The sequence below is a fragment of the Lepus europaeus genome, chromosome 11 (assembly GCF_033115175.1).
Source record: "Lepus europaeus isolate LE1 chromosome 11, mLepTim1.pri, whole genome shotgun sequence".
Taxonomy (NCBI): Eukaryota; Metazoa; Chordata; class Mammalia; order Lagomorpha; family Leporidae; genus Lepus; species Lepus europaeus.
Window position 1 is genome coordinate 87073347 of NC_084837.1, and position 107134 is coordinate 87180480.

Below are 107134 nucleotides of genomic sequence, written 5' to 3' on the forward strand. Positions count from 1 at the left end.
CGCCGTTGCCCAGGCTCACTAAGGTAATCCTCCGCCTTGCGGCGCCGGCACACCGGATTCTAGTCCCGGTTGCCCCTCTTCCAGGCCAGCTCTCTGCTGTGGCTGGGGAGTGCAGTGGAGGATGGCCCAAGTGCTTGGGCCCTGCACCCGCATGGGAGACCAGGAGAAGCACCTGACTCCTGGATCAGCGCGGTGCGCCGGCCGCAGCGGCCTTTGGAGAGTGAACCAATGGCAAAGGAAGACCTTTCTCTCTGTCTTTCTCACTGTCCACTCTGCCTGTCAAAAAAAAAAAAAAAAAAAAAAAAAAAAAAAAAAACCAAAGGGTTAAGAGTTGTCTTGTGACATAAATAAGTTAAGGAGAATTAAATCTTTATCTTCCTAATGGGCATGATTTGTCTCTCCATGTGTTTAGGTCTAATTTTTCAGTAAAGTGTTATAATTTTCTACTAAAAATCTCACATCTATGATTAACTTTATTTTTTAGAAGATTTGTTTGAAAGGTGGAGTTGTAGTGAGAGAGGGAGAGATGGATCTTCAGTCCACCGGTTCACTCCCCACATGGCTACAACAGCCAGGTCTGGGCCAGGCTGAAGCCAAGAGCCGGGAACTCCATCCAGGTCTTCATGAGGGTGGTAGGGGTCCAGGTACTTGGGCCGTCCTCTGCTGCTTTCCCAGGTGCATTAGCAGGGAGCTGGATCAGAAGCCCCAGGAAGCCTCAGCAGGTCAGTGTGCACACAGCACTGCCAGGGGGTGAGACCAGGGCCTTCCGCTCACTCTGGGCATCCTCGGTGGGCCACGCCATCCCCCCTTCATGCTCAGCCTGCCTCACCCCCCAAGGCTGAAGTCACCAGCTGCCGCCCAGAGCCCCAGCCCCCCTTCCCCGCACAGGCCGGGCCTGGGATGCCTTCGCGAGGGCAGCCCAGGAGGGTCTCAGAGCACACGGGACTTGCAGTAACACCTGCTTTGCAGATCAGCTGGGCCGACAGACCCCTGCCCATGGAGAAGACTCTTGGTTTCTGCAAAGGTAAAGGAACATTGCCCCCTGAGGTGGCCCCAAGACCACTCTTTTTTTTTTTTTTTTTTTTTTAAGATTTTATTTTTTATTTGAAAGGCAGAGTTAGAGAGGGAGCGACAGAGGGAGAAGTTCCATCCACTGGTTCACTCTCCGATTGGCTGCAGTGGCCAGAGTTGAGCTGATCTGAAGCCAGGAGCCAGGAGCTTCATCCAGGTCTCCCATGTGGGTGCAGGGGCCCAAGGACTTGGGCCATCTTCTAGTGCTTTCCCAGGCCATAGCAGAGAGCTGGATCGGAAGTGGAGCAGCCAGGACTAGAACCAGTGCCCTTATGGGATTCCGGCACTGCAGGCAGCGGCCTTACCCGCTACGCCACAGCCCTTCCCCATCCCCCCTTCCTTTTGATGAAGACATTGAAATAACTGAAGTTCAGGCCAGGCCGCGGCTCAACAGGCTAATCCTCTGCCTGCAGCGCGGGCACACCGGGTTCTAGTCCCGGTCAGGGCGCCAGATTCTGTCCCGGTTGTCCCTCTTCCAGGCCAGCTCTCTGCTGTGGCCAGGGAGTGCAGGCACCCTGCACTCCATGGAGACCAGGAGAAGCACCTGGCTCCTGGCTTCGGATCAGCGCGGTGCACCGGCCGTAGAGGCCATTGTGGGGTGAACCAACGGCAAAGGAAGACCTTTCTCTCTGTCTCACTGTCCACTCTGCCTGTCAAAAAATAAATAAATAAAAATAACTGAAGTTCAGCCTCTCCCAGGCACCTCCCCGCCCCGCCCCCTCCTTTCACCCCTCATTCATTCTGCAGGCATTCTCCAAACGTCCGGGAAGACGCCTTTATTTCAGGTGTTTTCAAACTCCGTGTATTCAGGGCTCTGCCTGCTGCATTTCAGAAAGCGCATCTGAGGCCGGCCTGGGAACCACGAGCCCCGGCTCGCAGACAAAAGGCCGCTCTGGGCTGCAGGCTTGTGATGAGAGCGGGAATAAGGCGGGCAGACGTGACCGCCTGCAGCTGTGAGCCCAGGACCCTGTCTGGGGCGGGGGTTCTCCCGTTTATCAGGTGCCTTAGGGGATCTCCAGGCTCCGGTGTCTCCTGAGCTCTGGGCTCGGAGGCGGCAGAGAGCAGCGTGCGACAGAACCGAGCGGCACGGCCCGTGATGAGCGCTGACCCCGCCTTCAGTCACACGGCTGACCCCGCAGCGCCCCCTGCAGCCAGGCCGAGGCAGCGCGGCAAGGTCCCCCAGGCTGGCCAGGCTGCACACACACCTGCGCGTACACACGCGTGGATGCACACGCGCTGACACCCTCTTCCTGGCCCCAGCACCACTGAGCCTGGGGACCCATCCTCTGGTTGGGGTGAGCCCGAGGGGCCGCAGGCAGCAGGCGTGGGATGCAGACCCCCTTTGCTTGTCCCTACTCACCCTCCAGTTACTGCCACAGACACTGGCGATGGAGGCTGGGAGGGGGAGGGGCAGGGAAAGTGAAGTGGACGGACAGGCAGACTGGGTTGTTGGCCTCCACGGCGGGGTGGGGGCGTCCTTGTGTGCCCCTTGATTGCCCCTGAGCCCGGGACTCCCCAGGCTCAGGGTGAATGGATGACAGAATAGTGGGGCGAGAGGGCTGAGTCTGTGGATGGATTGACAGGGGCGGTGAGGCAGGGAAGAGAGGGAGGGTGAGGAGGAGAGGGAGTCCGGGAGGAGGTGGGGAAGGGGAGATGGGTGAGCAGAGGGCGTTGGGGACTGAGGGCTGGGGTAGCTTCCGTTTTACACTCAGTTAAAAAGAGGGGTGCAAGTCCTGGCTCTGCTCCCCCATGCCAGCTCCGTGCTAAAGTGCGTCCTGGGAGGCAGCACCCTGGGTGGCCCAAATGATTGGGCTTCTGCCACCTGCGTGGGAGACCGGAAAAAAAAAAAAAAAAGATTGATGGGTCCACACTTCAGCATCTACTAGGGGCATGAGCTTGTGGCCATGACGTTGCCTGAAATGAGCTGAAATGGAGATATTCCTTTGGGAGGGTGAGGAGAGACCCTGCAATGCTGCCACACACACCACACACACCCCAGGTAGGAGGGATGAGGAGGCTGGGCACAGCCTGCAATGCAGGGTGGGCAGAGCGGGAAGCTGCCCTGGCTCCCTACTGCTCCCAGAGCAGTGCAGCGCCTGAGTTACAGAGAGAGCGTGAGACAAAGAGTTCTTCCATCCACTGCTTCACTCCCCAAATGACCGCAGTGGCCAGGGCTGGACCAGACCGAAGCCAGGAGCTTCCTCTGGGTCTCCCACATGGGTACAGGAGTCCAAGCACTTGAGCCATCCTCCGCCACCCTCCCAGGTATGTAGCAGGGAGCCAGATCAGAAGTGGAGCAGCCAGGACACCAACCAGCGCCCATATGGGATGCCGGAGCGCCAGGCCGCTTTACCCACTAGGCCACGACACGGGCCCCAGGAATCATTTCATTCTGTGGCACAGCGCGTACTGTGTGTATGTCTCTTCGGCTCTGCCAGGGGAATTTAGGATTAAGTTTTCCTTTTTGTACATTTATCTTTTCATTCCATATTTCCATCAACTTTTTCAAAAAATACTTCTTTCCTTGAGAGGCAGAGAGAACTTCTAACTTAGCTGGCTCACTCCCCAAAGGCCACAAAGGCCAGAGCTGGGCCGAGTCCAAACCAGGAGCCGTGGACTCAGTCCGTGCCTCATGGGAGGCAGGGACCCAGGCCTGAGCCATCGCTCCGGCAGGCCAGGTGTGCACGGGCACAAAGCTGGGCCAGCACTCCTGCAGGCCAGGTGTGCACGGGCACAAAGCTGGGGTCGGGGCCCAGAGGCAGGGATTGAACCCAGGCGCTCTGCTGTGAGATGCAGGCTGCTTTTTTTTTTTTTTTTTTTAAGATTTATTTTATTTATTTGAAAGAGTTACAGAGAGAGGTAGAGACAGATACAGAGGTCTTCCATCCGCTGGTTCACTCCCCAGATGGCCGCAACTGTAGCTGAGCCGATCTGAAGCCAGGAGCCAGGAGTTTCCTCCTGGTCTCCCACGCAGGTACAGGGGCCCAAGGACTTGGGCCATCTTCTACTGCTTTCCCAGGCCACAGCAGAGAGCTGGATCTGCAGTAGAGCAGCCAGGACTCGAACCAGCACCCATATGGGATGCTAGCGCCTCAGGCCAGGGCGTTAACCTGCTGTGCCACGGCGCCAGCCCTAGATGCAGGCTTCTTAAGCTTGGGGCTGGACGTCTGTCCCAGGGTCCAGCTACCTGTTTGTCAGCCATGCGGGAGCACTAAATTCTCAGTAAATAACTGTGGGAAGAAGGCAAGAGGAGAGAAAAGGGGGAAGGGTGGGAGGAGAGGTGGCGGGGCAGGAGACGGGGCTGCGAGATGAAGTGCGGATGGATCAGGAGAGACCTCAAGGGTGGGCGCTGTGGCTCAGGGGACGCCCGCACCCCGCACCTCATCTTGTCCTGACTCCTCCGTGCACAGAGTCAGCTTCCTGGGAGGCAGTGGAAAAAATGACTCAAGTGCTTGGGCTCTGCCCCTGCACCCACGTGGGAGACCCGGATGGAGTTGTGGGAGCCTGGCTGCAGCCTAACCCAGCCCCAGCTGTTGTGGCCCTTTGGGGAGTGACCCAGCAGATGGAAGACCTCTCTCTCTCTCTCTCTCAAATGAATATATAAATAAATCTTAAGGAAGCAGAGAGAGACTTTAAGAGAACCCAGTTTTATTGCCTTCACCCCCCAACAATTGCAGGGCCCCGGGCATGCAGGCTGCACCCTCGGTTTGATTCGCGACCCTGGAGCCGCAGCATTGAGACCGACTTTGAGAGCCTCAGAGCAGCTCTGGACTTGGAAGATGTTCCATGCCCCCCACCCCCACCCCAAGCTCAGCTTCCCTGGTGGGTGTCGGGTGAGAGAGGTGAGCAGGACTGGGAGCGCAGTCAGCAGTCGGTGAGCGCCTGGCACTGCGATGCCCATGGCTGGGGGGCGCCATGTGGGAATCCCAGACGTGTGTACGTGTACGGTAAGGGGCTGTGCCCCTCCCAGAGGAGGGAGGTGCCCCCGGCTTGGAGGACGCCTGCAGAGCCGGAGCCAGGCCTGGAGGTCTCGCCGCTGTCTCCCCACACCAGACCAGTGGAGACTCCCGAGTGCCTGATTAGCAGGAGCGCATACACAATTAATTTCAATTTGAGGCCGAAATCCCCCCTCCACCTTTCAAAGAGAAAGGCACACCCTACCCTCATTTACACACTGAACCTGCATGGAATTCTCCAGAGCCTTTGAAGTGACCAGACCAGACTGCTGATTTATTTCCAGCTAACCTCTCTCTTTGAACCCCGAAGGGTCAAGGTTAATCACATAATAAAACACACCGTGCCCAGCTGCCCCAGAGAGGGCGTGGAGCCCGGGACCTGCCCGGGCCGGCCGGCGGCGGATTATATTTCTGATCTCTTCCTCCATTCATTTCCTTCATCAGGGTCCATTAGGAAGAAGAAGAAGAAAAAAAAAAAAAAAAAAAAACCTTGACCCCCCTCATTTCCTTCCTGACAGATAAATTTTAATTTGCTGGAAACCAACAAAGGGGACCTGGGCCACGTGTCCCGGCAGGAAAATCTGCCGGGACTCCTGGGCCGTGGAGCGGGGGTGGGGTGCGGGGTGGGGGACCCCGGGGGTGCCGCCGCCAGCCCTCCTTGCTGGCTAAGTGCCGCTCCCCAGCGGGCCCATCTGTCCCCAGCAGCCACTGAGGTGGCCAGGATCACCATCTCGGTGTCCTCTGGGGGGCACCAGCACCAGTCCCGGGTGTCCCAGGGGAAGTGCTCTCGCTCTCGGTGACTCAGACCTGACGCCGTCTCCAGAGGCTTTGCTTGCTTCCAGGTTGAAATTCTGCTCCCCCTCCCCCTCCCCTACCTCCTCTCCTCCCTCCTCTGTCTCCAACCTGGGCTTGTTCTCGCAGACACCCCCCCTTCTCCCTGGGAGCCTCCACCCCCCCCCCCCATTCCTGACCAGAGTCAGGACTGGGAGCCTTGAAGCATCATGATGTATTCCACAAAATAGATCTCTCTCTCCCCCTCTCTGTCTCTCTCTGCAATTGCCTTTCAAGTAAACAAGTATTTTTAAAAAATAAAAGTAAAAGTCTTCATGTTAGGTATGTTTATGTATGTTTTATTTCCATTGCATGACCATTTCATCATGGTGCCATTTTTTATTGCTCCATGATTTTAATTTTTAAAATGTAGTTAATTTGGGGGCACACACACATATAAATAAAAGATTTATTTATTTATTTATTTATTTGAAATGCAGCATGGCAGAGAGAGGCAGAGACAGAGAGATTTTTCATCTGTTGGTCAACAGTCAGGGCTGGGCCAGGCTGAAACCAGGAGCCTGGAGCTTCTTCCAGATCTCCCACATAGGTGCAGGGGCCCAAGGACTTGGGCCATCTTCCACTGCTTTCCCAGGCCATAGCAGAGAGCTGGATCAGAAGTGGAGCAGCCAGGACTTGAACTGGTGCCCATATGGGAATCAGGCGCTGCAGATGGGGGCTTTACTCAGTATACCACAGCAATGGACCCCGATTTCAAATTTTTTTGGCACCAAAAGCAAGCGTCCCCAGACTTTCTGAAGTCCCCTCGTTTTCCGGTGATCCTGTCACACCTGCGCACGGGTGCAGTCGCTGAGGCACGGGGAAGGTTTGCCTCTTGCTGAGAAGCTGGGCTGACTCGACCTGACGCGGGCGGGCGCCAGACGTTTTGGTATCTGTCTGTTTGTTGTCTGTTGTCTCACCTGTCGCTGGGTGGCTCTGAGAGCGGGGAAAAGACCCAGCAGGCAGACTCTGTCCTCATCTGTGAAATGGGAGGACTCACAAGGTAACGGGGTTGCCCGGGCCCTGTAGCGACCCCTTTGCTGGGGAGCTTTCTACCTGGACAGCGTGAACAACCACGCGGGAGGCACCATTGCTCAGTCACACTTTTATTGACCCCCTACCAAGCACCAGGCCCCTCCTGGCTGCTCTCCTTGGCCCTGCTGTGCCCAGCCCTGGGTACCTTCCCCCCCCCCCCCCGCCGCCTTTTTTTTTTTTTTTTTTAAGATTTATTTTATTTATTTGAAAGACACAGTTACAGAGAGAGGTAGAGACAGAGAGAGAGGTCTTCCATCCGCTGATTCATGCCCCGGATGGCTGCAATGGCAGGAGCTGTGCCAATCCGAAGCCCGGAGCAGCCTCTTCCACCAGGATTCTCTTCCAGGTCTCCCACGCAGGTGCAGGGGCCCTAGGACCTGGGCCATCTTCTGCTGCTTTCCCAGGCCATAGCAGAGAGCTGGATCAGAAGTGGAACAACCAGGACTTGAACCGGCGTTCACATGGGATGCAGATGGGGGCTTTAACCCGCTGCACTACAGCGCTGGTCCCTACCTTTTCCCTTTTTCTACTCCTTCCTCACCCTAGTACATCAGCAGTCACATTTGTCTCTTTCTACAGCTTGATGCTGGCACTCACACAAGTAAGCATCAAGGTAGGCCACAGTTATTTGTATGCAGGGCTGTAGCACGGTGGGACTCAGGGCTGGGTCTCTTCTGTGTGGGCCCGAGACGTCTTAACTGCTAGGTTCTGTCTGGGTCCCCATGCTGTAATACTCACTGACACCACAGGGTGGCAGCAAACCCTCCAATTATAGCCCTTCTCCCAGATGCTTCGTGCCCAAGGCTGCCCTGTAGGGACTCCACGGTTCCCTCCAAGCCAGGGAGGCCAGGTCAGGGGCAGGCATCCCTCCAATTTCACCTTTTTATTTATAAAAAAAATTTCATTTGTTTGAAGGGCAGAGAGACAGAGAAAGACAGATAAAGATCTCTCATCTACTGATTGACATCCTAAATGCCTGCAGCAGCCAGGGCCAATCCCAAGCCAGGAGCTGGGAACTCAGTCCAGATCTCCCACATAGGTGGTAGGGACCCAAGTGCTTAAGCCATCACCTGCTGCCCTCTGGGGTGGGTGTTATCAGGAAGCTGGAATCAGGAGTGGAGTTACTCCTCCCCCTTTCGTCCCCCTCCCCTAGACCCTGGCACTGGGGTTGGCTGTGGCCACAGGCAGGCAGGGGTGGGCAGTGGGGCTGCCTGGGGTCCTGCCACCCCGCCGCGTGTGGGCCCTCTGTGGCCTCATCTGTCTCATGAGGGACAGTGGCCACTCTGGGCCAAACACTCCGGGCTCCGGGCGGGCGGGATCTCAGGCCACCTCCCAGCTCATACAGGAGGGGAGGGAGAGGCAGCAGAAAGCTCCCTTTCCAGTGCCCACAGGGGCCCGGCCCCTCCCCGTGGCCTCGGAGCTGGACCCCAGGAAGAGCTTCGGTAATGAGGGGTGCCGCCTGCACGCAAGGCCCGTGTAGGAGTCGGGGGCTCGCCCTGTCTCCCGCAGCCATGAAGGCCCTTCAGCTGTGCCCCCAGGTGGATCCCAGGGACTCTGGGGGAGCTTTCTGTCCTCCCTGCCTACTCCCGACTCACACTTGGTCCCCCCATCCCTCCTGAGTGGCCCATGATGGTTTGAAAACAGGTCCACACATTCTTTGTCTCTTCCCATCAAAGGGCGGCACTGAGGGGCCGGTGTTGTGATGCCGTGGGTTAAGCCACTGCTTGCAATGCCGGCGTCCCATATGGGCACGGGCTCAATTCCCAGCTGCTCTCTTCTGATCCAGCTCTCTGATAATGGGCCTGGGAAGGCTGCAGAAGATGGCCCCTGCACCCATGTGGGAGACCTGGGTGGCTGGGTGGAATTCCTGGCTCTTGGCTTCAGCCTGGCCCAGCCTTGGCTGTTGTGGCCATTTGGGGAGTGAACCAGAGGATGGAAGATCTCTCTTCTCTGTCATTCGGTCTTTCAAATACATAAGCAAATACGAGTTTTTGTTTGTTTGTTTGTTTGTTTGTTTTTTGACATGCTGAGTTAGACAGAGAGAGAGAGACAGAGAGAAAGGTCTTCCTTCAGTTGGTTCACCCCCCAAATGGCCGCTACGGCCAGTGTGCTGCGCCGATCCAAAGCCAGGAGCCAGGCACCTCCCCCTGGTCTCCCATGGGGTGCAGGCCCCAAGCACTTGGGCCATCCTCCACTGCACTCCCGGGCCACAGCAGAGAGCTGGACTAGAAGAGGAGCAACCGGGACAGAATCCGGCTCCCCGACCGGGACTAGAACTCGGAGTGCTGGCGCCGCAGGCGGAGGATTAGCCTAGTGAGCCGAGGTGCCAGCCAATAAATGTGTTTTTTTTTAACAGGGTGATTGCCCCCCAAATTTCTGAATGTGGCTGGCCTTAGTGACTTGCTGTGATGAGTAGAGTTTGGCAGGAACGATGCTGTATTGCTAGGGCTAGGTTAGAAATGACAGTGATTCTAATTCTGCCTGGTTCCTCCCCCTACCCCAGGACACTTCTCCATAGAAGCCCAGGTCACACAGAGAGGCCATGTGTGGTGCTGGAGGTCACAGCTCCAGCTTAGGTCCCGCTGACATCCAGTATCAGCCACCAGCCACTGACGTGGGGGAGCCCTCAGCAGCTGCAGCCCGAGCAATGCCATGCGGAGCAGACGCAGCTGCCCCAACGCGCCCTGCCCAGAAGGCAGACTTGTGAGCAAAGCCATTGTTATGTTCAGTCACCAAGGTCAGCAGTGGTTCCCTGCAGAGCTTCCGGTCTTTGCAGCGGGCTACAAGCCCTCTTCTTGGGGCTGACTTGGTCCCGAGGAGAGGGAGGTGGCCCGAGGAGGGGTTCAGCCTGAGGCCCTTGGACAACTTGAGATCTCGGGACCCAGGCTCCAGCCGTGCCACTCTGATGCCTGTGGCTGCTAACCTTGCTCACCAGAGCCCTGGTGAGATTAGAACAGGCCCTCCCCGCACCTGTGTGTGGAGTGAGTGCCACGTGCATACACATATCTGGATCCTACTTGTCCCCAGGTGCCTTCCTGGGGTAGCATCGTGGGTTCTGAGGGGGGACAGGGCCCTGGAGGTGGCTGGTGCTCTCTCCCACCCCCACGGCTCTGCTTGAGCCTCCCGCCCGGGACAGACAACACCTGCCTGCTGCGGAGCGCTTATGCGTGCAGCTGGGGAAGGAAAGGCGGGGTCTCAGGTCTGCATCCAGGCCCCGTCCTCTCCTATGGGGTACTCAAGGCAGGGCATCGTCCCCACCCTGATGTGGGCCTCAGGCCTCCCCTCCCAGGCCAGCACAGCAGCTGACCAGCCCACAGGGGCTTTCAAACACGCTCTTTCAGGAGTAGAGCCCTATTTCCAAATGAAACCGTGCAAGGTGGAAAGTGTGCAGCTTGGGGGTGAGGATGGGTACCCCTCCCTGCCCCACTGCAGCCCAGGGTCCAGCTCACAAACCATTGCCCTGGGGGCCGGTGCCGTGGCTCACTTGGTTAATCCTCCGCCTTGCAGTGCCGGCATCCCAAATGGGCGATGGGTTCTAGTCCCGGTTGCTTCTCTTCCAGTCCAGCTCTCTGCTGTGGCCCAGGAGGGCAGTGGAGGATGGCCCAAGTCCTGGGGCCCTGCACCCACATGGGAGACCAGGAGAAGCACCTGGCTCCTGGCTTACATTGGATTTAAGCAGCCATTTTGGGGGTGAACCAACGGAAGGAAGACCTTTCTCTCTGTCTCTCTCTCTGTCTATAACTCTACCTGTCAAATAAAAAAAAATTTTTTTAAAAACCAAAAAAACAAACCATTGCCCTGGGCTGTTCCTCTTCAAAGGAGCCTCTGGGTGCGGGACCTGGGCCTCCAGACCCACAGAGCCTCCCCGGAGCGGGCCTGGCTCCCAGCCTCCACGACGCTGCACCTGACCCAGCCTGAGGCCCACTGAGACCCCCAGATCCTTGTCAACATGCCTGCCACGAAGCCTCTGCTGGCCTGTCGTCCACCTCCACAGCCCCACGTCCCTGGCCCGAGGACAGTGTGAACGTGGAGAGGCCTGGCTGGGGTCCTGGCTCTGTGTCCTGGAGAGTCACTTCCTCATAGCGCAGAAGCGCCAAGCCCCACGCCACCAGTACCCAACCAGGGATCGACACTGGCGACTCAGGGCCTGCTTAGGGGGTGCAGGGAGGGGTCCAGACGTAGGCACAAGGTCTGGGCAGCTTGGCCTGGATGTAGCCACTGCCTGGCCCTGGGAGACCCTGGACTTGCCCTTGACTCTCTGCTTTGGTTTCACTGTCTATAGCAACCTCATGGTGAGGCACAGGGACCACAGGTGGAGACCAGCACGAGGCCTGTTGGGGGTGTCAAGGGGGTCTGTGGTCATCAGCCCCGCCTGCCCGTCCCTGATGCGGCCACCAAAACACGACTCGAGATTCACTTTGGCAACATGACTTTTATTCAGTCAAAATGAGTGTGACGAAACCCAAGAGAGGCCAGGTGGCCCCCAAATCTCCACCCCCAGGGGGAGGAGGCCCTCGGCGTCCGGCCATCACCTGGGAGAAGAAGCGAGTCGGCCGCGCTGGGTCCACGCGGCCCGGCTCCAGCTCCCTCGGAAAATAGCACAACTTCCGACCTCGGGCTGCTCCAGAGGGTGGTGGGCGGGACTTTACATTCTAATCTCAATTTTAAGGAATACACTTAGCTTTTATTTTCTTAAAAAAAAAAAAAAGAAAAGTTTTTCCTTCTGCTATTTAAAAAAATGCCTCTGAGTATAACCAAAAATAGGTATTTGTCTCCTTGGTTCTTTTTTTTTTTTTTTTTTTCCATTCTTTAATTAAGTAGTTCGGAGAGCAACATAACAGAAAAAGAGAAAAAGTCACAGGACGTAATAACCCTAAACATAAACACACCTTGTATAAAAAAATAGCTCAGTGGCTGTCCAGGGGCTGGGCCAGGCCGGCTGTGTCCCATGAGACGGTGGACACCGCCCACACGCGCACCTGTCACCTGCCACCTGTCACCCGTGCAGCACCTTCCACAGGCCCTGCCTCTGGGCAGAACGGGAGGCAGGCCACAGCTGATGACCTCACTCCCAGGCCCAGGTGGGCAGGGTGGGGTCTGAGCAGACTGGACCTCGGAGATGGGGCACGGGCGGCAGGCTGGGGCGCAGCCAATTGGGACAATTTCTACTTTTTCCAGGAACACCTTTCCTCTAATTTTTGGCTTTTTTTTTTTTTTTTCACATTTTCTCTGATCAATTCCATCTTCATTTCTGTGGGCCCCAGAGGTCGCCCTTGTCCTCTGGCCTGAGCCTTTCTGGGGTGGGGGCACAGCTGGGGCTGCGGAGGGAGGGTCCAGTAGCAGCACCCGAGCCTTGAGGTAGCTGTCTTCTCTCATACCTGGAAATGGGACGTGCCTTTTTCTTTTTTTTTGTCTTTTTCTTTCTTCAACTCTGGACAACAGGGTTGTAGGGGGGAGGGAGGCCCATGGCGGGCTGAGGTAGGAGTGCACATGGGCTGTAGGGGTGAGGCCAGGGCCCCACCCCCACCCAAGGACATTCATTCCGGCTGAGGTAGGTGCTGGGCGCACACAGCAAATTCCGTCCTGAGGAACAAGCAGGCTGCAGGCAGTGCTGGGGAGGGCTCCGCAGCGGGGCCACGGGCCTGAAGTCTGGGTCACTCCTCGCTTGCTCACTCGCTCACTTTTTTCTCTGCCAGGTGGGTGCTGGGCTCGCCTCCCTCCACCCTGCCGGCTCCCTGGGGAGGTCTTTGCCGTGCCTGCTGCAGGTCTTGACAAGCCCAGGGGCAGTCAGGATGAAAATGTGGGGCGGCCCGGGCCCCCCACCCCTGCCCCGGACCCCACAGGACAGGAGAAATCTTGCTTTGACCTGAGATTGAGGGGCCGCCGCTGCCACGCCTGCCACACACTGGCTACTGGCCCACGCGAGCGGACTGTGCAGCTGGTGCCTCGCTGACCAGGCCGGGGACTGCACAGGGGCCCTTGGCCTTGGCCTCTGGGGTCCTCCCCTCCAGAAGGCTGAAGCCCTGCAGTGGCAGCACGGAGCACTGGGTCTGTTCGCACGGAGCGGGACCTGCAGGATCCTGCTGGGGAGAGGCAGGCGCGCGGCTGTCAGCCCAGAGCTGCAGGGCTGGGAGCCTCTAGCCAGCCACTGCACCTGCCCAGGGCCACAGAGTGACCTGGAGCTTGGCTAAGGCTGGTGGCCAAGGCCTGGGGAGGGCAGGATGGGAGGCGGAGCAGGCGGGTCCCGGGCACTCACTGTGGGCCTGGGTTTGGGTTGCTCTGCCGCCCCCGCCAAGGGGAACAGCTGCTCCAGCTCCTTCACGTCCATGCTGCCCACGCCGCGTTTCTCCTCCTGCTCTCCTGGCCCCATCCCATTCAGGGCCAGGATGCTGGGGTCCCTGTGGCTCCGGGGGCCCTGAGGAGGGGAGAGCTGGTTTTCCACGTCCTTACACAAGAGCACTCTGAAGGGTTAAGCAGAGAGTCAGGCGGAGAGTTCTGGAAGGGAGCAAGATGGGGGAGCTGGGGGCCCCCAGGCCCTCCTTCCCCTGCAGGGATGCCCCGCCCCCACCCCTGGCCCAGGACACACCTGCCCCTTTGGCCGAACAGGAGGAAGAGGACGCAGAAGATGATGCAGGTGACCCCGATGTGGATGCCGACCACGATGCCGGCTGTGGATGTCTGGTTGGCAGCTTCCTCCTTCCGGCAGTCGCAGGGTGGGCTCAGGACTGTGGGCAGGGGCAAGCTAGGGCTGCGGCTCTCCTGGCCTGAAGCACCCCCAGACACCCAGCCTCTGGGGACCCCTCCCTCAGCCACTGCCACCCCCAAGTGTGTGGGAGACTCAGCCCACCCTTCTCCATCCTGTTGACCGGTCAGTCACTGAACATCATGTTTACGCCAGATGCTGGGAGGGGCACTGGACATGGCCCACTTTCTGCTTGCCACAGATTGCTAAAGCAGGAATTATTATCTCCTGATTACAGAGGAGTAGCCCGGGGCTTGGGGGCCGGCACTGTGGCGTAGCAGGTTAAGCCGCCACCTGTGACGCCGGCATCCCATATGAGTCTTGGCTGCTCCACTTCTGATCCAACTCCCTGCCAATGCGCCTGGGAAAGCAGCAGAAGATGGTCCAGGTACTTGGGCCCCTGCACCCACGTGGGAGACCTGGAAGAAGCTCCTGGCTCCTGGCTTTGGCCTGGCCATTTAGGGGAATGAACCAACAGATGGAAGATCTCTCTCTTTCTCTGTCTTTCTCTCTCTGTAACTCTGCCTTTCAAATAAATAAATCTTAAGGGACAAAACAGTGGGCTCAGAGAGGTTAAGTAATTAGCCTGAGTTCACACAGCCACGCTTGAGACTCAGCTCGAAGCTCCTGTTCTCAAGGGCTCCGGGCGCTGCTCCGGCTTCTTCCCCGCCCCACCCCGGCCTCCCTTCCTCAGGCCACAGCCCGTCCCCACCACTCACTGGCCCTCTCAGTCGCGCCCCTCAGGGACACGAGGCGGATGGTGGCGTTGCTGTCCCCATGCTCATTATAGGCAAGCAGCTTCACCTCGTACACCACGGAGGGGTCTGGGGGAAGCAGAGGCGCCCGGTGACTGCCCCTGTGCTGGTGGGGCGGGGGAGGGGACCCCTGCCAGCCACCTCCTGGCCCCGGGCACAGTGCCCGCCCGGCCCCCCGCGGCCCTGGCTGTGTCCGCCTCACCGAGCTGGCTGAGGTTGTAGGAGGAGACAGTTCCGGGCAGTAGCACGGGGCCGGTGAACGAGGCCTTGCTCGCTGGGCGGTAAAACAGCTTGAAGCCGCCCTCACGTTGGGCCAGCCGGGGCCGGGGCTCCCACAGCAGCTGCAGGGAGGTGCCGCCCAGGACCCGCACCGACAGCAGGGGTGAGGTGGGGGCTGCGGGGGGTGAGGGGAGGGGAGAAGGAGGGCTCAGGTGAAACTCTCGTTAATTAATTATTTATAGCTCTCATTTCATTGGAAAGGCAGAGAGAGAGAGAGCTGCCATCTGCTGATTCACTTCCCAGATACCAGCAGCAGCCGCCAGAGCCAGACCGAAGCCAGGAGTGGTGAACTCACTCGGGGGTCTCCCGGAGTGGGTGGCAGGGACCCTAGTACTTGAGCCATCACCTGCTGTCTCTGATGCTGATGCTGTGTATCAGCAGGAAGGCTGGAACCGGAAACAGAGCCAGGACTCGAACCCAGGCACTTGGATATGGGATGCAGGCATCCCAGCTGGCAACTTGACCACTGCCCCCACCAAACGCCCACTCTGAAACCCTGGGCCTCTGGAGCCTGGCCCCAGCCCCTGTCCATTCTCCAACCCTGTGAGCTGGGGGGCACTTCCCTCTGGGCTTGCGCAGAGAGCACCTCCCAGGGGCTGGACAGGAGCAAGCAGAACCAGCCCAGGGCATGTGCTCTGATACCCTGGCATCTCGGGTTTGTACTCCACGCCCTGGTCTCACCTTCACCCCGGGTGCTGGCCATGGCGGGGATGGAGGCCAAGCTGGCCCCCCTGGGCGTGTAGGCCTTGATGTAGAAGCTGTAGGCTGTGGAGGGCTCCAGGTCGCTGACCACGTGCTGCAGGGTGCTCTTGCTGACTGCTTCCTGGTACTCCAGCTCCGGTGGGTCTGGAGGGTGGCACATAGGGGAGAGTGAAGCATAGGAGGAGGGAGGGCAGCCAGGGTGCAGGGGGAGGCGGAGCAGGAGTTGGGTCAGGCCATGTGGGCGTCTCCAGGGAGGAGAAAGGATGACTAAGGGGGCGGTGGGCAGAGCCAGTCTTGCCCTCCCGCCTGCACCCACCGGCAGCCTTTCTGATGTGCAGGACATAGCCGATGATGTCCTTGGTGTTGGCCAGGGGCTCGCTCCAGGACACACGGACCTCAGTGGACGACACGGAGGCCGCCTGCACGTTGCGGGGAGGCCCAGGCAGCCCCTCGGCCCACAGCACAGTCAGCCGGGCGCTGGCCTGTGAGGAACCCGCGCTGTTCTCGGCCACGCACTGGTAGATGGCCTCATCTTCAGGCCCGACTCCAGAGATAGTCAGGGTGCTGTGGGGGGGCAGGGCGAGCCTCAGGTCCCCGTCCTCACAAAGGGTCCCTGGCCACTGGCCGCCTCTGCCCGTCATGACCTGTCACAGGTCTCCTAGCAAGGCAGCGGCAGACCCGTGACTCACACCGAGTCCCCAGCCTCCTCCGGATCCAAGGCACTTCTTGGGCAGGAGGCTCAGGCCACGCAGTCCAGGCCCCCTCCCCTGCCTCTCCCCCGGCGCCATCACATGTGCACCTGTTATTATTCTTGAGCCGGACGTGTCCTCCTGGCCCCAGCACCTGTCCGTTCTTCAACCAGGTGACGTGAGGGGGGGGCTCCCCCTGGGCCTGGCACGTGAACATGGCCGTGGTCCCGGCCGGCCTGGAGATGGACTGTGGATGCTGCACAAACTCCGCTGGGGCTGGGGGGAGGGGAACAGAGGTGCACATGGCACGGTGAGGCCCAGGTGGAGAGGGACCTGAGGGCCGCTCCCAGTGCACCTTCACCCCTGAGTCTCCTCCAGGTGGGGCCCAGCCTCCCTGCTGCCTCCAGCACAGGCAGACCCAAGAGAGGGCTCCATGGTAATGACTGTTTAAAAGACTGACATCTGTATCCGAAAGCAATCAAGCTGAGCTCCCTCCTCAGGAAATCGTTACATAAATAAATGTGCTAATAGGGTTGGCTGCACCCTAGGTGGTAATGACGGGGAGATGGATGCACCGGCAGCAGCGGCCCTGAGCCCCTCGCTCAATTCCGCTCTCCTGCAATCCCTGGCCTGAAGCCCCATCAGCACCGGACAAATGCAGTGCTCCATCTTGTTCATTAGCGCCGCGTGGAATACTGAGCCAATTCCCCCAGCTCCTGCTCTAGGGGAAGGAACAACCACAGAAGGTCCTGGGAAGAAAAATCCAAGCCTAGTTCATGGGGCCAGCTGAACCCCGCGGCCGAAGGCTGGATGGACCGCGTGCAATGTCCCGGCCAGCTGCCAGAGCCCTGAGCCGGGACAGCAAAGGCCGGCCAGGGCCGGGTGTGACAGCGTGAGAATACCTAGCATGCTGTGTGTGTACAGGCAGGCATGTGTGAGTGTGGAAGTCCCACACGTGTGCATGGGGGAGAGACACGTGTGAGCACAGAGGGCAGGGAGCTGACAGCCAGTAGGAGGAGCGGGGGTGGGCACCAAGCCTAGCGGTTAAGCACTCTTGTGTCCCACACTGGAGTGCCTGGGCTCGAGTCCTGGCTCCCACTTCCCGCTAATGTGCACCTCAAGTAACTGCGTCCTTGCCACTTACATGGGAGACCGGGATTGAGTTCCCAGCTCTGGCTCTGGCCTGGCCCAGCCCCAGCCACTGTGGGCATTTGGGGAGTGAACCAGTGGATGGGAGTTTTCTGTCTCTGTGCCTCTTAGAAGCAAAACAAACAAAACCCAGAAAGTGGGAATTACTCCTGGGAAAGTGGAGGGGTGGCAACGGCCCCTGGTGGGCACGTGGGCCACAGGATCAGGAACATCATCCCACTCCCAACATATGCATCCCCAGGGGCGAGACTCCGCCTGGGCTCAGCCAGGCACAGGGCCAGAGTGAGTAAGGGAACTGGCGGTGACACAGGGCTCTGGGCTTGGGCTTGGGCTAGGGCTGCTGCTCAGGCAGGGAAGGAGGCGGTGGGGAAGCCCCTGGCCTCCTGGGCTGGGGGTGGCCGGCCCCATACCTTGCACTACCAGCCGGCCTTGCGCTGTTCTCCTCACCCGGGTGCCGGGCCTGTTGGCCGCACAGACGTAGACGCCCGCGTGCTGGACACTCACGTCTGAGATGATGAGGTTTCCTGTGCCCAACACCTGGATGCCTTCCACGCCGATGGGGCGGCCATCTGTGGAGAGGGAAGGGGGGCTAGCGTCAGAGAGCCCCTTCCCCCCAGTCTCTGAGACCTGGGCATCGTAGATGCAGCAAAGACCCTAGCCTTGATCCTGACCCCATCACCCTGGAGTCCCTTCCAGCAGTTAAGAAGGGACTGTGGATTTGATCAACAGTGCCCAGCCTGGTTTGCCTCTCTGTTTTAAAGTTTCTGGCTGGGTCGCTCACAACACCGCGTACTCTAAAGTCCTGCTGTCGGAGGACCCCTTAGCTCCGGCTCCCCAACCTGTTAGACCACCAAACCCTTCTCTCCCTCCTTGGCCCATCGGACTGGGGAGACGCTGGGCCAGATGGTCCCCGCGGTGCCCGGTGCATCCTGCTAATGGCCAGGCAGCTTCTTCCCAGCCTCCGGCAGGGACAAGGGACAGGGCCCTCCCCCACCCCAGGATCAGATTAGCGCAGTCAGACCACAAGGAGACAGCTCCCCATTCAGTTCCTGAAGTGGTGAAATCTACTCCATTATCCCGCACTGCCCCCTCCTTGCCGGGTCTCTGGGCTGCTACAATGTGGCACAGTCTCCCCTGAATGCGGCCCCACCCCACCCCCTCCGGAGTGCCCCTCCCCCGTGACCTTTCCGCGGGGACAATGTGGGCCCATCTGCACCCTTCATCTCTCTCCTCCAGCTGCCTAGGGATTTAGGCTGTGGGACTTACACTGGGGGCGGGGGGCCCACATTGAGCCTTTGACAACTGGATGGGGTTGTTGAGGGGCCTGGGACTGCCGAGCTGGGAGCGGGAGGGGACAGAGGCTGGGTGCGGCGGGCTGTAGAGGGGTCTGGGTGAGGGAGGACTGCGGGCCCTGGATGCGGTATCCCCGGGAGCTAAGCCAGCCTCGGCGGCGGCCGGGGAATGCAGCAGGCAGGCCTATCTGACCCCCGATAATGCCTGAGCAGGGGGACTTCAGCCTCTCAGCCACAAGGAGGGGACGGACGCCCACAGAGAACAAACAGGACTCCGAGTCCCCCCCTACCCCCAGAGCCAGGGAGGGGGCGGGCAGAGGACCAGACTGGCCCTTGTCGGGGTGGGACAGGGACGGGAGGGGCAGCGGGCACGAGGCTCACCCAGGCGGCTCCAGGACACAATGGGGCGCGGGTTGCCCGTGGCGACGCACTCCAGCACCGCGGTCTGGTGCACGGTCAGGGTGAGGTTCTCAGGCCCCACGAGGATCGTCGGCTCCTTGTAGGCCCCGGAGCCCGAGCCTGGGAGGGAGAGGCCAGGTTTCCTCCTCGCTGCTTCAGCCAGGACCTTTCCCACCTCCTCGCCCACCCACAGCCCAGCACGTGGGGGCAGGGACACACAGTTGCCGCCTTTTGGGGCCTGGAGGCAGAGACACGCCAGGGCTCCAGTTCGTGCCTAGCACCCACGCCTCCATCTGCGCCCTGCCGCAGCCCTGGGCAGCCCCGGGGAGTAAGTCCCAGGTGGGACTGAGCCTGGTGCTGGGCCTGAGTCATCCTGAGCCCTCAACAGCAACAATACCGAGCTTGGCAGCCACTTGGCTGACAAGTGGGGGGGGGGGTAGTGACGGGGGAGGAGTTTGGGTTGGAGTCGGGAGGCAAAGGACACTCACCTGACACGGTGAGCCTGGCCCCGTGGCTGACCCGGACACCGGCAATGTTGGAGGCCACACAGTGGAAGACGCCGCTGTCCTCAGCCCGCAGTCCTGTGATCTGCAGGACCCCTTTGGGCAGCAAGGTGTACCTGTCGGGGGCAGGGGCACCATCAGCCACGGCGGCACCGGAGACACAGGATTGAGGTGCTGGCTCAACATCACCGTCATTGTCACCCTTGCAGGTGCACCGTCATTATCACCCTCGCAGGTGGACGCCCCCTCAATCCCAGCCTTGACGAAGATGGAACATGGGCCTCACAGCCACATCCCAGCCAGCTGCAGGGGTACCAGTGTCCCCTCCAGTTGCCAGAGCTGAGCCACAGGCAGTCCTTGTCCAAGGCCAGAGTCATGGGTGGGCCTCTGTATCGCGTGGCACTAACCTCTCGTTGTCCGTGTCGATGGGGACTCTGTCCTTCTCCCACGTGATCAGGGGTTTGGGAAGCCCGTGGATTTGGCACTGGAAGCGGGCCACGCCGCCTTCCTCTCCCACGGTGGCCTGGGGGTGCACGCGGAAGTCCGACATGGCTGGAGGAGAAGTGGGCAGGGTCAAGTGCACTGCCAAGGGGCGGGTGGGCTGGGGTGTGGGTTAGACATGACCCCACCGAGGGGCAGAGGGTCCTGCAGCTGGCAAAGGCAGGACAGCAGTTTGGGGGACACGTCAGTACTTAGCATCTTCCCCGAGGACTTGGTATAGGCTGGGTTTGGACACTCTGAGAAAGATCTGGACAAACTCCTGGAAGGTGAATCTCTAACAAGGAAACCCCCAGGCTATCAGGAGCTTCCTGGGATGCACTGGTCCCCCCGCCCCCAACCCAGAGCTGACCCATGAAGGCCAACCCATACCCTGTCACCCCCCCCCCCCGTATATATATATACAGGGCTGGAGGAGCATGCTCCACATTTTTTACAGAACTGCAAGCTGACACCCAGAGAGGGAAAGCGATCAAGCCCAATGCTGCCCAGCAGGGACACTGCCACTTGTCACACCCTGGTTACTGAGCCCCAGTGGCTTTTTTTGTTCTTCCTCATCGCTCTCGCAGCACACACCCCTTCCTCCCTGCTCCCCCTCCAGCCCTCGTTCTTCTGCAGTTTTTCAACGCACCCCCCGAAAGGGTGGGGTACCCCTCTGAGGTGACAAGCCTCTGAGGACTGTCAGATCCGCAATCTACATTTCAATGTGTCATAAATATTCAGGGACCCCTCCTCACCTTTCAGGGATCTGCACTGCAGAGGGGCTGGGGTCCCCCCTCCCCAGCTTTAGGCTGGTTAAGTGTTCTCGCCCACCCCTAAGCCGGGGTGGAGGCTCGCCCAGGCGTTCCCAGCTTCAGCACCAGGGCTGCGATTTCATTAAAATCCACTTTGCTTCAAGTGTGGGGAGGCGGTTCGCCATCTGTCCACACGGGCAGCCCCTCCCCTCGGGCACTCCATCAGCGGGGACAGTTGCTCCCCTCCCAGGAGGAGCCCTCCCCCACAGGAGTGTGGCCCTGCTCCTGCTCGGGTGCCCTGGCGTGGGCAGGCAGCCCTCCCTGTGGCCTGCGCGCCCTGTCTCAGGCCTGCTCAGGACTCCAGGGCAGCCCGAAGGCCCAAGCCTTTGTATTCTGTTCCCAGGGGTGTGTGTGGGGGGTGGGGGGATGGCTCCTTTGTGGCATGTTCTCCATCTCATTTGCATGTGGTTCATTAAATATAAACATGCATAAAAATCCCCGGCCCAGCCTCCTCCTCTGAGGGCCTCCTGGGAGTCGGCTGATGGTGTGTGTGTCTCTTTGTACATGCGTGCGGGGCTATGTCTCTCTGTATGTGGGCTGAGTGTCCACGTGGCTGCAGATGGGGTTTGACTCTGTCAGCCCCGTGACTGGTGTAATTCTGGTGCTATGTAGGCAATCAATCACATGTGTCCCATTGTACCTCGGCGCCCTGAGGTGGGAGGTGGAGGCTGGTGTCCCAGTTGGGGCCCATCGGGCTTCATGAGAGGGTCCCCAGGGAACACTGTGAAGTCGCCTGCCCTGTCTCAGGCCACAGGCCTGCAAGTCAGCCCCAGGGCTTAGGGGAGAGGGTGGAGGTGCTGCTGGGGGTCCTTCCGTAGCCCCAAACCCCAGGAAGACAGGGCCGGATGCCGGCTCGGGAGTGGAGAGGGCACCCTGGTTCTGGGGTCAGCTGTCTGTGCCCGCACGGCCCTGCCCATCTGGGAGCTGGGGAGCCTCCTCCTGCCCCTTCCTCCCTCCAGCTGGAGAGGAGCCGCCAGCCCCCCAGGGACCTGGGCAGGGACTAATGGCTCTGCTGACTACAGATGCCTCCTCATTAAGGAACCAAATCCTTTTGTGCTTCCAGTCCCCGTCCTGGGTCCCTTGGAGATGCCCGCAGCTAGGAACCTGCCTGAAGAAAGCTACAAGGGAGAGTGCCCAGGATGCCAGGATGGAGGAAGTCTGGCCTCTACCATTATTCCCCTCCTCAAAAAAAAAAAAAAAAAAAAAAAGCGCTAAAGGACAATAGCTCGGCTGCATGTGCTGTGACGCTGGTGAGGAAGGCTACCACAGGCAGGTGAGGAACCGGTCTCTCTGCAGTAGACAGCTGGAGTCCCAGGTCCCCTGGGGTCCCTCACACGCAGCTGAGCCCTTGCCTGCCCACACTTCCCTTTCATCAGGACAGCCCTGTGCTGCCGCTCTGCCAAGAATTTCCCTTGCAGGGTAGCCCGGCAGGTGACGAGGGTTGGGATGCCCAAGCCCCTATAGAAGCACCTGGGTTTGAGTCTCAGCTGTGCTTCTGATTCCAGCTTCCTGCTAACGCGCACCAGGGAGGCAGCAGGTGATGGCTCAGGTCCTTGGGTCCCTGCCAGCCACGTGGGAGACCTGGGTGGAGTGCCTGGCTCCCACCTTCAGCCTCACCCAGCCCTGGTTATTGTGGGTATTTGGGAAGCGAACTGGCAGATGAAAGATCTCTGTCTCTGTCTCTCTGGATTTTAAATAAGTAAATAAGCAATGTTCTTAAGAAGTGTGTGGGTTAGGGGCTGACGCTGTGGCGTGGCAGGTTAAGCCGCTGTCTATAGCACCAGCATCCCATATAGACACCGGTTCGAGTTCCAGCTGCTCCATTTCTGATCCAGCTCCCTGCTATGGCCTGGGAAAGCAGCAGAAGATGGCCCAAGTACTTGGGTCCTTGTGCCCGTGTGGGAGACCTGAAGAACCTTCTGGCTCCTGGCTTCAGCCTGGTCCAGCCCTGGCCAATATGGCTGTTTGGGGAGTGAACTAGTGGATGGAGGATCTCTCTCTCTCTCTCTCTCTCTCTGTTTCTTGCTCTGATTAAACCTTTTTTAAAAAATTTATTTGTTTATTATTTAAAAGTCAGAGATACAAAGAGAATGAACTGGGAGCTTCATCTGGGTCTCCCATGTGGGTGCAGGGGCCCAAGCTCTTGGGCTGACTTCCACTGCTTCCCCAGGCGCATTAGCAGGGAGCTGGTTCTGAAATGGAGCAGCCTGGACTCCAACGGGCACCCATATGGGATGCCAGCGCGGCAGACAGAGGCTTAACCTTCTATGCCACAGTACAGGCCCCAAATAAATAAACCTTTTAAAAAAAAGGTGTGTGGAAGAACTAATCCAAAGCTACTTCCTTTATACATGATGGGGAAACTGAGGCCGATGTTCCCTGCTGGGGTGTTTCTAACAGTCTGAGGACAGGGGACTCCGAAATGGACCACATGTCGGAACTGTCTCTTCTCACGTGTTGGAGGGAGGGTAATAGGCCTTGAGGATGGTCCCTGACCCCAACCCCGGGGGCCCAGCTGTACAGCCGTGGTCCCAGGAGGGGGATGCAATAGGAGGGTGTGGCCCTCTTTGTCCAAGGCCCCCTCTCCCTTGCTCTCCTCCTTCCCTCCCTCCTGCAGACCCTGGTGTGCATTTCCTCAGATACCAGTACCCTCAGCCATCAAGGAAGGCCTGGGCCAGGTGGTCCAGGGCCCTCCCTGCTCTGCTGCCCCTGTTCTCATGAACAGGCCCTATTCACATCCAATCTCCAGGCAGGTGCACTCCACTCAGGTGGGAACCCTTAAAATCTTCCACTCATGTCGTGTTCACAAGTCACAGCATTTTTTTCCTTAAGAAATCAGGGGAGACAGGATCTTGGGGTCACGTTGGCCCCCTCCAGTCTCCTTGGGTGAAAGGTGAGGTGGGCACAGGCTCACTTTTGCCCTGGCCTGCACTAGTGGGCCACAGAGCTGGGGCACTGTCCCTCCCACTGTCTCTCTGGGGAGAGGGTCCCTGGGCAAACCAGGGTGAGCAGAGCTGAGGGCTGCAGCTCTAAGCCATCCCAGAGGCCTCTGGGTGGTTGATGACAGCATAGATGGGTCACTGCTGGAGACCCCGGTGGTGGCCGGTGATGGGGGTCTTGTGTCCACAGTTGGTGGACGTGGCCTGATGCTGTGACTTATGCTGCTGCTGAAGCTTTTTTCTCCTGCTGACATCTGTTGGCCTGGTGGGGAGTTTCGGGTCCCCCACTTCAAGCTGGAGGAGGTAATGGCAGAGGTTGGGGGGCCTCTGGATGTGAGGCCACAGAAAGCCACAGGGAGGACAGTGTCTGCTTGGGGATAGTGGGAAAGAGGAAGAAAGCGCCTTTGTCCCCAGGTGATCTGGGAAGGAATCTCCCAGCCCTCCCTGCCCCCACCATGGGTAGGGCCAGGCTGTGGGAGGGCTGGGGGTGGGAGGGAGGCGGCAGAAACAGGCAGGAAACGGTTCCGGACACCCCTATAAATCACCCCGAGGGGAGGGGGGGTCTCCCGAGAGCCAGATCTAGGGCTGCTCAGGGAGGGAAGGGGAGGGGACACTTTCCTCCTGGCCCAGGACCTCTGGCGAGGTCAGGCCTGGATCTGATTAGACAGGCTCCAGGGGGACGCAGAGGGCAGCGAGGGGTCGGGGCAGAGCACTGGGCAGGCAGCTCGGGTCTCCCACCCTTTGGCTGCAGCCAGACTCCTGTCCGGTGTCTGATGATAAAAAGATGTGTGGGAGCATTTGCATGGAAAATTCCAAACACAGTCTTTGCAAAAGCGTGTGGCACGGGGGTCTGGGACCATAGACCCTCCCAGGGGCCAGCGGGTCCAGGAGCCCCACCTTGTGTCCACCCCTGCCAGAGACAGCTTCTGTTTTGCAAGGTGGAGAGGATTCTGGAGCTGGTTGGTGGTGATGGCTGCACAGCAGTTTGTGCTTCACAGTCCTGAACTGTACCTAATGAGGGTTAGACCAGACCGGCCGGGGCAGGCAACTGGCACAGCTAAGACGCTGCTTGGGACACCCACCTCCCACACAGGGTGCCTATGTCTGGGTCCCAGCTCTGATTTTTTAAAAAAATATTTATTCATTATTTGAAAGTCAGAGTTACACAGAGAGAGAAAGAAAGAGAGAGAGAGAGAGAGAGAGAGAGAGAGAGAGAGAGAGAAGTCTTCCATCTGCTGATTCACTCCCCAAAGCTGAGCTGATTCGAAGCCAGGAGCCTCTTCTGGGTCTCCCATGCGGGTGCAGGGGCCCAGGGACTTGGGCCATCCTCCACTGCCTTCCTAGGCCATAGCAGAGAGCTGGATCAGAAGTAGAGCTACCAGGACTTGAACCGGAGCCCACATGGGATGCTGGCACTGCAGGCGGCAGCTTTACCCACTATGCTACAGTGCTAGCCCCCCAGCTATACTTTTTTTAAAAAGATTTATTTATTTATTATTTAAAAGGCAGAGTTATAGAGAGGAATAGGAAGAGAGAGAGAGAGCAAGCTTCCATTCACTGGTTCTCTCCCCAGATGGCCACAATGGCCCCAGCTATACTTTTGATTACAGCTTCCTGCTGATGCAAACCCTGGGAGGCGGGAGGAGATGGCACAAGTACTTGGGTCCTTGCCAAGCACGCAAGACACCCAGATTGAGTTCTGGGTTCTTGCTTTCAGTGTGACCTAGCCCCAGCTTTCGCCAGCATTTGGGGAGTGAACCAGCAGATGGAAGAGCTCTCTCTCTCTCTCTCTCGGCTTCTCATAGAGTGCAGGGGCATTTGGTACAGAGGTTATGACCTTGCTTGGGAAATGTACATCCCACATAGCAGTATCTGGGTTTGAGTACCAACTTCACTTCCACTCCAGCTTCCTGCTAACGTACATCCTGGGGAGTGGCAGGTGATGGATCAAGTACTTGGGTCCCTGTCAACCACTTGGGAAACCCAGGTTGAATTCCTGGTTGTTGTGGACATTTGGGGAGTGAACCAGCAGATGGAAGATATCTGTTTCTCTCTCTCTCCCCTTCCCCCTTTCTGTCTTTCAAATACATTAAAATGTGTTTTAAGAAATATTTTTTAATAAATAAATAATTTTTACAAATTTGAATGAGAGGGAGGAAGAGAGATCATACATCTGCTGGTTCATTCCCTAAGCATCCATAATGGTTAGGTCTGGGCCAGGCTGAAGCCAAGAGCCAGGAATTCCAATCAGACCTCCCACGTGGGTGCAGAGGCCCTAGCACTTGGGCCATCTTCTGTTGCCTTCTCAGGTGCATTTGTGAGGAGCTGGATCGGAAGCAGAGTAGCCGGGCCTGGAGCTGGCACTGTGTTACAGGATGCTGGTGTCACAAGCGACGGCTCAAGCCACTACACTACAACACTGGCCCTAAATAAATAATTTTAAAAATGACTAAGATAGTACATTTTATATTATACACATTTTACCATAGTAAAAAAATAATTGGAAAGGATCAATAATTTAATTTAAAATATTTTTAAAAATACTGATGACAAGTTGAAATGATAATATGTTGGATTTGAAAGACTTAGCCCCCCAAAAATAATATACAAATCTCCTTAGTGATTTTTAAATAGTGATACGTTGAAATGGCAATACTTTGGATATAGTAGGTAAAATAAAATGTATTATTAAAGTTTAACCTCACTTGGTTGTTGTAAATGTGACTCCTAGAACATCTGGAATTACCTATGCAGCTTATATTATATGCTCACTGGCTGGCCCCAGATGACACCAACAAAGTCATTCTTCACACGACAGCCCTCAAGCACTTGTGTCCAGGTTGTCCCCTAAGAAACGCTTCTGATGCCACCTCTGATGAGACATGACGTCAGAGGCCTGGAGCCTGGAGGTGCTCCTTCAGCCACTCTCAGACCCTCCCCCTGACCTGTGTCTGAGCCCACAGGGCCTTCTCTCACTGGAGGCCCTGGAGTAAGCTTCAGCCATGGCCCGTCCCCTCCCTGCGCTGCCCAGCAGAGTGGCCGCCAGCCCCATGTGACATTCAGTTCCTCACTCACGAGCCACACTTCAGATGCGCAGCAAACGCAAGCGGCTCCTGGCTGCCTGATGGGTCATCGCCCACGGAATAACTTTGCCCAGCACAGAAAACTACCCGACAGCGCTGGTCTGGGCCGCAGGCTCCCAGCTGTCTTCCATCTTCCTGGCTGCGCCACCAGAGAGGAGCCACCTCTCTGTCTTCATCACTAGAACAGAGCTGCCCCAGCAGGGCTGGGGGCCTCAGAGACCAGTGACCCACGGGTGATCCCGCATGAAGGCTGTCCCCCTGCACACAGAGAGGATCCCCCACCCCGCCCCTCGGGACGACCGGGGCTCAGAACCTCTGCAGGGACCGCCTGAGACCCCCACCTATCATGAGCCGTGTGCCCTGGGCCGGCAGCGCCCTGGGCCGGCAGCGGAATCGCTCAGGATCTCTGCTTTCACCCTCATGTGCCCTTCACACGCCAGAATGAGAAATGACACAGACTGTCCAGTGCTTAGCCACCCTTGGCAAACAGTAAATGACCCCTTCTCTGTTGAGGGAAAAGGTAGCATCCTGTGTGAAAAGGCAGCTGAAGCCGGCGCCGTGGCTCATTAGGCTAATCCTCCGCCTGCAGTGCCGGCACCCCGGGTTCTAGTCCCGGTTGCCCCTCTTCCAGGCCAGCTCTCCGCTGTGGTCTGGAAGTGCAGTGGAGGAGGGCCCAAGTGCTTGGGCCCTGCACCCCATGGGAGACCAGGAGAAGCACCTGGCTCCTGCCATCGGATCAGCGCGGTGCGCCGGCCGCAGCGTGCCGGCCATGGCGGCCATTGGAGGGTGAACCAACGGCAAAGGAAGATCTTTCTCTCCATCTCTCTCTCTCACTGTCCACTCTGCCTGTGAAAAAATAAATAAATAAATAAATAAATAAATAAAAGAAAAGGCAGCTGAGTGGTTATGGGAGAGCAGGCAGGTGGAGGGGAGGTCCAGGGAGAGGTGTCGGTCTTCCCTCCGAGGGGGCGGGGCTTGGGCACTCAGGGGTGGAGCCCCAAGCCCCCAGGGAGGAGGGGCGGACCATGCAAGGCTTGATTTGTGCCTGAGGGTGTGGGGGGTGTAGGGGGCGCTCTTCTATCTTCCTTCTGCCTGGGGGCTTCACAGAGGCCCCAGCAGCCGAGCTGTCAGTTGGAAGAGGCCGCTGGGTAATTGAGGCCTTGATTTCTCCAATAAAATGTTTATGAAGCCTATAAACTCGAGCCTTTATTGGCCAGGCTCATTGTGGGGGTCGGATGTAGCTCTCCGAGGTGCAGTTAAAACACCTGCTGAACTCAGGCCCCAGTGGCTCCACAGGCCTCCTCCCAGACCTGCCCTGCAGAAGCTCTGCGGGGACAGGCTGGGGCACAGCAGGCCCTGGAGGACACTGGTACATTCCCACACCTCTGCTGGTCCCTGGAGGGTGGGAGATGCTGGCAGAGAGCACCGGGACTAGGGGAGGCTGGCAACTCCCTCATAGCCCTATTGGGGGTCTTACTACCAGGGCTCTCTGGCCCAGGCCCAGCCCTCCCAACACTCTGTCCCATTTCTCCATCACTCGGTTGCCCACCCAGCCCCCAGCCTTCAGCTCTGTTGGGACAGAATTGCAGGCTGGGGTGGGGGAAGGCAGGAACGTGGATCTGTGTTCGCATTTGACTACCCCCACCCCCAGGCTTCCAGGCAAATCTGAGGGTTGAATTAAGATCAGGAGTCCAGGGGCTGGCACTGCAATGCAATGGGTTCAGCCACCACTCGTGACGCTGGCTGGCATCCCATACGAGCACCAGTTCCAGTTCCCTGCTAATGTGCCTGGGAAAGCAGTGGAGGACAGCTCAGGTATTTGGGCCCCTGCTACCCACATGGGAGACCCAGAATTCCAGGTTCTTGGTTTCAGTCTGGCCCAGCCCTAGCCATTGTGGCCATTTGGGGAGTGAACCAGTATACGGAAGATACCGCTGTGTCTTTATCACTCTGCCTTTCAAATAAATAAATAAATGTTAAGACCGAGTCCAGGGGTGCATTTGGCATTCGGCACAGTGGTCAAGATGCAGCCTGGGCTGCTCACAACCCATAGCAGAGCGCCGGGGTTCAAGTCCACCTCTGCTCCTGGCTCCAGCTTCCTGCTCATGCACACCTGGGAGGCAGCAGTGATGGCTCAAGGACTGGAGTCCTTGCCACCCACATGGGAGACTTGCATGGGAGTTTCTGACTCGATCTTCCTTTGTCTCTGTCTCTCAAATAGATAAAAACAATAAAAAGATCCTGAATCCAGAGTCTTTTTTTTTTTTTTTGACAGGCAGAGTGGACAATGAGAGAGAGAGACAGAGAGAAAGGTCTTCCTTTTTGTCGTTGGTTCACCCCCAAAATGGCCGCCGCAGCTGGCGCATCTCACTGATCCGAAGCCAGGAGCCAGGTGCTTCTCCTGGTCTCCCATGGGGTGCAGGGCCCAAGGACTTGGGCCATCCTCCACTGCCTTCCCGGGCCATAGCAGAGAGCTGGCCTGGAAGAGGGGCAACCGGGATAGAATCCGGCGCCCCAACCGGGACTAGAACCTGCGGTGCCGGTGCCGCAGGTGGAAGATTAGCCTATTGAGCCACAGCGCCGGCCCCAGAGTCCTTTTAAAGAAGAGAGGGGCTGTGTGGGGCCTTGTGTTGGACACGGGAGTGGGTAGCCGGGTATCTGTGGGGATTGTGGTCACTCGGAGGGCCTGCTTGGCTTCACGGGCAGCCAGCGACCCATCTGGTCCTCCACCTGGTGACTCTGCCCTGAGAAGCCTTGGCCTCCCTTTGTCCGCCTCCCCACACCCCTCCCTCCCTTCTATGGGCCCTTGAACCCCAGCCCGCCCTCCTGCCCTCCCTCCCTCCCACGCCCCCACCCCATCTGCACACAAAAGGCAACTTTGTCTTTCAAGTCAGCAGCTATAAATCCACATCTCTGCCACTCTCCAAGGCCAGGACCTGATTGGGGGAGAGGAAGGGGTCTGGGATGGGCCCTACTTGGGAGAGGCCCTGCATCTAGCAGTGTGCATCGAACCTGTGATTCCAGTGGACTCTTAGGCCAAGGGCGTGGCCACGGGGGAGGCCTCTGGGTGCTCGCAGCTGGTGGGCTGGCCTTTTACAACCCAAGGAGAATAAAATCCCCAAAAGCAAAAGTGCTGCTTGTGATCAGTCAGCCCCATAACCTGGAGGCTCCGCTTCTTCCTCCAGACCAAGCCTGAGCTTGGCTCCCCCTGCCCTACAGCCTCCAGGGGAGGGCTCAAGGTGCGGCCTGCAGGCTGTGGCCTCTGCCATCGGTGGTGGTGGCCTCCTAGGCATGCCGGGAAGGAGGAGGGGGCAGGGAGAGAAGCAGCTCCTAGTCCACATGATCACCCCCAGCAACGCCACTGCTGAGTTTCCAAAACCAGTCCTAATTTCAAACAGCATGGCCTGGTTTTCATCCCACGAATCGGCCAACAAGTCGGAAACTGTGTCCCAGTCCACGCTAAGCCTTCATTCAGCAGGTAGCAACTGCTACCAGCTAATGTGCCAGACAGGGTGTTTGGGTCAGTTTCCTCCACCCCACCGGCCTTGTAATTAGAGGTCCCCTCCCAGACTTGTCTCACACACACACACACACACACACACACACACACACATGGTTCCTCTGAGAATCCAAGACCTGCAAAAGCCACGGCGGGTTCAAGGTGAGACCTCACTTCACTGGTAGCACCCTGAGAGGCAGGGATCGCCGGCCATTCTAAGAGTTGCGTGACCGGCCCTATGTCACACGGGCAGGCAATGGTGGCAGCAGGACTTACAGAGCATGCTGACTCCAATTCCACGGCTCGTTCCCTGCACCCCAGCCGCCCGTGGTGGGGAAACAGCTGCTCAAACTTGACCAAAGATGCCCACGCCACTCGCACAGAACACAGGCACAGCACCCAGGACAGGCTCCAGTCTTACTTAGCTCCCCCAGGGCTTGGCTGGAATGTCATAGAGTGTGACTAACAGGTGAGCACCATGATGAGGTAGTATGATCACCCCTCTGATGGTCCCTGCGCTCACAGCCTCTAACCTTCCATCAGCACAGGTAGACAAGCAGCAGGGGAGCCGGGACCCAGGGCGGCCCCTCCCCAGACAACCCCAACCTCGCCCTCCAGGAAGGCAGTGCTGCTGCAGGGCCCCGGCAGGGAAGCACCTGCGGGACTAACTCTGCAGGCCATCCCATGGGACATGCAAAACACAGAAGTCGTTGAGTTTCCTGGTTTAGGGGGAAGCGCTAGCAGCTTCCACAGGGAACAGGGGTGGCCATGAGACTATGACTCCAGCCTTCCAGCAGCTTCTAGTAGTCAGAGCCCGTCGCTGGGCCTCTGTTCCCTTCCCTGCAAAATGGGCATTTGAGCAGGATGAGTTGCAATACATCATCCGGCTGTGACCTTGGAGGCCTGAGCATGTCCGAGTGCCAGCCGACGGGAAGGCGTCGGGGACCAGGAGTTGATCTGGGAATCCCTGTCTGCTATGTGCTTGAAAATGTCCAGGCCCAGCCGAGGCCCACCACACAGACTGCCTTCGCCGGCGTCAGGGTCACCAATCTTCCTTGTGTAAACCTGTCCAGTCCCAAGACATCCTTAACTTCCGTGGGTCTGGCCAGGACACCGGATCTCCCTCACCTCCCGGAAGGGCATCTGGTTAGGGGGCCCAGGCCGGAGCTATTAAGTAAATTGCTTTCACATGACCACAAGGACAGCTCGACAAAAACAGATACTTCCCCCAAACTTCCAGAGCCACAGAAGAGGATTTGTAGGCACTAAGACAGCGGTGGCTGGGGGAACGGAGAGGCTAGCAGGGATCAAGCCTGGCTCTGTCACAGGCTCCTTACGTGAACTTTCACCTCCAAGCTTGGCTTTTCTCATCTGTAAAATGGGATTGGGGGTGGTGGGGAGACATGATATCTCTAAGGTCGACACCAACCCTAAGATTCTAGGATGGGGCAGGTGCTATAACGCAAGGGGTTAAACAGCCACCTGGGATGCCCGAATCCCATATCCAGAGTGCCTGGGCTCAAGTCCCACCTCTGCTTCTGATCCAGCTTCCTGCTAATGCACCTGGGAAGCACCAGATGACGGTCCAAGTATTTGGGTCCCTGCTACCCACAATGGAGACCCAGAAGGAGTTCCTGGCTCCTAGCTTTGGCCTGGTCCAGAACTGGCCATTGTAGGCATTTGGAAAAACAGACCAATGGTTGGAAGATCTCTGTGTGTCTCTGTCTCTCTCTTTCAAATACACTTAAAACAGAAAGATTTTAGGGTTGCACTAGGTGAAGTGGTGCCTCTCCATCCAGAAAAGGACACTCCTATTTTCCAACTCCAGCCCAACCGGAACTGGGAACATTCCTGCTCCACTGGACGGACCCTGGGTGGCTCAACCTTGAACTGCCAAGGGATTGAGGCCCGTGGGCCCCCCAACCCCAACACCTGTGTCTTCGGGAAGGGGATGTCTACATTCCACAGGAGGATCGTGGCCTTCCGTGGCTGGTATGGGGGCTGCCACCCTTGGAAATGGAGAACCCCACTGCTGCCCTCTTGCGGTTGAAGTTTCCTGAAAGCCCCTGAAAGGTGCAGGCTGTTTCCAGAGTTGTCCTATCAAAGTTCACAGGAATTACCACACCAGCCCAAAAAATTCTTCTCTTCTTCCCATACCTCTTATTAACAGCCTCATCATGCAGCAGTTGCCCAAGTTACAAACTAAGGAGTCGTCGCCTCTTCCTTGGCCCTCTCTCCTGTAGCTAACTGGTCACCACATCCTGGTTCAGCCTCCCTTTCGCATCCCATCTCCTCAGCTTACGTTTCCATCACTTCCCAACTATTTCCGTGGTAGCCGCCCCACCTCCGAGCGCCCCATCCCCAGGCCTCTTGTCCTCCCTCCAAGTTCTCCCCCTGAATATCCACTATGATGATGAGGCTCTCCACCCGCGGGTCTCTCCATCCTCACGAGCCATCAGATTCCGTTGTCACGTGGTGTGTCCTGTCACCACCCGGGACAAGTCTTGCCTTCCCTGGACGCATCACACACGCTCGCCTTTTCCCATCTCAGCTTCTGCCTGGAACTCATTCTCTCCTTTCTCTGCAAACACTTGCGTCTCCCCTGTGCCCCCAAAGGAAGCAGACACCATCCCCAGCTCTGACGGCTGCCTGCCCCTGTGTCCTGGCGGGGAACCTGTGTCCTGGCGGGGAACAGGTTGCATGAGAGCCCACTACCCACCTTGCTCATCTGTGTACCCGCATCCTGTCTCCTGCTCCTAGAACAAACACCACGTAAAGGGCAAGCCCTCATAGGCCGCGTCCTGCAGGCTGACTTTAAGGGTCATACGCTCCTGGGGACTGACTGGTCATTCCCTATCATGTAGCCGTCCACTCAGTCGCTGCCCGCCAGCCAGTCATTTCCTCTACCCGGGTCCCAGCCTCTCCAAGGAAGATGAAGGAGCTGGACCAGCCCCAGGCCCTTCTCAACCCTGCTGGGCTCTCAATCACGGGTCCGCCGTGGCGCCAGGACCACTCAGATGCGCGCCAGGGCTGGGGTTGGGACCCCGACTCTCCAGCCCAGCAGGGTCCCCGCCAAGCCCCCCACCCCCGCCCCGCAGCGCTCGCCCCAGGCCGCCCGCGCGGGCAGTCGGACTCCACGGCGCAGGGGCGCTGCGCGAGACCCCAGAGCAGGCCCCGGCGCGGCGGGCGGGGTCGCGGCCCGGCCTCGGCGGCGGCGGCCTAAGTGGGACCATCTGCTCCACTCGTCGGAGGGCAGCGCTTTGTGTCAAGCTCCCAGCCCCCTCGCCCCTCGCCCTCCTTCCCCCCGCCGTGCCCTCTGACTCCCCGGGCGCGGAGGAGAAAGGCACTCGAGGTCCCGCCGGCGGCGCGGGGGCGCAGGGCCCGGGGCGCGGCCGGCGGCGGGGCCCGGGCCGGGGAGGACGCCCCGGGCGCAGGCGGCGGCCGCGCGCGGGCAGGCCCGGTTCCCACCGCCGGCCGGGCCGCCGGGCGCCTTTGAAGTGGCCGCAGCTGCGTCCCGGGCCGGCTAATCCGCGCCGCCGCGGGCGCCTCCCCCCGCATCGCGCCGCAGTCCGCGCTGAATGGCGCGGGCTAATTACCTCGCTCGCACCGCCGCGGGTGAATGAGAGAGTCCGGCATTGTGCAGGGCGAATGGAGAAAATAAGACGGCCATTGTCCCCGCACGCCAAACGAGGGTTTGATGTCGCTGGGGCGAGCGAGGCACCATTTCCCGCCGCCCCCTCCCGCCGCAGCGGCTCGGATTCCCCGGCTGGGCCCCGGAGGGAAACTGAGGAAACTCCGCGAGGGAAGGCGGCGCGCGGACGGGTTCTGAGAGGCACCAGCCCGGCTGCGCTCAGAGAAACAGGCCTGGCCCTGCCTACTCTGGGGGCTCCCCCGAAACCCTTGGAGACGGGGCGGGCACGCCACAGACACCTTGGGGCTCCCCGCGGACGGATGATGGGGAACCAGGGTCGGGGTGGGGAGGTGCCAGGGCTGACAAGGAGGTCTGCAAGGCCAGGCTGCAGAATCTGAGCAACAGGGGCCCGCGGAACCCCGCCGGCCCTCAGAAGCCAGCGAGCCTGGGGCCGTTCTCTTCCGCCTGCGGCGAGGACAGGACGGGAGGCGGCTCAGCTCCGGCCAGCCGATGGTCCCGCGACTCAGAGACTCTCCGGCCACCACAGCTGCCCGGCTTTCACCCTCCCCACCCGGGAAGGGGCTGGGGGACTCTGTCCTCCAAGATCCAGCAGTGCCTTCCCTCTCTGTTCCAGCCCTCAGTGCTTAAGCCACAGGCAAGGGGACGTGGCCCTATGAGCTGTGCTTTTTTCTTCTTTTTTATCTGAAAGAGTTCTAGAGAAGTCTTCCATAGGCTGATTCACTCCCCAAATGGTCACAAAGACTGGGGGCCCGAGGAAGCCTTCTGGGTCCCCCCCCATGGGTGCAGGGGTCCAAGCACGGGGCGGGGGGGCACCTTCCACTGCGTTCCCAGGCACATTAGCAGGGAGCTGGATGGGAAGTGGAGCAGCCAGGGCTCCCATCCGAGGCCCATGTGGGATGCCGGCGCTGCAGGCAGCAGCTTTACTGGAGACACCACAGCGCCGGCCTCAGAGACTTGCTGATCTGAGAACGGACCTGCTTCGATGTCCTCCTGTAGCTCTGCATTTCCTTTGTCCAGAAACTGGCTCTTTCTGGCCCCTTCTGATGGAGTCTTAAGACTATTTCTGTCTAAAAGGAGAATGGTGTATGTCTATTGCAGTGTTCTAGAGGGTTTATAAAATGATAAAAAGGACTCGTTGGGATGGGTGTTTGGCATTGTGGGTAGGACTCTCGGACCTGGACGGCACACCAGAGTGCTTAAGTTTGAGTCCCAGCTCCACTCCCCACTCCGGCTCTCTACTAACTGCACACCCTGAGGGGCAACAGGTGGTGGCTCAAGTACTGGGTTCCTGCCACCCATGAGGGAGCCCTGGGTGGAGCTCCCAGTTTCTGGTTTTGGCCTGGCCCAGACCCAGCCATTGCTGGCATCTGGGGAGTGAACCAGCAGGTGGGGAGCACACTTTCTCCTTTTCAAATCAAATTAATAAATATATTGTTTTAAAGAAACAAAAAAGGTCGAGTCTGTTGCCCAGGCCGAGTTGGTTGTTGGACTGGCGGTTGCAGAAGACAAGACACAGACTCTCATGCTCCCTGTTGGCACATGAGGCTCTGTGTTGCCCGAGATGCTGATGTTAAACCCTCAGGGCCTGTTGGGCCTTAGACCCTGCACCTTCACACTGTGAGCAAAACAAACCTTTTCGGAGCCGGCATTGTGGTTAAGCCCCCACCTCTGTCTGTGATGCCGGCATCCCATATGGGCACCAGTTTGAGACCTGGCTGCTCTGCTTCCAGGACAGCTCCCTGCAAAAAACATCTGGGAAAGCAGCAGCAGATGGCCCAGATGCTTGGGCCCCTGTACCCAGGTGGGAGACTTGGAAGAAGCTCCTGGCTCCTCCTGGCTTTGGCCATTGCAGGCATTTGGGGAGTGAACCAGCAGATGGAAGGTCTCCCCCCAACCCCCCGCTCTCTATGTGTGTGTGTGTGTGTGTGTGTATCTCCTTCTCTTTGTAACTCTACCTTTCAAATAAATAAAAAATCTTTTTGAAAAAAAACCGTTTTTTATTATAAAGTTAGCTTCTCAGAGGTTTTTCATGGTAATAATGAAAAGCTAATAATACATAAGCCATTTGTGGGCAGTGCGCAGCCAAACCCTGAAGCAGGAGCATCCACCGACCCATCCACTCACGGGAGAAGAACAGAGAAGGGACCACACTTGTGGAGGGAACAAACGGGCAGCAGCCAGGCTGTGCCTTGCTCTGACGGCCAACCCGAGTGCATGTCCCCAGGCACTGGCTGTGACCCTGATTCGTGAAAAGCTGATCCCATCCCGAGTCGAGGTCTATTCAGCCCTGGTCAGCACCCCAGATGTGGCCAGAATGTTTTTCTCTAGAACTCTCCTAACTGAATCTCTGTCTGAGAGTCAGTTCTGCAGCCGAAGGCTCTAGGACCACAAGCCCAGTTGGCATCACAGCACCTGCTGTCACCACAGGCCCATCTGTCTAGTCAGTCAGCTTAGAGAACTCCAAAAACCAAACGAAACAAAACAAAAAGAGAAAAGTAGACCTGCTGCCGGCTGGGAGGCCTGGAACCTCCACCTCACTCTGACTCACCTCTCCCTCCCACCTCCAGCCTCTGAGGCCCCTGCACAAACCCAGGACTCTGAGGGCTGATACTTGCAGCCCCCTGTTCTGGAAAGAAAAAAAAGAAAGACTCATCCAAAGAAAACAAACAAACAAACAAAAAAGCCCCAGCAGGACCAAAGACCATCCTGGTGCTACGTAGGCCACCAGCTTCATTTTACGAGACTCCAGTGATCATTCCAACAGAAACGGCAAATATAATTGCTCCCATCCATCACTCATGGTTCGCCCAGACCTCCGCCAGCCTGCTTGAGCCACTGCTGCTCAGATAAATGATAACTTTGGAACATGGGCCACCATTCACAAGGCAAGAGGAGCCTGCAGCTCCATTCTGGAGACCCAGTGCTTTTCAGCGAAGCCTGTTTCTCCTTGCATCCTCTCTTTCTGCAACCCGAGAGCATAAGTCCCTTTCAAAATGAGGCTCGGTGGCTGAGTGTTCTGATAGGAGGATAATGAGTTCAATAATGACTGGGTTTTCCCTGCCTTATCCATTTCCACAGCAACACCTACTCCGGGGATGCCTTGTTAGCATTACGCTTGTGACTTCTGAAGATAACGGGGAGCAGCACGTGGATGCCAGCTTAGTCCTTCCAAAGGGGAGGCACAGGAAGCAGGAGGGAAGAGGGGGTGCATTTTAGGGTGATCGGAGCACCTGTGGCTCACTCTAATCTCTGTCCTCTCCCAAGTGGCCAGTGGCCAGGCCTTAGACGAGGGGTGTTTCAGAGAGCAGAATGGAACAGGGACATGATGTTCCCTGAAGACCAGGGAAGGCTGGGGCAGGGGACTTAGGGTAAAGTTGGAGGTAGAGAAATGGTCGACACCTTTCATCTTGGCACCAGGAACGTCAGACCGGCCAGCAGCAGCCTGCAGAGGGTGGCTTAGTGAAAGCAGCCCGTGGATGCTAAGGGAGCGACACGTGACCCAGCTTGGTCTGCGCTCCCAACCACAGGCTGCTGAGCACCAGCAGGAGGTGTAGCCACCCCTCCACATCACCCTCACCAGGGGGTCAGCCCCCAGACCCCATCCTGAGGAAGCAGAGAGGAGCTGGCCCTTCCTTAAGGGGTCTGCAGACTGTGGGAGCAATAAGCCAGATCCTCTCTGTCCCAGAACAGACCCAGACTTCAGAGTGTTCCCTCCCCGCCCCCCAGAGCACGGCCAGGCACGCAGCTCAGTGGTTCCTTCGTGAATCGGCACAACAGAAGCAAAATCACTTTATGTCGGGACAGCCTCGCTCCATCGGCATCACACCAGCTTGCGTGTAATGATCTTGACTTTGTGACGGTTCGACAGGAAAAGGATTTCAGAAGCAAAGTCAGAAACAGAGGAGGAAGGCCCAGCAGAGGGGCTCGGTCCCCAGGCTCCTTCCGGGTAGTCTCGTTGCGGGGGATCTGGGACAAGGAATCACGAAGATTCCAATCCAGGGACTGGTGTCGGTGCAGCGGTTAAGATGCCGCATGGGACACGTGCATCCCATACTGGGGAGTGCGTGGGTGCATTTGAGTCCTGGCTCTGCTCCCAGTGCCAGCTTCCTGATAATGCACACTCTGGGAGGCAGCAACTGGTGGCTCAAGTACTTAGGTCCCTGCCACCCACACAGAATACCTTGATGGAGTTCCAGGCTGCTGGCTTTGGCCTGACTCAGCTGTGGCTGCTGTGAGCATTTGCAGGGAGTGAGCCAACAGATGGACGATCTCTCTCTTCTCTCTCTTTCTCTCTTTTCCTCTCTCTCTGTCTCTCCCTTTAAAATCCACAAGATCAATACATTTAAAAAATCCTCTTAAAGAAATAAATTTTAAACAATATTCTAATCCAATCTGCAAGTGAGACTAAATTAGACAGGGTGACTTTAAGCTGCTAGAGGATTGGAATACAGTTTTTCGAGACCTCAAAATTTAGGGTAAAGGGAATTTTGCATAAAGAGGGCGCTATTCCAAGCTGCAGAACAAAAATAACCCAAAGGCGGACAAGGCAAAGCCAAACCGAAATTGAAGATGGCAGAAAAAAGGCCCAGCAACTCATCTGTCACAAGCCAGATGCTGGTTTCAGTTCCCTAAAGTGCCATTCGGCTTTGGGTCTGAAATCAGAGCCGGAATCCCCTCAGACCTAAGGGCACCCTGGCAAGAGCACCCAGACCCCTTATGTCACAGCTCTGAGTGTCCAGGACTTGGGACAAGGCCCTCTCTCTCCCGGTCTCAGTTTCCACAGCAGTGATAATAGAAACACGGGCTGGACAGGAGGCCGGGGGAGAGGAAAGAAGGTGAACCAGCACAACCAGGAAAGCTCCCCCTCCCACCCCCGTGTGCCTCGGCTGAGGTGCACCTGCCCACGTTCAAGTCTGCCAAAAAGGCTTTCTGCCCCTCCCGGAGCTGGCCCTTTTCTAGGCAGTTACAGAGAGAGAGAGGAGAGACTGAGAGACACACAGAGATCTTCTACCTGCTGGTCACTCCCTAAATGGCCACAATGGGGCTGGGCCAGACTGAAGCCAAGAGCCAGGAGCTTCCTCAAGGCCTCCCACGTAGGCGTAGGGGTCCAAGCACTTGGGCCATCCTCTGCTGCTTTCCCAGGTGCATTAGCAGGGAGCTGGACCAGAAGTGGTGCAGCCAGGACTCGAACCACTGCCCATATGGGATGTGGGCACTGTCAAAGGTGGTTTAACCCGCTGTGTCACAGCACTGGTCCCAAGCTGGCCCTTTCCACAGTCTGCCTACACACTTGTCTATCTCTTATCGAGCCTCTTGTCCAAAATTCCCGGTCTACGCTTCAAGCCAGTTGGGAGTAAGGGGGCTGGAAACTGAGACCCCTCCCCCTTTCCTTTTCCGTGTTTGTTCACTCTAGACCAGTTCCAGGCTCCGGGTAGGGGAGGGGCACGAGTCCCACATGGGAATGTCCCCTTCACCACTGCCCGCGGCAGCCTAGGGGAGTGGGGACTCTGAGGCTCCGCTTCCTGCACTGGCAGAGCCCGCACTGCAAGGACACCTGCCACACCCAGGCAATTGCACAGCACAGACGCACAGGAAGTGGCCACGCACAATGCTTGGGCAGACACGGTCCTCCTCACCTGTGCCCGAGGACTGGTCAGCTCCTCCCACGGCCGTTCCCTATCCTCCACTCCTGGCCCAGGGCAGATACGAGGCAGCCCTGTTGGGACAGGGACACCCACGTCCCGACACTCCGCCTGGGCCAGCCGCTTTGAACCTGGGCAAGGCCAGGGATGCACAGTGCAGGAAGGCAGTGCAGGATGGGCAGAGCAAAACGGGGAGAGAACAGGAGAGCTCTTCCACAAAACCCTGACAATTTAAAAAGGAGGAACCTGGAGAGGAGGCAGGAACTGGGGGGCCCACGATGCTCAAGACAAAAGCGGGCTCGTGTCCCAGAATTTTAGAACTGAGAAAGAACCATGGAGATCTTTGAATCTGGTCCTGAGGCCCAGGAAGGTAGGCAGAGGGTCACAGTCACACAGGAAGGAGTTGAAATTTTACATCTATAAACAGCTCCTCTCTCTCTCTCTCTCTCTCTCTCTCTGGTTGAGATGCTACCTAAGACACCCACATGTCCAAGTCCGAGTCTCAGCTCCACTTCCAATTCCAGCTTCCTGCTAATGCGCACCGCGGGTGGCAGCAGGCGGTGGCTCATGTACTTAGGTCCCTGTCACCCACATGGAAGACACAGATAGAGTTCTGGGCTCTTGGCTTCAGCCTGGCCTAACCCTAGCTGTTGTGGGTATTTGGGGAGTGAACCAGTGGCTGGGAGAGCTCTGTCTACCTCTGTCCATCTCTCTGTTTCTGTCTCTCTCTGCATTTCAAATAAAATAAATAAATAAGAAAAGCTTTAAAAAGGAAAGAAAAGCAGTTTCTGGTGGAAGTGGGAGCTAGGGAGGGTGCAGAGTGAACATGATGGTGTCAGGGTCACATCCCAGCTCCTCCAGGACCTCTCAGTAATGGGGATCACAGCAGGTGTCTTGTTGAAGCCAGGTACTCCCTGACCCGCCCACCCCTGGCTCCTCTGCTCTGATGACATCAACACTGGCTGAAACCTGAACAAAGGATGGTGCCATTGGTGGATGGGGAGCAGGACCCCACACCCATAAATACTTGGTGCCTTCTCCAAAGAAGGGCCGGAGGGGGGGGGTGCTGTGGCACAGTAGTTAAGCCTTTGCCTGAAACACAGGCATCCCACATGGGCTCCAGTTCATGTCCTGGCTGCTCCACTTTGGATCCAGCTCCCTGCTAATGCTATTTCCCTGGGAAAAGCAACAGAAGAAGACCCAAGTGCTTAGGCTCCTGCACCTACATGGGAGATCTGGAAGAAGCTTCTGGCTCCTGGCTTCAGCCTGGCCCAGTACCAGCTATTGCAACCATCTGGGAAGTAAAACCAGTGGATGGAAAATTGATTTCTTTCTCTCTCTCCTCCTCTCCCTCTCTCTCAGTTACTCTGACTTTCAAATAAATAAATCTTTTTTTAAAAAGACAAGGCACTGCTCCCTCCCATTTCCCACAAAGGCAAACTGAGGCCCAGCTGTGTCAAGGGAGTGGGAGAACTTGCACCCAGAGCTGGTCCTCTTGCAGGCTGTCTGCACCTGCACTGACACGAGGTGTCTGTGAAGTCTCCCCATGTCCAGGGCAAGAGCGGGTGGGCTTTTATGACCAGCAAGGTTTGGGGATGAATTTTGGGGCGTCCCTGATCCCTCCCCCACAGAAGCCTGCAGAGTGCTTGCAGACACAATCGCTGGTGGGTCGGGGCCAGGCTGGGAGGGGGACATGGTAGACAGGGCCACGAGGCTGGGCCCAGGGCTCCGGAGCCCCCCAGACCCGGGCCTTCAGGCTGGGGATGGGAGCAGGAAGCAGAAGTCAGGCCGCTGGGGCGTGAGTGGGAAGCGCTGGGCAGCCAGGGCTCTCACCCCAGAGATCCAGTGCCCACCCCGTCCCAGGATCCCACCCCCCAGCCACAACTGCCCTATTCCCCTCCCCAGTAAGGGACCCCTGACCTGTGCTTGGGGCCGGTGCCCTTCTGGCAGGCCCAGCCGCCCCTCCCTGCCCGGCTCTCTCCCGTTACCAAGCAGCCTGTTGTCCAACCCATTGTTCAAGGGGCCAAGAGGGCAGGGGCCGCTGCACACCCCTCCCCCAGGTTGGGAGGGGTCTCCCAGCAGCCTCCACACCAGGCGGGGACTGTGGAAGGGGTGGCGTGTGTATGCAACTGCATGAGGTCTTAAGCCACCTTACCCTGGGGACTGTGGCTGTGGCCCAGGCAAGGGGACAGGACAAGGACAATCAGCAGTCTGAGCTGATTACAGCTCCTCCCCGCCACTCCCCCCCCTCCCCCTCCTGCCAGGACCCCCGGGGAGAAGGAGCCTTCGGAGCCCAGATAGTTCCTCTCCTGTGACTTGTTCTGAATTTTCAAACAAAGAGTAATTATGACAGATGTGGAGCAATCAGCAGCATTATGCGGAAACAAGACTGGCAAGGGAGCTGGGGGCGGGGCGGGGCACCTGCTTTCCCTCCTGGGAAGCCGCGGCTCCGGCTCCACCTCCACCTCCAGCAGTCCCAGCAACTTCGGAGCTGTCGAGCTGTCGCTGGCCAGCTCCGCCCTGCCTCACAGCAGGGGCTCCCACCTAGGCCAGGGCTCCAGCCAGCTCTCTGCCCCCCACCTTCCCTGCACCCAGATATCTGCCGTTTAATGCTGTTATGCCGAGGTGTGAATTTGGGGCAACAGTTAAGACACAGCTTGGGACCCCTGCACCCCCCATCAGAGCGCCCAGATGTGAGTCCCAGCTCCACTTCCAACCCCGGCTTCTTGCTAATGCATACCCTGGGTGGCAGCAGGGGATGGCTCAAGCGCGTGGGTCCCTGCCACCAGTGTGGGAGATCTGGACTGAGTTCCAGGCTCCTGGCTTTGAACTGGCCCGGCCACGGCTGCTGTAAGCATTTGGGGAATGAACCAGGGGTGGAAAACATCTCTGTCTCTGTCTCTCTGCCTTTCAAATAAAATAAAAATAAGTAAATAAATTTTAAAAAGCGACTGATACATTCTCCAAGGATTTGAATCCACCCTAAAGGCACTCAGGCCAGTGAGCTTGCAGTGAGTCAGACTGGGTTTAAATTCCAGCTTCCCTATTTAATTAACTGGACAAGTTAATTAATCATTCTGGTTTCCACTTACTCATTGATAAAACAGGAATAATGTCTATCTGTGGGATTGTTGTGGGAATTAAGCAAATGAACACATAAGGGGTTTAGACCAGGGCTGCCCCATCGGACTACTGCCACCTGCTATCTCACGACAGGTGTCTGAACACAGGCACCCTTGAGACCTATGGAGCCCTCATCCAGTGCCTCTGCAAGCCCCCAGCCCACACAGTGAATCACTCCCCCCTGGCCTCAGTGGTCAAATCTGTAAAATGGGCCAGGTGGCCTCCAAGTCTTCTCCCACAATTTTTTTTTGGACAGGCAGAGTGTATAGTGAGAGAGAGAGACAGAGAGAAAGGTCTTCCTTTTGCCGTTGGTTCACCCTCCAATGGCCGCTGTGGCTGGCGGATCGTGCTGATCCGAAGCCAGGAGCCAGGTGCTTCTCCTGGTCTCCCATGCGGGTGCAGGGCCCAAGGACTTGGGCCATCCTCCACTGCACTCCCGGGCCATAGCAGAGAGCTGGCCTGGAAGAGGGGCAACCGGGATAGACTCCGGCGCCCCACCCGGGACTAGAACCTGGTGTGCCGGCACCGCAAGGCGGAGGATTAGCCTGTTAAGCCACGGCGCCGGCCTTTTTTTTTTTTTTTTTTAAGATTTATATTTATTGGCCGGCGCCGTGGCTCAATAGGCTAATCCTCCGCCTTGCGGCGCCAACACACCAGGTTCTAGTCCTGGTCGGGGCACCGGGTTCTGTCCCCGTTGCCCCTCTTCCAGGCCAGCTCTCTGCTGTGGCCCGGGAGTGCAGTGGAGGATGGCCCAAGTCCTTGGGCCCTGCACCCCATGGGAGACCAGGAGAAGCACCTGGCTCCTGCCTTTGGATTGGAGCAGCGCGCCGGCTGCAGCATGCCGGCCGCGGCGGCCATTGGAGGGTGAACCAGCGGCAAACGAAGACCTTTCTCTCTGTCTCTCTTTCTCACTGTCCACTCTGCCTGTCAAAAAAAAAAAAAAAAAGATTTATATTTATTTAAAATGAAGAGCGACAGAGAGATAGAGAATTTTCGATCCACTGGTTCACCCCTCAAATGGCTGCTACATCCAGGGTTGGCCCAGGCTGAAGCCAGGATCCAGGAATTCCATCCCATTCTCCACGTGGGTGGTAGGGGCCCCAGCACTTGAACCATCTCTGCTGCCTTCCCATTAGCAGGGAGCTCAATTGGAAGTGGATCAGCTGGGACTCGAACCAATGCTCCAACATGGGATGTCAGCATCACACGCAGCGGCTTACCCGCTGTGTCACAGTGCCCGCCCCTGTCCAGGGGCCCTCTTCCCTCACACCTGGAGACTAGAAAGCTGTCTGACGCGCTAGGTGGACCGGGCATCTTAGCATCCATCCGCTGCAGCCTGTAACTCAGCAAAAGGGCTGGAGCTCGCTTCTCGGTCATGGCCGGCTGCCCCCTCTCTCCCTTTAGGTGGTCTGGTCTCCATCTGCCCACCCCAGTCCCTGGGGCCTCCTTCGAGCAGCCATCACCCACCCCCTACATTCCAGTGGCCTTGGGGGCAGCAGCCAGACCAGAAAGTCCAGTTCTTGCCCATTATCACTACTTGCATCTGCACTGCAACCTAACACCAGCATTCCAGAGAGCAGCCAGGGCTGCCCCCACACCCACTGTGGTCAGTGTCAGCGGCCAGGCCCCAGGCAGGCCCCAGCCGGGCAAGGGACTCTCAGATTGCACTTGGTGCGGGCGGCCCCAGGGGTGCTCTGATCGGCTCAGGAGGCCACAGACCCCGTCCCTGGGGGTCCTCTTCACCTTGCCCTCTGCAGGGGCCTGCACTAGCGAGCAATGCCCCTCTAGGCACAGTGGAAGACAGGGGCCTAGAGTCTCCCACAGCTGGAGGAGGAGGAGGAGGGGAGAGGGGGAGAGAGAGGCTGCAGGAAGGAAGGAAGTAGTCAGGACAGGGTGGGAGCAACTTGGGCTAGGGCTGAGAGACACTAAAGACCAACGCACTCAACGTGGTCCCAGGGGAAGGCCGGGGTCCGGGCCACGTGTGGAGAGGGACAAAGGCCAAGAGAGAGCATTGAAACCAAGATCCACAGGAGATGCAGCGGGGTGAGTGTTCGGTCTCGCAGTTAAGACGCCCGCATCCCATATCATGCAGACCCTGGGAAGCAACAGGTGATGGCTCCAGTACCTGGGTCCCTACCACTCATGTGGGAGACCCGGATTGACTTCCTGCTTGGGGCGGACTGAGCCCTGGCCGTTAGCATTTGGGGAGTCAGACCGTGGATGGAATGTGTCTTTCTCTGATTCTCAAATAAACAACAACTTAAGCTGCTGTTCTGCCATTGGCTGAGCCAGATGAAGCACATCCTGGCCCCTCCAGCTTGCCTGTGAGGCCACCCCTACTCCTTCATCTCCCTGGAGTCTGGGGCCTGGGGCCTGGCCAGAAGTGCCCCCTCTTCCAGTGCTTTGAGCCTCTGCTCAGCCCCTGCTCCCTGGACAGTGAGTCCAGGTGCCGCTCCACAGGGAGCCCGTAGAAGCGACTCTCATGTTCCCTTCTTAGATTTGAATGCAGTGCCAGGATTAGCGTTTCTAAGAAAGGGGTATATAAGCTGGGGCAGGGAGAGCCAGCTCAGACATCAAGAGAGGCTCTTTGGTGAGGATGGGACAGCACAGGACAGCAACCAGGTTTGGGGGCACCCACTTCACAAATCAGAAAACTGTGGTCTGGGGCAGGCGTTTGGAGCAGTGGTCAAGGTGTTGCTTGGGACGCCTGCATTCCATATCAGAGTAGCTGGTTCACGCCCTGGCTACTCCACTTCTGAGCCAGTTCCTGGCTAATGTGCACCCTGGCAGGCAGCAGGTGGTGGCCCAAATGCTTGAATCCTTGCCACCCATAGGGAGACCTGGATGGAGTTCTGGGCTCTTGGCTTCAGCCTTGGCTGTTAAGTTGAGAGCATTGGGGCTGGTGCTATGGCGTGGCGGTTAAGGCTGCCACCTGCAGAGCCAGCATCCCATATGGGCCCTGGTTCGAGTTCCAGCTGCTCCACTTCCAATCCAGCTCTCTACAATGCCCTGGGAAAGCAGTAGAAGATGTCCCAAGTCCTTGGGCCCATGTACTCCCCACATGGGAGACCCGGAAGAAGCTCCTGGCTCCTGGCTTTGGATCAGCGCAGCTCTGGCCGTTGTGGCCATCTGGGGAGTGAACCAGCAGATGGAAGACCTCTCTCTCTCTCTTTCTCTCTCTCTCTGCTCTGCCTCCCTGTAAGCTCTCTGCCTTTCAAATAAATAAATAAATAAATCTCTTTTTAAAAAACTTGGAAATACATTTTTAAAAAGTTGAGAGCATTTGGGGAGTGAGCCAATGAATAGATCTCCCTCCTTGTCTGTGTTAGGCCATGATGTCAGCCTCCAGCCACCACCCTAAGGCTCTGGGTCTCGCAGCAGTAGGCTCAGACGGGGCCAGTCCCTTGGAGGACCTGATGAAATGACCTAGCATTGCCTTCTTCCCTGGCGCCAGTTCCCTCTGCTCCAGCCCAGCCCTGCCGCTCCAGGGAGGAAGGATTCCCAGAGACAAGCTCTTTCAGGACGCACGGACCCAATCATCAACCACGCTTACAAAGTCGGAGCACACACCTGTTCGAGCAGGTGCCCACACAGGTACACACACACAGCTGGCCTCTGTTGTCCTTGTTTGCAACCAGACGACGGCAGAAGCTTCTGCAGCCATAGGTTTGTTAGCCCAGGCAGGCGTTTTTGGTGGAACCACTCAGTCTTGTTTAGACAAAGACAGGAGTGAGCTGTTGAGTTTTCTACCCTCGGTGCCCCTTCTGTTCCATTCTACTTGTATTGAAAGCTGGGCAGAACAGCCTTCAAGCTGCTGGGGGAGAGTCAGTCTCTCTCTCTCTCTCTCTCTCTCTCTCTCTCTCTCTCTCTCATACACACACACACACACACACACGCAGCCTGAGGGGATTCTGGGCAGGAGGACAAGGCAACGCAAGCCGGCCAGGAGTGAGAGCGTCCTGTCTCCCGGGCTGGGGAGGGGAGCGAGGGCAGAGGGGGCCGGCACTGCATTTGCAGCCTGCAAATGCCTCTCCTATTCAGCGGCCCGAATTCCCAGCCAAGGCGCCCGGCCGCTGACAATGCCGGGCACGGGAACAGAGAAGATTTGCACATTGTGTTCAAGGGGCCAGCTGGCTGCCTGCGACAGTGCAGCCAAGGTGTGGGAACCAGAAGCGATCGACTTCCACACTCGTCCTGCAGGCGGGGCTGGGGGCCTCACTCCACTCCCACCCCCCGCCCCGCAGTTGGGGCCAAAGAGCCTGAGGACACAGGCCCCAGCCAGCCAGAGAGAGAGGAGGTCTAAGGCAGGAGACCCAAGCCCCAGGCACAGGCGGCACGGAGCCCTTCAGTCTGAGAGTCACAGCCCATCTGGACAGGAAGTCTTGGTGCAGCAGGGATGAGCCCGCCCCGTGTGCATTGCGGGCTCGGCTGTCCTGTAGCTATGCTGTCAATCAGAGGCAGGGAGAGGGGCATGGGGGGGTGGGGGGAGGGGACGGAGAAGGAGAGGAGAGATTGGGAGAGAAACAGAGAGAGACAGAGCTCTGTGCCCAGGCCATGTGTTCCGGCAGTGGCCAGGAACAGGAGAAATACAAAAGGAGGGGAAGCCCGCCTAGGCTTAAAGTCTCATGGGAGAGACAGATGGGCACCCAGGCTCAGTCACTTAACAAGGCTCGAAGCCATCCCAGGGAGGGAGGGCGAGCCTGGAGGCCACAGACCCCACCGAGGGAAGCCGAGGCTGCGCACTAAGTGGTCTTTGGGGAGGCATTGGGTGTGGGAGGAACAGGCAACAGACTGGGAGAGGCCCCAGGGCAGACAGGAGCCTCCGTCCACACTCCCCCTGCAGTTTCACGATGAGGAAAGCAAGGCCCAGAGAGGGTGAGTGACTTATCTGCAGCCACACAGGACTCCTGCTATCCAGACAAGGTGCTCTTCTCACTTCACGGCTTCTCGGAAGTGTCAGAAGGGGCCCGCCTAGGGAGTGCTGAGCGACAGGCGAGCTCCTCAGGATGAGGGCAGGCGTGGGACAGCCACTCCCTCATCACCTCAGGATACTTCTGCAGCAGCACCTGCCTCCTGCCCGAATGGACAAAACTGTCTGTGTGCCCCAGGGGTGGAGGAGAGGTCTTCCCTACTTAGGGCGCTGCCGCTGAGCTGCCCCTCCAAGACGACGGGCGTGACAGAGGCCACCTAGCCAGTAACTACCTCCTTCTCTGGGCCCCTGCCCTCCACAGCGCCCACCAGATACACTGAGGCCCTCACCACTGCCCCACGGATCCGCCCATAGTTCCCCTGGTCTCCCCCCACCCCACCTCCATCCCGGGGCGGGGGAGCTGCTTCCTTGCCCATCACACAAGGAGGATTTTGTAGCTAAAGGCGAATTCCAGAGCAGCTGGCTCAGCGGCCACCCCCCAGTCTGGCTGAGGACAGACTGGCCTCTGGAAGCAGGGACCAAGGGTCTGAGCAGACAGGCGACTCACGGAGGCAGAGAGAGTGGGGAGCAGACCCCACGCTCCCTCACCTGGCTGCGTCTCTCTAGGAGTCTGGGGTCACAGGGCCCCACCCCGGGAATCACACACAGTCCACGGAGCTCCTCTGTGGCCTCCCCCAGATTGATAACTGTTGGTAATCTTAGTTCCCTGATAATAGTTAAGGAACATGGAGCCAGCCCTGTGTCACAGCAGGTAAAGCCGCCATCTGCGGTGCCAGCATCTCATATGGGCATTGGTGTGAATCCCAGCTGCTCCTCTCCCGATCCAGCTCTCTGCTATGGCCTGGGAAAGCAGTAGAAGATGGCCCAGATCCTTGGGCCCCTGCACCCGCACAGGAGACCTGGAAGAAGCTCCTGGCTCCTGGCTTCGGATTGGTGCTGCTCCAGTCATTGTGGCCATCTGGGGAGTGAACCAACAGATGGAAAACCTCTCTCTCTCTCTCTCCCTGTCTGCCTCTGCCCCTCTGTGACTCTGCCTTTCAAATAAATAAATCTTTAAAAAATTATTTAAAGGACAGAGATAGAGAGGCAGGGATCTCCCATTTGCTGGTTCACTCCCCAGACGCAGGCAACAACCAGGGTAGGGTCAGGCTGAAGTCCAGAGCCAGGAACTCCATCCAGGTCTCCCAAATGCTTGAGCTGTCACCTGCTGCCTCCTAGGGTGCACATTAGCAGGAGGCTGGACTCAGAGGCAGGACAGGGACTCAACCTCAGGCACCGGCAAGGGACGTGGGTGTCCCAGACAGAGTCTCAACCACTGAGCCAGATGCCAGCCCCTCCGTACTAAGCTCCTTCACATATCACCACGGGGGCAGCCCACAGCTTGCCCCTGGGTAACTATTACTCCCCCCATCTACAGCATGAGGAAAGTGAGCTCAGGTTATGTGACAGCTCAGTGGGAGGGGAGGGCCGAGACCCAGGCCCACCAAGCCCGGTCCATTGGCCCATGCTGATCACTCCCGCTTAGTCTGCCCAGCCAGGACGGCCCCGGGTAGCAGTGGCACAATCCTGGCTCTTTGAGAGTGGACTGTGGGTGGGGCCAGACCCGACCTCCTCTCCAGTGGGGGTCAGGCCCTAGCACCAACAGGAGCACTTGCTGGGCTTTTCTGAGCTGCCAGCCCCTGTGCCAGGGCCCTGCTGCCGTCACAGCCTTCTGTCCTCACCCCCAACCCCGGCATTCCGGTGGGGCTGTGCCCATGGCTTTTTCCAATGAGGACACAGATACAGAGCCTGGAGAGGATCAAGAGACTTGTGTAGGGGGCACCCATCCATGAGTGGCAGTGCTGGGGGCCACCCCACTGAGGCCTGGCCCCAAGCCCTTGTGTACGGACATCACCACGTGGCCCACAGATGTCCACTCTAGCCCCTCTGCCAGGCCCCTTGTTACTCAGAGAAGGGCTGTGGAGCAGCAGCACCCATGTCACCTGGGCCCTTGTTACACATGCAGAAGTCTAAGCCTTAGCCTAGACCTACAAACTCAAATGCAGAATTTATATAGGCAGAGTTACATAGAGAGGGAGAAACAGAGAGAGAAGAGAGAGCAAGTAGATCTTCCACCCACTGGTTCCCTCCCCAGATGGTTGTAACAGCCAGGGCTGGGCCAGGCCGAAGCCAGGAGCGTGGAACTCCATCCAGGTCTCCCATGTAGGTGCAGGGCCCCAAGCACTTGGGGTATCTTCCGCTGCTTTCCCAGGTGCACTAGCAAGGAGTTGGATCGGAATTGGAGCAGCCAGGACTCAAACCAGTGCTCATGTGTGATGCCAGTGTCACAGGTGTGGCTTAACCCACTGTGCCACAAGGCTGGTCCTCGAAATCAGAACTTTATCAGATCCCCAGGTGACTGGCAGGCTCAGCCATGTGCAGGAGGCCCTGTGCTAGGTCCTAGGGATCTTTACCCCATTTCCCCAAAGGGCCTGAGACCAAGCTGAGGCCAGGGAGGAAGAGCGAGGATGGAACTGGGGCTCTCCATGCTCCTCCCCCTTGAGGTCAGCCCAGCCCCCTTCAGAATCACCCAGGCACACAGGCCAGGCCATGTGAGAGTCGGTGCAGCTCTGCAGGGGAGCTGGCCCCCCCGGGCAGGATGGCAGGGGGGCTCCCCAGCCACCAGACTCAGCTCCCCCAAACAGGGGTCTGGGAGAACCTGCAGGCCTGTCCAGGAAGCGGTTAAAGCTGAACAAGATGCACTGTGGCTCCGATAGTTCCACTCCCTGATAGATTTCCCTGGAGTGCGCCCTAAATGAATCCCAGGGAGGGAGGAAGCTGGGGGCTGGGCACGGAGCAGGCGGTTTGCTGTAGCTGGAGACTGCACCTCAGGGCTGGGCCAGGGCCACCACCTTTAAAAGAATGAAGAGATGGCTGCTGTTACCCAGGGCCTCCCGTGTGCCAGGCGGAGTGTGGGCACAAGCGCACCACAGAGGCCGCCACAGAATTCCTGGAAAGGGCATAGTATGAGAAACTCTGCGGGATTTCAACATTTTCTGCACAAAAATAAACATCTTTTAAAAAAAGATCTATTTGATGGGGCCGGCACTGTGGCACTGTGGATTAAAGCCCTGGCCTGAAGCGCCGGCATCCCATATGGGCACCGGTTCTAGTCTTGGCTGCTCTTCTTCTGATCCAGCTCTCTGCTGCAGCCTGAGAAAGCAGTAGATGTCCCAAGTCCTTGGGCCCCTGCACCCGTGTGGGAGACCGGGAAGACGCTCCTGGCTTCGGACCGGCACAACTCCAGCAGTTGTGCTAATTGGGGAGTGAACCAGCGGATGGAAGACCTCTCTCTCTCTCCCTGCCTCTCCTCTCTCTGTGTAACTCTAACTTTCAAATAAATAAATAAATCTTTAAAAAATATTTATTTGAGAGGCAGAGAGAGAACAGATACAAAGAGCTCCCAACCTCTGGTTCACTTCTTAAATGCCTGCAATGCCTGGGGCTGGGCTGGGACCAAAGCCAGGAGCCAGAAGCTCACTCCAGGTCTCCCACATGGGTGGTAGGGACCCAACTACCTAAGCCATCACCTGCTGCCTCTCAGGAAACTGGGATTGAGAGTGGAGCCAGGACTGAGACCCAGGTACTCGGATGTGGGTTTGGGCATCTGAACCAGCAGCTAAACCACAAGGCCTGAACTTCTCTTGTAATTCCATTCTCCATGAACTTTTTAGAATTCTCTTGTACAAGGCATGCCCATTTTTTTAAACTAATATTATTTATTTATTTGAAAGGCAGACACACGCACACACACACACACACGCACGCACGCACACATGCCTATACATGCAAATAGAAAGAGAGGGCCGGCGCTGTTGGTAATAGTAGGTTAAGCATCCACTTGCGGCGCCAGCATCCCATATGGGCGCCCATTCAAGTCCCGACTGCTTCTTTTCTGATCTAGCTCTCTGGTATGGCCTAGGAAAGCGGTGGAAGATGCCCCAAGTGCTTGGGCCCCTGCACCCACGTGGGAGACCCAGAAGAAGCTCCTGGCTCCTGGCTTTGGATTGGTCCAGCTCCAGCCATTTCAGTCATCTGTGGAGTAAACCAGTGGACAGAAGACCTTTCTCTCTGTTTCTCCTTCTCTCTGTAGCTCTGCCTCTCAAGAAATAAATAAATCTTTGAAAGAGAGCGAGCTCTTCCATCTACTGTTCACTCCCCAGTTGCCTGCACCAGCTAGGGCTAGGCCAGGCAGAAGCCAGGAGCCCCAGGAACCCCACTGGAGTCTCCCACATGGGTGGCAGGGGCCAAATACTTGAGCCATCACCCTTTGCCTCTCAGAGTGAAAATTAGCAGGAAAGTAAATCAGAAGTGGAGCCTGGAGTCGAACCCGGGGCCTTTGATATGAGATGCAGGCATGTCAGTCGGTGTTTGGTATGCCCATTTCACAGATAAGAAACAGCTGGGAGCACATGCACTTGCCCAGGGTCTCATCACTAACAAATTTCAGCTTCAAGCGCCCGGGACCGTAAGGCAGAGAATCAGGCTGTCAGCATTCCATGCCACTCCCTCCTCACAGGGCAACACTGGAACCTGAAGCCGCACGGGGTCAGCCTGCAGTGGAGCCCCCACCCCCCACCCCCGGCCAGGCTGAGTCTCAAGGACAGCACCTGAGCACGCTGGGATGGAAGGGGGTGCACTCCCAGCAGACGCATATGGGCCTGGGCGCTTGTGGGCCCTGCCGGGTTAGCCTCTGGGGTGGATGTGTGTCTGGGACAGGTGCTTAGCACGCCGGCTCCTCCCTGGCCCCTGAGGAGCGGGTAGGAGAGGCAGGGGGCTTGGAGCGCTGCTCACAACTTTTCAGACAGGCATACCCCACTGCGTCACACACCTGCAGCAGTGGCACGTGGGCAGGGAGGGGAAACCCAGGCAACTCAGCAGCTTTGGGAATTACTGTGGACATTGGCCTGTGTGGTGAGAACAGGGGACCCAGCCACATGGCTGCTGGGTGTCCCAGCATCCCCGGGGGGGACCCTGGCCCCCAGAGGCCATGTCAGACTGCTGGTGTATAACAACAATCTCTCGGCTGTTTCCAGGACCCCCTAAGGGTCGACCCCACCCACAGCTCAATTTCTTACACTATCAGGAGTTAAAGGAAACCAAACATCTTGAAGGTATTACCACTCCTAGAAAAGCACATTCACCATTAGCTGCAGCCACAAAGCCTCCAAGATCCTGGGCTGGTGACACAGAGGCCAGCAGGGCCATGTGTCCTTGGCACTGACAGAGGTTGTGGGGGCACCCCAAGAACTCGGTTCCCACTCACAAACCTCCCTGGGGTCCCCACCCTCTCCGTCACACCCAGTCATCCGCTCAGGCTGCACCAGGGCGAGGGGTGGCTGAGCCAGGAGCCGTTCGGTCTCGAAGTCCAGGGCTGCCTCCCAGCAAGCTCCATCTGGGGGCCTGGAGCTGCCTGCCTTTGAACAAAGAGGCATGTCCCCCGCTGCCTGCCTGGGCTCCTGCCTCGGAGCCTTCATCACCGCCCAGCCGCAAATGCCCTCGGAGCCTGGAAGAAAGCTGTCGGCCTTTGACCATGGGGAGAGAGGCAGCGAGCGGGAGGCTGTGGGCGCCAGGCTGCCGACACTCAGGCCTGGCTCTCTTGCTGCCCACAGAGACATGGAGGGGAGGGAGTTTGGCCCAGTGATAAAGATGCCACTGGGGACGCCTGCATCCCATGTTGGAGTGCCTGGGTTCAATTCTGATTGCAGCTTTTTGCTAATGTGCATCTCAGGGGCAGCCGCAGGCAATGGCTTGAGTACCTGGGTCCCTGCCACCTAAGCAGGAGTTCCTGATGGAGTTCTTGGCTCTTGGCTTTATCCTAGCCTAGCCTTGGCTGTTGGGGTATTTGGGGGAGAGGAGTGAACCAGCAAATAGGAGATCTCTGTCTTTCTGTCTCCATCTCTCACTTTCTTTCTGACTTTCAAATAAAATGAAAATGAAAAATTGTATTTAAAAGGCAGAGAGACAAAGAGAGAGATTTTCCATCCACTGGTCCATTCCCCAAGTGCCTGCAGCAGCCAGGGGGTAGGCTAAGCCAAAGCCAGGATGCTGGAAGTCGCTCTGAGTCTCCCACATGGGTGGCAGGGACTCGGGCACAGAGCCATCATCAGCTGCCTTCTAAGATGTGCGTCAGCAGGAAGCTGAATCAGAAGTGGAGGAGCTAGGACTTGAATTAGGCATTGATGTGACATGTGGGCGACCCAACCACTGTGACACAACACAGCCCTTCAATGCAGTGTTTTACCATGCTCCTGAATCCCCCTAAGGCTCCATTTACTCCTCTATAAAAGGGAATGACAGTGGCTCCTCTCCCAGGGTCTCCGTGATGACAACACAGGATAACTCACTGCAGCACTTAGGCAGAGTGACAGCACACACCCCGTAGGAGGGGACTTCGAGAGGTTCACAGAAAATGTGCCTTATGAAGAAACTATGCAAGGATAGCAAAAATTTTTTTGGCGCCAAAATATGGTCACCTTTTAATTCCATGTTTTCCACACCTTTTGCAAGTCTTCCCATGGTCAGCTGTTAGTATTATTAGTATTATACTAATAGTATCATTACTAAACCAGGCTGGTTAAAGACTATGTTCCTCCTGGAAGTAGAGAGGCAGAGGATGGGGAACATTCCCCGTGCGCCAAAATGTTTGCCTTTGTCAAGAGCTATGCTTCTTGGCCAAGACCCTCGGTCTGCCACCTCCCCAAATACATGGATGTCTCGGGCTCTGCAACACACTCGCAGGTCTGCAGATTAAACAGCCGTAGCAGCTTTGTGTGGGACAGGCAGTTAAAGCACAGCCGGCACTTTCATCACAAGTGGCCCACGGACGTTCAGAAAAGCACATGAAGGTAAGCCCCAAGGAGCTCATCACTGAGGTAACCCTCAAATTTCCCTACCCTATCTTTTTAAGATTTTGTTTTTCACATTTGAAAGGTAGAGTCAGAGGCCGGCGCCGTGGCTTAACAGGTTAATCCTCCGCCTTGCGGTGTCGGTACACCGGGTTCTAGTCCTGGTTGGGGCGCCGGATTCTATCCCAGTTGCCCCTCTTCCAGGGTAGCTCTCTGCTGTGGCCCGGGAGGGCAGTGGAGGATGGCCCAAGTGCTTGGGCGCTGCACCCGCATGGGAGACCAGGAGAAGCACCTGGCTCCTGGCTTCGGATCAGCGCGATGCACCAGCAGCAGTGCGCCGGCCGCAGCGGCCATTGGAGGGTGAACCAACGGCAAAAAGGAAGACCTTTCTCTCTGTCTCTCTCTCACTATCCACTCTGCCTGTCAAAAAAAAAAAAAAAAAAAAAAAAAAAGAAAGGTAGAATCAGAGACAGAGAAAGAGAGAGAGAGAGAGTCGCAGGTGGTAGCTTTACCCACTACGCCACAATGCTGGCCTCCAAATAAGTATTTTTAAAATGTAGTAGGATTTGGGCTGGTGTGGTACAGTGAATTAAGCCACCATCTACAATGCCGGCATCCCACATGGGCACCAGTTTGAGTCCTGGCTGCTCCGCCTCTGATCCTGCTCCCTGTTAATGGCCTGGGAAAAACATGGGGAAAACATGGGCCTAGGAAGATGCCCAAGTACTTGGGTCCCTGCAGTCCATGTGGAGACCTGGGTGGGGCTCCTGGCTTCTGTCTTCTACCTGGCCCAGCCCCAGCCAGATGGCCATTTGGGGAGTGAACCAGCGGATGGAAGACCTTTCTCTCTGTCTCTCCCTCTCAAATAAATAAATAAATAAAATATTTTACAAAATTCTTGAGACTAAAAAAACAAATCTCTTTCTCCCTGTCCCTTATTCATTTATTATTTGAAAACATAACAACAGAGAGGAAGGAAGGGGAAAGAGAGAGAGAGAGAGGAAGAGGGAGAGAGAGAGAGAGAGAGAAATTTTCCATTTGTTGGTTCACTCCCTAGATGACCACAACAACCAGGTCTGGGCCAGGCTAAAACTGGAACTCTACCCTGCTCTCCTACATGGGTGGCAAGGACCCAAATTTATGGGTCATCTTCTGTTGCCTTCCCAGGCACATCAGCAGGAAGATGGATCAGAAGTGGAGCAGCCGGGAATTGAAATGGTGCTCTGGTATGGGTTGCTGGAGTCACAAGTAGCAACTTAACCCACAGCTTGACCCACTGTACCCAACTCTAACCTATCATATATTTTTAATGTTTACTTATTTTCATCTACTTGAAAAGCAGAGAGGGAGAGGGAGAGGGAGAGGGAGAGAGATCTTCCATTGCTGGTTTACACCCCAAATGCCAGCAACAGCCAGGATGGGGCCAAGGCCAAATCCAGGAGCCAGGAACTCCAGGCACATCTCCCATGTGGGTGGCAGGTACCCAAGTACTTGAGCCATCACCCGCTGCCTCCCAGGATGCGCATCAGCAGGGAGCTGGATCAGAAAGGGAACTTCTCTCCTAGGGACACTGGCACCCCAAACAGCTGCTGAAACCACTGTGACACACCCCCCACCCTCTCACACCATGGAGAAGCTTCAGAACTTCATGACGTTGAGGTCTTAGCCTACCCCAAAGGTTTGAAAGTCAGCACATTGTTAAAAAATACACGTAGCCAAAATTACCCTTTGAAAACCTCTTAAAGCATCCTTAAAGAACAGCAACTGTTTAAACAAGAATCATAGTTGCTGGGGGGCTGGGACACTCCAGGTAGGTATGAGAGGCCCACGGAAACTGAGGGGTACATGCCCATGGGTAGAGCTCTCTCCCCCGAGCCTCGACCTGAGTGTGCCTACATTCTTGTCAGTTCACATCCAATCAGTTCCACGAGCACAAGATATTTCTCCACTGCCAGGCGTCTCCCAACAGACTCCTGCTAGGAAACCCCACCTCTAGGAGCAACATCAATGGTACTGCCCTCCAAGCCCAGGCCTCAGGCGGGCTCCAGGATCGCCCATGCAGCTTATACAAAGAGGAAACAGGGACGCCCACTTACTTGCAGCTTGGATGCGTGCCTTGCGGCTGACCACCAGCCCCAGATGGTTCTGAGCCACGCACTCATAGCCACCCTCGTCTGAGGGGCCACCTCCTCGCTCCAGCCGGAAGTGACGGATTAGCAAGGACCCATTGGCCAGCAAGGTGGAGTGGACGCTCTCTGGCAGCTCCACCCCATTCTTCCTCCAGGTGACTCGCACTGGGGGAGTCCCCTCCACCCTGCAGCCCAGCACCACAGGCTGCCCAGGGACCGCCACAGCATCACTTGGCTCCATGGCAAATGCCAGTTCGGCAGAGTGGCTGAGACCTGCATGGGGGATGGGGAGACAGACGGCAAGAAAAGGAGTCAGCGTGCAATGCCCAGCCAGGAAGAAGCCCCCATACAGGGGTCCCAAGCTCCCTGGGTTCATAGCCCGGGCCCCATGTTCCTGCATGTTAATACGAATCCCTGACATATACAGAACTTTCCGCACTGCAAAGCGCCATCCCAGGCAGTGTTTTACTTCAGCATCAGCCCTGCTCAGGGAGATGCGAATGATGTGGGCATTCCCTCTGCCACAGGTAAGGAATCAGGAGCCCAGAAATGACAAGCGACTTGCTCAAGGCCTCCCGGGTCAGCACAAAGACACCCTGACACAGCTGCCACTCCTGTGGTCACCCCGGAGAAGCACGGAGGCCCCCCACAAAACTTGCAGGGCGGGACCATAGATCAATTGCGCAACCCGTCCTCATCCGCTCACAGCAAGGCACAGGGGTGCTTGGCGGTATTAACAGACCCCAAGGTACTAAGGGCAGTAAAAAGTTCTAAAGAAATGCTGAGTGAGACGGTTAAAACAAAACAACAACAACAAAAACCCTGTGCTTGTTGCTGGCAAAACCATCAGAGGCCAAGTCCCACGCCTGGGGTGGGGCAGGGCGTGTGGGCCCAGCACCCAGGCAATGGCCTTTGCACCACCCTACGATGCGCTGGGGGTCATCGGGAGAGATGAGGAGTGGCAACCTGCTGCTGTAATTTCCCAGCTCAGGGAGAAAGGATTCCTAGGACCTTTGCTCCCAGCCAAGCCACTGCTCCTGCAGAAGCCAGCTTAGCTGGGCAGGGAGGGGGAGTGGGAAGAGAGGGGAAAGCAGGGCAGGAGGAACGGGCCCTCCACCCCAGGCACAACGCCAACTCCTCAACTCCTCCGGCAAGCCACTCACCAGGCCGAAGACAACCTCGCTGCTGGAGGAATGACCCCACCCACGGACCCCTCCTCGCATTTCCAAGGAACTAGCTATCCCGGAGCCGGCCCCTCCCAGCTGGGGAGGGTGGGCAAGCGGATGGGGAGGGAGGAGGGGCCGCAACGCAGGGGCGCGCGCACCCCACGAAGTGCTCCAAGACGCCCGAGGAACATCGGCCGTCCAACCTCCCCGTGAGCCGCGTTTCAGCCGCCGCCGCCCCAGTGGGACCCGGCTACCGCCCTCCGCGCTCAAGTTTCCCCGGGATGCGGGCGCGGTGCTCTGCTTCCTGGGGCGACCACAGAGCCAGCAGCCCAGACCCGGTGTGCCCGGGACTCGGCGGTGGATGGGAAGGGGCTGGATCTGCACCGGTCTCCGGGGACCTGGGCCCGAAACAGCCACCGAGGGGACGCCGCGGAGGTGGTCGAGCTAAGCACTGCAAAGCCGCCCCGGCCCGCGAGCCGGGGGCAGGGTCTCTCCGCAGGCGCACTCTCCCGGGAGGGCGGGGACCCAGGCATCCTCGGCGCTCTCGTGCGCTCGCGCTCGGGGGCATCTCCTGGTCTTGGCTCCAAGGTTCTGTCCCCGGCTGCCCCCTCCCCACACGCCGCCGGCGAAAATCTTCATCCTCCTCCTCCTCCTTGGACTCTCCCGCGCACTCACTGGCCAGCTCCCAGCTCCAAATCCAGGACGCGCCCCCTCCGCTCCGCGCAGCCGGCGGGTCCCGGTCCCCGGCCCCTGGCTGCGGTCTCCAGCCTCGGTCACCTGGGGCTACTCGGGGTCCACCGACAGGCTCCACGCACTCAGCTCACACCCTCGATTGGGAACCGGCCGCGGGGTCTCCCCTGGCCCCAAGGCCAGCCCGCCCCTCTATCTCTTGCCTCGCCGCACTCCTTGCTCCTCGGTCCGGGCTCTGGGTCCTGCTCCGAGTCCCGGAGCCGCAGGGGACCGAGTCCTGGTCTCTCCCCCGGAGTTCGGTCCTCGGCACTCCCTTTCGGCCCCCGGCAGCTCTACCTCCCCGCTTCTCCCCGTCCCGCTACGCTTCCTCCCACTCGGTCCCTCCCGCGAGGGGTTCGTGCGCAGGTCCGCAGCTCTCTCCGGGTGCGCCCCTCGCGCCCACGTACGCCCCTCTCGCTCTCCCCCATGCTCGGGCCGGAGCCGCCGGAGCCACGGCCACCCTCGCTCACCCTCGCTCGGCACGGGCAGCAGCAGCAGCAGCGGCGGCAGCAGCAGCAGCAGGAGCCAGTGCCAGCGCGGCGCGGGCGGGCGGCGCGGGGACGCAGCGCGCGGTGCAGCCATGGGGCTGGGGGTCCGCTCGGCTCGGCAACGCGCGGCTCCCGGGCCTCTCGCAGCTCACAGCGTCCCGCGGGGTCGGCGCCAGGGCCGGCGCCGGGGCTCCGGCCGGGGCCGAGCCCGGGCGGCGGGGGGCTGGGGCCGCATGCCTGCCTAGGAGCGCGGGGCGCACAGGGGGAGCGCCGCTTGCGCCATCTTGCACCCACCCTGGCGATCTGTCAGCCTCGCCCGGGGTGCGCGCTCCGCACTCACACAGCCCGCGCCGCCCCGCCCTCCTCCTCTGCCCGCCGCCCCCCTCCCCTCCCCGCCCGGTCCCCTCCCCCAGCCCCTCTCCCCGGAGGCCCGGTCTGGGGAACAAAAGAGCCGGCGAGCGCTTTAAGCGGCCGGACATTCCCGGCTGCGCGGCGGACGCGCCCCCTGCGCTTTGAACTGCGGCTGGAGCGGCCGGCGCCGTCCCGGGCTGCAGCCCGGGACCCCTCCCGTCTGCCCCAGGACTCGGGGGCCTGGGGAAGTGGGTCCCGGCTGCGGAGAAACGCGCCCAGCTGCGGGTTTGCTCCGAGCCACTCTGCCTGCCGCGCCCTCCTCCGCAGCGTCCGAGTCTGGGTTTTAGAGGCCGTTGCCTAAAAGCTGCGCGAAGTTGTCCGCGGCTCGGCTCTCCAAGGATTTCCGGTCTTTGCACGCAGAAGCGAGGTGGTTTAGGGGCAGGATCAGCCTCCGCGGACTGAGTCGCCCTGAATTGCCGGGCCGCCTGGGAACGCAAGGGTTCCGTCGGCTGCGTGGCCCGGCCGACCCAGGCAGTCGCGAGCTGAAGGTGAAGACAAGCAGACCTTTAAACAGCTCAGATGACCCGGTCACTGGAAAAGCCCACCGAAGTTAAAATTCCCACTCACGACTCTGGGCCACCAAGCTCTCCCGTGTTTCAAGTCAGAGACCATAGGAGAGGCCAGGGTGACGGGAGGAGCAGGTGGGCTGTCTTGGGAGACGCCCACCCACGTGGACCCCGGAGCTTGGGACTCCCGGCGGCTCCCTATTAATCTGCACCACGGTGATGGGCCGCTCCCTCAAAATGATCCAGCAGCTTCTGAGATTTGGGAGCTGGCGGTCTCTGGCTCTCTCGGCTCTTGACTCAAGGCTTTGGCTGGCATGGCAGGGTTACAATTCTCTTGTTTGACACCGGCTCTGGAAGCTTAGGAGCAGCAGTGCAAACCACAGGTACACAACCAGTTTCGAATCAGACTGCCTGGAGATGGGCCTATTTATTTATTTATTTATTAAAATACATTTATTTGTCTCTCTCTCCAGAGAGAGACAGAGAGATCTTCCATTCACTGGTTCACTCCCCAGATGGCTGCAACTGCCAGGAGTTGTGCCAATCCCAAGCCAGAGCCAGGAGCTTCCTCTGGGTCCCTCATGGGGGTGCAGGAGCCCAAGCACTTGAGCCATCCTCTGCTGCTTCCCGAGGCCCACCAGCAGGGAGCTGGATTGGAAGTGGAGCAGCAGCGGGGCCTCAAACAGGTGCACATATGGGATGCTGGTGTTACAGAGGCTCAACCCCTATACCACCACATCGGCCCCAGAACAGTTTATTTATTTTAAATTTAGTTTATTTATTTATTTGAAAGACAGAGAAAGGGAGAGAGAGAGAGAGAGGTCTTCCATCCACTGGCTCACTCCCCAAATGGCCACATTGGCTGGAGCTGGGTCAATCTGAAGCCAGGAGCCAGGAGCTTCTTCTGGATCTCCCACGTGGGTGCAGGGTCCCAAGCACTTGGACTATCCCCCACTGCTTTCCCAGGCACATTAGCAGGGAGCTGGATCGGAAGTCGAGCAGCCAGGACTCGAACTGGAGCCCATATGAAATGCCAGCGCTGCAGGCCGAGGCTTTAATCTGCTGTGCCACAGTGCTGCAGGCCAGTTTATTAATGATGGGTCTGTACAACCCAGGGACTCCTCATGCGGCTGCAGTGGCAACTGAAAGATGAGCCAGAGAAGCCAGGCTTGAGGCATGTGAGATGTGGGAAGCAGTGGAGAACTTCAAGATAGGCGACCCCAGTGTGCCAGAACCCCCCCTGCACTTCGTGGTGAGGAAGTGAGGGACAGATGGGGCTCTCTTGGCCACAGGCAAGGAGGGAAGGGGAGCCCCTGCCAGGGTCCAAAGTCTCAGAGCTCCTTTCTGCAAGGTTGCTTCTCGGCTCGTGCAGGACTCTGGAAAGGTCAAATTGTTGTCCTGAATTGCTGTCATTTTAAATTCATCTTGACAAGTGTTTAATTCTTCTTTATCACAGCCCTTGGTCTGAGACTGATATGCAAATACATGGCTATTCTGAGGCGTGCAAAATGTGCAGTATCTCTCTGTATGATCTGTCGGCTAACTCGGGTGGGGGGGGCTGGCCCACCACCACTTTGGGGGTGGTCTCGAGCTGGGCCGCCTCTGGCCCTCGCTGCCCTCCAGTGGAAACAGTGACGACCTCAACAGACAGCAGCTGCCAACTGTGATCCTGAGATGAGGTGTGTGTGTGTGTGTAGCTTTGTGAGACTGTGCACAGTTAACGGGCCAGGATGTCTGTGAAGGTGACGCTGTCCACATGTGTGAAGTACAATTTCACGGAAGGAGAGTGGTGGAGCCCACACACCCCGGAGCTGTTTGTTCACCCTTCCTCCGCCTGAGAAGTTTCAACAAGGGTGTGTGCCCGGAGACAGACGTTTGTTAAGAAGCTGCATCCCCTATCCGAGGGCCTGGGTTCCACTCCCTGCTCCGCGTCCTAGTCCAGCTCACTAGTCCCACACACTGGGAAGCAGCAGGTGAGATGGCTCAAGTACTCGAATCCCTGCCATCCGGGAGTTCCTGGCTCCTGGCTTTGACCTGGTCCAGCCCTGGCTGTTGTAGGCATTTGGGGAACGAACCAGCAGATGGAAGTTCTCTCTGTCTCTCTCATGCTCTACCTTAAAAAAAGAAAATTGTGTGCCCAGATGGAGATCTTCAGAATGCCAAAACAAATGCTATCAAAGACACCTCTTGGGGCTGGCATTGTGGTACACTGGGTTAAGCCACTGCTTGCAATGCCACTGGCATCCCATATCCTGAGTTCCTGCTGCTCCACTTTCCATCTGGCTTGCTGTTAATGCTCCTGGGATGGCAGGAGAAGATGGCCCAAGGACTTGGGCCCTTGCCACCCATGTAGGAGACCAAGATGGAATTCCTGGCTCCTGGCTTTGGCCTGGCCCAGATCTGCCTCTTGCAGTCATTTGGGGAGTGAACCAGTAGATGGAAGACATCTTCCTCTATCCCGGTTTAGGAAATAAACTCTGTAGGGGGTGCTGGCACTGTGGAGTAGTGGGTAAAGCCGCCACTTGCAGTGCCAGCATCCCATATGGGTGCAGGTTCGAGTCCTGGCTGCTCCACTTCTGATCCAGCTCTCTGCTATGGCCTGGGAAAGCAGTAGAAGATGGCCCAAATGCTTGGGCTCCTGTACCTGCATGGGAGATCTGGAAGAAGCTCCTGGCTCCTGGCTTCGGATTGGCCCACTCTGGTTGTTGTGATCATTTGGGAAGTAAACCAGCGGATTGAAGACCACTCTCTCTCTCTCTCTCTCTCTCTCTCTCTCTCTCTCTGCAACTCTGCTTTTCAAATAAATAAATAAATCTTTTTTAAAAATAAATTAAAAAGATAAACTCTGAGGACACAAAAGCTGAGAGAATGCCAGTCATTTGTCCCATAGAGAATCACACACACACTTCTGGAAAATAGTTTATTAATTCCTTAGGGGGAAAGATAAATGATCAATGCCTTAGCTTAACACTAAAGAATATAATTGTAAGGAGAAAAAAAAATGCTGGAAAAATAATTAAATAATACAACATGAACTAAATACAGACAAATAAATGAGCAAGTGCTGATTATGCTTGTCATGCATCAAGAAAAAGAAGATTTAAAAAATGAGACTCAGAAAACTTAAGGCATCCATGGTAGGTGACAAAGGGCTTCATACCCTGTACAAGGCCGAGAGACTCTTTTCTAATAAAAATACGGCTACAAAGACACAAGGCTAACACTTCAAAATTACCCAGAGCCCAAATCATATATAATGCTAGTGAGTAATGGCCACTTTCTTATCAACTCTGAGTTATAGGCAGATACCAGATTTATTACTTATTTGCTTTTGAGAAACAATTTTCCACCCAACCTAATGGGTTATAAATTGTCTCATTTGCAGCTATTTAATTTAAACCAGAACCTCGGTGCCTGTTAAACAAGAACATGAAAAATGACTACGTGGTATAATGCTAAGAGCTTACTGTTAAAACAGCCATTGAATTCAATCCAGTTTTTTTTTTTTTCCTTAAAAAAAAAAAAATCAAACCAGCAAAATAAAATGAAGCTTTTGACCTTCAAAGCAATGATGAAACATACACGGTGGTGTTAGCCCAGCCACGCTGAGCGCTGCTGACACGGTGCAAGTGACAACTCTGTCTTTAACGAGAGACAAGACCAACATTAATAATCTTTAGTGTTATCCTAGGCTGGCTGGGGGCGGGTGGCGAGATGCAGGTGCAGATGTGAGACGTGAGTGACACCGAGTGCAATAAACACGGACGCTTCCCGCCTCAAGGAAGCTGCAACTCTGCCGGGAGACAGCTCACCACTTTTTTTTTTTTTTTTTTTAAAGAAAAGAAAGATAGACTAGTTATTTCTAATTTGGCCCGGAAGCCAGAGTTAACTCTTGATGTGCCGATCAGATTCAAGTAGGGAAGCAAAGACCCCACTCTGTGCTCTTATGAGAGGGCAGAGGTGAAAAATCTAATAGATGGTGTTGTTGTCACTACACGGGAGACAGAAGTCAAGCTTCTTCGACAGAGAATGTCTTCAGAATACGGCATAAAGGAAAAACAAAACGAAACGAGCCATCCATCCTTTTTCTGTGCAAAGTCCTCCCCTTCACGCATGCCCAGGATCGGGTCAAATGTGAAGTGCACAGGGCGGGAAGCCGCTAGGCTGCAGCTCCCCTCCTGCTCTTATCTTCAGCTGGGAAGAAAGGTCAGAAACCATGGCCCAGCACAGAACGGAGTCATTGTCCTCAGCGCCTCGGGGTCCCGGCCCCTTCCCCCTATGACTTGGACCCCTCGCCTCCTCCTGGCCCCGCCCCCAGGAGAAAGACACAGGGAAGCTGGAAGATCGTCTCCAACCCCGCACCTGGGGTGAGCCATAGGCCTGCAGAGGGGGCGTGCGGGGTGCTGAGAGCAGAGGGGGCAGGAGGGTGTAGGGGGAGGTCCACAGCGGGTACAGGAGCCCAGCCATGGCCTTGAAGTGGGCATGAGGTAGCCATGTTGTTAGGGAAGGGTGCTGAGAGGCAGCGCAGGTGGGAGAAGCAGATGACACCGTCGAGAGAGGTGTGAGAGACAGCTGGGGGGTTGGGGGCACCAGGACTGGGGCCAGGCCACTGGATCAGTGAAGGGGGGAGGAACAAGAAGCAGGCAGGGTGAGAGGAAGCAGAGTCTCAAAGCCAGGCACTTCCCAAATCACAAAGCGAAATGCAGAGTTGCTCCCGGGGGTGCCAGGGTCACCCTGTGGATGTGGGCAGTGGGAGTGGGGAAAGAGGCGTTCCCAGCCCAGCGGGACAGGAGAGCAGGCTGGGGCTGTCTTTGTCAGCCAGGGTGCAGGAGACACTCCCAGAGTGTGTAATAGAAGGCTGGGGGACTGGGCTGGGGCCTGACCACTCGGGGCCACTGCCCTGACCTGAAGGGTCAGACTGCCCACTGCCTGGCCCACGGCTTCCCAGCCCACCCAGTGCACACACACGTGCTTCACAATGTGCGCATCACATGTGCTGTGTCTCACGTGTCTCTCACAGAACACATGTGTGTTACAAAGAGTACGGGGGCAGTGGAAGGGATGTCAGAGCATCCTAGGAGGCTCTGAAGGGCTTGATGAGTTCCGGATCTGCAGGTGCACTTGTGTACCTGCGGGGCTGTGCATGTCCCATCCCTTGATGCAAACCAGCTTGCCCACACTGCACCCTTCTAGGGAGCTAAGCAGAGGAGGAGACCGGAGCTCTGGGCAGGCTGGGGCTGGCTCCCAGCGGGCAGGGGGCTTTGGGCTGGCAGCTGTTCCCAGGGGCCTCTTCCAAGGCCTCACTGGGCGGGAGGTCCGGGAAGGGACAGGGAGCACTGGCCGCCTCTGGTAGGCAGCTGAGCCTGTCTGGCCCCGGGGCTGCCGCCTCACACCCTCCCAGGCCCCTGTCCGGCCAGTCTGCCCCCTGCCCGAGACCCCCAGTGCCTGTCGAGGTGAGATCAGGAGCCTCCAAAGGAGGCGGACTCTCGGGCTCCAGGTCTTGGAGATGGAGGTCAGGGCTCCCGTTGGAGGCACTGAAGTCCGAGTGGACAATGACCTCCGCCTCCACTTGGTTCCTGCAGGCCGGTGGCGCCTTCTTCCTCCCATTGCCCTGGGCAGAGCAGAGAACACACAACGTGGCCGTCGCTGACAGTGCGTGGGGCGCGGAGGGGCTGACCCTTGGTCACAGCATCATCACACGGGCAGCGCCAAGGGGACGCCAGAGGGGATGTCCAGACTCACATGAAGGCGGGGGAAATGGAATTCTACCCAAGCACCTGGCCCCGCGGTTCCGGACGTGCCCCACGGCCCACTCTGGCACGGTGGCCGAAGGACCATCCCCAACCCATAGAAGCCAGTTCCTGAAAAGCCCCTCCAAGCTTTGAAGGCCCCAGGTCATCCCGGCTACACAGGAGTCCTCCTGGAAGCCCAGGGGTTTCAGGGCACCCACGGCTTCCTCTCCACACCACGCAGACCCCGCCCTCCCGGGTCACTGACCTTGATGGCGTCATACACCAGAGCCTGCAGCAACAGCGTCTGCCCGGTCCCCGCAGGGGGCAGCAGGGCCCGGGTCACAGCGGGCCTGGGGCCTGCCTGGGGCAGCTCACAGCCCGCCCAGGAACCTGCCCAGCTTGGCCCACCGGGCTGAGCCCAGGAGATCTGCACAGGCAAGAGAGGGGGACCCCGGGAGGGAGAGGTCTGATCAGGATTGGCCAGGCTGGGAAGGGTGGGGGAGGGACAAGGGAGGGAAGTGGAGGGGCCACAGGGAAGTAGGCCCAGACTCTTGGCCCTCCTACTGTGGGGCTGGGAGTCAGCTGGAGAGGATTCAGGATAAGGTGGCCCTGCAGGTGAGCCTCGGGGCAGGTGCTCGGCCAGCCCGGGGTTCCCACGCATAGATGCGGGCAGAAGGGGACAGAATTTGGGTCAGAGATGCCACCACTGCCGGAATGAAGGGCCCTCACCTTGTCCCAGTCTCCAGACCCCTGGGCCACAGCCAAGCTGGCCAGCCTCTTGTCCCCACACTAGCTGCGTCTCAGGATGAGGACGGATCGGCTGTACTGGCCATTCCCAGTAACCTACAAAGCCCCACTGGGGGCCCTCCCCTCCGTGGGAACCAGGCAGGGGATAAATGCCCACTTGCCTCCCGCCCCAGCTGGTTCCTGGAGGAGAGCACAGCTCAGCTGGTCCAGTAAACTGGTGGCCAGGGGGACACACTGCCCTCTGGCGCCCCCTGGTGTCCTATTGGAAATGAGCCCAGCTCCAGGCTCACCTTTCTCTTGGAGTGGCTCCGGCCGTCAGAGACACCGCCTCCCATAAGGCTGTGCACTTCAGCCCTGTCCTCCAGGTCTGAGAGCGGTGGGGACCAGTCCTGGGGGCGGGGGTGCACAAGGGACTCCAGTTCATGGGCAGCTGGGGGACTTGGAGGGCCGAGCCGGGCTCTGGAGTACAGCGCTGGATTCCCAGTGGTGGGCGTGGAAGACAGGCCTGGGAGGGATTCCCTGGAGTAGGAGGTGGGAAACAAGGCTCAGTGCGCAGTGAGGGCCAGTGGGACTGGGACGCAGGCCAGCCGGGGACTCCGGGCCTGTTCCTGCCTGGCTCTGGGGCGTGGCTTCCTCCCCAGCTCCTGAGTCGCTGCTTCCAAGAGGCTGGCGGTGACTGAAGAAGCTCTGCCAGCCTTACTGGGGGGTGTTGGCTAGGGGCTCCCCTAAGGCCACCCCCACTCGCCTGACAGCATCACCCCTGCCCCTCAAGCCCCTGATCACAGGTGCATCCCGGCCGCCGCCCCCGCTGGCCGCTGGCCGGAGCCCCTCCCGGAAGTCCCCCTGGCTCACCTGTGGGGACTGCGGCGCAGGCCGGCACACATGCAGGCCAGGAGGCAGAGGAGGCCCAGGCACACGCCCACGATGATGCCGGTGACCGAGTGCACATCCAGGGAGTCTGCGGGGGAGGGGGAGGGGTGAGGCGGGCGAGAGCCAGGACAGGGGCGCACGGCTCCCACACTGAGGCTGCTCATGGCTGCCGCAGGACACACGGCACCCTGCTGGCATGAGGACAGGGGGGCCCTGCGGCCTCACAGCCACCACCACTACCTCTCCCGCCCACTGTGCTCCCCACACACCTGAGTCCCGGGGCCCCCCTGCTCTGCTGTCGCTGTCTGAAAATTCTTAGCAGCTTCTTAAAAATAAAGCTCATCACCCCACCAAGCCAGGTCTCTGTTCAAAGCCATCCCCCCAAGAAATCGCTCTCTAACCCAAGCCGGTCGCCCATGAATGTGGCCTGTCAATCACACGCCAGGACCAGCCCAGGGTCCTCTTCCAATGTGCGCTGGGAGGAAGTGTGCTCTTGCCCAAGGCAGGAGCTGCGGGGGGTGGGGGGGTGGCCCCCCACCTCCCCCCCCGGCCCCCATACCTGAGAGCCTCTCCTGCAGGGTGATCACATCTTGCAGGTGGGAGAAGGGCCCCGGCCCCACCTCCGTGCGCGCGCCCATCTTGAAGAAGTACCGCGTGTCGCTCTCCAGGCCGTGCACCTCTGCGCTGAAGATATTTCCTGGGATGCGGGGAGAGCAGGGCGGGGCTGGGGGCGGGGCTGACAAAGTCGGCTCCTCCCAGAAGCCCCACCCCACAAACTTCAGCACGGCTCCCTGGCCAGCGTGCCTTGGGTGGGGGCGAGGCTCTCACCCTCCGTGGTGAGCAGCGTCCACTGGTGCTCGGGCTGGGAGTGGTTGTTGCTGTACAGGATCAGGTACTCCACGATCTCGCCATTGGGCTCCGTGGGCGGGCACCAGTGCAGCCGGACAGTGGACGGCGTCAGGGGGCTCAGACGCAGGTCAGAGGGGGGAGTCGAGGGCCCTGGGGTGCAGGGGAGAGGACAGGGAGAGCCCAGCTGGGAGCCGGGACAGGAGGTCACAGACGCCCGTCTTTCTCCATCACTGAACAGCCCACAGGGCAGGGATGGTGCCTGGCGGCTGGGTGGGGGAAGTCTCTGGGAAACCGGAAGTGGGGAGGGGAAGTGGGGGGAGACCTCCACCCAGCTCTGCCACACATGGTGGGGAGCTCTGAGGGCTGCGGGGGCAGGAGGCGCAGGTGGCAGGGGACCAGGGGCCCACTCACGGTCAGGCAGGGTGGAGCGCTCGACCACAGAGCCAAAAGGGCCGTCCATGTCCACCCCGTGGGACTGCACCGCGAACTCGTACTTGGTGAAGGGCTTCAGGCCGCCAATGAGAATGTCCTCCCCCGGGCTGCCGAGGCCAGCGCGGTGAGCACCTCTCCCCAGCACGGTGAGCACCTCTCCCCAGCGCGGTGAGCACCTCTCCCTGCAGGGCGCGCCCCCAGGGCCGCTCCCCTGCCCTCAGCCCCGGCCCTCCCCTGGGCAGGGAAGTTGCCAGGGGCTGGCACAGGGGCCACTCACTGACACCTCCCAGAGGACCTACAGAGGGCTTGGGATGTATGTCGCTCCGTGTTTGATCTCCAAGTCAAGCCCCCTCCTCCAGGAAACCCTCCTGGACTAAGCCAAGTTCCTCTCCGCCCAAGGAACCCTCTGTGTGTGTCTTCTCATTGGCTTGGTTCTGCCTTTGCTGCCTCTGTACGGCTCAGGTGCCTCTTACAGAGGGTCTCCCCCGCCCAATGAGCAGCAGCTCCGGCGCTGGCTAGGGGGCCCCAGGAGAACCACAGCAGGAGTCCCTGCCGCCCACCCCCTTCTCAGGGTGGGGACAAGGCCAGCAGGCAGGAGGCGGAGCCCCCACAGACCCTCAGTGAGAGCTGCAAACGTGTCCCTGGATGCGAGGGCCCCACTGCTCACACCCCCACCCCACCCCGCCCTTCCTCCGCCCTCCCCAGCGGAACCCTCTGCCCACCTGGTGTAATAGGTGACCAGCGAGGCATTGCGGAGCCCCCAGGGGCTGAAGCGCACGGTGTAGTTGACGATCTTGACCGTGGTGAAGTCTGGCTTTTTCCACCGCAGCCAGATGGACGTGGAGCTGTTCGATTCTGCGTGGACGTGGGCCGGCGGCAAGGGGGGCCCCCTCTGGATGGGCAGGTCTGCGAGACGGAAAGCAGTGCAGTGGGTCACGGTTCCTGGGGCTCTGTCACCCTCTCCTTCGAGGCTAGGAGTTGAGCGGCACCATCCCACTTCACAGATAAAGAAACTGAGGCTCCCAAGAAATTCAGGGATGTTTGCCAAGGTCGTATGTATCGCAGACTGTGGATGACTGGCCCGTGAGAATGTAATAGGGACAGGTGCAACAGACCACGACAATTCAGAGCCCAGAGCCCAGAGCCCAGCTGTCTCGGTTCAAATTCCTGCTCTGCCCTTGACCAGCTGTGTGACCTTGAAGAGGTTACTTAGCTGCTCTGTGCTTCTATTCCCTATCTGTAGGTGCAAATGATAACAGTACCTAGCCCACAGGGTTGTTATGAGGATGTAAAGCAGAGAGGAAAGTGCTGTCACATAGGAGGTGCGCTATGATGATCAGTGTTGATCATGAAGACAGACAGGAGTGTGCGAAGCAGGGACCTTGTTTGTGTGGTTCACACTGCATTGCCAGGACAGAGCTGGCACGCTCAGCACAGTATTGGCCGAATGAACACGAGCACGCGATTCAGAACCCAGGTTTTCGGCGTGCGTGCTTATCCTGTGCAACCATGTGGGTGAGCACCAGGGGTGGGGGAATGCCAGGAAGCCAGGAGTCCTGGTGCCAGTCTGGGCTCCGTGCCACCCATCTGGGACAAGCCCCTTGCCCCCTGAGCCCCAGCTTCTCAGTAGGGAACCTGTAGGGTTTCAGTAGGTTCCAGTAGGGTTGAGGGCTAATCTGGTAGACGATGTGACACGGGCGGATGCACCTGAAGCCTTCATCAGGCTTCTCTGTGCCCCAGCCCTCCCAGGGAGCATGGCCCGCGAGCCATGACAAGCAGGTGCAGCACAGGAGGCCCCGACCGGGAAAACAGGCGTGGGGGTGGGCGGAAACCCCCACACTGCCTGGCCCCCAGGCCCGGCTGGCTCCCGGGCTCCCCAATGTGCCTGCCTCCCAGCCTCCCCGCCTCCCGGCTGCCCTCACCTGGCGTGGGAGCCTTCTCGGTCTTGCCCTTCCACACGGCGGCGTAGCCGTCTTCATGCTTGTTGAAGGCCACGAGCTTTACCTCGTACAGCTGTCCGGGGACTGGGGGCGGCACAGGGTCACCCTCTGGCTACCAGGGTCCCCCCCTCCCCATGGCGCCTCCACCTCCTGCGCCCAGTGCTCCTCACCTAGCCGGGTCAGCTCATACTGCTTCACTTTTTTCTTGAGCCGCACGGGCCCCACGTCCCACTCCTGGTCCCCACGGCCCCCCAGGGGGTGGTCGCCGTCAGCCTCCTCGTCCGCCCCCACCTCTCTCCAGTACAGTTTGTAGCCGGAGATCTGGGTGGGGTGCGGGGGCGGCTGCCAGGACACCACCAGGGACTCCATCCTCGCCCGCACCTTCAGCTCTGCAGGGGCAAAAGGGACTGGGGGGGGGGGGTGTCAAGGCAGGAAAGGGGAGGAGAGCGGGGAAAGGCAGGCAGGTGGGGTTCAGTGAGAGCTCTGCCCGTCCTCCCAGCACTGGGCGCAGCCCGTGGGCGGCTCACGGCCCTGCCAGATCAGGGCGCTGGGCAGGAGGGGATGGCTCCCGGGCACTGCGGACCAGCAAGGAGCACCCCGGGGGCAAGGCTGCCGGTGCCTGGCACACAGAAGGACCCTCTGCAAGTCTCCTGAAGGGGGAATGTGGGCGAGGGGCTGCCCAGGCAGAGAGGGAGGAATGGCGCCATGAGGAGGGGGAGCCCCAGTTGGAGCTTGAGAATGGGGGGCCTACTATGTGTGGGATCCTGTTCTAAGCACTTTGCATTTTAACTTTTTTCTCACAACCTTATGAAATAGCAAAAAAAGTACTATTATCCCCATTTTACAGATAAGAAGACTGAGGCTCAGAGAAGGCACTTGCCCAGTGCCACCCAGAGGGCACGCGTGCCGGGTCCTGTCTGCATTCCATCACTCACTATGGGGCCTCTGAGCCAGAGCCACCACAGTCCTGCTTGTGGAAGCACCTGCCGCCTAAGGAGCTCTTGGGGACCTGAGCCCTTCATTTGCAACCCATTATCATTCCTGAGCCTCCTCTCAGCAGCCAGTGATGCCTCAGCATCGTGGCAGGGTCACATGGCACACAGGAGGGACACCTGGGTGCAGCCCGCTCCCTCGCTCCGGGGTCTCTCTCACCCAGGAAGCAGGGGGAGGGAGCCTGGGTTCCTGGCCACCCCCACCGTCATGCCCACCGTCCTGGCCCATCCCCTGCAGCCGTACCATGGCTCTGGTTGTGCACGCTGGGCGTCCTGTGCTGCACCCACTGGGAGGGGGCGCCGTAGCCGGCCCCCGTGCCGGCCGCGATCCGCACGCGGTACCCCTTGTTGGGCAGCAGCGAGTGCAGCGTCAGCTGGGTCTCGTTCCCCGGCACCTCGGCGGAGAAGATCTGATCTGCAGGCACAGGAGAGGACCAGGGCCCCCGGACGCCCCTGCACCACCTCTTCCCCAGTGCCCACCAAGGGCCTGCCTGGACTCCACGGTGCCAGGCTTGACTCTTGGGCCCCCGACTCTGGCTGGGCTCAGCCTGGGGAGGACAGCGTGCCTCTCCCATCCCTTATGAACCACCAACAGGCACCCCGCCCCCAACCCACACAACAAGGTGCAGGCCCAAGGGACTGACCTTGAGGGTCAGCAGGTGCGAGCCGGCACCCAGAGCCCGACAACTACCCCACGCCTGCCTCCTTGCCTTCCCACCCTCCTCTTCCTCACCATGCCTCCAGCCACTTACTTGCCTTCTGTTTATCCCTTTCCCAGCCCCTCCCCCACATGCCCCCCCCACCCCCCCGCAAGGCTCCCCAGCACCTCACTTTTCCCAATGCCTTCCCCTGTGTGTTGAACCAAGCAGTCCCCGCTCAGGGAACAGCGGCAGGAACCCACACCGCGGCTGCTCAGAGGCCTCCCTCTGCCTGCGCTCCCCAGCCCACACTGTTTGCCAGGGTCACCCGCATTTCCCCAGGCCGACTATGCCCAGCCACACCGCCCCTGTGTCCCTGCTCACCTTCCTTCCCTAAACCGTACTCGACCTTGTACTTCACCACCTGCCCGTTGCTCAGGCTGGGGGGCAGGGGCAGCCACGCCAGCCTGATCTCCGAGGGATTGGGGCTGGACAGGGAGAGCTGGGGCGCCGTGCTGGGGACTGAGACACAAGCACACGGGGTGAGTTCTGCTCTGCCAGGGCCGATGTGGGGCGGCTCAGGAGCCATCACAGACTTGCCCAGCCCACATGGCAAGGCAGAAGGAGGCCCAGGCCCCGGGTCCGGGGGCGGAATCAGGGGAGCCCTATATTGGAGGATGAGGGCGCACCCTTCCCACCCTGGTGTTGCAGAGTCTGGGGGCACCACCTTGCAGGACCAGTGGGTCAGTGTCACTGGCCCCTGCGTGCTACCTCGGCATACACAAGGCTCCGCATGGTACCTGGGTGTCGGGGGGAAAACATGGGACCTGGTCTCGAGTCCCGGCTGAACTCCTGCCCTTGGACAAGCCACTGTCATTTTCCTGGGCCTCAGTTTCCCCAACTGTAAACTGAGGAGCAGAAGTTGTGCCCACTCCCTTGTAGGACAGAGAGGGTGACACGAGGCAGGCACAGGTGCCCCGGCACCCGCTGCTGAGAGAGGGCAAGCGACAGCCCCAGGGAACACTCTGGGCCCCGAGCCGCCAGTGGCAGGTGGCCCTGTCCACACCTACCATCATCCAAGGTGTGGACGAGTGTGGGGGTGGAGGTGCGGCTGGCCCCCAGCTGGGAGTAGGCCACCACGTAGAACTCATAGTCCGTGTTGGGCTCCAGGTCGCGGACCTGCAGCTCGGTGGTGTCATTGTTCACTGCAAACTGGTATTCCACATTGTCCATGCCTGGGGAGGTGACACAGGGGACATGGGGACCGTCCCAGGGCTGGTTCGTGTCTGTCTAGATTCCTTCCTGCTGTTCCAGCCTCTGGAACAGTCTTAGCTAAACCATCTCAGCTGCTGTGAACTGGGGAGTTTAAACTCCCTCAGCTTCTGGCTTCGCTGGCCTTAATTTTCCGCTAGTCGGGAAGTTCTTGCTGGTGTCTAACTGAAATGACTCCTGCTGCTGTTGGTTAAGCTGGGTGGGAGCCGAGCCCCACACACCTGCAGCACAGGGCTGGAAATGGCTGCCCAAACCATCCCATCCAGTCCCTAAAGGCAGCTTGTTTTTTCCCCTGGGATCAACTCGGGCCCCTCCCCACTGCGCCCCGCCTGGGCCTTGGCGGACCTACCCCGTGCCTTCTGGTAGTGGAGGGAGAACCCGATGATCTGTTCGCTGTGCAGCTCGGGCCGCTCCCAGGCCACCAGCACGGCGGAGCTGCTCAGCGGCGTGGCTGTGACCCGCGTGGGGGCGCTGGGCAGCCCCTCGCGCACCACGACCGCCAGCGGGGCGGCTGCGCACGCCGTCCCCGCGCCGTTCTCCGCCACGCACTGGTAGTAGCCGGCGTCCTGCAGGCCGATCTGCGTGATGACCAGGCTGCCGCCGCCTCCCTGGACCCTGACGCGCCCGTTGGGCCGCAGCGGCGCCCCGTCGTGCAGCCAGCGCAGCGCGGGCCGCGGCTCTCCGGACGCGCGGCACACGAAGCGCGCGGTGCTGGCCCGCGTCCGCGACAGCGCCTCGGGGGCCTGCGAGATGGCCGGGGCCGCTGGGGACGGGAGGGGCGACGCTGGGCGCGGGTGCCAGGGGCTCTGCCTTCCTCGAGGCGTCCCAGCCCCGCCCGGCTCTCCCGGGACCCTCCAGACCCCCGCGCCCGCCGATCCCCTCCCCAGCCCTGGTTCCTTGGTGGCCCCCTCCCCGAGCCTTCGCCAGGCGCCCGTCACCCGTGCCTCCGCTTCCCCGTTGTCCGGGCTGGGGCTCGGCCCCGCGGACGCCCGCTCGCGCCCCGCCGCCCTGCCCGGCCTCCCGGACTCACCCAGCACCCGCAGCTCTGCGGCGGCCGTGGCGAAGTCGCGCGTGCGGGGCTTGTTGGCGCGGCACACGTACACACCCGAGTGCCGGGGCTGCGCGCTGGCGATGAGCAGGTTGGTGCGGCCCAGGACGACGACATCCGTGGAGATGGGCTTCCCGTCTGCGGGGTGAGGGAGACGCGATCGCGGGGGGCCGTGGCCGCCCCTCGCTGGCCCGGGAACCCTCTCCCCGCCCCCGGAAAGGGGGACACGACAGGCCCTCTCTCCACGAGCGAACGCGGAGGGGCTGCTGGGGATGGCAAGGCCTGGGGAACCCCACTCCAGCCGGAGAGCCGCATGTGCACAGACTTAGGTCTTCATGTGAAAAAACCATTTGAAAAGCTCTTGCCTGAAGACGGGGATAAAGGGCCAGATGGTCAAGAAACAAACAAACAAAAATCCAAGAAATTCACACCCAAATACACCTGCTGGGACAGACTGCACACCCAGCTACACCAGCTGGGACAGGTGCTGTGCACAGTCTCTTCTTGGGGTGGCTGCATCCCACACCTGAGTGTCTGGAATCCAGCCCCTGCTGACGTGTCTGGAAGGCAACAGGTGATGGCCCAACTACTGGGGCTCCTGCCACCCATGTGGGAGACCCAGATGGAGTTCAGGGCTCCTGGCTGCAGCCTAGCCTATCCCTGGCTGTTGCAGGCATTTGGGGAATGAACCAATGAATGCATGATCCCTCTCCCCACCCCTCTCTCTTTCTGCACCTCATCTTCTATCCTTGCCTTTTAAATAAATAAACACACCTTTTAAAAATTCAACAGAACTAATGAACTACATTCAAAAGATGGAATATTACATAGTTATTAAAATATTCTTGGAAAAAGTTTCAGAGATGGGGAAATATTTATTGAATGAAATCGGATCTTGGAAATGTGAATACAACATGTTTTCCCAATTTTAGGGGGAAATGTACACATGTATATAAAAACCTGCAAAAATGCACCATATTAACAATTTTTAAAACATTTTTAAAAGATGTATTTATCTACTTGAAAGAGTTACAGAGAGACAGAGAGAGAGAGAGAGATTGAGAGAGGGAGATTGAGAGAGAGAGATTGAGAAAGACCTTCCACCTGCCAGTTTACTCCCCAGATGGCCACACAGGCCAGGACAGGGCCAAAGCCAGCAGCCAAGAGCTTCTTCCAGGTCCCATGTGGGTGCAGGAGCCCAACCACTTGGGCCACCTTCCTGCTGCTTTCCCAGGCCATTAGCAAGAGCTGGCATTGAAAGCAGCAGGACTGGAACACAAGTGCTCTGAACCCGGATGCTGGAGCCCCAAGCAGTGTCTTACTGCTTTGCCAAATGCCCTCTCTCTGTGCTGTCAGTCTTGTCTCTGAGTGGCGGTATGTCTTCTGCTTGTTTTTTCCCCTGGTTCTCTATGTGAACACATGCAACATTTGCAGCTACAGAACAAAACACCCACGGCCCTTCCTCGATTTGGTGGAGTAAGTCCCTGGAAAGGGAGCAGCACCTGGGGTCAGGAATGAGTTGCCTCTCCAGGCCCTCTCTGCCTGGTCTCTCTCCAAAGGTAGGTGCTCCAAGTGAGCACCCAGAACTGCAGGGACCAGCATGCTCTGGGGCAGCAATTCTCCACCCCTCTCTGCACACGTCCCAGGGAATGGCAGGGGACCCTGTCAAGGTGCGGAGGCCCAGGGCAAGGCCCCCCGATTCTGCCTTTCTAATTCACCCCGGGTGGTGACCCAGTAACCAGGGTTTGAGTAGCTAGGACCCAGGGCACTGGTTGAGCATTCAAAGTCCCAGATCACAAGCCAGCAAGGGTGAAGGGAGGGGGTCCACGGCGTGAACAGTCTCCCAGGCTGCTCTTGAGGCATGACCAGCACTTGAGAAATACTGCTGTGAGGATTCCTGGGTGACATCACAGGCTGACCCCAGAGATAGAACGAGGGCTCTGCTGGCCCAGGGTCTCTCTACCCAGACAGGTGTCATGAGCCCAGGGAGGTGGTGTAGGTTGGATAAATGCAAAGATACCAGCACTGTTCTGGTCCATCAGCGCTGCACTTTTTTTTTTTTTCCTTTTTTGACAGGCAGAGTGGACAGTGAGAGAGAGACAGAGAGAAAGGTCTTCCTTTTTTGCCGTTGGTTCACCCTCCAATGGCCGCATTGCGCTGATCCAAAGCCAGGAGCCAGGTGCTTCTCCTGGTCTCCCATGGGATGCAGGGCCCAAGGACTTGGGCCATCCTCCACTGTACTCCCGGGCCACAGCAGAGAGCTGGCCTGGAAGAGGGGCAACCGGGACAGAATCCGGCGCCCCGACAGGGACTAGAACCCGGTGTGCCGGCGCCGCAAGGCGGAGGATTAGCCTAGTGAGCCACAGCGCCAGCCAAGGTATGCAGTCTTTCACTTCATTCCTTTCCTTTAACCTCCATATAATCATACACTCCTCTGAAAGTGAGATAGGAAGCAGTGCAGGCGACAGGAGCCAGGGAGGAGGGGTAAAGAACGCCCAGTTTGGGGCACCTCCCAGCTCTCACACCCTCCCTTGCAACACTGTTGAGAGAAACAGGAATAAGCAAAGTGGAGAAGGTAGCCCAGGGCCCACCCTCGGTAGGGCTGTGGTGCCAACTGGCAGGTGGCAGACCCCGAGGGTGCTGGAGGGGACACGGATACAGATTGCTGATCAAGCCTGACAGGCTCCCCATGAAGCCATCAACCTTGGCACTTGTGACACCCAGTCTGGGAGAGGAGCTCCCACTACACAGAGGGTTGGGGACCCTGAGTGGTTGCCCACGCAGCTCTCTGGGTTGAGGGCATGTGAGATGCCACACCCCTCCTCCCCCACCCCCTCCCGAGTCCCCTCTTGTCCCTCCCTCTCCACTCACCTTGTCGGACCCAGGACACAAAAGGGGTGGGGTCAGCTGAGGCCACACATTCCATCACCACGCTCTGGCCAGACACCACGGTGGTATTCTCCGGTGCTGCCACAATGACCACATCCTGCCCCCTAGTGGACGCCAGGGACCCTAGAGAGAAGCCAGGCCAGCAGGTAGCCTCGCCAGCGGGCGTCTTCACAAAGGCAACACCTCCCCTGGGGAGGCAGGTGGGACCAGAAGCAGCCAGGGTTCCGTCTGACAGCTGCAGGAAGCAGCCACAAGGTCCAGCCGAGCCGGGCTGGAACTCAGAGCGCCTTCTCTTGGAGCCATATGATAGCCTGGCCCCCGACTGGGCACCAGCGAAGTCGCTGGACAGACCCACACCTGCCCCACTCTTCCCTCCCAAGTCCAGTCCATCCTCTGCGCAGAGGACGGCCAGGGTTATGGGTGGAGCAGTGGACTGGAGTCACAGGCGGTTTGCAGTTCCAGCAGCTGCCATTAGCACACTGTGACCGCAGGCAAACCCCTCCCCCAAAGCCCTTGGGCTCCCATGTGGAAAAGGCAGGGGTGGGCTGCAGTTCCTGCCAGCGTGGCTGCTCCCCCAGCCCTGATTCCCTGCCAGAATCAGCATGTGCTCCTGGCCGGCTGCATAGAACAGCAAATACCCGGTTAGACCAGCAGGTGGAGGCAGAGACCCCAGGCACAGAAGGGAGCACCCCCACCCCCACCCCCACCCCCACGACCAGCTCAGCCCTGGAGGGCGGCTCATCATCCAAGGGCTGGAGCGGCAGTGAGGAGATAGGAGGTGGGAGGGAGGTCGGGCAGAGAGGGACAAGCCAGGGGCCGAGGCGGAGGCTCGGAGTGAGATCAGCTGAGCACCTGTGGTGCACGGCGCTTTCTCTTCTGTTTGCAGCCGCTGTGACCTCTCTGGGCTGGACATTTGAGAACAAGCCCAGGGTCACGCAGATGGTGACCAGAGAAGGATTCAAACCAGGTCTTTCTGACCCAAAGCCTGTGCCCTTCCTACTCCTGCCACCCAGGGGCAGGAGCTTTTCAAAGAAAGAGGAAAGGACAGAGCGCACGTCTGGGGGGTGAGGTGGGAGGGGTGGATGCACCTTGCACAGCAAGAAGTCCTCAGGGCACACAGCGGATCAGGGGCAGGGACCAGGGCTTCTGAGCACAGACACCCTCCTTGGATGCCTCCCCTCCCGACCCTGTCCCCATCCAAGCCACGGGATCACATCCGGCCCGGAGCAGCTCTGCCCTGGCTGTGGGGAGCCCTGGCTTCTGGTGCAGTTCTGTCCCCGTTTCGCTGGGTGGCGCTGCCCTCCCTGCACTGCATTGCCCGCCCGTCCGAGGGGACTGGCAGCCCTGTCACCTATGGGAAGGCAAGGCCCCTCCCGGCTCGGAGGTGGCTGACCCCGGAAGCTCCCCAGGGTCCTGCCCCCTCCCCCCAGCCAGCCCCCTTACCTCTGGGGACAACGCTGAGCAGGGCCTCCTGGCTGAAGCGGCGGCGGGCCACGTTGGTGGCCACACAGCGGTAGGAGCCGGTGTCGCTATGCTGAACGTCCAGGATCTGCAGGACGCCGTTGGGCAGAGTGATGAGCCTGGGGAGGGGAGAGGGCAGCGTGAGGCGCAGGGCTGCACTGGCCGCCAGACACCCTCTCCACCTTCAGCCACACCCATGCGGATGGGGGCACGGACCACCGGGGGCTTGGGCAGTGCCGGCTGGCTGGCAGCCGTGCCCATGGACCCTGTTTCCCGGGAAAGCTGGCGACGTCCCCACGTCAGAGCTGCCCAGCCCTTGTGCCCCAGCAATGCCGCCTCTAGCACTCCACCCCATGGAACGAGTGTCATGGGATAATCACTGGGGTACGGTGGGTGTTAGCGAGAAGACCATTCGACCATCTGTAGCCGGGGACTGGTCCAATCGGGGTGGGTCCTCCCCACAGTGGAACCCTAGGTGGCTGTTCACAAAGAGGAGTTCCACATGCACCGGCAGAGTGGTCGCAAACACGTGGGGGCACGTCTGCCCATGGGCTCGCCCAGGCACTGATGTCCCTGCTTCCTTCTTATGCAGCCTTCTGTACAATTCGATTTTTTTTTTTTTGACAGATAGTTTGACAGTGAGAGATAGAAAAGTCTTCCTTCTGTTGGTTCACCCCTCCAATGGCCGCTATGGCCGGAGTTACAGCAATCTGAACCCAGGAGCCAGGTGCTTCCTCCTGGTCTCCCATGCAGGTGCAGAGCCCAAGCACTTGGGCCATCCTCCACTGCCTTCCCGGGCCACAGCAGAGAGCTGGCCTGGAAGAGGAGCAACCGGGACTAGAACCTGGCACCCATATAACATGCCAGTGCCGCAGGTGGAGGATTAGCCAAGTGAGCCACCGCGCCAGCCCCACAATTTGATTTTTTTTTTTTTTTGACAGGCAGAGTGGACAGTGAGAGAGAGAGACAGAGAGAAAGGTCTTCCTTTTGCCGTTGGTTCACCCTCCAATGGCCGCCGCGGTAGCGCGCTGCGGCAGGCGCACCACGCTGTTCCGATGGCAGGAGCCAGGTGCTTCTCCTGGTCTCCCATGGGGTGCAGGACCCAAGCACTTGGGCCATCCTCCACTGCACTCCCTAGCCACAGCAGAGAGCTGGCCTGGAAGAGGGGCAACCGGGACAGGATCGGTGCCCCGACCGGGACTAGAACCCGGTGTGCCGGCGCCGCAAGGCAGAGGATTAGCCTAGTGAGCCGCGGCGCCGGCCACAATTTGATTTTTTTTAACCACCTGACTTTCTCCTTCCTCTGAAGAGCCCTTTATTCACATCAATGCATCTGACCTGCAAAATAAGCCTCCATTCCATTGGTGACAAAACTGAGGCTTGGGGCTGGCACTGTGGTACAGTGGATTAAGCTACCAGCCACAATGCTGGCATCCCAGGCAGCACTGGTTCAAATCCCAGCTGCTCCGCTTCCCATCCAGCTGCCTGCTAATGCTCCTGGGAAAGCAGCAGATGATGGCCCAAGTGCCTGGGCCCCTCCACCATGTGGGAGACCCGGATGGAATTCCAGGCTTCTGGCTTTGGGCTGGCCCAGCCCTGGCTGTTGCGGTCATTTGGAGGGTGAACCAGCGGAGGAAACTCTCTCTCCCTTGCTTTGTAAATGCTTTTCAAGTATATAAATCTTAAAAAAAAATCTTAAAACAAACAAACAAACAAAACACACACACACAAAATCAAACTGAGGCTTGTTGGAAGAAGGGTGTTGCCTGAGGTTCTGGTAGCGGGGGCAAAGTTAAAACTTGAGCCAAGGACTTCCGGTGCCAGATGCCATATTCACGTCTCCTGCCTCCCCATGGCAGGATCTACCACCACGGACGCCGACTGGAGGGCCCAGTGGAGCAGGGGGTTAGAAAGACCTAGAGCGGCTGCCGCTGTGGCGTAGCAGGTAAAGCTGCCACCTACAGTGCCGGCATCCCATATGGGCAGCGGTTTGAGTCCTGGCTGCTCCACTTCTGATCCAGCTCTCTGCTGTGGACTGGGAAAGGAGTAGAAGATGGCTCAAGTCCTTGGGCCCCTGCATTCACATAGGAGACCCGGAGGAAGCTGCTGGCTCTGGCTTTGGATCGGCACAGCTCCAGCCATTGCGGCCAATTGGGGAGTGAACCAGCAGATGGAAGACCTCTCTCTCTCTCTTTCAAATAAATAAATACATTTAAAAAAAAAAAAAAAGGGCCTGGAGACCTTGCTGGAGACACAACATGATTCAGAGCAGGAGTCTCCATGGGGGGGTGAGTATAGGGGGGAGCACAGTGGGCGCCAGCCCAGGCAGGGGGTCCTCCAGCGGGGATCCTTACAAGGCCAGCTCCACGTGCAGGGTCCATTTCTCAACAGAGCAAATGGCGCTCGCTCCTGGGATACAGTCAGGCAGGGGCAGAGGGAAGGGGAGGGAACCCTTAGTTGCCAGGGGAGCAGAGGCTGAGCAAACGGAACCATGGGAGAGGAGCAGCTCGAGGGTTGGGAGACTCTGGACACAAAGACTTAGAAATCATAAAGCGGCCTCAGCCTTCATCCCTAGGCAAGCTTGCCTCTGCCCAGACTCACCCGCAGTGGCCCCGGGGGAGGGCAGGAGGTGGGGAGGAGGGGCGGGGAAGGAGGCAAGAGGTGGCTACAGGGAAAATCCTGGGCCAGGGCCCCACCTGCTGCTATGCAATGGGTGGGAACAGACAAGCAGGACCCCCACCCACCCACCCACACCCACACACACACACAGCATCCAGGCCCACCATGTCTGGCTTCTCCTCCCTCTTCCTGTTCCTGCCTTGTCCAGCTCAGCTCACTACATGGCCAGGAGCTGCTCTCGCTTCCAACCCCAGGGGTCCCCCGTTTCCCAGGGAAATCTTGCTCCAAGCACCTCTTCTGACCAACTACAGTTCCTCCGTCATGACTGTTGGATGGATGAACACATGGAGGAGGGAAGGAATGCCTCTCCCCAGCCCTGGTGCTACAGGTGAAGTGGAACCACTTATCGTGTTCATCTGGAATCTTTTCTGGGGTGAGCGCTGTGGCACAGTGGTTAAGCTGCCCCTTGGGACGCCCATGCACCACCTCAGAGTGCCTGGGAGCAAGTACAACCTCCGATTCCAGTCCAGTTTCCTGCCCATGCGCATCCCGGGAGGCAGCTGATGAGGACCCAAGTGCTTGGGCCCCTGCCACCCACGTGGGAGACTGGATGGAGCTCCTTGCTCCTGGCTCCTGGCTTTGATCTGGCCCGGCCCTGGCTGTTGTAGGCATTTGGGGAGTCAGCCAGCAGATGGAAGATTTCTCTTGATTTTTCTTGCTTTCTCTTTGTCGCTTTGCTTTTCAAGTAGATGAAAAGAAATAATACATAAAAAAAAATCTTTTCAGTTCTCTTAAACTGCATTTTTGGGAGTTCTGTCTTGGGAAAGATGCCCAAGATATATTGGTTAGTGGGTTGAGGGGGTTGGCGGTTGGGGGGTGTTTACGAAGCAATTCTAATTTTAGAAAATAGATAATTGATAGGTTAGGATATGCACGGAGAAAGTCAAGGATGGCAAAGCTGGCGTAGTTCACGGTTGTTTTTTTAAATGGGATTGAGATGGCTGGAAACTGCTATTTGTTGTGTTTTAAAAGATCTTTTTTTTAAACAATGAATATGTATTAGTTTGGAAATATAAAAATGTTTTAAATTTAAATTTTGCAAAGCATGTGCTCTGCATACTTTGTTTTGCAATTCCAGGCTCTCACAGACGAGCAACTGTGGCACAGTGGAGAGGACTGGTTCCCACGGGCCTGGTTCTGGCAGGTGACACTGCGGAGCTAAGCCACAGTTTTCTTATCTGAAAAATGGGTTTAGTTCCTGTCCTGCCTATTTCATAACCCTGACCCTCTCCCATTGGATAACAGACCTAAGCTGTCTGACTTGCAGGCGTGAGGCTTCTGTTTACAAAGATTGCAAGGGAACACTCACAATGGCAATAGCTGTGTCCAGCCGGTAGGTGACTCCCCCACCCCCTTTTTATAATGTCGGTATGTTTGATCAATTTACAATAAATTCACACATCAAACAAAATGAGATCGCTATGTACGGGATGAAACCACCTCCACTCCAAAGGAAGAGATTATTCTCTATGCAAGCCCAAGCCTGAGTCGGCTGCGCCCAACCCCAAAGGCCACTTGCGTTCAAGAACACGTGAGAAATGGCACAGCTGCTGTGACTGTCCCAGCAGCCAAGGAGCCCCCTCCGTACCCTGGTGAGATCCACCCAAGGGAAAGGGACAGCAGCTGGGGGTTCCGCGAGGAGGACAGAAATGCTGGGCATGGGGAGGGCAGGGCCGACAGGACCAGGGAGCCCGGGGTATTTAAGTCCATTAGCACCTCGATGCTTGGAACGTGACTGAATGATGGCAACAAAACTATTTCAAGGGATCTGGACACACATTTTTTAATCCAGTGGTTGCCTGTTTATTTTTAACCACCTTCTATTTTTGGCACGTGTTGCTGGTTTTATTTATAGTGTAGAATACTTCCATTTTATTGATGATGTTCTTTTGATATGCGGTGGAGTTACAAGAGCAAGTTGATGTAAAGGAAGGGAATGAGCGATGACGGTGTCAATGCTATAAGGGTGGCCGCAACCAGGAAGGTGCTGGTGGGTGCCTGGAGTTTGGGAACCGTTGACTAGCGGATCCCACGGAAGGAGCGCTCGCCCCGGGATTACTGCACAGCAGCGGAAGTATCCCAGAACTGCCTGGGGGTCTCACCGTCAGCTCCAAAAAAACGTGCACTTGCATCCCAACAGAACGTGTTTATTAAGTGCACATGTGCGCAGCCGCCTCCAAGCCCCGGGCTGAGTTTCTGAACAGCACATTTGTGCACGCACTGTATCTGGGTGTGGGTAAAAATACATACCTTGGGCATAACCAAGTCGCTGTTTTAGCCGATTCTTTCTTCCCCCCACACAATGTGCTGAGACATGTGAGCCGCTTATTTATAGATGGGGATCACTTTTCAGAGGACTTGGGGGTAAACACTCCCAGAGCCCAGGCACTGGCAGCTCCGGCCTCCTTGGAAGAGGCCTGTGGCTTCAAAAGACTGAAGTAGAGGCTGGGAGGGGAGGTCTGAACCCCACTGCTTGTTGAGAACACGCGGGGGGCAGTGACTGCTCTGCTCACAGCCACAGTGGGACCAGAGGTCTCTCACCCCACCTGCAGCTCCCACCCCGCCACCAAGCCGCTCCTCAGCCTGTGTGCCATCCATACCAGAGCACCAGCGTCCCACACTCTGGGGACCAACTGTGTGACCTGGGGCACGTGACTCCCATCTCTGCCTCTCAGCCCAGATAATGATATCCAGCACGACCACACGCAGAGACCTGGAAGGGTGTTCACTAGGTGTTAAGTGAAAACAAAATTAAAGCTGTAATATGATCTCATTTTTGTTTGGAATAAAAGATAACTGAACCAAACACCAAGTATTTACAATATGCTAAGTAGAAGATTTCTAGATGCCAGCATAGCGGCGCCAGCGGGTTACACTGCTGCTTGCGACATCACCCATATCGGAGCCCAGGTTCGAGTCTCGGCTGCTCTGCTTCCCATCCAGCTCCCTGCTAGTGCTCCTGGGAAAGCAGTAGAAGATGGCCCAAGTGGTTGGGCCCCTTACCACCCACATGGGAGACCCAGATGGAGTTCTAGGCTCCTGGTGTTGGCCTGGCCAAAGCCAGGAGGCAGGAGCTTCTTCTCGGTCTCCTATGTGGGTGTAGGGGCCTAAATACTTGGGCCATCCTCCTCTGCTTTCCCAGGAGCATTAGCAGGGAGCTGGATCAAAAGTGGGACTCAAACTGGCGCCCATATGGGGTGCCGGTGCCACAGGCAGAGGCTTAACCTACTACACCACAGCACCCGCCCCTTTCATCCTCTTTCGCTGTAACTAGGCCTTTCAAACAAAATAAATAAATCTTTCTTAATGGGGCCAGTGTTTTGGTACAGCAGGTTAAAGCCCTGGCCTGAAGCTCCAGCATCCCGTATGGGCGCTGGTTCAAGTCTTGGTTGCTCCTCTTCCAATCTAGCTCTCTGCTATGGCCTGGGAAAGCAGTAGAAGATGGCCCAAGTCCTTGGGCCCCTGCACCCACGTGGAAGACCAGGAAGAAGCTCCTGGCTCCTGGCTTCGGATCAGCTAGCTCCAGCCGTTGCGGCCATCTGGGGAGTGAACCAGCAGATAGAAGACCTCTCTCTCTCTGTCTCTACCTCTCTCTGTAACTCTGTCTTTCAAATAAATAAAATAAATCATTGCAAAAAAATGAATCTTTCTTAAAGCAGCAGCAGCATTTTAAGAAAGTAATATTCCACCAAGACCACTCTTTGGGAAACTAGCATCTAATCCTGCCCTTTCTCTTCCTTCCATTTTTCAGATGGGAAGCCCAAGGTTGGGTGAAAATAAGTAACAGTCATCCCCCCATGTCAGCAGGGTCTCTGGTACACCCCTCCCCCTTCTTCTTCCCTCATGGCGCCCCTCCCCCTGGCTTCTCTACCCAGCATCTTCTTTCCTGTACCTCCCTTCCTTCTCACACCAGGGTCAATGCAGCGCAATCAGCAGGGGTCAGCTCTGGGGAGGGGGCTCCGGGTTTCAGAGCCCTAGGAACCGCACTTCCACCCAGGAGAGGGGCTGACGAAGTCAGCTGGTTAACTAAGCCACAACCAAGGCAGGAGCCCAACAAGGAAGGGCCCCGGACCTCCCAGGAGCCACAGCAGGGATCCAGTCCTGGTCTAGCCTCAGCATCTCCTCCCTGGACTGCGGTCCCTGCCCCCACCGAGCCCAGCCATTGGAGAGGGGAATGTGAAGCAGCAAGGACCTCAACCACCCCGCTCATCAAACGGTTGCCCCCTCCCGCCCCACCAGGTGGAAGCCAGGTGGAAACTCTGCAGACAAGAGACAACCCTTTGAACAGCTCAGAGCCCTGAGCACACAACCAACACTTCTGGTCGCTGTCTGCGGGGTCTTGGAGAATCCACGCTCCTCTCTGGCCCTCAGCCAGAAGGAGGTGACTGGGCTGGCTGGGGGGGGTAGGGAGGGGGGCTCCACCACTACCCCCATCCCAGGCTTTCCTCCCAGGGCGCAAACACTTCTTGTCCAGCTTCTCTTTGGGACAGAGATGCGCTGGCTGGCTCTTAAGTCAGGATAGGTAGAGGAGGCCACCCCACCCCAGCACCCGGGGCCTTCTCCTCCGCCCACTGGGACCCCACTCCTCCGGGGGGAGGCACTCACCGTGGCTCCTCAGGCAGCGTCACCTGGTCCTTCTCCCAGGTAATGACGGGAGCCGGCAGCCCCTGGGTGTGGCACTCGAAGCGAGCGGTCCCGTTCTCCTCCACCGCCTGCGACTCCGGGTGCAGGGAGAAGTCCGCAAGTGCTAGGGGACAAGGACAGTGAGAGCGAAGCCGCCCACACACACACGGACATAGGGACACACGGACATGTGGAGCACAGCAAATTCAGACCAAGGGAGAGGCAGCCGGGGGTGAGAAGCAGCGCCCACTGGTCAGATGCCGCCGGCAGCACGGAGCCCAGCGCCCCCTGCCCGCCAGCTCCGCAGTGGTCAGAATACAGTCAGAGGCCTAAAAATTACGTCACAGCAACCTGTGCTCCTGAGCTGGGCTGGGCAACCGGCCTGGACTCCATGCGCTGCACCTGTTCTGTGGCGAGAGCTCCCTGGGAGGCACCTTTGTGGCCTTGATGCCCTTATGAGCCTCCCTGGCAGACTTCCTGGGGGAGGGCACAACCCCAGACTCTACAGCTCATAGGGCCAGGAAAGCAGGAGGGACAGGGCTGCGGAGAAGTGGGAAGACGCAGGCACTCACTGGCAAGCCTGACCACGGCAGCCTGGCTGGCCACCACTCCGAGGGGGCCGTGGGCCAGGCAGGAGTAGCTGCCCTCGATGGCTCCCATGGCTCCAGGGGCTGCCTCACCACTGCCATCAGGGGCTAGTGGCTGGGACAGCCGGAGGGAGCCATTGGGCAGCAGGTGCAGGTGGTCGTGCTCCGGCAGGGCTTCCCCATCCTTGCTCCACGTCACGCTGGTCGGGGGCCCAGCAGCAGCAGCCCCCAGGCTACAGTTCAGCACGGCAACCTGCTCTGGGCCCAGGATCACTTGCAGCGGCCCCGCGTCACAGCCCAGTTGCACGATCGTCTCCTGCGGCAATGGCAGCTCTCCTGTGTAGAGAAGGAGGCATGGGATCAGCAGCGTGTGTCCCCTTCCACCTCCCTCGGCCTCTGCTCCCAAGAGTCACCCACCCTGAAGCCGGGGCCAGTCACAAAGAGGTCAAACGGGAAGACCCGTGCCTGCACCCTGGCTCTCCCCTGACTGTGACCTTGGGCAAACGGCTGCACCTCTCTGTGCCCATCTTTTTCTGCTGCTCAGTTCTCCCAGCCACAGAAAGACCGGTTATGGCACCACCATTCAAAGAGCCACAAAGGGGAACCAGCCCCAGGGTTGCTGAGCGGGTGAATCTATTACGAGGAATGAAGTAGGCACACACGCCCCAGTGTGGTTGAGCCTTGAAAACCTTACACCAAGCGAGAGGCAGTCACAAAATGCCACATACTGCATGATCTCATTTCTGTGAAATGTCCGGGACGGGCAAGTCCATCAAGACAGAGAGTAGAGGGCGGCGTTGTGGTGCAGTGAGTTAAGCTGCAGCCTGCGACACCAGCATCCCTTACGGGAGCCAGTTCCAGTTCCGGCTGCTCCACTTCTTATCCAGCTCCCTGCTAATGCACCTGGGAAAGCAGTGGAGGATGGCCCAAGTCTGTGGGCCCCTGCACCTACATGGGAGACCTGGAGAAAGCTCCTGGCTCCTGGTTTTGGCCTGGCCCAGTGTCGGCTGTTGCGGCCATTTGGGGAGTGACCAGCGAATGGAAGATCTATGTATCTGCCCTTCTCTCCTTCTGTAACTCTGTATTGTATCTTTTTAAAAAGGCACAGTCGCTCCTTCCTCACAAAGCTGTTGTAAGCATTAAGCTGACACGCAAGGAAAGGGTATGGCGCAGTTCCTGCACGGGATGGGGCTCCACGCCCTGGAAACTCGCAGGGCGCTCACCCACTCTTCCCCAGCTGAGAATGAACCATAGGTTAGAAAGGAACTGTGGCCAGGGAACATATGACGTGTCTCATGGGCATGAGAAAGCGCCTGTGTGTTAAGTGTGTCTGCGAATACATATGTATCTTGAATAAACAAGACAAATTAGGCCCCGGGGCGTGCATTGTGGTGTAGCAGCTTAAGTCACCTCCTAGTGACAGGTAGGAAGTCAGAAATGAGCTTATGTGCATGTGACAAAGGCCTAAGGAATTGACATCCAGGTCCAGCATCCGCATCTCAAAGTCATCCCAATAACCTTCCAGGTGCAGCCCAGTATCTGCACTTCAAACATCCTGCCCCAGATCCTGATCCTCCAGGGGGTCCTGCTCATCCTTCCCCTACCAGCCAGGCTTCCTCCTCTCTGATAACTTCAGGGGGAAACTCAGAAGGAATTTTTAGTATTTACATCCAAAAAGTCCTTTGTTCCAGGAGGAGAAGAGGTGGGAAGGCAGGACCCATCCCCTTAAAAACCCCTGGCCTCAACCGGACTGCGCGCTCAGCCCTCTGCCTCTCTGCTGAGCCACCGCCTGGCCTGCCCAGGTGTATTCTCTCCACTCAACCCTGTAACCTCGCTCTCCCCCAGTCTGAGCGACTGGGCACTCTCTCTCAGGTTCTGTCTGGAGAGGTGCCCATCCGTTCTTTTTTTTTTTTTTTTTTTTGACAGGCAGAGTGGACAGTGAGAGAGAGAGACAGACTGAAAGGTCTTCCTTTTTGCCGTTGGTTCACCCTCCAATGGCCGCCATGGCTGGTGCGCTGCGGCCGGCGCACCGCGCTGATCCGATGGCAGGAGCCAGGTGCTTCTCCTGGTCTCCCATGGGGTGCAGGGCCCAAGCACTTGGGCCATCCTCCACTGCACTCCCGGGCTACAGCAGAGAGCTGGCCTGGAAGAGGGGCAACTGGGACAGAAAATCTGGAGCCCCGACCGGGACTAGAACCCGGTGTGCCGGCGCCGCAAGGTGGAGGATTAGCCTAGTGAGCCGCGGTGCCGGCCCATCCGTTCTTACGGATGTCCCTTCCCTAATAAACCTTGTTATTTTGCTTTCCACTACTCTCTGTCTCACACCTGAATTCTTTCTTGCACAAAGACAAGAACCCTGCCATTCTCCGGTAACACTAGGATACCCACATCCCATACCAGAGTGTCTGCTTTGAGTCCTGGCTACTCCATGCTTCCCAGACACCTTCCTGCTAATGTGCATGGGAGCTAGCAATGATGGCCCAAGGACTTGGGTCCCTGCCACCCATGTGAGAGACCCGGATGCAGTTCTTGGCTCCTGGTTTCATCCTGGCCCAGCCCTGCCTGTTGCAGGCATTTGGAGGGTGAACCAGCGGAGGGAAGACTCTTTTCTGTCACTCTGCCTTTGAAATAAATGAATAATTCTTTAAAAAGAAAAAGGTCCCAGTGGAGCCACCTGCCTGGGTGGAGGGAAACGGACTTGCCCACCTCTTCCCAGTGAGCAATGGGGCAGATCCGGCGGGAAGAAGGGAAAGCCTCCATGCCCAGGCAGGGAGGGGCTGGGCTCAAGCAGAACTGCGAGGGAGTCCAAGAGGAGTCTTGCCAGGCTCGCCCGCAGGCCCAGGGGGACCCTAAGCACGCCTACCTGCCTAATCTCCCCAAGGCCACACAGGTAGAGCTCCTGACCCCCAGAAGAGCCTACAGGCCCTAGTGCTGGCCTGGCAGCATGGGGAAGGAAGGGGAACAATGGAAGGAGGCCTCGCCAGCCCAGGGTCTGGTGCACACACACAGGGCTGTGTTCATTCCGAGAGCCGTCAGCCATAGAGAAAGGGCTTGCAGAGGGCTGACCTGCTGCCTGCCTGCCTGCCCTGCTGTGCTCCGGGGCCCAAGGTCCCTTCTTGGCCTCTGGCTGAAGGCTCCCTTCACGGTAGAATGGCATCTCTGAGCCTAACCCAGAAACAGAGGCCAAGTCAATGGTCCAGACTCGTCACGAGGCAGGTCTGGGTGGACAGAGTCCCAGGGGGCCTGCACAAAGCACAGTGGCTGGGGCGTCAGGGGACCCCCGGTGGTAGCCTCACCTCCATCACAGTAAAGCTGGGTAGCTTTGGGCAGTTATGTCCCCTTCTTTAAAGAAATGTATTTATTTATTCTAAAGGCAGAGCGAGAGAGAGGACAGAGTGAAGTCTCCCATTCGCTGGTTTACTCCCCAAATGGCCACAACAGTCCAGGCTCAGTCAAGCCAAAGCCAGGAGCCAGAAACTCCACAAGCGCTTGGGCTGTCTTCTCCTGCCTTCCCAGGTTCATGACTGGGGAGCTGGGCGGGAAGTGGAGCGGCTGGATGCCATTGTCGTAGGTCACGGCTTATCTGATGTCGTCCCGTGGTCCTCGGCTTACCAGGACGTGGCAGGCGACCTCCAGGATTCTACGAATGATTATTCATTGGCACGTACACACATTCCAGAACAAACACACCATCTCAGACGCACTCACAAAACCGGCAGACACACACGACTCTAGACACACACACCTGCCAGGCTCGCTGGATGGCTCCTGGAACCCCTGCCCAGCCTCAGGCCCTCTTCCCACCACTTTGGAAGAACAAGCCTGGGGGAAGAGAAGAAGGGGGCGGGAGGGGGGCAGAGATAACGGACTGACAGACAGGAGCTGAGCTGGGCCACTGCCTTTTTCAATCCATCAGACAGGCTCCACTGGACACCTTGGGGTCCACTGCGGGGTGGGGGGGTAAGGGAGGGGCAGCCCCTGCCCACACCGGGTTTCCACAGTGATGTGGTGGGGGTGGGGTGGAAAGAGCATGTGGCCTTGGAGCAAGGTTCCATTGGCCGGGCTGTGGGAGGGGCCACCTAACCTCTCCGGGCCTCAGTTCCCACAGGTGCACCAGGAAGACTACACACCCAGGCCTGTGTGTTGTGGAAACAGGAATTCCGGGTTCGGGAATGGGCAATGGGGGTGCACCCTTTAAAGGAGCCTTGTAAGCTGTGCAGATGCTAATAGCCTTCTAAACACCAGGCCCCAGGTTCTGCCATTCCCTCCCCCCACCCTGCTACACACACACACGCACACACACACACAGGGCAAAGGGAAGGAGGCAAGGCCTGGTGCCCAGCCCAGCGGCTCCCAAGTGTACAGTTCCAGCCGCTGAGCAGTCGGTTTGGGTTTCAGGGGAGAGGAGCCCCACATGACATGAATCCCCGGCCCTCCCGCGGCCTCCCCGCCCCCCTCAGCACATCCCGGGTCTGGAAAATCCCCTGCCGAGCTGAACAAACAATGCGAACAGTTGGGGCCCGGGGCAGCTGCTGGGTTTGTCAGCAGCCTGGGCTCGAGGCAGCCAGAGGAGGCTCCCTTGCCAATCTTCCTGAATATTCATGGATAAGCAGATGTCTGGCTTCCCCAGCAAAGGGAAATCAGCAGGGAGGGGGACGCAGGGAGAACGCGGTCCCTCTCCCGGAGCAACAGTGTGGGAGGAGCGGCTCCATTCTACAGGTGGGGAGACTGAGCCCAGAGCGGGAGTCTCAGCTCTCCGAGAGACACGGCCGCGGAAAAGCGCCTCTTAGGGGATGAACCCCTCGTGGAGGAGAGAACTGCTCTCTGCTTCAATGCCCAATGTACCAGCACTGTGTGCCTAATTCTGCTCAGATGCCAGCCCCTCTGTGAGGCTGTCCCTGCCTTCCCCAAGTCTTTCAAAAGCCACCAGGTGGTCCCTCACCCATCCTTCCTCCTGCCTAGACAGACTACGGGTGCGACAGGGGGGCAGGGCGCCAGAGTCCCGGATTCCAGGTCGGGTGCTCTGTCGCACCGCCTTGGGTTAGCCACCTTCCTCCCTCCCACTTCCAAGGCCCCAGTTGTAAGATGAGGGGTCTCAAGCTTCATAAGCGCTTTCCCGGGGGGCTCATCTCAGGCCCAGCATAATAAATGTGGGGACACAAATGTGTTTGTCCAGGGGCTTCACAGCTACCTCTCTCCTGCCACCCCAAGGCCACTGCCATGGCTGACCTCCCCCCCTAGCACCTCCATGGGCCGTTTCAGCGTGTCCCTCCAGCCGAGGCAGACACCTGGCAGGTGGGGGGGGCAGAGGGGGGACTTGCCACCCACCAGCTGTCTGCCTCAAGGGAGTCCCCCTCCCACCATCTCTTGTCCCCCATCTCCTTGCTCAGACCCCACCAGGTGCAGGGCTGTGTCTGGGGACCCGGGGCCATCTCTCAGCTTCCTGTCTCTGGCTGAATCCACACATGGGATACACTGATTTTAGGAAGCGAGTTAGAATCCAGGCGGAGAGGGCATTCTCAGGTGTGCACGGAGCCCTGGGCAGGGTGAGACCTCAGGGAAGGGGCAGGAAGTGTTCAGGGGCATGAGGACTCCCGCAAGAAGGGCGGCGATGGCTGGGCTCATCCACTCCCGGCCCTATCTGAATTCCAGGGCCCCGCAAATTTACAGCTTGTTTTCAACCTTCAAGACGGTATCTCCATGCTCCTCTCCCGGGGGACACGCGTCAGCTTCCTCCAGAACCTCGGCTGCCCCCTTACCACACACTAAGCCCCTCCTACCGCCAGCTGCACAGGGAGCTGGGGCGTTGCCGGGAATACCAGGAGGCCTCTGCCTCCCCTTTATCTGCAGTCCTCAGGGCAGGGAGGCTCAGTGGACGGCAAAGCCACACTGGGCTTGAGCTGTGTCCTCGCCCGCCTGTCCCCTAAGAGCATCAGTCCATGCATGGCCACACCCTCCCTCTCCCAGGTCTCCCAAAAGGCTGCCGCAGCCCGCTGTCCCCAGAGCTGCTGCCCCATCACTGTCTGATTTAGATGCCTCTCCTTGCTCTGTCCCAAAGGACACTTGGGCACTTCCATCACTGCAGCTAGCACTCTGGATTTCTCCCCAAGGAGGCAACAATTGGGATTGCATCCCTAGACGCGTGCTTGGCACACAGCAGGTGCTCAGCCAGAATCCCTTGAGCAGATGAGTGGGACATGGGGGCACACCCTTAAAAAGACACCTCACACTCTGCCAAGCTTCAGTTTCCTTATCTGTAAAAGTGACAGTACCTGCCTGCAGGGCTGGGCATGATGGCAAGAGTACATCGGCTGCACCCTGCAACGTGACACAGAGACAGAACAGCAAACCCAGCCAGAATGGAGCCCTGCACCTAAACATGACTGGGGCTGGGGAGCCCAACACCTCTTTTCTCCTGCTGTATGCATCACACAGTTAAAAAGACCTTCCTAGGGTGAGCGTTGGCTTAGGGGTTAAGACACCTGCAAGAAGTCCACGTTCCACATCAGAGTACCTGGCTTGGGCTCCTGACTGCAGCTTCGTGCTAACGTAGACACTGGGGCCAGGGGTGATGGCTCAAGTAGTTGGATTCTAGGGGAGACCTGGATTGAGTTCCTGGCTCCTGGCTTAGGCTCCAGCCATTGCAGGTATTTGGGGTGTGAACCCGCAGATAGGAGCTGTGTCTTTCTAATTAAATAATTAAAAATATTTACATAGGGGCCTGCATTGTGGCATAGTGAGTACAGCCACGCCCTGCAATGCCAGCATCCCATATGGGTGCTGGTTCGACACCCAGCTGTTTCACTTCTGATCCAGCTCCCTATTAATGTACCTGGGAAAGCAGCGGAAGATGGTCCAAGTGTTTGGGCTCCTGCACCCATGCAGGAGACCTGGATGAAGCTCCTGGCTTTGGCCTGGCCAGCCCCAGCCACTGCAGCCATTTGGGGAGTGAACCAGCGGTTGGAAGATCTCTCTCTCTCTCTCTGCCTTTCATCCCATCCCCACTTGCAACCCCCTGCATATACTTGCCAGAGCTGCCAATTACGTGACAAGGTGACGAACCCCTTATTGAGCCTTCTAGGAGTCCCAGGTCCACACCTGAGAGAGGCCTCACTGATCCTCCCTGACCCCAGTGAGCCCCCGAGGTGCCCAGATGCACAGCCTGAGTGGAGGCCGTGGTGGCTGGCAGCTCATCTGGCCCAGAACACACGCTCTGGTACCTCTGCAGTTGGGGCCCCAGAACATTCTCTCTGGTTTTCCTGCCTGGCCTCCCAGTTCCCATCACCCGGCTCTCACCAGGCAGGGCTCCTCTCTGTCACCGGCACTTCTCCCTGTGCCCCGCGGAGAGCGGAGAGCGGGGAGCTCCCTGGCCCGCCTGGCTACATCTGCTCTGCATCTGGAATTCTATGTCAAACCTGGCTGCTGCACCTCAGAGACACTGGAGGGAGCAGGAGGGGGTGGGGAGAGGCGATTCCAGAGCTCGGAGCCACTGATTTTGGGGGCGGGGCACACAGGCCCTGGGATGATAGCTTTTTGTTTGCTGGAGAGAAGTGCAGAGAGGATGAACTAGAGGACGTGCACACCAGCTCCCCAGAAACCATGTCTGCTCTAGCCTGGCAGGGTGGTGCCCCAGAGCCCGTGGACTGCTTCAAGATCCTAACCATGGAACGTTGGGAAGCCACTCTGTTTTCTCATCTGTAAAATGGGCTCATGCCAAATTTGTTTCTAAGCCTCTCCCAGCGCTGACATTGGAGGATGCTCCAAGTGTGAGGTCACTTAACTGGAGAGAGAGATGCCTTTGGGAGCTGACAGGTATATTATTTTTCACTTCCTCCTCCCTCTCCCCCTCCAAACCCATTCTACTGATTCCAATTCATCACCATCTCTAGCCCCAGCCACCCCAGCTGCTACCATGCCAGTGGCCACCATCGCCTCTTTTGCAACAACCTCCTAAGGGACTGGAGCTTCCTGTCTCTAGCCCTGCCCACCCCATTCTCCACCCTGGCTGGCTGGAGTTGTCTGAGGCAGAGCTAACCAAGGGCTCTCAGGCCCCAAACCCCCAGGGGGCTTACCCTCAGGCTCCCTTCTTGAAACCCCTCAACTCCTGTCCCATTCCCTCTCCCACCTGCCCGACCCCCACCCCTTATACTCACAACTCCATCACTGGTTTCTCCCAGGTCCCCAGTAGCTTCCACCCTCGGGCAGTATATTTATCAGTCCACCCCCCACCACCACCACCACCACACACACACCAGACTGCACACTGCACCAGGGCCCAGGTCTGCCTCCTCAGTCCGGGTATTCTAGGCACCCTGCACACGCTCACCTATGAATGCACTCAGTAAATATTTGTTGAATGAATGAATGACTTCAGTCCACATCGGGGCAGTTGGTCAGAATCCGACAGGAGTGGCCCCAGGCCTGCTTAGCTTTGCACACTCAAAGGAGGGGGACCCAGGGCCAGCACCGCAGCCCGCGGGAACCCCGCTCCGGCTCTGCCCTGAGCAGGGAGGGAAGTTGGAGCCCTGCGGGGCCGACCACGTCGGAGGAGACACCGCGCGGCTCCCAGCCCGACCTCGGCTGGCCGGGTGACTCTGAGCGAGCTCCCGCAGCTCTCAGAAGGGCAGAGCGGGGTGGAGGGCGCAACTCTAGCCCTAATCCCCCGCTCCTCGGAGGACGGCCGCCCCTAGGGCACCTCCCCGCCCCTTTCACCTGACAACTCCGGGCCGCCCCCTCCTCCGGCCAGGCCCTCCACCGCGGGGGTCAGAGAGAGAGGCGTGGCCTCGGAGGGAACGCGGGGGTCGGACCAGTTCCCAGCACTTTCCCACCCGCTGTTTTCCTGGAGATGGGCCTGGGGCCCGCCGGGCGGAGGCTCCTTCCCCCGCCGCCCTCCTGCTCCCTTCCCACGTGGCCTGGCTGAGTGTATCTGGAAAGCCGCAGCAGCTGGAGCGAAATCCCCCTCCCCACCCCCACCTCCCAGTCCCTCCCCGACTCGCCCCGGACACATCCTCAGCGCCCCGCTCGGCGGGGAAGGCAGGACCAGGCGAACAAAGCGGGCAGCCCAGCCCCCTCCCGGCCCTGCCACCGACCCTTCCCCACGGGCCGGCCCCGGAACGCACTCTGGACCGAGAGCCAGAGGGCTGGGGGCGGAGGAAGGGACCCCGGCGGCACGCCTGGACCCGCAGGCACTCCCCTCCAGCCCCTTCTCAGAGTTGCGCGGACCGGGGCGCGGAACTGCAGGGGACCTGGCTGACCCCCGGCAGCCCCTGGGGTGGGGCCGGAGTGACACGCGTCCCCTCCCGAGAGCCGCCGTCCGACACGTCCACGAAAGCAACTGGTCTCCTGCGTGCTCCCCCAGCCCACTCCGGGGCCGAAGGCTTAAGGGAGCGACACCTTCCCCCACCCCCCAGCGGTGCCAGGGACCACACCCACCGCGCGAAGTTGCGCGCTGTTCCATCCCCACCCGCTCCACCGCGATCCCCCCGCGGCCCTCTCCAGGGGCAAGGACACTCCCCGAAAGCCAAGGCCACATTCTAGCTCAGCACCATCCACACCACCGCACACACCCCTACCCCGAACAAACGGAGGTGCAGTCACACGCTCCGTTCTCTCCAGCCCGAGACGCCCCGCCGAGGCTACGCTGCGGCCGCGACACGCACTGCGGAACGGGGCGCCCGCGGGACCTGCCGGCCCGCCGGACACTCGGCACACACGCGCGCACGCACACTCGCCACACTCTGCGAACCCAGGGCGCACACACACACACACACACCCCGCGGACAAGTGCGCGCCCCCGCCGCCGCCCGCAGACCCCCCAAGCGCAGGCACTGCAGGAGCCTGGACGCGCAGCCCGCGCCCCTACGATTCCCCGCGCGCACTCCCGCACCGGGACGCACGCCAGCCCCGCAGCCCAACGCAGCGCGGGCCACTCCCGCCACCGCCGCGCGCCCGCCCTTACCGCGCGCCGCCAGCAGGCAGAAGGTCAGCGCGAGCAGCCCGCGGCCGCGGCCCGCGTCCCCCCGCGCCATGGGGCCCGGCTCGGGCCGCCGCCGCAGCCGCCGCCGCCGCCTCCCGGCGCCTCGGCCGCCGCCGCGGGGGGAGGGCGCGCCGGGCGTCAGTGGCCCGGGGAGGCGCGGCGCCGCGGGCGAGGGCGCGGCCTCGGGGGCCCGGGCCCGAGCGGGGGCCGGCGCGGGGGCTGGGGCCGCGGCCGCCTCGCCCGCCCCTCCATCGCCATCTTGGGCGAGCGGCCCGGGCTGGGGCGCCCTCACCGGGCCCGCCGGGGACCCCACGCCGCGCGGGGCTCTCGCCGGCCGGGGGCCCGCTCCGGGCGCCAGTTGGGCCAGCGGGTTCTGGGTCTGGCTCTTTGGTCTCTGGGTCTCCGAGTGCCCGGGTCTCTTTTCCTTTCTGTCTCCATTTCTTTGCCCTGTCCCGGCCTCGGGGTCTCCTCCATGGCGCGTTCGAGGCGCGGTGGAGGTCGGGCCAAGGCTTTGGTCTCCGTCCAGAGGACCCTGCTGCCACCGAGCCCTGTCCGCTCCAGGATGGGTCGTGGCCCGGACACTGAGGACAGGACTGCCCTGTCCTCGGGCCCCTCCGCCACGGCCAGTCCAGGCTGGCCTCCTTCCCTTGCTCTTGCTGTAACCAGCCCGGGCAGGGCATCTATCCTGCCCCGGTGCGTGGCATCTCCAGACCCCACTACCATCCCGGGAACCTAGATGGCTCCCATTTCGCTGCCGGGAACACAGAGGCTTGGGCAGGTGAGGGTCTCGGCTGCAGCTGGCGTTCTCAGGCCCGCCCTGCTAGCTGCAACTCACCTGGCCACACTGGGGGCCTCAGTGGCCCCACAAGTATTTCCTGTGCAGGCCAGATGACCTATGTGAGGTCCCTTCAAGTGGTCCTGTGGCTTGGCCATGTTGCCTTGCACAACCCTCACAGAATCCTGTCCCGTGCAGATCCAGCGGGAACCAGCGTTTTCTCCCTCTCGGCCTCATCTTCTCTGCACCCATCAGTGGCTTTCAACTCTGTGGGTCACTCCCTCCCACATGCGTGAGCTCCTCAGGTCTTCCCTGGGAATCCTGGGGGCCTCAAGGTTCTCACAAGCATCTTTGTTCTGCTGCTGCCTAAATTCAGGCCTCCAGGCTGGCTCAGCTTCCCTGAGCCCCAGGCTTGGGTACCCAGCTCTGCTCAGCAGTCCAGGAACTGGGACAGAGGTAGCCTGGTTTTCCCCTCGGTCCTGCCCATCCCAGTTCCTAGCAGCTCCAGCCTCCTTGCTCTGCTCAAAGATGTAGTCACTCTCACTCTTCACTTTCAGGTCTTTTAAATTTTTTTTTTCATTTATTCATTTATTCAGATAGAATAACAGAGAAAGAGAGAGAGAGAGATCTTCCATCTTCTGGGTTACTCCCCCAAATGTCCTCAACAGCTAGGAGCCTGGAAATCAAGCTGGGTCTCCCACGTGGGTGGCAGGGACCCAAGTATTTGAGCCATCACCGACTGTCTCCTCGGCCCATCAGGAGGAAGCTGGGTCAGAAGCAGAGGCAGACATGGGCACTCAGATATGGGATCCCACAGTGGCCACCCCTAGCTGTCCGCTTTCCCACTCCCACCTTGGTCCGAGCCCCCTCACCTCTCTCCTGCGCTGCAGCAGTAGCTTCTACCCCTGCGTCCCCTTTGTCCCCGTGTCCCCCGTGTCCCCTGCGTCCCTCGTGTCCCTCTTTAGTTTTCTCGATTCAGCAGCCAGAGTCACCCTGTTCCAAGGAAGTCACAGGAGCCAGCATTGTTAAGCTGCCGGCTTCCCATATCAGAGCGCCAGTCGGAGTCCCGGTGCTCTGTTTCCAAGCCAGCTCCCTGCTAATGTGCCTGGGAGGCAGCAGAGGATGGCCAGGTGCTTGGGCCCTGCCGCTCACATGGGAGACCTGAATGGAGTTCTTGGCTCCCAGCCTCAGCCTAGCCCAGCCCTGGTCATTGCAGTCATTTGGGAGTGAACAAGCATAGAAGATTTTTTTTTCTTTTGTTAAAGGAGATCTTGTCATACTTCTCAAAACCCACCAGTGGCTCATGTCTCTCTCTATTGGATCTAAAGTCTGTGTTATGACCCACAAGGCTGCAGGACTTGGAACCTTGCCTGGACCCCTCTGACTTCTCTGCCATCCCCTTCGCTCACCACCTCCCTGGCCACACTGGCCTCCCCGCTGTAACTGACAGGGGTAGTGGAAGAAGCACCCTCTGCAAGGTGTACATCAGCAATGAAAATGTACTGCAGAAAAGCAGTGAAATAGTAGCAACTGAGGGGCTGGTGTCTGGTCATATGGGCGCTGGTTCGAGTCTTGGCAGCTCCACTTCTGATCCAGCTCCCTGCTAATGTGCCTGGGAAAGCAGCAGAGGATGGCCCGAGTCCTTGGGGCCCTGCACCCATGTGGGAGACCTGGATAGAGATGTAGAGTCCTGGCTTCAGCCTGGCTTGGTCATTTGTGGAATGAACCAGCAAATGGAAGATTCTCTCTCTCTCTCTCTCTCTCTCTCTCTCTCTCTCTGCCTTTCAAATAAATCTTTAAAAAAAAAAAAAAGAGAAAAGAAAGTATATTGCAGAAAAGCATTGAAATACTAGCAATGAAGCAAAACAGATAAATCAATGGAAAGGTTGAAGAGATTAAGATGGATTAGTAACAAACGTTTAAACCAAAGAAAGATAAAGTCAAAAAGTTCTGCATGGATGACAGTGAATTCAATGCTTATTGTGTGGACTCATCTCTGTTTCTGTGGCCATAATGATGTCAATGGAACATTACCCAAGTAAAACCACTCTAGGAATGTATTCAAAGGATGAGAGGGATGAGAAATATGGGTGTTCGGTGGAAACAAGAGAAAAAACAGCTAAATTCTAATATTTCTTTTTCATTTGACAGGTAGAGTTGCAGACAGTGAGAGAGAGAGAGAGAGAGAGAGAGAAAGGTCTTCCTTCTGCTGGTTCACTCCCCAAATGGCTGCTACAGCCGGTGCTGCGCCGATCCCAAGCCAGGAACCAGGTGCTTCCTCCTGGTCTCCCATGCGGGTGCAGGGGCCAAGCACTTGAGCCATCCTCCGCTGCCCTCCAGGGCCATAGCAGAGAGCTGGCCTGGAAGAGGAGCAACTGGGACTAGAAACCAGTGCCCATATAGGGTGCTGGCGCCGCAGGCAGAGGATTAACCAAGTGAGCCACGGCGCTGGCCCCTAAATTCTAATATTTCATAGTGGAACAATACTAGAGAGTGCATACAAAGTGAAAAGGGAAAAAAAAAAAAAGCCCACAGAGTTGCAATACAAACCTGTTACTTAGAGATTTACCATAGAACTCGATTTCAAGCTATGTGGCCGTGTAATCATGATACAATTAAAACCTGAAAAACTGTTGAAAGAGACGATGCCAGTTCCCATATGGTCAGTTGGATGCCAGTGTTCCTGGACATCTGCCCTGCCCCAGCCCCTGTCCCACGCTGCCCCAGCCCCCCTGCCCCACGCTGCCCCAGCCCCCCTGCCCCTGCTGTCCCAGCCCCTGCCCCACGCTGCCCCAGCCCCTGCCCCACATTGCCCCAGCCCCTGCCCCACACTGCCCCAGCCCCTGCCCACACTGCCCTGTCAAGGCGAGACTGGGATCCAGAGGACTCCTTTTCCGTCCGCGGTGTGAGGGCCCCTGCAGCCCAGCACCACAGGCGCAGAGCGGCTCTGCCCTTGCTCTCCTGCCGCTGGGCACATTCAGCGTGGCAGCATGCGAGCAGTCTCAGCAGAAGAGAGACGGGTGACACCTGTCACAGTCTCCTCCTCAGCCCGGCTTTGGCAGCCCCACCCCTGCTGCTGCAGACCTTGTGTCTGGGACCCCTGGGGCCAGGCTCCCCCAGCCTAAGCCCCTTTCCTGGGCACTTTCCCAATGCAAACACACGCCTGGCCCAGGGCCTGCCCCCTCCTCTGACGAACTCAGCCGCTGAGGCGAAGCAAACAGAAGAGCCGGGCAGGTACACAGGCCCCTTAGCGCTCGTCCGTGCCCCATCCCTGGCATTTCCACCGTTTGCTGCCCTCTCCCCGGCACAGATTCCTGCTCCCCCATCCCTCCATGTGTGTGTTTACAGTCTTCTCTTTTCCTGGACTAACTTCACTTCCTCCCACCAGAGGAACTTTGCCTTTCATGCCTGGTCCAAACATCACCCCCTGCATGCAGCCTTCCCAGGCTGTCCTCCCCCACTGCCCAGACAACCAATAGCTCGTGGGCGGCGAGTGCTCCGCACCAGGCACTTTGAACTTGGCCTGGGTTCTCTCAGACCCGAGGCTCCAGCAACTCCAAGGAGTAGTGCGTCAGCAGCCCTCTGCTACTGACGAGGAAGCAGAAACACAGAGAAGTAAAGTCACTTGCCGGAGGTCACACAGTGGGGAGTGAACCAGAGACAGGAGGACAGGCTCTCTGGGTGGAAGGTAGCAGCAGCGCATCTCTCTCTGCAGGGACCCTCTCTTGTTTCCACCTCTCTCTCTCCTTTGGGATTGAGGGCCTCTGACTGCAGAGAATGTGTCTGGCTCCTCTGACACTGCCCAGATCCCCGGATCTCGAAGCAGGAGCCGAGCCTGGGAAAGCTGCTCAATGCACGCTGCCTGCCGATGAACAAATGAAACCACGGCTGGCGTTGCGCTTCTGTACTGTGACCTCAGGCAAGGATACGACCACCTCTCAGAACCCTCACTGCTTTCCCCTGGGAAAAAAAAAGTGGGGAGGGTAATAGTATGCCTAAACACATCCTTATCCCTGTGAGGATCAGCCTGAACACGGCGCTGTCGGGAGAGACTATTCCATAAGCTGAGCCACTCACGTCCAGCGGCAGCAGCTGGTATTCACAGAGCAGCGTGCCACCTGCTCCCTGGTAACACACGATCTCCTTAACCTTGCCCTTGCCTTACGGCTGACGATGCTGTCATTCAGTGTGGCGTGCCGGCCAGGTGATCAGCCCCTGATGGGATAGGTGGGAGGTAGCCGAGGCCAAGGCCAAGTCCAGTCACTCCCACAGGAGGCTTCTGTCCCCATCCCTGCTCGTGGCCCTGAACCTGTTGTTCTCCCTGGATCCCTGGCGCTGAGTCACCATCCTCTCCCCTCCCTGCGTTCTCATCCCCAGGGCGTGTGGCTGACAGCGAAGGTTCTGGAGAGAGAGCAGAGGCTCCCACTGGCAGCCCTGGAGGGACTGGAGTCGGATCCAGGGCAGGAGGACCAGCTTCAGCTACAGAAATCCCTTGCAAGCCCTCTCGCGTGCCAAGACTGTCCCCGCCCTTTGGCCTCCCAGCAAGGCTGTGGAGGTATCAAAACCCTATTTTAGAATCCAGGAAACCAAGGTCAAAGAGGCAGCCGGGCTGCTCAAGAGCACAACTGCTGGCCTGGAACCCAAGGAGCTCAGATTCCAGGTTCCTTCTCTTTCCCATGCTCCCCTTCTTTCTCTGGGCAAGTGCAGGGAGGTTCGCGTCCAAGACCCACACAGAACATGCAGCATGAGCTCAGGTCCCGAAGGGGCTCAGATTCCAGCCAGAGACCAATATTTCCTTGATTCTAAGATACTTTAAAACTTTTATTTATTTGAATGTCAGAGTTAGAGACAGAGAGAGAGAGAGAGAAGGATCTTTCACCCATTGGTTCATTCCCTGAATGGCCCTAAAGGCCCAGGCTGGGCCAGGCTGGAGCCAGGAGCTAGGAGCTTCCTCCAGGTCTCCCACATGGGTGCAGGGGCCCAAGCACTTGGACCATCTTCTGCTGCTTTCCCAGGCATATTAGCAGGGAGCTGGATGGGAAGTGGAGCAGCCGGGACTCGAACCCCTGCCCATATGGGATGCTGGCATTACGGGCAGTGGCTTTACCTATATTTAACCATAACACCTGCCGCTAGGGACGCTTTTACACGTCCTTGCTCAGCTGTAATTGGCTCGGTACCCCCTGGGGCCGTAGGGAGTCGGCTCTGGGCCTGGACAGTGGAATGGCTTCGGAGTTCTCTCAGGTGTCACTTTGTGCAGCTGTGCGACGAGATGAGAGGAGGGGTCCCTGACCTCCGACCTTGTGTTTCCCCGCAGCTATGCAGGGGGAGGCCGCCAGGCTGCTCCGGATGAACCCGGGATGGGAGCCCTGGGCTGCGCGCTCTCTGGCACTCCATCCACCTTCGCTGACGCCATCCCGGAGATGGCCTTGGCACCTTCCCTGTGGCAGATTCTCCCGCTGAGCTGCGGCCCGAGAGACGCTGGCGTGGGAGGTGGCGACAGCTAGGAGTCCGGGGCCCCAGGACAGATGCTGCGTGGCCATCACTGCCCGGCCCGCCGCAGAGGGGAGCCGCAGGGTCTGCGCTGGCTCTGGCAGCCGTGCGCAAGCCCTCGCCTGGCCCCACCGCAGAGACTCTTTATTCGGGCTGCACATTAGGACCACTTAGGGAGCTTGTAAAAAAAATTAAAAGCAGGGCAGAACCCCTCCGCCCCATTTTGATGTAATTGATCCTGGGAGAGACTCAGCCATCAGCGGTTTTCAAAGCTCCCCAGGCAATTGTAACAGCAACCGAAGCCGGAAGTACCTTTGCCTCAGTGGAGGACAAAAAAAAAACACACACACACAAAAACAGATACGGGAACCTGTGAGCACCCCTTAAATGGGGGAGGTCAAATGTTTTTCCTTTGGAAATTTGTTGGCATCCGTGTATTAGTGTAGTGATTCCATTATGTCTGACTCTGATTGGTCGTGGTGCTGTCCGTTAAGTCGCCACCAGTGAAGCCGGCATGCCACAGCAAAGCGCTGGTTCAAATCCCGGCTGCTCATGTGCCCATCCAGCTCCTTGCCAGTGCACCTGGGAAGGCAGTGGAAGATTGCTCAGGTTGGTTTCTGCCACTCAGGTGCAGACTTGAGGCTGTTGCCCTGGTTGTTGGGATCATTTAGGGGGAAGATCTCTGTCTCTCTCTCTCATTCCATCTTTCTAACAAACCAATCTTTTTTTTTTTTTTTTTTTTTTTTGGACAGGCAGAGTGGACAGTGAGAGAGAGAGAAAGGTCTTCCTTTTGCTGTTGGTTCACCCTCCAGTGGCCGCCGCTACAGGTGCTTCTCCTGGTCTCCCATGCAAGTGCAGAGCCCAAGGACTTGGGCCATCCTGCACTGCCCTCCCGGGCCACAGCAAAGAGCTGGACTGGAAGAGGGGCAACCGGGACAGAATCTGGCGCCCCAACTGGGACTAGAACCCAGTGTGCCGGCACCGCAGGCGGAGGATTAGCCTATTGAGCCGCGGCGCTGGCCACAAACCAATCTTTGAAACAGGGAATATGCTAGAAAATTAAATGCTAACTCTGAGACCACGTTTGCCGAGTTCTTTTTCTGCGTGTGGGCACCACGTGCTTTATGTAGAAGGATGGATCTAATCGCCCTGCTGAGAAGGTTCTGCTATCGTTGCTCTCTCACAGCTAGGACGTGAGTAGGCTTAGCTAAACCCATCATGCTGGCAAGTAGCAGAGGCAAGGGTGGAAGCCAGGGGCCGAAGTCCACGTCGGTATCATTTTGGTCTTCTCCCTCCTGAGCTCTGTAGAGGGACGCAAGGGAAGCTCGCTGTGACTCAGAAGCACGCGTTAGCCAGTGGAGGAAAACCGCGGGGTGATTGTAGGCACGTGAACAGCCTCGGCAGGTGTGCAGCAGGGAAGGGGAGGGAGGGCGAGGCCCGGCCAGGTGATACGCAGCCTTAAATGGCAGGCAGAACTCGGATTCCGTCAGAAACTGCAGCGCCCCCTGAGCTGGAGCCGGACAGCAAGAATTAGCTTGCCTTGCGGTGGGAGTGCCTGCGCGCAATACTCAGCTCTGACTCCCGACTCCAGCTTCCAGGGAGGCCGTGGTGATGGCTCAAGTCATTGGGTTCCTGCCGTCCCCACGGGAGGCCTGCGTTGAATTCCAGGCTTCTGGCTCCAGCCTCCTTGCTGTTGCAGGCTTTGGGGCTGAACCAGCAGATGGGAGCACTCTGCCTCTCAAACAAACGAAAAGAATGAGCTTGGCTTTTGGAAGTGGCAGTGTCTGCCGTGGTGTGCTAGTGGGGTGGGAGTCGGCACTGAGAGCCTAATGAGGGTAAGAACTGTGTCCCACCCACGTACACTTTTTCAAGGCTTAACTCAGGCCTGGCACACTTGTTACTAAATGTCTCCCGAGAGGCCGGAGTTGTGATACAGCCTGCCTGTGATGCCAGCATCCCATGTGGGCACCAGTTCACGTCCCAGCCGCTCCACTTCCAATCCAGCTCCCTGCTAATGCACCTGGGAAAGCAGTGGAGGACGGTGCAAGGGCTTGGGCCCCTGTCACCCATGTGAGAGACCTAGAAGAAGCCCCTGGCTCCTGATTCCGGCCCAGCCCTGGCCGTTCAGGGCGTTTGGGGAGTGAATCAGCAGATGGAAGATCACGTGTGCTCTGTCTCTCCTCTCTTTGTAACTCTGCCTTTCAGATGAATAAAAAAATGAATCTTTTAATGAATGTTTGCTGAATAAAAGTTGCAGACTGTTCTTTATAGTCACGGCAGGGGGGTGGGGTGGGCATTGTGGCTCAGCAGTTGGGATGGAGTCCCACCTCCACTTCCCATCCAGCTTCCTGCTGATGTGCACCCTGGGAGGCAGCAGATGATGGCTCAAGTGCTTGGGACCCTGCCACCCACGGGGAACATGCTCCTGGCTTCTTCCTGACCCAGCCCTGGTTATTGCAGACATTTGGGGAGTCACCAGCAAATGGGAGCTCTCTCTCTTTTTTCTCCTTGAGTCACTTGGGATTATATTGTTCTTTCCCAACTCAGGCTGGGTAGAGAGTTGCTGCAGTTCTCCAGAAAAAGATCCTGAGAGCTAGACTGGGACAGGAGCAGCAAGAGGAATTAAGAAGAATCAAAGCAGGGTCAGTGTTGTGGCACAGCAGGTTAAACCGCCTGAAACACAGGAATCCCATATGGGCATCGGTTCCAGTCCCAGATGTTCCATTTCTGATCCAGCTCCCTGCTAATGGCCTGAGAAAAGCAACAGAAGATGACCCAAGTGCTTGAGCCCTTGTCCCCACATGGGAGACCTGAATGACGCTCATGGCTTTCACCTGCTCCAGTCTTATCCTTTGCAGACACCTGGAGTCATCTCTCTGTCTCCCTGTTTCTCTGTAACTCTTTCAAAATGAATAAATAAATCTTTTTTAAAAAAGATTTACTTATTTATGTGAAAGTCAGAGTTATGCAGATAGACAAGGAGAGGCAGAGAGCTGGGCCGATCCGAAGCCAGGAGCTTCTTCCAGGTCTCCCACATGGGTGCAGGGGTCCAAGGACTTGGGCCACCTTCTACTGCTTTCCCAGGCCATAGCAGAGAGCTGGATTGGAAGTAGAGCATCCGGGACTCGAATTGGCGCCCATATGGGATGCCGGCCCTGCAGGCGGCGGCTTTACCCGCAACGCCACACCACTAGCCTCTAAATAAATCTTAAAACAACAACAACAAAAACCAAAGCAACTAACTGGCAAGGCAATACATCATTAAGTACTCAACTTAATGCATATTTCTTTGGGAAGTAACTATGTGTACCTGCTCGTTAACTAAGTTGATACACAGTCCCAATTACAGAAGAGTCCTGTGGTTTCCAGAACATCCTGGCCAGAGAAACTTCCAGCAAAGAATTTTCACCTCTGAACAGAATGTTAAAACAAATTGAGTGTTTTTCCAGGGAAGGGAGAGGGACTTCCTGGCACTGGCTAAGGACAATTATCCTGGATAACTGCTTCCCCAAATTCCTATTTCAAGCACTCAAGACTGGGAGCCAATTTAGAGAGAGCATCTTTCAGGAAGCCGCAAGCGGCAGCCTCAGGATCTCAGGACCTGTACTGGATCTGGAACCCTTGTAATCCATTTCAGTGGGAGGAGCTCCACTTCTTCCAGGGTAGCAGGGCTAGGGCACCACACCATGCCCCGGATAAAATTACTCTGGTTAAGAGGTTCTCATACTGTAGCTGTTTCAATTCTGCTCCCCACAAAAGCAGTTCACCAATGAAGTAGGTGAGGTTATGTCGAAGGCAAGTGGAGCAGCCAGTGTTGGTGCAGTGTGCTAAGCTGCCGGTTGGAGTCCCGGATGCTCCACCTCTGATCCAGCTCCCTGCTGATGTGCCTGGGAAAGCACTGGAAGACAGCTGAAAGTGCTGGAGCCCCTGCCACCCATGTGGGAGTTCTAAGTTCCTGGCTTCAGTTTGGCCTAGCCTGGGCTATTGCAGCCATTGCGGTATGAACCACAGGATGGAAGGCCTCTTAACTACCCTTTAAGTAAAGTAACAAAAACAATTTTTTTCAAGGCAAGTGGAAAGGCTTCAAGGCTGTGATTGGACTCTGGAGCGGTGACTGGAGCCGACAGCAGCTGGGAGCCTGCACCTGTGACAGCCCATGCCATGTCACGGTTAGGATGTCTTGGCTTTTGGATTAGCGATGAACCCAGGCTGTTACAGAGTGTAGGGTGATCCACAGGTGCCTGCCACAGTG

The 107134-nt window shown here is 58.2% G+C and overlaps 2 protein-coding genes across 2 annotated transcripts; both read right to left on the minus strand.

Moving 5' to 3' along the window:
• Nucleotides 1-12802: 12802 nt before the first annotated feature.
• Nucleotides 12803-59056, minus strand: IGDCC3 (immunoglobulin superfamily DCC subclass member 3). The gene is made up of 14 exons (XM_062206650.1): nt 58945-59056; nt 56547-56852; nt 19811-19955; nt 19389-19519; nt 18883-19020; nt 17620-17778; nt 16171-16336; nt 15688-15935; nt 15351-15515; nt 14593-14784; nt 14355-14459; nt 13480-13618; nt 13150-13354; nt 12803-12973 (listed from the first exon to the last, which is right to left on the minus strand). The coding sequence occupies exons 1-14, from the start codon at nt 59054-59056 to the stop codon at nt 12803-12805; spliced, it is 2382 nt and encodes a 793-aa protein (XP_062062634.1).
• Nucleotides 59057-59110: 54 nt separating this feature from the next.
• On the minus strand, nt 59111-97547 carry IGDCC4 (immunoglobulin superfamily DCC subclass member 4). Its single transcript, XM_062206651.1, is given in 23 exon segments — nt 59111-59203; nt 64242-64391; nt 65065-65490; nt 65877-66038; nt 66649-66877; nt 67211-67316; nt 67788-67925; nt 68057-68227; nt 68489-68616; nt 69232-69415; nt 70432-70533; nt 70620-70856; nt 71686-71856; nt 72464-72601; nt 73150-73314; nt 73701-74114; nt 74382-74537; nt 77271-77411; nt 78732-78868; nt 86034-86175; nt 86624-86974; nt 96597-97195; nt 97450-97547. Coding segments are annotated over 23 exon segments (4638 nt in total).
• Nucleotides 97548-107134: the final 9587 nt, after the last annotated feature.

Bases quoted from the DNA above. Each gene is read 5' to 3' on its own strand.
- IGDCC3 (XM_062206650.1), bottom strand. From the start codon at position 59,056: ATGGCTGCACCGCGCGCTGCGTCCCCGCGCCGCCCGCCCGCGCCGCGC. The intron at 19,520-19,810 runs GTTAGTGCCACG...TGCCCCCGACAG, and splicing joins ATCGACACGGACAACGAGAG to GTACACCTTGCTGCCCAAAG. The intron at 12,974-13,149 runs GTGAGTGCCCGG...TCTCCCCAGCAG, and splicing joins AACCCAAACCCAGGCCCACA to GATCCTGCAGGTCCCGCTCC.